Raw genomic sequence first — 143,024 nt, 5'->3', positions numbered from 1 at the left:
TAGCAGAGTCGTCTTGCGTGTATTTTTAGAATTAATTAAACAACCGAAAAACAGAAAAGCAAAAAGGAAAATCTTTTTTTTATTTAACCTACCCTAGGGTACTTAGTTTTGAATTCGGTGCCTCAGCACGAGCCAGGACGAGTGAAAAGAAGCCCATCAGGTAAAGACGACTATTTGGGCACTTCCTGATGGCTAGTACTGAGGCACCGACTTCAAAACAGTACTATAATACTATTCAATGGAAAAAATCAATTGTGTAAACAAAGCATTTTTCACGATTACTCCGTAGTTACTTACATTTGAACGCCAATCCCGATCATATTCACATCTCAATGAGCTCAGCACTGTTTTTAACAATCATTTTATCATTAAATAATAATCGTGTAAATATGTTTATTTTATAGAATTAAATGGAAGACGAAAATCCGTTATATTTGTCAAATTGACATGATAATTTTTTCCTCACCGAAGTTGGTCTATGGTCGGTCTAGTCTCTGGAAATTTAGTGCTGTACCAACAAAATTAATTATTTGACTGAACCAACCTTACCTACCGATAATTATGGCTGGCTCTGCAAATTAATTTATTCGTAGATATTAATTATTTGTGTTAAGTTACACTATTTAATGAAGGTTTATAAAGGTTTTCTAATCCTATCCTACTATCCTACTAATCCTACTAATATATAAATGTGAAAGTTTGTGAGTGAGTGAGTGAATATGTTCGTTACTTCTTCACGCTGAAACGGCTGGACGGATTTGGATGAAATTTGGCGAAAAGTTAGATAACATAGGATACTTTTTATCCCGATATTCCCATGGATAGGGATAAAATCTTGAAATAACAACCGCTCAGCTTTGTCATGAAAATTGGTATATAGATAGTTTGACATCTGGAATAAAACATAGCCTACTTTTTATTTCGATATTCCCACGAGATAGGGATAAAATTTCGAACTAATAACCGCTGGGCTTAGAGTCATGAAATTTTACCATGATTGTTTTTAATGTAATGTCAATGAAAACAACGATTTAATTTTCGGGAATTCCCACGGCAATTTTTAAAAATCCGGTTTTTCAGCTGTTGGACCTAATGATTTACGTGTGCGAAGCCGTGGTAAACACTAGTTGGACGATAAAAGAGTATTATAGTAGAAATTATGTAGACTTATCATATTTACTGTGGAGTCCATTGTTGGACCAAACAATCATTTTGAATCACTTCCCTGTGTCTACTCTCATTTCCCTGTCTTATGTAAATTTAAAAATGCCTCTTCTAAATTATATCGAAAATACAAACTGAGACATGGATGCACAGAAAAACCAGAAAAAGAGACCAGCGCTGGGAATCGAACCTAGGTCCTCAGCAATCCGTACTGCGTACTATAACCCCTACACCACCGTTGGACAGGAGTCAAGATACAAATTTCTCCTATGCACACATATCTCAGGTTGCCTTTTTCTACTACGCTACTTAAGCAGCAAAAATTCTAAATTAATTCATATTTTAACTGACCCTTTCAATTCTAAAATACTCCATCATAAACCTTGGGAAAATATACGTCAAAAAATATAAGTGGATATACATGTTTTCACCATTTTAAAAATTCTACCCTTAAAGGGGTATAAAGGGGAGTGTAAGTTTGTATGGAAAAAACGTTAGGTATATATATTTGAAGATATACCTAATTCCTAAAACTTCGTGAAAATGCTATTAAACATTTAAGTTAAAAGGGACATGGAAACATTGTGAATGACTCTTGAACAGGACTAAGAGAATACGTGATTCGCCATTTTTAAAAATTAAACTTAGGGAAAACATTAAATAATGAAATATGAGTAAATTCAAAATAATTATTTACTGCTGATTGAAGTATCTTAAAGAGCTTTCACATCACTAGAGCCAACGTCAGTCAGTCAGTCAGCCAGTCGTCAGTCAAGTGTCAATGTCAGTCACCACATTTGTTTACACAATTGATTTTTTCCATTGAATAGTACCATAGGTTAAGGTTTTTAAAAGGTAAATAAAGGTTTATTATTTTTTAATTTTCCGTTTTTTCGTCGTTTAATTTTTTGTTAAAAGTTTTTATTTCGTTTTTTTTTTACCTACCCTTAGGCTAATTTTTTTTCAAATACCAAGTTCAAGGTATACCCTATCGATAAAAAAAATATCAAATCGGACTACTCTGTAAAATGTATGGCTATACATTACAATCAGTGACTGAACTATCAATCATCCCCTGTTTTCCTACCCTTAAGGTAGGATTTTTTTCCAAATTACAGTGAAACCTGGATAACTGGGACACTAAGGGAGCTGCAAATTTTGTTTCACTTATAGAGGTATTCCACTTACCCAGTGTCTCAGATATCCAGGTATAAATAAATATCTGTCTCATTTACGGAGCGTGCCATTAATAGAGGTGTGAAAAGAGGTTATTTCAGTTATAGAGGTGCAATTATTAAATAAAATAACGTATTTTGTAAACAATATCATGAGCTTTAACCTTTTTATATAATCAAAAAATATTTTTTACTAGCTTTTACCCGCGGCTTCGCACGCGTAAACTATTCGGTGTGGTAGCTGCAATTGAAATTTTGGGATTTTACAAAATTCCCTGGAAATTTCCAATATTTATATCGTGGTCTTCATTGAGGTTGTGTTGTGAATAAACTGTACAAAATTCAAGACTCTAACCCAGTGCTGAAGTTTCAAAATTTTTCCCTATCCAAATTCAAATGCAAAATTCAAATTCAAATCATTTATTCAGTAAATAGGCCGCAATGGGCACTTTTACACGTCATTTTTTAAACTACCAGCGCTTTCGGAAAGACCATCATTGCCAAGAAGAATGCGTCGCAAGAAACTTGGCAGAAAGTCATTTTTTCAAAATAAAATAATCCTACTAATATACTTAAAACTACAGTATACAATTAAAGAAAAAAATACGAAATAATAATAATAATAATACAGGGATGTATGGGGTCCCTTAGTTACAAAACTATACCGTGGGATATCGGGATAAAAAGTAGCGTACTTATGTGTTATTCCAGACATACGGCTTACCTACATCCAAATTTCATGCCTCTAAGCCTAGCGGTTGTTATTTCGACATTTTATTCCTAGGTATCCCGTGGTAATATCGGGTCAAAAAGTCGTCTATGTGTTTTTCTAGACATCCAGCTTCCTACATACCAAATTTCATGACTCTAAGCTCAGCGGTTAATATTTCAAGATTTTATTCCTATCCCGTGGGAATATCGGGGTAAAAAATTGATTATGTGTTATTCCAAAGGTTCAGCTACCTACATACCAAATTTCATGGCTCTAAGCCCAGTGGTTATTATTTCGAGATTTTATCCCTAGTTATCCCGTGGGAATATCGGGTCAAAAAGTCACTTAAGTGTTATTCCAGATGTCCAGTTACCTACATACCAAATTTCATGACTCTAAGCCCAGCGGTTATTATTTCAAGATTTTATCCCTATACCGGGGGAATATCGGGATAAAAAGTAGCCTATGTGTTATTCCAGAGGTCCAGCTACCTACATACTAAATTTCATGGCTCTTAGCCCTGCGGTTGTTATTTCAAGATTTTATCCCTAGATATCCCGTGGGAAATCGGGTCAAAAAAGTTACCTATCTGTTATTCCAGACGTCCCAACTACCTACATACTAAATTTCATGACTCTAAGCCCAGAGGTTGTTATTTCGAGATTTTATCCCTATCCCGTGGAACACCGGGATAAAAAGTATCCTATGTTTTAATCAAGGTTATAAACTAACTTTTCGCCAAATTTCATCCAAATCCGTCCAGCCGTTTCAGCGTGAAAGAGTAACAAACATACTCACTCACTCACTCACAAACTTTCGCATTTATAATATTAGTAGGATACACAGTACAAAAATGCACAGAGAATGCGTCAATCAAAAAATCTATAATTGGAATTATCAGCTATAAGGTGTTTTTCAAGGATGTAAATTTTATCAATTATATTTTGTCACCAATTGTTGATATTTCATAATAGCTGTGCAAAGATTCTAGTGCTTTTACTGCTTCGCGTTTAGAATTTTTCATTAAGTAAGTATCTATTTTTAAAATCGAACTAAAACTGGAGGTCTTTTACGCACTGTTAGCCAAGTGTGTAAACAAAACGGAAATTTAACTTTAATAAAGTCGCAGTTAGAGAGGTAATAAATTGACGTTATCTCAGTTACAGAGGTCATAAGTACCTATAAAATTCAAAGAAAATAATTCAGCAAAAGTATTCTTTAAAATGAAGTCTCAGTAAAAGAGGTAAAATACACTAGCTGTCTCAATTATATATAGATGTAATTATGACGGTAAAATCGAAAGAACTAATCCCAGATATAGAGGTTTGTTTTATCCCACTAACAGAGGTAATCCAGTGCTAAATTGTCGGGACTTCACCATGAGTTCCAGCTATGGAGGTTTCTCACTTATCCATGTGCCACTTTACCAAGTTTTACTGTATATATATAGGTATACGCTTTCCAAAAATAAATATCAAAATAAAATAAAATATATGGATATATAAGTACGTGTTGACTTGAGAACCTCCTCGTTTTTTTTCGTCGGTTAAAAAATACATTTGCAATATATTTTTAATTTTAAATACTCGCAAGACGGGTCGTCGGCATAACATTAATATCCGTTGATTCCTGTTCATGAAACCTTCAAACACTCAAATATGACGAAAGTGGACTCACGTACCGAATAGACTAAGAAGGGCGAGAAGAAGGCGGCGACAAACCCGCTGACGTGCACGAAAGAAGCGCCCGAGGCGCGCACGGCCGTGGGCAGCAGCTCCGGCGTCCACTGGATCACGGCGCTGTACGCCATGTTGGAGAAGAAGCGCGCTGTCACCGCGAGAGCCACCGACGCCACGCCTGTAACCCCCGGAGGCACACACAGATTCACAGAACGAAATTAACTAACCAAGCCAAATACAGATGGGCAGAAAGAGTAAGCTGTATAAGTTCTTAAAACATAAGTATGTCGACTGAAAGGACCACCGCAAGCTTATCAAAGATCGGTGCGCGAAATGGTTCTGATCAGTTTCTGTTATTTCACGCGCTTTTAACGTTACTGTACTTACCTATTTACAGTAAATTACTCAGTTTTCTTGATCAATTATGCTCACCTCGTGGTACGAAAGCTCCTACGAAAGCAATGACTCCTCCTAAAATTAACGGCCCAGATACTAACTTGCGTCGGCCAAATCTGGAAAGTAGCAATTGGTAAGGCTGTTATCATTATAATAAGATAGTAGAAGGTAAGCTATATAGGTAGAGTCATTCACGATGACGCGTGCCGTGGTTCTTATTACAATTTCATTCATGTTTAATTTTGACAAAATTACGCGTCTTCGTGGATGGCACTAGGTAATAGGTATAGTGTTTTAATATTATACTAACGGTTTATTTGATTGTATCAGTGTAGTGATAATACCTACTTACAACAAAAGAGTAAGTATTGCGTTCAAAATAATCCTAGACTTCCTTCTGATAGCCTGAGATCCCACCGTTAAATTTTGCACCTCTGTTATTTTCAAAATGTGTTAAATAAAAGATTAAACATTAGATAATACAAAGCCTCTAAATCTTGCCTCATACCATTGCCATAGATCTTGATACCTACGGCAAGCTATTTTTTCCAGTCAGTCTCTTTTCTAAGATATATATACTTACTTAATTTCACTTCCAAACTAATACCTACGTGTTGCGGGTGTCCATGGGCTGCGTACCTATTGCTTCCCATCAGGTGACCCGTATGCTCGTTTTCCCAGACTTGTATAAAAAATAATAATAATAAATGTGAGCTCAATTGTAAAAAAAGTTATTAAAAATAAATAGGGCCGTTATCTTGCCGTTATAAGTAGATTATATTTGCAACGTAACAGCTCAGCTCATAGATTCTTCATTGCAGTTCCATTACAGTCGACAAAACAGCACATCACTAGCTTCAATTGAAATGTATGAGTACCTAATTAACGGATGCCATTACATTACGTCTGTAAGTTTATCTACGAGTAAATAAGAAATAAGTCGCCCTTGTGGCCAAAGAAGATTAATAATAAAAATAGCGTCTAGATTTTCAATTAATTATTTTTTTGACGGTGGAAGCATTTTACAATTCCACTGAAATACTCGCACTTACGGGTTTATTTTGTCATGATCGGAAGATCACATTTCATATCGTAAAATGATTACGAGATACTTAGCTACTGGACTAAGAAAGGGTACATCCCTGTAAAATCGAGATATAACTTTTAATTTTGAACTGTATGTTTATTTCTTATTTAGTTTCTTTTGCTACCTTTAATTATGTATAGGTAGTTAAGAGAATTGTAATTCATTGTGCTCATTTAAAATGTGACATGCCAAAGAGCCCTTTGCGAACTGTATGGATGTTTGTTTCTCTTTAACGCTAAAGTAGCTGAACAGATTTAGATGAAATTTGGCACACAGATGATACTTTAACAATAATGATTGATTTTTTGGAGTCTTTTTGAATTTATTATTTCAACTCCAAATTTGTTACTTTTACGGGTATCCCGTGAAACCATATCGAAAATACAAACTGAGACATGGATGCACGGAAAAACCAGAAAAAGAGACTAGCGCTGGGAATCGAACCCAGGTCCTCAGCAATCCGTGCTGCGTGCTATAACCCCTACACCACCGCTGGACAGGAATATAGACACGAATTTTTCCTATGCATACATATCTCAGGTTGCTTATTTCTACTACGCTACTTTTGCAGCAGCACTATCGACATCTATGTTCCGCTCTCATCGAGAGCGGACGAACGGCTCAGCTGGTACTTTTATAGGTTGAACCTACAGTAATTATTTGTAATAGTAGTAACACCTTAGGTAGGCACTTACTAATACTTAGTATCTTGGTGACAGGGTCAATCAATAATCGTATCGCCGTGGCCTTCAGAACTTGAGACCTTATCCTACTAATATTATAAATGTGAAAGTTTGTGAGTGAGTGAGTGAGTGAGTGAGTATGTTTGTTACTTTTTCACGCTTAAACGGCTGGACGGATTTGGATGAAATTTGGCGAAAGTTAGTTTATAACTTGGATTAAAACATAGGATACTTTTTATCCCGATATTCCCACGGGATAGGGATAAAATCTCGAAATAATAACCGCTGGGCTTAGAGTCATGAAATTTGGTATGTAGGTAACTGGACATCTGGAATAACACTTAAGTGACTTTTTGACCCGATATTCCCACGGGATAACTAGGGATAAAATCTCGAAATAATAACCACTGGCTTAGAGCATGAAATTTGGTATGTAGGTAGCTGGACCTCTGGAATATCACATAGGCTACTTTTTATTCCGATATTCCCACGGGATAGGATAAAATCTCGAAATAACAACCGCTGGGCTTAGAGGCATGAATTTGGTATGTAGGTAGCCGGACGTCTACAATAACACATACGCTACTTTTTATCCCGATATTTTCACGGATAATTTAGTAACTAAGGGACCCCATATCCGTGTATTATTGTTATTATTATTTTGTATTTTTTTCTTTAATTGTATACTTACTGTAGTTTTTAAGTATTTTATTTGTACTTATTTTATTTTGAAAAATGACTTTCTGCCAAGCTTCTTGCGGCGCATTCTTCTTGGCAATGATGGTCTTTCCGAAAGTGCTGGTATTTAAAAAATGACGTGTAAAAGTGCCCATGCGGCCTATTTACTGAATAAATGATATGAATTTGAATTTGGATAGGGAAAAATTTTGAAATTTTAGCACTGGGTTTAGAGTCTTGAATTTTGTACAGTTATTCACAACACAACCTCAATGAAGACCACGATATAAATTTTGGAAATTTCCAGAATTTTGTAAAATCCCAAAAATTTCAATTGCAACTACCAGACCGAATAGTTTCCGCGTGCGAAGCCGCGGTAAAAGCTTAGTAATTTTATAATATTAATCTGATGATCTCATCTGTAACCATAACTAATTAAGTCGATCTATCAAATAGCATAACTAGTTACATACTTAAAGATGCGAAAATTTACAGTTACATCTTCCACTATACGTACCTAAATACCTATAGTAAAAAGTTTTTGGTAAAAATTTAATTTTTAATACAAGTTTTTATTGCTGACTGTACTTTTTGTTGACTGTACTTGTATTGTCACCCAAACTACACTTGCATACCAAATTTCAAGTCGATGCCATTAACCGTTAAAGAGTTCCGTCCTGTGGAGACGATCCTGGCTGGACTACCAGGATGTCACTACCAGATTATTGTATTGTCATGCAATTTACATAAGTTTACCAAATTTCAAGTCAACCCAACTATTGGAAGTTGGTCGAATTCAACTTGCAAGATTTGATTAGGTACAGACAGATAACGGGACGGGTGAATAAATAAAAGTTTGTAAAAAAAGTGAACTGCGAAAGGGTACCAATGTGAAACTTATTTAGGAAATGGTCTCTGAAAAACTTCCACATATCTACCTAAAAACGCAATTTTGTTCGACTAATTATACTTAACTAGATTTTTCACACCAACACATAAATATTGTAATAGCGACGATCGTGTGACCGACCCTGACTAAACTTACCTGTCTATCAACAGGACCAACAAAGCAATTGATGGAATTTCGGTAGCTGAAGCAAAAGTGAAAGTAAGGAAGAAGTCAAGGCCCAGGTGTTCCGACAGCCGAATGAGTCCATCGAAAACCAGAGCGCACGCCATGAATGAAATCACCAAGAAGAACACGGTCTTTCGAAGATTCTTGTTCTTAAAGATAATAATCAAACTTTCGTCATGCCGTTTAGTCGTTTTAGCAACAACCTGCAACCACAATAAAAAGCACTTATTTTGTATCTTTCAGGTTATTTACGGACAGGAAACAGGCGACACTCGTAGACTCTAGAGTTATTTATAGACTTACAATAAACTCGTCAAGTGCTTCTTGTGATATTTTTGTTTTATTGATTTTTTCAAATCTTCTCAGTATAGTGACCGCCTCATCTACTCTCCCTTTCGAGACCAACCATCTGTAACAGTTCAGAATTTGATTATTTCAAATACGCATGCGTACAATTAAGAATTAATGTGATTGAGTACCTAAGACAATAATGTTTTAAATATTCTCCGGATAAGCCAAAGTTATAAATTAAATGCCCCATTCGACAGTTCCGTCTTTAGGGGGTAGTCATGGAAAAATACCATGTGCCATTCTCTCTGATTTTTATCCCTGGAAAGTAAAGGAATCCTGCTTGACACAGGCAATTGCGAGTACCAGCACCAGATAGTCTACACTATCTAAATATGAATTTTAGGGTTTACTAATGTTCCGGCGAATAACGTTTGCCAACCTATTTCATTTCGCAACTTTTCATTTCCCAACTGTTTAATATATCTGAAACTGTAAATATTTCAGGATTTTTATAAAACTAACCTAACCTAACCTAAAGGGTTCTACACGATGGCCCTGAAATAAATCCTGAAATATTTACAGTTTTAGAGTTTGCGAAATGAAACAGGATGCCAAACGTTACGTTGCGAAAAGGCAGTACTCAGAATTTTAGAATAGAAATACTTTATTGATAATCTGTACCAACATTATAAATATAATTAAGAAGTAAACTTTGTTATTTTGTCTGTTTGTTAATTTGAATATAGGGGGATGTGGAAACCTACGTGAAACGGTTTTGTTTTATGGAATGAAAGCTACATTATCTCATATTAACACGTAGTAGGTACTTCATGTACCTACTAGGAAAGGGAAAGAGAGAGGAATAATTATGGTTTTCAAATTCGTAAAATTCAATTAATTTTTATGTCATAAATAGGACTTATTAAATATTTAATTATGAGTTTGAATGAGGCAGTAGGTACCAATACCCTTAGTGTATGTTTTCGGTTACTAAATACATCTCGATCGCGTTCGCGTTAAAATCTCAATCTGTATGCAAACATGAACATTGCAAACGTTCCGCTAGAGGCGCTGTTCGTGTTTCCTATAAATTGAGATTATAACGCGAACGCGATCGAGACGTATTTTGTAACCGATAACTTACACACTAAGGGTACTGGTATTGTAAGATTCGTTACCCAACACTCTCCGGCACCAGTATCGGCGTGAGCACGACGAGGAGCATGGGCAGCGACGTGGCCAGCAGGAAGTGCCGCCAGTCTGCCACCCACAGCGCCAACCACGGCAGCGCCAGGCAGCCGCCGCCGAAGTACAGCGCGATCGACATGTTCGCCACCCACGCGCGGTGTCGCACCCCTACGTACTCCAGCACTGCAATACGTCATCGTGACCATTCTACCGGACACCATCAAAGCAGAGCAGAGACAGGACGAGACATGTGTAGTAAACAATCAATGGTAAGTGAACACTGAACAGAACCTTTTCTGTTCCGTGTAAGTTAACTCGTTATTACTTATGTCACATAGGGTTTTAAAAATAAAAATACAATTACAGGTGTTAGTAGCGAAGTAGTATTGCGCTACTTACTATCATGTTTTATTGTGTTTATCGTGTCTCCCTTGGCTTCGATGAATGTGTAAGGTAGCATTATCTAAATACACAATCCTAATTTGGCGTAATTCATAGGTACCTATCTACTCAAGTATATATATATATATATATCTAGTTTGAACGCCATCGCGATTAATTCGAATAGGTAAGTACAATTTAACCAACTGCAAAAAAAAAACTGTTCTCTTGAATAACAAAAAGAAGACACGTATTTAGGGTTCCATAGTCCCACAAGGTATTGGGAAGAAAAAGAGCTCTACCTGATATGCCAACATATACTTATAGGTACCTACGTCACAGTTTACCTACAAGAATGGTACAATATTAACTAAGATTTACTTTATTTTTATTTTAGTTTTGTTTATATACTTACCATAGTTACTCACCGAGGATGTACAGAAAGAGAAAACATCCATCACACGCTATGCCGACCAAAAACCGACAAAAAGAAAAATCCCAAAAACCAGTCGTGAAAATTGTCGCCACGCCACCTACACAACCCACCAGATTGGCCACTGTAATTAAAATAATTCAATTAGTAAAGATGATAGTAATGGATGATGATCAACGATGATCCGACCGATTCCGGTCATGGCGACCACTTCGACTTCTAATTACTTATTTGTTTGGCGCTCATAAGAAAATACCGGGGCGACGAAGCTTCGCTCCGGCAAAAACTCGAAAACACGCGTTTTCCTAGAGTCAATTGATCTTCCGCCCCGGAAAATCCTCACTTAGCACATTTCATCGAAATCATTAGAGCCGTTTCTGAGATCCCCGAAATAAATATTTTTTCTCGTTTATTTCATGTTAGTTAACAGTTACATAAAAAACATTTAAGTGATAATACCCGTTACGAAGGTTATCACCAAATTTCCAGTCCAGCTAGGAACTCCAATGGGAAGTCTTAACAATGTTTAGATTACATACATTTAGGTATTCAATTATTCACTGTAAGTACTTGTACCAACAACCAACGACACGGAATACGGTCGGCGAGCCTGTACAATACGACCGCAGATTAATTATCTGCTAATGATATCGTATAATGTAATGTTCATGAAAACCGCTCCAATATATATGTAGTTACCGAATAAGGCAGGTATCCGTCCGAACATGTCAGCGAAATAGCCGAGGCTGATGCCGCCCACGATGGAGCCCAGGAAACTGATGGCCTGCGACCACGCCACCAGCACCGCCCGGTCGCACACCCAATCGCGCTGTAACACGTAACACGTTAAATTACCCACAGTCAGACTACTTTTTAGGGTTCCGTAGCAAAAATGACAAAAACGGAACTTAGCTTAGCTTAGAGTTAGACTATTAGTGCTAGATAGCTGTTATTTTGTATATATAGCGATTATGCTACCTACTAATATTATAAATGTGAAAGTTTGTGAAAATGTTTGGTTGGATGTTTGTTACTCAATCACGCAATAACAGCTGAAGGGATTTACATGGAAGTTGATGTACAGATACTTTATATCCCGGTAATGCGTGCCCGTGGCCCGTGGGGTGGGATAATCGGGCACTGTCCGAGAACGGTGACGTACCGTACTCGGCTCTCAAGATGACAAAGAGGTAGCAAGATGGCGTGTTAACTTCGTTTGCAATCAATAGATAGCGTTGTGCGAGCGAAAGTTGTCCTACCAAATTGTTACCGTAACCTTTCTTGAAGCCAAACCCTAAGAAGCCCTAAGATATTTATTTATTGCTTTGCCATGGTAACAAGAATCGTGTAAGTAAACGGTTGTCGTTGTATTAAACAAGCTATTTCTAATCCGGGCGAAGAAATAAAAATTTTAGAGTGGGAGGTGCGCTTGACTTTCAAAATGCCATTTTGGCTAGGTACGGAACCCTAAAAAGTAAAAACTCTAGTTAAGTCCCTGTCTCCATCATACATCAAGCAAAATTTCAGACTTCTAAGTTGATGAGCATTGGCTAAATTCACTAGCTTTCTTTATTACAATACAAACCTCACTGACGACACTAGAGTACGGTATGTCTTCGAACAGGAACTCCCAGCCGTGGCGGCAGGGCACAGTGGGCGTGCCGGGCGCGGGCGGCTGCAGCGACTCCAGCACCTGCGTCCAGTTGGCGTCGTACATCAAGCAGCGGTCGTAGCCGCTCGCGCTCGCGCTCGTCGGGATCGACAGGCTGCGCCTAGTTACGTAATAAACGTTTGCACTAGATCTAGGGCAGTACCACTACCTGCAAATTACAGTGACCATACTCGATAGCGATGGCGTAAATTATTTGTAGAGGCGCTGTACAATTCTCCGTACAAATAATTTACGCCGTCGCTATCGAGTACGGTCACTGTAAACTCATGGTAGTGGTACAGAGGTTTTGGCCACCTTATGCCCGTTTTTGGCCAGTTGACATTTCAAGTCATAATATAAAAAGTTATAGTAGGTATTAAAATAATATGTTTAGTGTGTTTTCAAAAGTTTGGATGCGCCAAAGTTCGAAAATGTATCTCATACAATTTTACATCCTAATGAGCATTATACATTTTTATTTTAGATAATAATCATTGGAACTCCGAATTTATTATACTCATAATGTCATTCAACATAAATACCTCTATTACTATTAATAATACTCATACTATTACTATTACTAATACTATTACTAATACTATTACTAATTGGGACCTTCACAAAATCTAAATGCTCCCAAAAAACGGGTTAGGTTAGGTTAGAACTGCGACCCTCACGGAACCGAAATCCTGCCAGAAAAGTGGGTTAGGTTAGGCTAGAACTGCGACACTCACAGAACCGAAATACTCCCTAGAAAAGTGGGTTAGGTTAGAACTGCGACTCTAACAGAACCGAAATCCTGTCAGAAAAGTGGATTAGGTTAGGTTAGAACTGCGACCCTCACAGAACCAAAATCCTGCCAGAAAAGTGGGTTAACTGCGATGATTATATGAAGTAAGTTTAAAAATAAAGAAATTCTCCCAAATAACATTATGGGTATAGATAAAATCTCAGTGTTGACATTATGAGTAAAAAACACCGAAATATGTATCATTATGAGCAATCAGAGCAATGTAGGTAGAAGTAAAAATAATCATTTTAAAAATATATAACAAGTAATTTTCGGAGAAATGATGATTCTGATTACAAAGCGGTATTATTAATATGAGCCAATATGGACCCCCAAAAGTTTATACTGAAACGAATAAAGTTTGCAATGATTTATTACTATTAATTTATTTCAAACGTATATTTAAACAATATGGCCGGCCATAAACGGTACAGCGGCCACAAACGGTACTTTTGCCCTACATCGTCCATCGCTAATACTATAACACACTAATATAACATTTACAAGTAGGTAGATACGAGATGTGGCATGGCTCGACGGTCGCTGCAAAGACTGCTACAGTAGCAAAAAGAGACAACGGTGTAATAACCTCTATGGTGTTGGCAAAATCCCCTAACTACTTACTAATTAAATATATACCTACATTTTTTTCAAGCATTTAAAGCGTCACTTCATAAACAATAAAAGAAAAGAAAAGCAACGCAACAATAATTTTTTCACACCTCTCCTTCAGAAAAGTTTCTTTTCCTCCCTGACGAGAGGGAGCAAAGTGCAACTTTTCTGTTCAAGGCTTTTCTAAGTGTTTTATTGCAAATGCCATTTTTTGAATCTGATAATTGTAAAGCCACGCCATTTTCTATGCTGATTGTTCTTTAATAATAGTAAGATATTTTTTCACAAGTTTCTTAATGCTTGCTGGTGTGAAAATTTGTATGAACCACTCGGGAGCAAAATTATTTTCATCTTGGGCGTTAATCCTTGAATCCCTCATTACGCTCAGAATTCTATTGCACGGAATGCCGAGGACCTGGGTTCGATTCCCAGCGCTGGTCTATTTTTCTGGTTTTTCTGTGCATCTATGTTTCAGTTTGTATATTCGAGAAAGAGCAGTGTCCAAATATTACTTTCAGCCAAGTTTCTTGCGGCGCATTCTTCTCGGCAATGTTGGTCTTTCCGAAAGCGCTGGTAGTTTAAAAAATGACGTGTAAAAGTGCCCATTGCGGCCTATTTACTGAATAAATTATTTGAATTTGAAATTTGAATTTGGATAGGGAAATTTTTTGAAATTTCAGCACTGGGTTTAGAGTCTTGAATTTTGTACAGTTATTCAGAACACAACCTCAATGAAGACCACGATATAATTTTTTGAAATTTCCAGAGGAATTTTGTAAAATCCCGAAAATTTGAATTGCAACTAGCAGACTGAATAGTTTACGCGTGCGAAGCCGCGGGTAAAAGCTAGTCATAACATATTTGAATGTCGAAATTTAAGATATCGTACATACAAATCGGCTTTATTTATTACTCCTTTCTCTTTAGCATTTATTTTACATAATCAACTTAGTCATTTTTTAGCACTCGCCGGTAGCGACCGCGTTGTTCTGGTCACAGTTCTAACTTAACCGAACCAAATTGTTTTTGGTAATTCATGTTCAATAGGTTAGGTTAGGTTAGTATTGCGTCAAGGCGCGATGCGCCTCAACTGAGCGGAATAGGAGCTCCGTCGACCCTGTCACGTGATAGTTCATACATAGGATATTCGATACTCTATACTTCGATATTTTGGACTTCGATATTTATATCTTTCGATGTCACTTTAGTAGATAAATATATTTTCGATAGATTGGACGTAGGTTATCTGACCATTTGACAATATAAACTTTCGTTATTTTAATTTTCGATATTTCGATACAGTCGATATTTTATTTTTCGATATTTTGAACATCGACATTTTACCCGTAGGTATTTTAACTTTCGATATTCAAATATGTAACCGTAATTGGTAGGTATTTACCTATACAAAAAAAAAAACAATTCGCGCACGCGAGTGCGCTTTACTGCTAAATAAAGGAGTTATTACCAACCAAACGCTCGCTCGCTCTTACCAAGTGTCGTAGATATTTCAGTTCAGTTCTGAAGTAAGTACTTACGTACCTCAGTTCAATAGCCAGTTCCGCCAGTTCAGGCACGCGGCACCAGTGCTCCTGCGGCGTGGGCGTAACGAACATATGGCCCAGGTACACGAAAGCCCACACAAACCCGAAGGGCATCATCCCCACGAACAGCAGCTTCTGGTACAAGCCCATTTCACCCACATCTTTAATGACTGCTTCGAGTGCTGCGCCGATCTGTTTCTGTTCCGGAGGTTCAATTGCCTGAAACAATAAATGTAAATAGTTATTTGTGCAACAAGAGAGCAAAGTTGTTTTTTGTTGCGAGTGTTGATTTTGAATCCCGAGTAAGCGAAGGATTCTATAATTGAATCACGAGCGTTAGCGAGTGATTCTAGGTTAGAATCCTGAGATCAGCAAGGGATTGAAATACACGAGATGCAAAAAAACTTTGGTCTGGTGTGACACATACAATTTTTCACCTCAGCAGCGAGAACATAATTTAAATGTAACATAAGAATAAAACCACATATACCTACCTGTTTACAAAACAAACACATTTTTACATATAAAACCAATAATTACATTTAAAACCATAAAAAGAGTCCAGTAGCTACAATACAAATCGCATACTCATAACATGCAATCTTAACTTCTTGTACTAATGTCACACTTATTTAAAAATACTGCAAAAAGCCTCATCTCGGGGTAATTGAAAAGGTTGAACAATTAAACCTTTAAATATGTTTTTTATTAAGATTTCTATTACATAAACATAAATAGATTTGTTAAAAAAACATTCAATTTAACAAATAATAATTATACTGTAGAGGCAGTATACGGAATTCTTTTATAAAAAAAAAACAAGAGAAGCGGCTTTCGTGCAACGAGGTTGCATACTATATTAAAAGATCGGGAAAATTTACATTTTGGAAATATTTCGATATATTTTTAATACCAAAAATTTAATTTAAGTTTGTAATCGACAAATTTGATTCTATCTCTTGCTTTTTTCGAGTTGAAGTGAATCGACAGATCAAAGTAAAGTTCAAATATTTGGAATTCAGTGAGTAGACCCAACACTGTACTCAGCATTTAAAAAAAATAATTAAAAAGTTACTTTGTCTCACGGAGTGAGCAAAATCGCATTTTGCTCACTGATTTCTCATAGCAAAACCTGCCTGTTTTGAGGTGCTGAGGTGAAAAATAACAAATTCTGTTCTGTTCATGTCTTCGATACTCGACCTTTGATGACAATGATTCTTCCCATCATAAATAAGAAATTGAAGTTATGGTTGACTTAATTGTTAATTCGATAGTAAGCTGTCTGGTTAAATTCGGTGCCTCATGATTTAGGTTTAGACAATCATGCTTACCTTTACTTTAGTTTAAGTTCAGTACAAACAAGTAAATAAACATGCGTACTAGGTACTCATCTTTTTTCTACCTAATTGGTGTTGTTGTTGTTGTAAGTAAAAGGTTATTTTGTTCCTTATTAAAAAGTTACCTTGACAAAAATATGGCACAACCATGTCACAACACAACCACTGCTGCCAAAACCTTAAAGGTTTAGTATTTATTTAGTACTCTTTTGCCCGCGGCTTCGTCCGCGTGGAATTCGGTTATCACGCGCTGTTCCCTCGGGAACTGTGCATTTTTCCGGGATAAAAAGTTGCCTAATCACTCTTTGGTCCATAAAACGTATCTCTATGCCAAAAATCGGACAAACATACAAACACACACACTTTTGCATTTATAATATTAGTATTGGATATGGATTTAGTATATATTTAGGCTTGGCATTTGCGAGAAATCTTAAGACCCCGAATTCTGGCAATTCATTCGCAAGTTAAAAATAAACATTCAGTAGGTATTTAAATCTCTGCCATTAACAAGTAACAGATGAGAGGATATTTATTTCTAATAAATAACTACGAGTAATAGAAAGAATCAGATACCGACCTGGATCGAATTATTCTCCTTCGGCTTCACGTTTAAATCCATTTTAATTAATCAAGCAAACACTTGATAAGTGTTTAAGTGTTTCGGTATCAGTACTTTCCTGCGCTATGAAGCTATTTTCTCAAATATTAATCAAGTTTTTAATAATAAGCAAGTACCTACCCGAATTATAAGATAAGATTTCGTCAAATACGTAATTGTGTCATATATATAATTGATTAAATCCGCGCGTTAGTAAAGACTATTGAACTGATATGACTTTAAGGATATCTTATCACAGAATAACTAATAGTACACATACTACCGAATGATCAAAATTCAAAATTCAAATTCAAAATTCAAAAGATTTATTCAGTAAATAGGCCGCAATGGGCACTTTTACACGTCATTTTTTAAACTACCAGCGCTTTCGCAAAGACCATCATTGCCAAGAAGAATGCGCCGCAAGAAACTTGGCAGAAAGTAATATTTGGACACTGCTCTTTCTCGAAAATACAAACTGAAACATAGATTCACAGAAAAACCAGAAAAATAGACCAGCGCTGGGAATCGAACCCAGGTCCTCGGCATGTGCCACGTGCTATACCGCTACACCACCAATACTGGGTTCGATTCCCAGCGCTGGTCTATTTTTCTGGTTTTTCTGTGCATCTATGTTTCAGTTTGTATTTTCGAGAAAGAGCAGTGTCTACATAGCAGTATTGAGTTTTAGTTTTTATATTAATAAATAAATATACGAAAATACGAATACGATTATGCATATGAATATAAATATAAATATGTGGTTCAAGTCCAAAGCATTAGTATTTATCACTGTATTTATATAGTTGTTCACAACGCCGGCTAGTCAAAGGATGCTTGTTCGTTCAGCAAGTGGAGTTGTAATGAGTCGTAACATGTAGGCTAACCTGGTTGCAACCCCCTAAATAAAACCCTATGGCCTTTTTGCGTATAACGCCTGAGGACGTTATTTATGAGTTGTTGCGTGTACTGCTGCGCCATGACAGGTATCTATATGGCAGGTATAAAATACGTATCTAGGCGATATAAAATGACTTTTTATGTTCTAATGCATAAAATAAAATCTTCGTCTAAGGCCAGGTAATCAGGTGTCAACAGCCACGTACAAAAAAAATCTAAATCTTTTTTTAATAATTTTTAATTTATATAAAACTAAAAATCAATCAAAATAAATCAATAAAATTAAATGTTATAAATAAAATCTAAGTTAAAAGCAGTGTGAAAATAAGCATTACACCCATTTTCGCCTCGACGAGTCTATCCACCGTACCGGCTCGGGTGGCTATATGAACGCCTTGGGTAAAATGTCTCGTTTTATGCTCTTGTTGTACAATCTATTATTTTAATACAAGCCTTTTTGCTGACTGTAGTTTTTGTTGACTGTACTTGTATTGTCACCCAAACTACACTTGCATACCAAATTTCAAGTCGATGCCATTAACCGTTAAAGAGTTCCGTCCCGTGGAGACGATCCTGGCTAGACTACCAGGATGTCACTACCAGATTATTGTATTGTCACGCAATTTACTTAAGTAAATTTCTAACTACTGGAAGTTGGTCGAATTTAACTTGCAAGATTGCAAGAACAGACAGACAGACAGACAACGGGATAGGTGAAACTAAATAAAAGCTTGTAAAAAATAGTTTCACTTTTCATGCACGTAAACTTCGTATTTTTATGCTGAATCTAATCGAGATAAAATGACTTTTTATGCTCTAGTGCATAAAGTAAAATCTTCATCTAAGACCTATAAAACCAAGGCAATCAGGTTTCAACAGCCACAAACAATAGTAAGTAGGTAGATTGTAGAACAAGATCATAAAACGAGCCATTTTTCTCAAGACGTTCATTTAGCCACCCGAGCCGGAACTGCGATTGTGGGTTAACACGTCGAGGGGAAAATGGGAAACGCAACAACTCATGCTCGAGTTTTACCCTGCTTTTCACTTAGATTACGAAGAAATGAAATAGCAACAGTGGAAACAATTATTCACTTTCTATATACCTTTTATTTTTTATGCATTATAATATAATCCCATTTTTAATTTTATTGATTTATTTTATCGATTTTATTGATTTTTAGTTATATATAAATTAAAATTTATTAACACTAAACTTGGCAGTGTATCTTATCTTAAGATACATAATTTTAGATCATCTTTTTGTATTTTTTTAAGGTAATTTTGTAAGCTCTACAAGAGTCCAACGAGGGTAGAATTCAGTGCACTTGTCTCAACTTGCCAAGTTTACGGTTAAAAAAATATGTTATATTTTTTTTGTTTGTGGCTGTTGACACCTGATTACCTACCTTGGTCTTATGCCGCATACCTACACACTCACGCCGAGAACCCCCGAGAACACCCGAGAAGCGTGAATGTGATCGCTTTCTCGCCGTCTCGTTCTCGCGCTCGCCTGTTCGCCGATCGGTGTCGGTATTTTCAAAGGGTTTCTCGGGCGAGACACGAGAACGGTATTACATTCTTGTTCGTGTGTTGTCGACGTTGTCGTGTTTACAAGTGTAATTCAGTGCTATAAAATGTGGAGTAACGCATTAGAATTAAAGTTCATAGAACATTTTCATTCAGAGCCTATTTTATGGGATGCAAGCCGCTGCACTGTCGTCCATTCCGGGTAACGATCGAGAATGCGAAAGAGAAGGTCGCATGAGTGTAGATGCCTTCTCGGTTCTCGCGCAATTTCTCGGCAAGACTTCTCGCCGAGACTTCTCGCGTGAGTCTGTAGGCGCTATTAGACGAAGATTTTATTTAATGCACTAGAGCATTAAAAGTCATTTTATGTCGCCTGGATCGATACAGCATAAACACGAACTTTACGAGCATGAGAAGTGAAAAAAAAACATATATTTATTTATAATTATTAATTTTGATAAAACTAACAATTAAATCTATCAAAATAAATCAATAATAAAGTATATTTAGGTGTGAAAAGGAAAATAAACAGTATTTTAGAAAAATTAACAGTATTTTCTTCTTTTCATGTTTTAAAGACAATTTTTTGGGTGGTTCTCGCACAACTTATCTAGGTATTTAGTATCATTTTCAAAAGCCTCACAGACCTCGTCAGAATCAAAAATAAAATAAATATCTAAGGAACAAAATTTTTAGATTTTTAAATTGGTATGAAACACCCTACGAACCAAAGAGAATATAACCACTACGTGCTACGTAGGTATCGTCTCTCTAATAGGCGCGTACACAACGGCCCAACGTGCGCCAACGAATGGGTTTCGTAAAGTTTCGTTGATCCTTTCAGCAGGGCTACTACGAAACTCTAAACTCGAAGTTCGTGTCGTGCGGTCCCTCTGATACTTACACTATTTAATGCGGAAGCGAGAGGGACGGTACGATACGAACTTCGTGTTTCGTAGTAGCTCTGCTGGACGGCTTGGCTTAACGCCAAAGATCGCGAACGTATCGGCAAAGTCTAACCCCCTTATTCATAAACGACAATCAAACCTATTTTAGTTAAAATGCCGCTAAAATTCGTTTGTCCTTATCTGTCACTTCGACATTTGTATTTGTTAGAAAGGGACAAAGCATTTGTTAGTTAACATAGGCTTGTTAAGTTTTATGAATAAGGGGGTCACCAAACATACATTTTCTTACACTGTGGTACAGGTGTCGGGCCGGACAATGTGAACGACAGGTAGGTACACATTTGATACAAAAAAAAGCCGTGGTGGCCTAGTGGTTTGACCTATCGCCTCTCAAGCAGAGGGTCGTGGGTTCAAACCCCGGCTCGCACCTCTGATTTTTTCGAAATTCATGTGCGAGATTACATTTGAAATTTACCACGAGCTTTGCGGTGAAGGAAAACATCGTGAGGAAACCTGCACAAATCTGCGAAGCAATTCAATGGTGTGTGTGCAGTTTCCAATCCGCACTGGGCCCGCGTGGGAACTATGGCCCAAGCCCTCTTCTTCTGAGAGGAGGCCTGTGCCCAGCAGTGGGACGTATATAGGCTGGGATGATGATGACTTTGTATCGTCGTCCGATGCCGATACGATATCGGATCGGATAATGTGAAAACGCTCTCACACTAGACCAGATTTATCGCTGCAAGCAAACGAGCGACGAGCGATTGCATATGGCCGCACCTTGTTCCGAACGTTCAAAGTGCCAGCCGTGTTGATGAAAAAAAAATTGTCGATGAGTGGTGAGTTGAGTGAGTTGAGTTGAGTAGCTCTGTCATAAATAGTCCAAAGAAATAGTCGCAATTGGATCTCTAATCTTGTATTTGTTTTCCTGGAAAGCTTCTAGGTTTAATTATTATGCTAACAGTGTTTGAAACGTGATTTATCCGTTACTATAAAGAAACAGCGTGTCTGTCTTTTCGGTGGAATAAAATTACTTGTGACGTTTATTTATGTAGGTATGTACTGATGTTCACATTGGCTATTTTATAATATATCATGCTAACATGACTTATTGTTGTCATTAGTACTAAACTAGGTCCAAGGCTACCATGTACATTGTTTGTTCAATTAATTGAATTAAGTTAAATACAATACATGCTGTACCTGCTCCCCACAAACGCGACTGAAATGTTGAATGATGCATCGCGAAGGAATTGTCTTTGTGTTAATCGCAGTGTTGTTACGACACCGAATTTACATCAAAACAAACTTCCCTGATTCAATTATCTAGTGACTAGTTCTTAATTATTGGTAGTAAGAATGGGTTGAAACATTTGTTAGGGACATGGCAAAGCAGAGGATGTTAATAAATATCATCAGTATTTTATTTATAATGGATGTATTGGTGCCAGTGACAAAAACAGGAGTTTATTACGGATAACTTTTTTAATAAACTTGCCTTAAAAGGTAAGTAGGAGGCCAATCTTTTGGCATAAATTTGATATATGTATGTGAATGTTGTTGATTGTTGATATTGAAAATACAAACTGAAATATAGATGCACAGAAAAACCAGAAAATTAAGACCAGCACTGGGAATCAAACCGAGGTCCTCGGCATTCCATGCTGCGTGCTATACCACTACACCACTGCTAGACAACGGTACAGACACAAATTTCCCCTATGCACCACATATCTCGAGCTTGTTTGTTTCTTATTTAGCCACTTAAGCAGTGACGCTAGCAACATCTATACCGTAGCCCTCATCGAGAAACTTGTCATTCCATTGGAACTAACCGCTCACCCGGACAAGAGATATCATTATTAAGCAATCAAATTAAGATTGGTTTTTTGGAATCTTTCAAACAAGCTGAGATATGTGGTGCATAGGGGAAATTTGTGTCTGTACTGTTGTCCAGCAGTGGTGTAGCGGTATAGCAAGCGGCATGGAATGCCAAGGACCTGGGTTCGATTCCCAGTGCTGGTCTTAATTTTCTGGTTTTTCTGTGCATATATATTTCAGTTTGTATTTTCAATTTAGGTTTTACGGGATAACTGTAAAAGTAAAAATTTTGAATTGAAATAAAAAATACAAAAAGATTCCCAAAAACCAATCTTGATTGTTGATATTTTAGATTTTAACATTGTAAGTTTTAGATTGTTGGTGGAATGGATTGTTAAGTGAAAGATTGATATTTAATCACTCATTGGGTGCAATATTAGCTTAACACATTTGTGGACACATATTGCTATGCTCATAACCAATAGCAGCGTTTTTCTGCTTTGTAGCAAAAACAGAGAACCCAACTATTGGATTCTTGGCACTGAATGTGTTAACCTCCTAAAGCCCACGTCAAATTTTGATCATTAGAATTTGAAGCTTAATGTCAATTAGTGAAGTTTGACATTAGCTTTGACGAATGTCCTAAATTTAGGATGTTGGGCCTTACGAGGTTAATTTATTGTTGAGTGTGCTCATTCATGCTGCCAAATATAAGTAAATTAATTATAGGAAAAAACCCGGCCAAGAGAGTGTCGGACACGTCCGAAATAGGGTTCTGTAGCCATTATGGAAAAATTAAGTAATATTTTTCTAAGGATTTCGTATTTTATACGGAATCTTCCAAGTTTAGGTATATTTTATACCTTAGGCTGCTATTTACTCATAAAGTACTTATAATTCTCAAGCAAACTTAGCCGCTATAGTTTTCCTTGAGAGTTTAAAAACGTACAAAATATTTTTTAAAGAAATATGTAACCAGTTCTCCTGTGAATTATTTAGAGAAATTAAATGGAATGTATGTAATAGCCACTAGAGATTTAAAGTGCTATTGCAGGTGCAACAACATCAACCCTACTATGCTCAGTAGATCATAGAACAAACACAAATACCTGTTAATTATATATCATTTACAATAGGTACTTTGTGCTCATACATTGGAAATATTGGGAAACACAAAAATTTAGAGAACACAAAAACAATTACAAGTATTCCACTTTAAAGCCATTGCCATTGCAGGTGCAACATCATCTGTAATTGAAGGGTCAATATGAATTCACATTAAATTTATATGTATCCCTAATTGAAATTGGCCTAATGTTATTTCGCATGATTATTAATCTGCATAGCATTAATTTGCACAATTGAATATGCACAATGTTAATTCGCATAGTGCAAATTGGCATAAAGAAAACAAGGCAAAAATTTAATAAGCAGAACATTACTTTGCGTAAGTATTAAACAATAAAACCTCGTCCTGCCCAAGCCATTTATAGGAAGTTCCGTATTCTGCCCAGTGTTCTTAATGAAGCACACTTATTTTAGTAGGTTCTGCCCAAGACAATTTTTGTTGAAATTAAGGTGTTAAAATTAAGGCAAGGAAGGGGTTGAAATTAAGGCAAGTAGGATTTTTTTAATTTATTTTTTTAGGATGTAGGTACTATGTACATGATAGAATGAGCTGTTTAGAAGCCAATATCTTTTGTTATTTTTTAAGAACGTTGGGCAGAATTGCCATAGTCACCTATCATTATATTGTCATTTATCAAGAACATTGGGCATAAACTATTTATTTATCTTTTTTTGGACAAAAAAACTAATTTATTGAATTTTAAAGCTTTTTTTTTGTAATACAAAGTTTAAATCAACAATAACCATAAAATAACTAATTGCTTCTTGCAGGTAAAGACCGTACGAGTACTTAAGAATAAAACGTAAACAAAGAGGCGACTGAAACATTGAGGGTCAATATACTAATAATCTTCGTCATAATCATCAAGCGGAATAAAATATCCAAGATTATCTCTCAATACATTTTCGAACTGTCAATAAACCATTTCTATAACAAATAAACTTTAAAAGCATTTAAAAACCCAACGGACTGCATATTAGATATCTTATGTTACTCCCATAATTTATGATAAATTTAATGACACCTCATATCAAAAAAATGGTTTAAGTGCAAGGGTGTGCCAAAGAAATAGACTAACCAACATTCGTACATAAAATTGAAAAATAGTACTCCTTTCTCTTCTTCACTCAATTAATAATTTAACTTATCTCTAGTGGTTTCTGCAGGGCCACTACGAAACTCGAAGTTCGTGTCGTGCGGTCCCTCTGACACTTATACTATTTAATACGAGAGCGAGAGGGACGGTATGATACGAACTTCGAGTTTCGTAGTAGCCCTGCTGCCCAATGTGATTTAAAAAGGACAAAATTTGAAAAGTTGACATAATAAATCAGATAAATCCTTAGCAAAAATAAAAACATTACCACAAATTAGAACTGCTAGGTTTCTATTTGGTATAACACTCATTTAAAAATCTCATAAAATGACCAAGACAAATTCAGATCCAATTTGCCTCTTCTGGAAGTTGCCCCATTCTTGAATTGTGACGTGTCGCTGAGCTGCAAATAACAGCAAGTTTAATGAAATCCCTTAAGAAAATCTTGGCCTATACTCCAACCAATCAGAAACGAGCAAAATAAATCGCAAACTACTAAAAATTTGACCAGTAGATGGCAAATTCGAATACGTGATTTATTAAGGACACTGGGCAGAATTTTTAAGCTGTTTAAAAATATGCTGGGCGGGAACCACTAACTAATGTGTTCTTTATATGAGAACTTGGGCAGGACGAGGATAAATATAAAATGATTATTTTGATTTTCCGTATTTAGTGAATTACTATGTGAAAATATCTATTATCGGGCTGTTATAAAAATACCTAACATCGAAAGCTCAAGCGTTCGGGAGTTACGCTACGCTTCGCTCCCGCCTTAACCTTCTGAACCTAACATAACCAAGTCGGTTCTCCCCTGACCAAGCCAATTAACGCAGTTGATAAAATTATGCGAATTCATTTTATAACAAATAAAGTTATAGTTAACTAGCTGTTGCCTGCGAGTCCGGTCGCGTAGAAGTAAGAAAAATAGTTTACGGCCTATTCTCAGATTACCGAATATACTTACCCAAAAATATCATTAAAATTTGTCAAACCGTTTCGGAGTAGTTTGGTCACAAACACTGTGACACTTCTGTGACACAAGAGTATTTTATATATTAGATAATAATGTTATGTTATGATATTTCAGTTATGTGAATTCATTCTTATGCTAAATAAGTTTTATGTTTTTTTTTTATAATTATGCAAGTTCGATGTAATGCCAAATATGCGAATTCATATTAGGACAATTAATGTTATGCGAAATAAAGAGCACCGTCAAATTTTATCATTTCTAATCACTACAAATTGAAAATTTAAGTGATTTTAGTGTTCATTTTTGTAGTAACGAAGGAGGACCAGATGCTATATTAAAAAACAAATGTTGAGCATTGTCTATAGCGGAATCGCCAATTACCAATTATTTCGGGCAACACGGACCATAAAACCTAACTATAGACTATACATTCATATAACCAATAAAAACACATTAAGTGACAAAACCGCGTGACCCCGTTGACCCCGACGTCGCGGCATGGTGCCACAAAAATAATAAATATATACATGCAGTTTCTTTTAGGACCAGCTAAACTAGCACTATTACATATTGTTTCCAGTTTTTTTGTTATAGGTATTATTATATTAATGTATATTCACTTTCAGATTTATTCTGTCGAGTTATCCACCTACGAGTCTGCATACGAACAATTGAGATGTGAACTTTGACTTCTGTACACTTAAAAATCAAGTAAAAGTAGTGAGTCGCCATGAGGATGTGGGGCTTGGTCGTCGCGTGTGCGTGCTGCGGGCTGCTCGGCGCCGCGCGCGCGACCGTCGTCGTCTACACGCAGACCACGCCGCACTCGGTAAGCGAAAGCGAGCCGCCGCCGCCGCACGCCGCGCACGCATGAAAAAAACATGACCTACTCAAGGGGAACAATCTACATATCCACAAACCGTCAAGCTGCCATAAACGTTGTTACAATTAAAATACTTAAATTGTGAGGACAAGATGATGATGACGACATACTGCATCAACACAATATAATACAATACAATAACTCTTAATTGCACACCAACACAGTAAGCAGTACAGAAAACACACATTCTACTTGCTACATTCAAGTTTTTCGCATGCCTATGGTTTACGTTGAGAAAAGGTCTCGAGTGGCGACCACGATGGTCATGTAGCACCAACAAGTATTAGTACATTATCATATTCGCTAATGTTGTCGCAGTGGTATGGTAGCACACATTGGAATTAGGTACGAAAATCATAATCCTAGTCTAGTACCATCCCAAATCGTGCCTCTGTTTAAGTGGGAATGATACTTATGAATGATTATTTTTACTCCCGACGCAAAAAGAGGGGTGTTGTAAGTTTGACCGCTATGTGTATCTGTGTGTCTATCTGTGGCAGTGGCACCGTAGCTCCTTAACGGGTGGACCGATTTGAATGCGGTTTTTTTTTATTTAAAATCAGATTTTCTAGCGATGGTTCTTAGACATGTTTCATCAAAATCGGTTTAGCCATTTTTGAGGTACTGAAATTTGCTGAGAAAGTCGGAGGTTTTCCAACTTTTTGTTGGTTAGGTTATTGTTATTACTTATATTATATAATACCCACACCACGTAAGGGCAAGCGAGAGTGGAAAGTAAGTTTCATTCCCACCACTAGCTAATATACATATTGGAAGTGTGGGGAGTCCGATGTGGCGATATAACGAGATGTGTTTGTTGCGTCCACGCGTGCAGCCTATGGACGAGTTCGACGACCAGCCGGCGGCGTTCGGCGCGAAGGTGCCGGACGACGGGCTGCGCGGGCGGCTGGTGCTGGCCGCCCCGCGCGACGGCTGCGGCAAGCTGCAGCCCGCGCCGCCCCCGGACAACTTTACCGGCAAGTGGATCGTGCTCATCGCCAGGTCTGCTACTCACATTCTTCTATCCATTTTTAGGGTTCCGTAGCCAAAATGGCAAAAACGGAACCCTTATAGTTTCGCCATGTCTGTCTGTCTGTCCGTCCGTCCGCGGCTTTGCTCACGGACTATCAATGCTAGAAAGCTGTAATTTTGCACGAATGTATATGTACACGCTGCCGACAAAATGGTACCTACAATAAAAAAATCAAAAAAAATTTTTTGGAGTACCTCCTATAGACGTAGTGGGGGTGATTTTTTTTTCTCATCCAGCCTTGTAGTGTGGGGTATCGTTGGATAGGTTGGTTGGGGGTTGCTAAAACGATCCTCCCTCTAAAATCTAAACCGGTGGGTGGAAAAATTGGAAAAAAATCAGAATGGTAGGTAGTATATCAAACTTTCAAGGAAAACTATGATGGCTAAGTTAACTTGAGAAATATACCTAAACTTAGAAGATTCCGTACAAAATACGAAACCCTTAGAAAAATATTAATATTTTTTTTTAGTAATGGCAACGAAACCCTATTTTGACCGTATCCGACACGCTCTTGGCCGGTTTTGAGATAGAGGGCAGAGAGCCCGCAGCGCTCAGCCATACTGACTGATGCAAGATCAACCGTGAATCTCAGTGAATAAAACCTTGTATAAAGTTTTAAGGCATTGAAATATCATTAACAATACATTATTTATTTGTTTTTTTATTTAACTTGCAATGTTCGTAAGTACGTATGTAAATATGTCAGAAAATACGTGAGTGTGACAATGCAAGATTATGGCACCATCAAGCTGATCTCATGATGGAGCCGGACGGTGGACACGGGATCTCATTTAGGACACCAAAATGAAGCTGTATACGAGTTTCCAGCTTATTATCTATCTCTCATTCCGAGATTGTCCCCTTCTCATTCCTTAATTGACTGAATCATATGTTTTATTGCAGATGTCCAGCTATCTACATACCAAATTTCATCGAAATCCGTCCAGCCGTTTCAGCGTGAAGGAGTAACTAACATACTCACTCACTCACAAATTTTCGCATTTATAATATTAGTAGGATTGTATGGGTTTTGAGATGTTAGACAATTGTTCACTTCTCTACACGTAAAGCGTCATTTCACTTATAGAATAGATTAGACATAACGACGACATAAAACCTCTTTCTAAATACTCGTACAGTCTACGAATGTCATTGGGGTACTCGTAGGTATGATTTTTATCCTTGTAACTTTAACGACATCAAGTAATATGTACAGTTAAGTATAATACAGAAGTTTATTCAACGCTTCAAAATGTAAATAAGTGCAAATGCACAATAATTGTAAAGTTTGTGAAATAAAAGAAATGAATGAATTGCAAAATCTGAAAAATAAGTAGGTACCGAACTATTCTTATGCTGACTTAACAAAGCCGCGTAAGTGAGCATATTTCAGTAAGCAGTTATATTGTCTGCCATCAGGTACAACTGCAGTTTCGACACAAAAATCCGTAACGCGCAAGCAGCGGGCTACGGTTGTGCTATTGTTCACAACGTCAACTCCACAGAGCTCGGTCAGTACTTTGCCAACGTTCAACACCTTCTGTCAGTTAGCACCCACGTAATGTAGTGGTGTCAACGAGCGGTAAGACAGGTTCCAATACACACACTGGTATGAAGGCCTTTCCAACCTGTTTCTAAAATTTCGTGGCAATACCTTTAATTGTCCTCTTTTACAATACATCATATTAGTTACCACATTAAGTATTTAATTAGAAGTACAATTTCTCCGATTCCAAGAAAAGAGACCCAAATCAATATGTAATGAATAATAAGCGTACTATCGGCACCATGTATGGGCCATTAGCACTGCACTGATAAAACTGTTATTCTCAGTTAAACATTACTTAAGGACCCAGTAGCAAGAAAGAGGGCTAAACGAGTGCAAGAGTGCGCTTAATGACACACAAATTAACTCTACAAATAGTTAATTTGAAGAGTTCCTTAAGTTTGAATCTCAGAACAAACAACGCGTGTAATAGATTTGTGGTGCGATTGTTGGTTAACCGTTGAGTGTTTAGTTGGATGAGAGCTGCGTTACAAATCGTCATGTTTCGGTTCGTATGCGGACATTGTACTGGACTTGGATAGATTTGAACAAGTAAAAAAACCTTCGTATAAAAATACGAATTGCTCGCTTTGTTCTTAATGTCCTTATTCATTGTTCAATAAAGATTTGTTTTGACTCGACAATAGAATGCCTGTGCACTAAGCAATTCCAAATCGTGGAGATGGCCAGGTATAGGTATCGATCGCTACACTTATATATAATAATTAAATATGTTTTGGATACAAATTCTCGCTATCAAAAACATTTGATAAAAGCACGAACGCCTTGTAATAAATTAATGAGGTTGGTCTTTATACTGTTATCGGGTATTGTTTGGCATTAATTCCTGGTTGGAACGGATTTTATTAATAAGTACCTAATAATGAGTATATTTATCTCGCGATAACTTGGTTCCATACTAATCTATATGAATACTTTTAGACCGAAAATAAATACCTCAATAGTGAAAATACAAACTGAAATTTAGATGCACAGAAAAACCAGAAAAATATGACCAGCACTGGGAATCGAACCCAGGTCCTCGGTATTCCGTACCGCGTGCTATATTGCTACACCACTGATGGTCAAAATAAAACTAAAAATTTGAAAAATAAAACTAAAAATTTGGAATTGAAATAAAAAATACAAAAAGATTAAAAAAAACCTTAAGATTGGTTTTGGCTCAATAGTGGTCCCGTAATAGTGATCTGAAAGGGCCGCAGAGCCCTAATTGAATGTCGGTTTCCATAGAAAAATTGTACTATTTTATTGAGTCACTACTATAAAGAGAAAACCAAAATTAAATCTTTTTAACAATTACATACTCCCAATCGCTGTCATGTTTCAGCAACTACCTAACCGTTACCTTTAAGTATAAGCGATAGACAAATTAAGCTTTGGTAAAAAAAAAAATAAGTAGCCCTAAGGTAAATTTATAATATTCGCTCGAATATAGGTTTAACTAGCTAGCTCTAATAATGTTGGATCACTCATTACCGTGTCTTGTCTGTTTTGCAGATACTATGACAACAGAAAACCCGTTGCCCGTTGATATCCCGTCAGTGTTTGTCAACAACATTACCGGCGAGGCGCTTGCCGAATATTATCTCTACACCAAAGGGTGTGTATTTCGGGACATTCTTATTTATTTACTTTTCTTGAAATAAAGCATTTAATTAATTGATCAATAACAATTTGTTCGCAGTTATTATATAATGGTGAACGGAGCGCCATTTGACATCAACACCCAGCTCTTACTGCCATTCGCTATTGTCGTTGCCATCTGCCTTTTCATAATAATGGGATTATTGGTAATTAAAAACAAGTATTTTCATTTATCACAAAGATCACATTGTTAAGTGAAGTTGTTCAGGCCCATTGATTTGCCAACACACTGCAAAACGTATGGATCAGATGTATCACAGTTAAGAGTTCATGGTTGGCTGTACTGTACAGTCGGGGGAACTGAATCGAACTGAATGCTGGCTCCTGCTGAGTCACCGACTTCGAGCTAGTACGTACCTACTTACCTAGAAAAATATTTTCAAGGGTTTTGTAGTCGGTTCCATTTTTTGTTATTTTTTTATTTTTTTGGAGTCGGTTTTACTTTTTTGTTAAAAATTTTCTTTATCTTTCTTTCTTTCTAAAGCGTACGCGGCATGGGCCGTGTTTTGTTCTAGTTCGATATCTGGTTTCATTTATACCCTTTAGTGGCACGCGTAGATCGCAATTTAAGTGATTAAAGAGTGAGTTGTGTAACGTCACCGACGTTGCGTCAGTTCTAGCAAGGGGGGTTTCACGACAGACGCAATATCGCTAGATGGCGTTAGTATCGTGAGTTCTGTTTGACGTTTGCTCGTGATTGGTTAAATAACTAAATGAGCCAATCGCAAGCAAACGTCGAACGTCAAACGGACCTCACGATACTAACGCCATGTAGCAATATTTCTCCTGTCGAAAAACCCTCATTGTGATGTTTGTATGACGTTAATTAAATGTATTTTCTTTTCTTTCTTTCTGAAGCGTACGCAGCATGGTCTGTGTTTTGTTCTAGTTCGATATCTGGTTTCATTTAGTACCCTTTAGTGGCGCGCGTAGATCGCAATTAAAGTAATTATAGAGTGAGTCCTAGCAATTTAACTAACTATTTTGATAGCAGCTAAAGAGCTAGTTTGTTTAGACTGAGTGTGGTTGCAGATAGTGAAGTGCGTGCGCGACCGGCAGCACGCGCGGCGGCGGCGGCTGCCCTCGCGCGCGCTCAAAAAGATCCCGACCTGCAAGTTCAGCAAGGGCGACCCCTACGACACCTGCGCCATCTGCCTCGACGACTACGTGGAGGGCGAGCGACTGCGCGTGCTGCCCTGCGCGCACGGTAACACTTACCCTGATCCTGGAACACAGTGCGCGCATTTTTGAGAGCTAAAAGACAGGCGAAATACCGCTTGATGGCGTTAGTATCGTGCTGTTATTTTGATGTTATGGTCTTGCTTGCAATTGGCTCATTTAGTTTTTAGCCAATTGCAAGCAAGACCGTAACGTCAGTCTAGCGATATTTTGCCTGTCTTTTGGCCCTCATTCGATTAGGGCTCTCTCCAGGGCACTATGCAGTTTTCCGGGATAAAACTATCCTATGTCCTTCCTAGATACTCAACCTGACTCCCTGCTAAATTTCATCTAAATCGGTTCAGCTGAATTCTCCCGAGACATATTTTAGCGTTATGAGGGACTTCAACACTAAAGTGGGCATTAGGAATGGCGATGTTGAGATTGGGGCCGCATTGGTTCTGGGCAGCGGCGCCATAGAGACCCGCGGCTTGTCGACTTCTACGAAAAGAAGAAGCTGTAGGTATGCGATGAACCCCTTTTTCTACTTTCGAATATTCAGTGATGTCTCTGTGATCAACATGCTGAAAACTGGAAGTGATCGTCGTATTACCAGAAGCACTAAATATCAATGTGAACGTTGAACGGTCACCTGTGATGAAGTCCACGCTCCGTCCTGACCCTGCCCAAATCCAGAAACCTGAAAGCTTGCATTTAGTTCTGCATAATCGCTCCCAATGTCTAACCAAGTGCAAAACAACGGACGAGATCAACAACAGGCTGATGAAATTGCATAATGCATATAATCCGGTCTCTACTCATCACATCACCGTCATTCTCAACGGTCACAGGAAGGCCGTAAACTGATTGGCTTTAGTTCCACTTTAATTGTAATATGGTTCAGCTGAGCAGTAAGCAACGTTCGGATGGGTGGGTGTTGTGTTGCAGCGTACCACTCGAAGTGCATCGACCCGTGGCTGACGCAGAGCCGGCGCGTGTGCCCGGTGTGCAAGCGGCGCGTGTTCGCGGCGGGCGAGCGCCGGCCCGCGCTCTCCGACTCCGACAGCGACGACTCGCGCGAGCCGCTCGCGCCCAGCGCCCACAGGCCCACGCAGGTGCTCACTGACACTGCCGACTGCCGACTGCCGAGTGCCGACACTTCACACTCCTTCTCTGGCTTTACTTACACAAATAACGACACATGTTATTCCAAGTACCTTGTTCTCGTCTAACTTTGCAAGTAGTGAAATAGCGGTTGTTTTATTATGAGAGGGAGGCAAACGAGCAAGAGGTTTATCTAATGAGAAATAATATCAAATTTAAAGCATTTTTCCACTTCCATGAAATTGCAAATCGTCAAAATAAATAATAAATATTTACTTCAGTGATTTATTATTGTTTATTAAGATACTCGAACTCTTCAATATTTGATCTAGGGTAAAAACAACTGTCTTGGGCAATTTAGGTGTTTTTGGTACGCATAATAAATAATGCACTATCAACTCTGATACCAGTTAAACAGATAGTTGGTGCGTTCATCGAGTGGTCTGATATTATCGTTAAGTAGGTGGTGGTAGGTCGCCGGCGCGGCGCGAGTGCTGAGTGCTGACATGCCGTGCGTTGTTTCAGGGCGGCACGTTCGAGCCGCAGCGAGAGAACCCGTTCGTGCGCGCGGCGCGCTTCGTGACGCGCCAGCGCCAGCGCCAGCGCCGCGCCTCCCGCGAGGTGAGCCGCCCGCGCGCCTCCGCGCCACACGCTAAACGAGGCCTGCATTATCTAACGGATGCAGATACCTAATACTTATTTATGTGACTGATACGTAATGCCTAATTATGTATGTACAATCGCATACCTAATTTTATCCACCCCTTTCGAACCCAGCCGATACAATTGTGCGGGTTAATTACATTTGAATTTGAATTTGACATGGAATGTACATAAGGTCCACTGTCATAACTCTTACATTTTAATTTTGAACTTGACATGTATTGTACATAAAGTCCATTTTCGTAACTTTTCATACTCGGCTGGGTTCGAAAGGGCTACATGCATATCATAAGTTTTCTACAATATGGTACAGACAGATATACCTGCATTTTTGAGTTAGTGGTTCTTGTTTGTAGGCATAAAACTTCAGTTTTAATAAATTACTGACAGTGACAGTTATAGTTTTTTAATTCATATTCAACTAGACTTGAGTCTATTTTGATTCTCAAATCATTGTAATATTCGCGATTCAAAAAATGTATCAAATAATTATTTTATTATTGATTGAAATTACAAATCGACTAATTCGATTACCGCAACCAAACATGATTTTTGTTTTTTTAAGATGTTCTAAATTTGAATGTAATTAAAGTGCCGCGTACCATTCCAGGAATGGCTAGAAGTTATGATACGGATATCCATAGATAAAAATGTACTGTAATATAAAAAAATATTGTCAGTTACACTTTCAAAAAATATCGCATGCGTGTTTTTTCTTTTGTCAATTAAACAAAAAATTATGGAGATATAGCCGGTTAAAGTTCCGTGTGACGTTACACCTATGAACACTTTGCTAAGAAGTCCCGAACTTTGACGCGCTTAATCTTTTCCATTTATTTTTTGTATGTATGTATGTAAATACTTTGTTATACATAAAACACAGAACAACAAGAATACAAAAGAGACCTTATCCCTAAAAAGGATCTTTTCAAGGTAACCTGTTTGATTGACAAAAGAAAAAATACGGTCCAATGTTTACTGCTTCATAATCCAACTGACGGACTAAGTGAAATATATATTTTTACTCAGGAATCCACGGAATTGCATTCGTTTTTCTAACGCCATCTTACGCAATTAAATAGTAAGAAATAAAATGAACGCGCGCTAGACATCATGTTCACTGTCACAGTATTAGTGTATGAACTCACAGTAGCATTCAAGGCATTTTTTGGGATTCAGCACTACGTTTAATATTATATGCAAAGCATTGAATGCATTAACAAAGTACATACAAGAAAGTAGCCAAAAGTATTGAAATTCATATTATTCCTATTATTTATTATTTCGAATTGCTTGTACTGTACTGCACTCTGTGGATGGATGAGCAGTAAACTATTTGCTCAAATGACCACAATAAAAAGGTATAATAATTGGCCATTTAAATATATAGCACTAGCTTTTGCCCGTGAGTTAGTATATAGTTTAAACGTTTTTTGGTTCCACAGGAACTACACATTATTTCGGGCCTATATGTTAATCCCGGGTAGGTATGTATTACTTGTATGCCAAATTTCATGCAAATACGTTAAGTAGTTTTTGCGTGAAAGTATAACAAACATCCATCCATACAAACTTTCGCGTTTATAGTAGTAGTGGGATAGAACTAATCTTTTTTTGTTCACAGAACGAGCAACAGCATGACGAAGAAAGCAACTCTACACATGAGGAACAGTAAGTGTTTTTTTTTTTATAAACTTGCACTATATTTTCCTAAATAGGGTTTTGCCATAAATTTTAAAGATGGATTTATGTTCGGTAACACCTAGCCTACCTATCTACTATTACTTGCTTTACCTGTTCAATTTGCTTTTTTTTGGTAACAAATCGTTTTGGTACAAATGCCAAAATGCATAGAATGTTGAGATGTAACACTGTCACAAAGTACAAAATGTTTGTGCCACCAGGTCAATTTGTCTGAATATTTTAGGGGCAAAATATGCTATGGCCGACTTGCACTTTTAGTCAAAATGTTTTCAAGGCAGCTTTCCAGATGTGTTTGCGCCTGGAAGTAATATTATGAGACTACTCAGACTACTCTACTCTCTCTAATTGGTGTCAAGTGTCCCATGATATTTAATGTTTATTTAATTTAATTTACAGATTTTAAAAATGGCTAAGCACTCAAATGGTGACCGCCGCCAATGGGGAATGTCTGAACAATTTAGAAACGCTTGAAACTTTTTATATCAATAGGAATAACCTTTCTACACTTCTATTAACAGAAAAAATATTAATTTTAAAAAATGAACGAGTTTTCTTTACCGCCAAATTACGACAGTCCGGTCGGTTACGGGTAGTTCCACAGTCCAGAATAAAAAACATTAAAAAAGAATTTACGTGTCTTTGACTCGATCGTTTTGACAGGTCACTCTCTTTACCGGGCCGAATAATACTGACATGAAAATACCGACCCAGTTTTTCATGTACACGCCCATAGAAACTGACATGAGCTTCTATGGGTGGAATTATTGATCCTACGATTTTGACTGTCAAGTAATGTTTTTCAGTTTAAATATATAGTGAACTATTATTAGTGATAGGACCCTCTTTATTTTAGTTTTATAAGTGAGCAAACGGACGCAATCAAGGCTTTTTATGAGTTCAGATAGAGGACAGCCTTAAGTTTGAATAATAAATAACCGGCCAATTCAAACTAAAGAGCTCAATATCTTTACTTTCGTCTTCCAGTGCTCAGAATGACGATACGCAGCCTCTGATTCGGCCGGCGGCGACGTCGATGGCGGCGCGTGTTCCTTCGTGGCTGGAACGTATGCGTAACGCCGCGCCGGCGCCGGCGCCCGCTCCCGCGCCCGCTGCCGCGCCTGCGCCCGCTCCCGCATCTGCCATCGCGCTGATCGTGGAGGCCGCCGCGCCGCTGCTCCACTCGGCCGACCACTCCATCAACACCGAGAGCCGAGGCGAGATCGGCGTTGCGGCACTCCCGGCTGCCCAGAACCCCCCACCTCATATCACTTTATGAATGTATTCATCCGCCTAAATCGTGTATATTAACTTTTATTATATTTTCGAGTACCGTGGACGATTTTATAATTCACCATCCACGGCCAACCCGTGGACTTCCGTACGGTCGCTTTTCTAACTTATGTATCCACTTTTTCAAACTAGTTGCATAGAAAAGTACTTATGTTAGGGCACCGACTGTAGAATTTGCGTGGACGTGCTCGATTGACTAATTAAAAGCGGCTTCCTAGAAAGATATACGTTTTGTATGTATAGTGACAGTCTAACAACTGTAGCCTGCCACGGGGTATTGTAAAAACAGTCATTCTCTCATTTACGTATAAATATTCTGATAGTTTCATGAAAAGGTCGCACGATTCTCTTCTATGCAAGTAATCCATGAATTCACCATTGTCGATAAGCCATTTATGTTACAGTACGTATGTTCTAATAAGCACGACATATAGTTCTAATTCTAACCTATAATAAAAATCTTTATTAAAACCACAAAAAACATATTTATACATTAAATGAATAAATTCCATAGGCGAGTTTACCAGAAGTCGTCTTTATGTTACTGTTCCAATTTACTACCTTTTCTCACGAAAAAAAAGTCAACAACCATCTACTTGCTCATTTACTAAACCGTCCACCGCAACGAGAATGATAAATACGATAAGACTAACAGTCGGGGAAACGACTGAAATCCCTCTGTCATAACTCATAGCCTTTGTCAACTACAATACACTCCCTCGAATGCTGCTCGCCTATTCTCTTTCGGTTTGCGTACCTATTACGTACATTTGTGACTGTATGTAAAAATATAAATTACTTAATTGTTTTTTTCTTCTGGTTTCTTGTGAACTACATAATAAGTTGTAAACAATTTTTATTTTTTTTCCAATTCTACTAATTCTAATTAATCTATGGCAATGTACAGTAAGTACAAGTACATAAATATCTACAAAGCTGTAGCGTCAAATATATGCATACAGTAGACCTTATATTGTTGGTGACATAAAGGTATTTAGATATTTCTCTCTCCTTCAGAAAAGTAACTTTTTCTCCCTGGCGAGAGGGAGCAAAGTGCAACTTTTCTGTTCAAGGCTTTTCTAAGTGTTTTTTTGCAAATGCCATTTTTGAAGTTGATAAGTAATTGTAAAAACACGCCATTTTCTATGCTGGTTGTTCTTTAATAATATTTAGAATATATTTTTTTTTCAAGTTTATTAATGCTCGATGTGAAAAGTTGTATGAGCTACTCGGGAAAAATATAACTCGGAAAAATGTAATGTCTGTCTCGCAAGACAACTCAATTTTGCAACTTTTCAAAGATTAAAAAACTTTCACGAAAATAAATGTTTTCTAAAATGAACAAAATAGTTGAAAAGTTAAATAGGTACTTATAAAATAAATAAAACAAGTTATTTATTTCACACACTGTCACATCTTTTGTAACAAATCTATGCAATCGAATGTCCGTATTAGGATTACTGTAAGAACTGTTCAATTTACTAAGCGGACAATAAAGAAGCAGCTCTACGGTTTTTTTTAATAATCACTATAAAATGCTACTGAGAAATGAAACACCAAAATAAAACATTTATAAATTTATGTTGAAAAAAAAACACTAGGTATTACGGCAAACTTTTCGGACTTTTGGGCGAAGTCGACGCATAAGTGCCTACACGTCTCTTTTTGACACTTTTCGACAAGCTGCAAATCACTTTTTTTTAATTCTGCCAATGTTTTAGCTTCTCGGCCATCCTTTCTTAAGTGTCTCTTTACTGTGGCCCAGTAGCATTCGATAGGGCGGAGTTCTGGGCAATTTGGTGGATTGCCTTCTTTTCGAACGAAATCGATGTCTTTTGAATTTAATAGATCCACGGTCTGGCCGGCAAAGTGAGCACTTGCTAGATCAGGCCAAAACAAAGGTTGAACCATATATGCTTTCGATAAACGGGAAGCAAACGTTTTTGGATGCATTATTTTCTATAAATGTCGCCACCAATAGTTTCGGTTGCAAAAAAAGACTTAGTTTTTAGGCTACAAGAGCAAATAGCCTGCCACACAAGGACTTTCTTTCCAAATTTGTTCTTTTTTATAGACTCTCATCGGGTAAATTTTCACCTATGGCGGCATTGTAATACTGAGGCCCCGGTAATGTTTTACTATCAAATTTTTTATACGTTTCGTCGTCCATTAATATGCATCGGTATTTATCCTGCAGCGAAATGTTTTACAAGTTGTGACACCTTTTTTTGGACCGTATTTGCTGCTCGGCACTTTTTTTTTTTTTGCTTGTAGGTTCGTATAATATTTCCATAGAATATATAATAGTACTGACGTACAGAATGGCCACGCTCTACCCCGCACCGGTTCGAGTTACCCCACCCCTCAAGCGCAGATTGCAGGAAAACCGCAGAAAAGCAGTCGGGTCCGCAACGCGATGTATGTCGGTCGCACCGTCGCACGGCACTAAGTTCGGGAGCAATAACTTTGCGAAATGGTGATATACTGTGCATTGTATGGGTGTTTGTCAACAGCCAAAGATAAGAAAAGGAGTTTTTTTCGATTTCCGAAGGACGAAAAAGGTAGGTAAGGTACCTAACCAACTTTAATTAGCAACATGTACAATGTACTTAGTTATTAGGTAACTGAGGAAAAAACCAATACCTAGGTTTAAAAGTGTGTACCTATAATGTATAAATAGACGTCTTATATTAGTAGGTAGGTATTTGTAAAATTGATTTGTTAATTCTCTCCTATCAATAGACCAATATATATCTTATCTACACACACTATACTAATTATATAACAAATTGTCTAAAAGTATCGCGATTAATACATGAAATAACTAATTAGGTACCGAATAATTCGTTCAAGTTTGTAGTCATATATTTATTGTAATGTAAAATAATAATGCTTAAATACATAGACAGACACATTTTAAGTAGGTTTAAATAAAAATATATGATTAACGATTACATTTATTTACACATCTAAGCCATACCTACATACCCTATAGTACTAGGGTTTTGAGATAGTCAGCCCTGTGTGTCTTACGCACACATTGACGCGTGTACAGTACAGACGTCGTCGTGCCTATGTAGATTCAAGAACGCGTATTTTGTATGGCGTGGCCGCCCTGTGATATTTCTCTTCTTGATATTTTGTACTGTGCCGACGCTAACTCACTCTTTCTTAGCAATATCGCGCATAGACATGTATTTTTTCGATGTGAGCAGCCTCAGCACATTTTCTTCGACTTTTGGATTTGCTGGGCCGTATCTTTGCCGTGATTTAAAATCTTCTAGGTAAATCTTCTAGCGTATTACTCTCCAAATTTTTAATGATTTGGTATAAGTACAGCTGGCTTGGAACATTTAAACATTTTTGCAATTTTCAGTAGTGGGCTGTGCACCATTTTTTGCAAAATCAATTTGCGATTTACCATTTTAATTCGCTCCATTGTGGAAGATATTTGGTAGTTAACGGAAATAACAAAACTATTGACAGACACTATTGGTAAAATCATAACTATCAACTGTTTATAGAAATGTTACTGCAAAAGTAACTGCTGTAAATTGTAAATTCTCTGGTCTCCGCGATACAGGCCCAGTCTAGTGCGGAGTCCGCAGATGAATCTAAATTGTAACCTTGTTATATTTCAAATAAATTCTTTCTTTCTTCTTCTTTCTTTAAATAGTGTGAAAGTCGAAGTATAAATAGGTTTAAGCATGTCTGCTTAGTAAATTAAACAGTCCTACATTCGGCGCTGTCAGCAAAAAACAGTTCATAAATAACATTTAATTATAAAAAATATCACTTATTTATTCAAGCGGCTGTTTTTTTAATGGAATATTATATTATATTGAGTTTTGAATGTATTATATGTCAACCAATTAATGGAAATCGTAATGTGTAGTTACTTAATTATTACCTATCCTATATCTACACTTTTAAGAAGTAAATACCATATTTCCGTAGAGACTAGCTCTGTTAACCCAGGGAGTGAATCAGCTCAGTGGCAATAGAATTGGTGAATTATATGAATGAACTAGCTTTTGCCCGCGGCTTCGCTCGCGTTAAATTTGGAGTAACATACATTTACTTTCTGCGGTCCTTTTTTCGTGTTTTGATTAATTTTTCGGAGGATTACACATGGTAATACAAATACAGACAGATTTACTTTTAGACAGATGGTGCAAATTTTGTTATACAAAAATCAACCTACATACGTAATTAATTATGATTCTTACCAACTTTGAAACCCTGGTTCGCTGATTCAGCTGTTGGAATTTTATAAAAAACTTTAAAGTACTACGCGTTTCTTTTGCCCGCGACTTCATACACGAGATAGGATTATATCCCAAGAAATTGTAAAGTTCCCGCGGGACATGAATTACTGTTATGATCTATTTTAATATTCTTAATTGTCGATTAGAGACACATTGTAGCTTTCTATTATTGAAATAATTTTGAAAATCTGCCTCAAAATTGAAACTTATTTTTATTCTGTGGAAAGTTTGCATTTCTTTTTAAAGTAGTCTAAGTCTAATTTCAATCAGGGATAGTGTATCTTTCTATTGATAAAAGAATTATTTAAATCAGCTCAATAGTTTCAGAGATTACCCCCAACAAACAAAGGAACAAACAAAGTTGAGATATTTTCCTATTCTTTCTATTTCTCTAATCTTTGCCCTAGTGCACGTCTGCATTACTTTAGATCCATCTATGCCAAATTTCACACCGTAGCATGCTGAACGGCTGTGTTGCTCTGAAGATGAGCTCTGGTTGAGTTCGAAACACGTCAGTGTAAAGTGGTGGTAGTGATAGATGGATTTGTGTGTGTTCTTACAGCGTGGAAGTGGAGGAACTGCATGAACACACATTGCATGGGCACAAAAGTAGCTATCATAAAGGTCGCGGGTGAGCAAAGTAATGAGGGCTATCGCGAATGAATTCGCCGCTAGAGGCGCTAGTGTAGCGTGAGGTCTCTGAAATGTCAAATCTCATAGTTTTTGGGTGAGCTACGCGGGTTTATTTATAATTAGAATAATTTTGTGAATATTTTGCATTACCTGAAATTAATGATGGCAATTATGCGTTACGGGGCAATGAATCTGTGTTTTGAGACAATTTTGCCTTTCGGAAACTTTTTTCCTCCCTTTTTTTCCGAACAAAACGGGACTAAGCAACACTGTGGTTGCTGGATATTTTTATGGTAAGGTTTTAAAGTGTATTAAATATGATTTTAATCGAAACTTTGTTTTCACGCCCGTAATAACAGACTTTGAAAGCCATACTTAAAAACCTCACGCAACAGTGCGCCATCTAGTGAGATAAAAAACCATAGCCCTCATTGTGTCAGCTCGTTGAACGTGCGTGTAAAATATCGTATCTATGCTGTCAGCCCTTGAGGAGTTCCGTCATCAGCAGACGACCCTGGCTGCAGAATCAGGCGGTGTATATCATATAAACGCAATGCATTGAAATTTAACAATCATATAAAGTCTTTTGCGTGTGCCAGCAACTGTTGAGGAGTTCCCTTCTACGGAGACGATCCTCGCCAGGATGAGCAGGATGTCACCACTAAATAATTGTTACCATATATTACATCAGTTTGCCAAAGCTCCATTTCCCAGTTTTATTGGTTTATCTTATGCGTTTTCTGATTCAGTTGGTATGTAAAATCCTCTTTATTCGTTTTATCCCGTGGGATATTCGGAAAATCTTTGGAACAGTTTTTACCTATTAGTATTATCTACCTGCATGCCAAATTTGAAGTCTCTAATATTTATAATTACGGAGTTAGGGCCACTTTGAAGCGAAAATATAAATTCCATTTTATTCCATATCCCGTAGGAATTTTGATAAATCCTGAAAATTGATTTTAGCTGTTAGTATTACTTACTTGTTCGCCAAATTTGACGTCTCTAGTAATTATAGTTACGGAAATAGGGTCATTAAATAAAAGTGAAAATACAAATCCCATTTATTCACTATCCCGTGGGAATTTCGTAAAATCTTGAAAAGTGTTTTTAGCTGTTAGTATTACCTACTTGCATACCAAATTTGAAGTTTCTAATAATTATAGTTACGGAAATAGGGCCATTTCGAAGTGAAAATATAAATCCCATTTATTCCCTATCCCGTGGGAATTTCGAAAAATCCTTTCTTAGTGCGCGTCTACGCCTATTAAGGAACATATATTCCAAATTTCAAGTTTCTAGATCCAGCGGTTTGGGCTGTGCGTTGATCTATAAGTCAGTCAGTCAGTTTTTTCTTTTATCTATCTTCTATATAAATAAAAATTAATCTTAAAATGTGTTGCTAAGCGCAAAACTCGGGAACGACTGGTCCGATTTCGCTAATTATTTTTTTGTTGTGTTCATTACTGTCAGGAGAAGGTTCTTATGGAAGAAAATACAGATAAAAAAACAACGTGGGCAAAGCCGCGGGCAACAGCTAGTATATAATAGATGTAAATATTAAATTGCAAGTGTCAGGTGAAGTTACGTCGGTGGCCTTAGCCAACACAGATCTACCTACATACAGCATTTAACCCAGCGCCAGCCCCAGACTTGCTCAGCGGTCTCTAGCGGCGAGCCTTTCAAAAACCCCCTCCTCAAAAGTGGCCGCGCCGTTTTCTCAACCCTAGGGCCGGTGCTGGTTTCAGCACTGCTTTTGAGAAGCAAATTATCCTTGTTGTACTTTTCAATCTAATTGCTCTGTTGATAACATAATTTTCGTTCATACATAATATTTATTTCAATGTTAAGCTTGTAAGCAAATTTTAACTTTTTTAACACCAGAAACCTATTGCATGTAACGAAGCCGTACCTACGGTCCATAACAGTCTGAACAAACCTTATATTTTCGTACGCCAGTATCGTAATGTAAAGGTGTGTACAGATTATGCGCCAGTGTTCGCGCGGCAAATGTTCGATGGAATTTAGGTAGATCGCGGCGGCTCCGCGAAGCAAGCGATCCAGCTCGATCAGCGCGTGGCGCGCTCGCCAATTATTTCTTTCTAAACCACGTTCGTCGCAACACAACCGTCCAAACTGCGCGCGCGCCAGCGACTGAAGCTTCTTAGATGCGGGCTCAAAAACCAACAGCGCTCGGATCGCCGCGCGGCACGTTCGAGCGCCGTCTCCATTGCGCGCGGCCGCCACGTCCAATGTTCGAGTGATTGCCGCGCATAATCTGTACGCGCCTTCTGTTCATGAATTGTTTATTGACCCGTCGAGCGCCACGGAGGTGCACCAATAGCGAAATTTGTCCGCAACTGGGAGATCGCTCTCACCGAGTTGTATTTTGGTCACTGACAGGTGGCGTTCGTTAGACACACGGTTGTCCAAGTCACTCGACGGGTTAATCACAAAAAAATGTTTATCGACAAAATCCAAAGTGCTTGCAAGGATCTAACAAAATACAAAACATTCATATTTTAAAGCAGGTAGTTAATAGGTATTAGACGTATTAGCTACTTAGGTATGTTAATTTAGACTAAATTAACCATATACATCTTACGATAAGTAGATTACTAATCAAAATTTATAAGTCTAATTTAGTTGTTTCATGTGATATTTTGTATTATAACTTCCTTTGTTTAGTAACACTTTCTGTTATTTTCATTAAGTCTGTTGAACATTTGTCTGTTTGAGCTTGGTCTTTAAGCTCGAATCATTTTAGGATAACCAAAGAAATAAAATCGTTTGACACAATCTCATTTTCTTTTTCTTCCCACTGCTTCTCAAGAAAGTCCAGAAAACTAATGAAACGGTATTTTTTTCTGCTTCTGCTATTGACGTTATTTTTCGTTACCAGCGATTTTGATTTTAAGACTTAGATAGTGATTTTGCCCAAACTTTGTTCACATAAACAACAATTTCAAAATGGCGCTATTTCGTTCATGAACAGGAATTGTAAATTGAATCAGATTAGTTGGAACTGACATCTCCCGACTCCTCTGACTGACGTCTCCGCTCGTGATTGTACAACTCTGCCAACTTACCTCCGCTCGCCTCAATTGAAAATCACCCTTAAAACCCTTCAAAGTGCTTCTGCAAGTGTACCTATACCTACATAAAGTTCGGCAGATTATTCGGTTTGCTTTGTACATACATAATCTCGAAAATAAAGTGTATTGAAACAAACAGTCGCATGTTTTCGTTTATTTTTTGACAGTTGTTCTTAACTACAACATTGAGTTATGTTATTACTACACTTTACACGGTACACCATGTGTATACACGAAGTGTCACTGTAAGAACGCGAGTATCACGCATGAATACACTAAGTATCTCTGTATAAACACAAGTGTCACGCGTGTATACACTGAGTGTACCGTATAATGTGTAGTTTATTTGAGTCTTTACTTAATAACTTACATTATACAAACGGTACGTATAGGTATCAGAACTATAGTTGAACGGTAGGTAACCTCAGCTCTAGCTCAGATACCTGCTTAAATTCAAACATTGTCACATAAATATGATTGGAAATTCATAATTTGCATCTGATAATTCAAACATTGTCATAAGTTCTGTTTACGGAATATTCAGTAGGACAAACAATAAAAAAAAACCCTACTGTTTGTGGTTTGACTTATATTCCTGTCTTTGTTACACCTCACCGTTTCTCGCGACTATGTCACGCTATTATGCCTATTTGCGACTATGTCGCGGATGTTTATTTTTAGTTACGGAATATGTTAAATCGAATAAAATTCACACGAAAACCATTACTGCAAAAGAGAATTTTGGCTTATCAAATAATTCCTGGATTTATATTAATCTTGAGTTGTAGTTGTCTGGTTTATACGATTACTAGCTTTTGCACGGGGCTTCGCCCGCGTGGAATTCGGTTATCGCGCGCTGTTCCCTCGGGAACTGCAGGGCTACTACGAAACTCGAAGTTCGTGTCGTGCGGCCCCTCTGATACGAGAGCGAGAGGGACGGTACGATACGAACTTCGAGTTTCAAGTTTCGCAGTAGCCCTGCTGTGCATTTTTCCGGGATTAAAAGTAGCCTATGTCTCTCTGACCCATAAACTATCGCATTTATAATAATATTACTTTTAGTATTTATTAGGATGGATTACACGTTGTTTCCACAAATTTGGTGACATTCGTCAACATTAAATCCAGTATTTCTCAACTTCTTGGCAGTGGCAACTGTGTTGAATAAGTATTCGGACAACTATCTGATTTAACGAAATTAATAAGAAAATTGACAACAATATGCGTAAAGAGCGTGACGGATCATACGCATTGTAGGTTTTATGCGTAATAATATTAAGGGGCTGTTTCACCACCATTGATTAATTTTACTTGACGGATAAAGGACCATGCGTCTAAATGGACCAAAAATCAACAGAGCTGAGAGTTGGTCACTAAAAAGGTCTGCTTATCTACTTTATTTCATTCTATGGGCACAGAGTTGAATTCCATTGCATAACTGAGATATACATATACATATTATAGTCAGAGTAAATATCTATGAGAAACTGTGTTTTTCTTGGAGAATATCGGTAGAACACCTTATATTAGCTTGTATGAAATCTTAGAAAACAATGTTAAGGCTACGAACATATTTTTATTTTACACACCATGGTACCGGAGTAAATCTGTCTTAATTACCCTCCAGGATTTTTAAAGCGGGATTTATAAGGAAAACTGTCCAGGTAAAACACAATTTCTCATAGATATTTACTCTGAATATTTTTTTTTCAGCTCTGTTGGTTTTTGGTACACTTTCCATACAAAGTTGCCCAAGGTTCTTTAATCAATGGAAATAGGTGGTAAGTGTTGATCGTTTTTGTTTTTTTTTTTTCGTGCTAACGGGACAAATTGATTCGTATGACCTAAAGATCAATCGTTCCGACTTTAATGCTTTTAACAGCTTTTTGCTGAATTTCGGGGTGTACCGCTAGCACTATTTATTAATCAGTGCACGTTGACTCGACATCGCGAAAACTCTCAAGAGATGGGCAGATAAGCCATCGTGAGAATAGCTAAGGCCTGCTACTGCCAAGCTACTGGGATATTAGTAGACAATCCGAGTAGCCCTCTAATGAGGTGCCAGTAGGTTGCTCTGTGTAAACCAGCCAGTTTTCCTACGATCCGGTCAAATCGGAGGCAGTTATTCAAGACTTCAGTTATTAAAAAGGGAAGTTCAATAAAAGTTTCAAAAATGGCTTACTCCAATTTCAATGAATGCATAATACAATACAGCTAGCAACACAAATATCACACGGACGAAGAGCTCAAACACAAATAATTTAGTTCATGTTAGGATCATCCTGACAAATACAACTATGGTCTATTCCTGAAATGAAGATACTAAAATGACAGTCTGAAATGTCAAAAGTAAAAATAATGTGGCCAGCATAAAAGGAACAGTGCTGCTCCATGATTTCGGTTTCGTAAATGACCGATAACATGTATACTTTACGATAGCAAAAATAACATTATAGCATACAATATTCTACTTTCCAATTTGTAAATATAAATGCACTTTTACGATAAAGTGATAAAATCTAAGCACGGGTAAAAATACAGTGTTCATCACTTAGTGCCAACGTAAAAAATAATACAGAGGGGCCACTACAAAACTAGAAAAACGAAGTTCGTATGGCACCGTCCCTTTCACTCGCACATCAAATGAGATAAGCGTCAGCGGGACGGCAACATACGAAGTTCGGGTTTTTCATTTCGTAGTTAGGGCCAGCAGGGCTACTAAGAAGTTCGAAAGTCGAGGCTCGTGTCGTTCCGTCCCTCTGACGCTACCATTTAATGCAGGAGTGAGAGGGGCGCTGCGGTGCGAACTTTGATTCTCGAATTCCGGAGTAGGCCCTCAGATATCACACAACGTCATTGTTCATGTTTTTGGTATTCAAGTGGTATTCAACCGATTTTCGTTACTTTACTCGTATTGTCATCGGATGTGATCAGTGCGTTTTCTCGTGTTATTGTTGCTGTTGACGTTATTTGTTAAATTTGTTGAGATAAGACTTTTTATTTGTTAATTTTGTTTGGTCGTGTTTTTGTTGAGTTTTGTTTGATTAAACATGGACTCTTGAGCAGCCAAGTACTTCGTCGCATAGACGACACAGCGAAGAAATACTTTCGCTTCGGAAAAAACGGAAACGTCAACCTCTTAGCAAAGCCGAGAAGTGTATGGTTGTAAATACGTACAAATATGTATACACAGAGGCCAAAGAATGAAATTGAAACTTAAACATCAACATCTATAAAAAGTCGAAATATCTCGAAAACGGTCGCATTTTTATTAGACCTATTTTACCTTTTTTTTAAGAATGTCCTAAGTGCCCTACATTTTAGTACATCACGGATCCGTTCATATTTTAATATTTTACATACATACATAGGTACCTACAAAATCTTTCGGTGATAACCGGTTGCGGCATATCACTATTTATGAAACGCAAAAAACAGGTAACACATGAAACGTCATTTTAGTATCTCGAATTATGGGACAGACCATAGTTCATATTTTTACAAAATATCAACCGAATCGACTACGAGTTACATTTATTACATTCCTTTTATTGGTTATTTAGTACACACATATGTATACAAGTCTGGAAGCATAATTGACTAAGTTCTTTAACATTTTTTATTGCAGTTCCTACAACATATTAACACAATTAAATGTTTTATGTTTTTAGCCACACAAATGACATTTAAACTTGAGATGGTAAAGCAATTTCTTAGTTGACTATATAAGGAATCTATTGACTACAATACGAACAGGATACAAGTCTCAGGATAGCGTCCGTGTAATTCAAAATAAGTTGCAAATGGGAACCTTGGCATATTTAGTCAAAAATATTCAATTTTACGTCACCAGCTCAAAGCATTTATAACAGAGAAATATGACGTGCGCCTAACCCCAGTCATAAAAACCAATATTACAGGCAATGCAATGCTTACATTAGTCGTAGGAAATGTTTAGTTGTGTGCGTGCTCTGCATTTGTGTGACGTTTTTGTTTTCTTATGGCTTTGTAAGTACGCAACGTAATTCAAGTTTTAAATTTTATACGTTTTCTGTCCACGAATACCTCGCCCTCCCCTAAAAGTAATGAAAATTTCTGTCCTAAGCGCTTTGTGGTCGTCAGTTATATGACATCAGTTATGTAATTAAAAGTTTGATTGAATTTTTAGCACACTGAAGTTCACAAGATGATCAATTTTTATCGTCGGCAATATTGCAAATACATATGTACTCATATATTAACGTAACAGCAAATTCAAAAAATTAAAGTCCTAAGACTGCAACGAGCCCCCGAGTTTGTGAAGGTTTTTTCTATTACGGATATATTTTGTAGGATTATTAATAGAAAGATGGAAGCAAATTCAGGTAGGGCTATCCAACGACTTGTTTGTCGGAAAGTAGTTTGCAGCGCCGCCGGTCGCTGCGTCCCCGGATCGCTGTCGTGTTCACTCCGCCGTCCGAGCCTCAGCTATTACTGCTTTGGCTTGTTCTACTGCTTTCCTGCAAACGATACAACGAATAATTAGTGCTGCAGACCCCGCTGGGTAAGGAACACTCAGAAGCGAAAATAGTTTCTGAAATCTTGAATGCGAAACGAAGCAACAGGGGAAATAGACAGACATGAATGACGGGGCGTAAAAGAGACTTTCTTCTCTTTTAGCACGCAAATGGGTTTAATCTACATAAACTATCAAATTATAATTGTGGGTACAGGCGTGAATGCTGACTTATAGAATATACCCTACACGACCTGCGCGATCTGCACGAATAACGTTCTGTGCATTTCGATAAACCCCACCTATTCGTTGAAAGAGGGCGCCACGCGTATCTAAACCGTTTTCTCTGAGATGAGACCAAGCTTGATTAATGGTTCGTCACTCAAATTTCATCAAAATTGTTAGCTGTTGTAGAGATTAAAAACAATAAATATCGACAAATAATGAATTCATAAATATTATTACGCAAATAGTTTACCACACGTGTACAAACGTACACATCACGTTCGTTTAATAATATAGGAATATGGGACATAATGTGCATAATGTGGTGGAGGCGCGCGGGCTGCAGCATGAGTGATCGAAAGTATATAAGAGCGTACATGTGTAGCGGATTGGCGTGGTCGAGGCGCGAGAGCGCGAGCTGCGCCAGCGCGGCGAGGCGGCGCAGCGCGCGCGCGCGCAGCTCGCCGCCCGCGCGCGGCAGCGTCTCGGCCAGCGCGCCCGCCGCCGCCGCCGCCGCCGCGCCCGCCGACGCGCCCGCCGCCGTGCTCAGCGTCTCTGTCAAACCACCACAAACAATAAACAAATACTCACACGACACACTACTATTTAGGGCTTTTCAACGACAGACTCAATATGTTGCTACTGTACGAATGAGCTACATCTTCAGTCTCATCTGCACTAACGATCAGGTGGGGTAGAGGCTACGAATAAATAATAAGTCAAGAAGCTAACTCAGAACAAATTCCACACAAGAAGTGGTTATACCTAGAAGCAAAACGACTTATGATTCAAATACGAATCAATTTCGAGATTGCAAGTAGACGTGCTTGTTTTCAATGACGTGTCATATATTGATAATGACAGCTTGTTTTTTAAAGCGACTTAAAGGAAAAGGAGGAGGTTATCAATTCGGCTGTATTTTTTTGTTTGTTACCTCAGAACTCCATCATTTATGAACCGAATTAAAAAAAATAATCGTTTGTATATCTCTAATTAGGTCCCATAGGCACGAAATCAGGATCTGATGATTGGATCCTAAGGAAATTGAGGGAACTCTTAAAATATTGTAGGGACACTTATCGTAATTTGGATATATTTAGTAGTAACTCGTGAATTTGCTCTTGAACATCACCATTTGGTGAAGTGGAACTAATGATAAAGACAAGTGAAGACCACAGTTGACCACCGGAGTTAGGTTAAAAAAATATATAACAAAAATCAACAAAAAACTTTCACTAGTGGTTTATTTAAGTTTAGCTGTCAGAAACATATAGACTGTTTGTACCTATTGTTTGGGCGATACAGGAAAGAAGAAAGTATGAAGAGGGGTGAGCAAACGGTAGTGAAAAGTGATCCCTGGACATTTTAATTTTGCATTGTTCCTGCACCACTTCATACACACGTTGGCATGATAATTTAGAGCTGTTCACAATCAAAACTGCGAAAACTTGACGTGAGTCCACTAAATTTGCACAATAAATGTCAGTCAAAATTAAATGACGCGCATGCGCACCATAGCTTAGGACACGGTATACATGCTTATAGCGCAGTTAGAATTCCTGATTTATTATTTGTTCGTAGGTTAGAGATCAATTACTCACTGGTTAGTTAAAAAAAACTTATATCCTTGCACGTGTGTTAACCAAAAGTTGTAGTTGATACGGTTGAAAGCCCATTTATATGCCTACTCGAGTTTTTCAGGTAACCTTTTTCCATAAATTTTGAAATACACTATCGTCATATGAAATAGTTTTCATCTGGTGAGTAATAAGTTTTTGGTAAAAAAAAAACATTTTTAATACAAGCGTTTTTTTGCTGACCGTACTTTTTGTTGACTGAACTTGCATTGTCACCCAAACTACATTTTCATACTAAAGTTCAAGTTGATGCCATCAACCGTTGAAGAGTTCCGTCCTGCGGAGACGATCCTGGCCGGACTACCAGGATGTCACTTACCAGATTATTGTATTGTCACGCAATTTACATAATAAAGCCAAATATCAAGACAATCCGATTACTGGAAGTTGGTCGATTTTAATTTGCACGATTTGATGACAAACATCACGAATCCTAGACGACGAGGGATATAGGTGTGATGGTCGTTGTCGTGTGGCGAGTCACCTATGAGGTGCACGGCGACGTCGTCTGCGCGCAGCAGCGGCGGCGGCGCCGTGAGCGCGAGCGCGGCGCGCAGCAGCCGTACGCCCTGCCCCAGGCAGCGCCGCCAGAACTGCCCCGGCGGGCCCTCCAGCGCCCTGCACACGCACACAAGCACATTCAACACAATGGGTACGCTCCTCTAAACGCCCATAACGATTGTAACACCCTCTGTATCGTTCGACGTAAAGGCCGTGGTAGTCGCGAGCGATCGCTCGACGTCATAGATGACGTCACTGTTCGCGACCGTGTTGCGTTTACTTCGCCCACACAATATTGATCGGATTTCATCAAAAAATGGCTAGAACTGTCACTGTCATCAACATGCTAGTCATCAAAACTTGATGAACTTACCGAATCATCTCCCACTTGAATATAATGTTAAAAGCTGACCAGAATTATAAAAAACCTCGCCATATTGCGGAAATACAATAGAACTAATGTCTTGCACTGGTAACAATAAATTCAAATGTCATCTCATCTGTCTATTGCTGTCAAAGCTTAACGTTGTTCGCGCGTCGTATTTTTAAGTGTTGTCTTGTGTTTCTGTGCTTTAAAATGCCGAAGATTATCCATAGCCTTGGAAAGAAAATAATTCACAATGTATAAAATTATTTGTCATAGAAAAAGTCTGAAGGATTAGAAAATATTCCTTTAAAAATAACATCACCGACACCGTTGTCAATATAACACCAGTCTATCCACCACCACCAGGGTACCGTATAGTAAGTGTCAGGTTTTTTTTTATTCCTGGTCAGCCTTTACTTCAATCTATTCGAAATATTTACTCATAACTCTCACAACTGCGCCTTTTCAACATACCACTATATTGCGCACGTACAGCGTTTAGGATGTGCGTTCCGCCCACATCCACCTACAACGCCCACGGCCTTTTAAAATTAGTGGAACGGCTATTTCAGTAGTCCTGGTCGAGGGTATTGCGTTGCGGGCGTTAAGTGGACCGGACTTTATCCGCGGCTACGCACGCGAGAACCTTTAGATCCTGTATTAGAATTGAAATTAGAGTTGAAAGCAGTTGAGATCATAGACGAACATCGAAATAAAAAGTAGTCTATTATTCCAGACGTCCAGCTATCTGCATACAAAATTTCTTCTGAATCCGCCCAACCGCTTTAGCGTGAAAAAGTAACAAAAATACAAACACACGATTAAGTAGAAATATACAATTATATAAAAGATAAACTTTATAAAAAACTGAAAACAAGGCAGAATGGACGTAGATTCTTTAGCTTATCCTTTTAAATTAAATAGTTGTGTACTGACTGTGAGTGCGGCAGCGGCGGCAGGAAGACGTCGGCCTGCAGCGCGAGGGCGAGACGAGCGCGCGCGGCGGCTGCGAGGCGCGCGGCAGCCGGCGCGCCCGCGGGCAGCGCGCACGCGCGCACCAGCAGTTGCCGCAGCCGCACGCACGCGCGCACGCACAGCGGGTCCCACGCCGCCTCCACCAGCTCTGCGCACACATCGCAACGGTCAAACACCTACTGTCCGCGACGACATACACGCTACATCTGAACGCTTGTTTAACTATATCCACGGTGCCGCCACGTATCTTCGTAGGTCTTTATGTTGTTTTTGGTTCAGTTACTTGTATACTCATAAGTGTATGATTGTATGTGTTCTTAAAATAAATAAATAATGTTTTGATTGGTTTTTTTTGGAGTCTTTTTGTATTTTTTATTTCAACTCCAAATTTGTTACTTTTACGGGTTTCCCGTGAAACCATGTCGAAAATACAAACTGAGACATGGATGCACAGAAAAACCAGAAAAAGAGACCAGCGCTAGGAATCGAACCCAGGTCCTCAGCAATCCGTGCTGCGAATATTTACTTTTAATTTAACTACAAAACTAAATAGCGGCTTTGACAAGATATCTGTACTCCAAATTTCATTGATATACATCTCGTAGTTTTCGAGAAAAATGCCTGTGACATACGGACGGACAGACAGACAGACAGACAGACGGACTTGACGAAACTATAAGGGTTCCATTTTTGCCATTTTGGCTCCGGAACCCTAAAAAAAAACGCCTTTCATTTGACAAAAATTTTCACTGCTGAAGTTCGAACTGACTTTGTTTCAGTAAAATTTAAAGTTTTCAAAAATGTTCGTGTAAAATGAGTGGCTCGGAGTTTGAAATAGATTTAACATATTATGTGCGAAGGCCGCAATTGTGAGTAATAGTGCTTTACCGGAAAAACTTTAAAAATAAAAATAATCGCTGTTTGTGAACTTTTTGTGAACTGGAAAACGGCACATAAAGCGAAGTCGTTCTCATAAAACGTTATTATGGCCTTTTTTCCTGAACTCTCTAAGAGATATCGGGCTTTTGCCTTGTGATCGAAGTAATCAATGCTAAAAGCTATGATGAAGACAAAAATGATATTGACATTAAGAATTACTCAAAATTAACTGCATTTTTATTCTTTTCAACATTTCTTTTCGCAACTGTATTAAAAAACGTCGTGCGATACACGTGCGGAAATATCTTTCCGCATTAGGATTGAAATGTACTATTATTTTATTACTTATTTGATTCACTCATTTTGTAAGGTATTACTTGCGATTAGGCTGTATTGATAAACGGAAAGGGCAGAAGTGTTACCTGTGAGCTTGGGCAGCACGACGCCGCTGACGACGGTCGGCACGAGCATGAGGTCGGGGTCGGCGCGCACGCCCTCCTCGCTGACGACCCCCGCCCCGCCCTCCGCCTCAGCCTCCGCCTCGTCGCTAGACTCCGAATCAGAAGACAATTTCTCGTTGCGTACGCCGTACATCATCAGGCAACTGGGAACAATTGTTCATGGGTTGAATTTTGCAAAGATAAAATAACCATTGAGTGAAATCAGAATGTTAGTAAGATCGCTTACCTGTACCAATCCATCCTCTCGTAGTCTTCGTTATCTTCATCAGCAAGTGGATTCCATAGTATAAGCTGAAATAATATTTAAAGATATTATTGTTTGATCTACAATACAAACAAAAACAAAAAGATAAAACAACAGCAAACAAAATGAAAAGAAATTTCCTAGCTAGAGCAAAATGGAACGAATTGTTTAGGCCCGAATGGGTTTGAATATAAAATCCTTTTCGGTTCTTATCAACATCGTTAGCAATCACTCACTACTAAAGAACAACATATCATGTCAAAACGATTAATCTCGCATTTTGCCACAAGGAGGTTACGTTTAACAGAAGTAAAAACCGGCCAAGAGCGTGTCGGACACGCCCAAGATAGGGTTCCGTAGCCATTACGAAAAAAATCAAGTAATATTATGTGCGTTATAGCACAATTAAAACACTTACTACAGTTCAAATCTATAACCAGAAAAAGAGCGTATCTTCACGGCACTTACGTCCTTTTGTTGAGAAGCGCAGTTCGGCAATAACTCAAAAACGGTATATCGGATCATGTTGATAAAGTGCGTTATTTCCAGCACAAAGATTAAAACACTTACTACAGTTCAAATCTTATAACCAGAAAAAGAGCGTATCTTCACGGCACTTACGTCCTTTTGTTGAGAAGCGCAGTTCGGCAATAACTCAAAAACGGTATATCGGATCATGCTTGTATGTAGCTTTCCATTGATGCGCACAAACGGAGAGTTTGCATACATAATGAACAATACTTGTCAAAAATATAAAAATGGGCCGATTTCGTATTCATAAATTGACACGCTCTGTTCTCATACATTTCGTATCAATTGCGTCATTCACTTCAATATAAACCCATAGTACACTAGCCTAGCGCTTATTGCGGACCTGACCCTTTATACTAAAAACTGGAATTCAAGACCAAAAAAATCTACGACAGATATGTCACTGTTAAATCTCTCAATGTCTTTTCTGTACCTGCCAAATAAACTTTTCAGGTTTCGCCAACCTTTTTTAACAGTGATCACAAAATTCTATATTGATCTCGTGTCTGTCATTTTTTAATGCGCAAGTTGTCTCCGCGTGGTTACTGGAATTTTGCTATCAAGTTGCAAAAACTACAATCACCGTACAACGTGAAGAAGAAGAATATATTTATCTTTAATTTAACTGACATTGGCCTAAGCCTTAAGGCCGCCATTGAGGGGAATAATAATAACCTTTTTTAATATGATTCCTTGTATTGCTATTAAATAAGGATTTTATGAAAAAAAAATTACTAACTTATTTTGAACTCTCAACTAACATTGAAACAATTATATTCTAAGGAACATAAACAGGATAAGGTTGCGTTGTTCTACCACAGTGTAGTCCTGAATATTTATTTTATTCCGTTTTTTCGTATTTGTTGTTATGGCCGCAACAGAATACATTATCTGTGAAAATTTCAACTGCCATGGTTTATGTTATGAGATACAGTACAACCTAATGACAGACGGACAACTGAGTCTTAGTAATAGGCCTCATATTAAATCACAGGAAAGGAATTTGAAAAGGTTAAATAAAATATATTTTTAACAGTTTTAACCACCATATTTAGCCATAAAGTACGCTACACACTATTACTCTGCAGTTTTGTTGATTAGCTAAATGTATGTAAAAAATTAAATCAAATATTAGTTTGATTTTATCTTAATTGTAAATTATTGCACCAAATGTTATGAATACCTGAAGAAATACAAGCACAATACCAGTTTTTTAACCAAAAATTGCGAAATAATTAAGCTTTTATTCAGGCGTCTAGTATTTATGTAAAAGTAAGTAAACAAAATTACTTCTTTAAATTATATAATCGAAATTACTAATAAAAAGAATATTCTATCGTGTGTTTTAAAAAAACGGAATGTACTATTTTACACACATTTTATTTCAGTGGCACCATTGTCGTAGATTTTTAGGTCTTGAATTCCAGTTTTAAGTATAGTTTAATTCGCATTTTGTTTGGTAGTCAGGAGCCAAGCTGGTCAGTATCGTATGTACCTGGTGGCGGACGTAGGGCGCGAGCAGCTTGGGCAGGCAGTCGGGCACGTAGGCGTCGGCGTAGAGCGCGGGGTCGCGCCGCCGCCAGCGCGCCAGCCGCGCGCACACGCCGCGCGCGCTGCGCCACGCCGGCAGCGCGTCCGCCCACAGCGCCGCCGCCAGCGACCGGATCGCCTCTGCGCACGCACGCACTTCATAAACCACGACCACATCCAACATGTTTGGGGATAAATGGATAGTTGACTAGATGCTAACCCTTTTCCTGCCGGTAGTGGTGTTCCTCGCTGGGCGGCAACTCGTCGTCGCTGGAGTCGCCGTCGCGGTGCGAGCGCGGCGGGGGCGCGCCTGCAGCCGCCGCCGCCGCCTCGCGCCGCAGCCGCCGCGCGCGCCGCCGCCCCTCGCGCTCCGCTGTGCGACGCACCTTCTCCTCGGACTCCCCACCCTTGCCAGCGGCCCCACGACCTAATCCACAGACGATACAAGCAATTGATGTTAGAGAGAGAGAGAGACAGAAAGAAACCTTTATTTACAAGTACATATTCGATACACAAAATAATACACAAGGAAAAAACCGCCCAAGTGCGAGTCGGACTCGCGCATTAAGGGATCCGTATCATTATCTATACAACATTAGACAAAAGCAAAAAAAAAACATTTGTTAAACAGGTTTTTTTTAAACAAATCGTCTTACACAATAATTTTTCATCACACTTGCTCGTAAACAGTGTCGTAACATGCAGCTACCTTGCTTGCAACTTCCTAAATAAAACCCTCGACCTTAATGTGCTTGTCATGAAACCCATGGTCGGTAAATGAATCATTGCCCGTACTAATTTTCATGCCATGAAGCCCAAGGTCGGTTAATGAGTTTGTTACTGCATGATGTGCTGCTGCTCCGTGCGCGCGCTGCACACGCACGCCATGCACAGGCTGAGCTGGCGCTGCCAAGAGCGCAGTCAGCGGTATAGGCAATTTTTGAAAAATATTAGTTTTTCTTTTACAAATACGTAATTTTACTCGCAAATGTGATGAAAAACATTGTATGTCGCACGGGCGGTAGTAGAATTACGAACATCGACTCATTAAAGCCCTCAGTCTTCGACTTCGGGCTTCTAATATACTCTCGTTCGTAATTCCTTATTTACCGCCCTTAAGACACAATGTACTATTGCATTTTAGCTAAAGCTAGGAATTCGTTTTATATAAATTTTATTCTGTTTTTAGTATTTCTTGTTAATAGCGGCAACAGAAATAAATCATCTGTCAAAAAAAAACAACTGTATAGCTATCATGGTTCTCGACATGCAGCCTGGTGACAGAGAAACAGACGGACAGTGGTGTCTAGGACAGGAAGGCGGCGCGGCGCCGCTGCAGCGCCAGCGCGCGCGCCTCCAGCTGACAGACAGACAGTGTGCGGGGCGCAGTACCTGCAGCGAGCGCGTCCAGCGCCTGGTCCTGCACGTCGGCGCGGCGCCGCTCACACAGGAAGGCGGCGCGGCGCCGCTGCAGCGCCAGCGCGCGCGCCTCCAGCGCCTCCAGCTGCGGCAGCTGACACGCAACGAGACACAACTCATTATTAACACAGAACAATTATCCCCAAACATTTCCTCCCATGCACCTTCAATTCTAATAAAATTATACTCGCAAATGTGATGAAAAACATTGTATGTCGCACGGGCGGTACTAGAATTACGAACATCGACTCATTAAAGCCCTCAGTCTTCGACTTCGGGCTTCTAATAGACTCTCGTTCGTAATTCCTTATTTACCGCCCTTAAGACACAATTTACTATTTTTATGTATGACCACGCATAACTTTTTACAGAGTAGTCCGATTTTGATAATTCTTTTTCATCTCCTGTTCGGAAAGTTTAATTTTCATGAGTAGAAAAGGTGGAAAATTGCTTTTTCATCTCTAGGGTGGAGTTTTTATTTTTATTTTTCGATTAGCCACGGTGTCGAAGATAATTGAGTTACGTCAATGACACTTTTTTTTACGTTTCGGCATGGCCATCTAGATGCACGTCGTGACCAAGGAGCTTATATACAACGCTGGAGGTTGAACGTCGAACATCCGTTTGAAACAAAAAATTTGATCTTTATTACGTCACGAACATATTCCATCTCTTCCTTTAGTTAGGTTAAGAAAGAGATGGAAATCATTCGTGAAATGTGAAAGAAAGAGATGGAATATATAAATAAGTAATAAAGGTCAAACTTCGGCGTTCAACCTCCAGTTTTTTATATAAGCTCCTTGGTCGTGACCAACTCGATTTTTTTTTATAGTCGGCCGTGGCAAGTGGCCAGGTCCAAAAGGTACCGTTGGAGGTCGGATATAAGTAAATTCAATTTGTTATTATTCTCATTTCTTTTGTAGCATTTTACTTTCCTCACAGTCGAAATGAAAAGTAGTGTCTAACTCGGGTGAAATTACCCATTTCCCCTCGAACAAGAAATATCTCGGGTGAAATGGGTCACTTCCCACCCTTGGTTATCAATTTACTATTTTTATTGAAAAGGATATACCTCGAACTTTATCTCTTATAAATTTGGAAAATCTAACCCTAAGGGTAGGAAAACAGGAGGTGATGGTTGTTCACTAACTTATTTAATGTATGACCACGCAATAACTTTTTCATCTCTCCTGTTCGGAAAGTTGTAATTTTCATGGGTAGATAGCCGGGTGGAAAATTGCGTTTTCATCTCTAGGGTGAAAAGTATTTTTTTTTTTAATTTTTCGATTAGCTACGGAGTCGGAAGATAATTGAGTTACGACAATGACACTTTTTTTTCACGTTTCGGCATGGCCATCTAGATGTACGTCGTGACCAAGGAGCTTTTAAACGACACTGGCGGTTGAACGCTGAACATCCGTTTAAAACAAGAAATTTGATCTTCATTACGTCACGAACATATTCCATCTCTTTCTTTAGTTAGGTTAAGAAAGAGTTGGTTGTCATTCGGGAAATGTGAAAGAAAGAGATGGAATATATAAGTAATAAAGGTCAAACTTCTTCGCTCGGCGTTCAACCTCCAGTTTTGTAGGTATATAAACTTTTTGGTCGTGACCAACTCGTTTTTTTTTATACTCGGCCGAGGCAAGAGGCCAGGTCGAAAAGGTACCCTTGGAGGTTGGATATATGTAAATTCAATTTACTGAATACTGAAATTAAATTTAATGATATTCTCATTTTTTAGTACTATTTTACTTTCCTCACAGTCGAAATGAAAATTAGTGTGTCTAACTCGGGTGAAATTTCCCATTTCCCCTCGAACTATTGGCGCTCTCACTTCGTTCGAGCGCCAGAAATATCTCAGGTGAAATGGGTCATTTTCCACCCTTGGTTATCTATCTACTATTTACAGATAGTCCAATTTTGATAACTGATAATTTTTCTTTATATAAAGCCTGTTTTTTTAATATTTAAATTATACAACGAATAATAGTTACAATAGGATTTACATAACAGTAAATAGCTAAAGTAAGGTAGGCAGCTATTTTAAAAGTAATTAAAAAATGAATCATGCAGCAATTAGAAGATTAAAGCCACCAAAAATTATAAAATAAAAACTGTTTTACAAAAAAGTTACCCCTTTTTTATGTAACCTGAATAACTAAGTTCTTAAACTAATATAAGTGTACCTAAGTAATTATGAGTCGGCGCCAAACAAGCAAATAAATTAATTACATTATTAGTGTGATGCGCGGCGATAGAATGGGGCGACACGCCCCTTCGCCGGAATATGCCGAGCGCTCACGAAGTTAATGTCAGCGAGTCAGCAACCCGAACTCCGAACGGGCACACACGTGAGGGCGCAAGTCGTTGCGAGTGGTCGTGCGTAGAGCGCATTTTTTGGTTCATTAATGTTTATCGCGGAAGATTTCACACTGCACTGCACTGTTAATTTAAATTGGTTATTTCTTTAATTGATTGATTATTTCTTTAGTTTCTAAATGATCTTTGTTCTTTTGTTGTTGTTTGTTAATGATCTTTGTTAATTTATTTGATCTTCGTTTGTTAATGTTTTTTTCTTGTCTTAGTGGTCTTTTTTCATTGATTATTTGGCGCCGACTCAAAACTACTTAGTGGGTATACTTACATTAGTTTAATAACTTAAATATTAAGTCGAAAATACAAACTGAGACATGGATGCACAGAAAAACCAGAAAAGAGACCAGTGCTGGGAATTGAACCCAGGTTCTCAGCATAGCCCTACACTGCCACTGGACAGGAGTACAGACACGAATTTATCCTATGCACACAAATATCTCAGGTTGGTTTTTTCTACTACGCTACTTAAGCAGCAGCACTAGCGACATCTATATTTCGCTTTCATCGAGAGACCCTTTCAGAACTAACCGCTCACCCAGACAAGATATGTCCCTACTAAGCAATCAAATTATTGCTAAAGATTCATTTTTGTTAAAAAGATTTGTCTCATCTCTCCTTCAGAAAAATAACTTTTTCACCTCAGCACCTCAAACAGGCAGGTTTTGCTATGAGAAATCAGTGAGCAAAATCGCATTTTGCTCACTCCGTGAGACAAAGTAACTTTTTAATTATTTTTTAAAATGCTGAGTACAGTGTTGGGTCTACTCACTGAATTCCAAATATTTTAACCAAAGAGGATTTGAACTTTACTTTGATCTGTCATAATTTCACTTCAACACGAAAAAAGCGAATCTAAAATTGAATTTTTGGTGTTAAAAATATATAGATACCTAATAAATTACATGACAACGAAATATTTCCAAAATGTAAATTTTTGCCATCTTTTAATAAAGTATGCAACCTCGTTGCAAGAAATCGGTTTCTCGTGTTTTTTTTTTAATAATTCCGTATACTGCCTCTACAGCTGGAATAAATATTTGTTAAATTGAATCAATTTTTAACAATTATATTTATGTTTATGTAACATATAATTTAATTTGTAAATCTTTATAAAATTCATATTTAAAGGTTTAATATTTTATATTACATATTTATAATAAATTATACGTTTATTGTTCAACCTTTTTAATGACCCCAAGATGAGGCTTTTTGCAGTATTAAAAAAAAAGTGTGACATTAGTACAAGTAGTTCTTAAAATGCATGTTATGAGTAAGTATGAGATTTGTATTGTATCTACTGGACACTTTTTTATGGTTTTAAATGTTATTATCATATTTGTTTCTTAATAATCGGATTCTATTTTAAAAAAATGTGTTTGTTTTGTAAACAGGTAGGTATGTGGTTTTGTTCTCATGTTACATTTAAATTATGTTCTCGCTGCTGAAGTGAAAAATTGTATGTTTCACACGAGACCAAAGTTTTTTTGCATCTCGTGTATTTGAATTCCTTGTTGCTCTCAGGATTCTAACCTAGAATCATCAACACTAATGCTCGGTGTGAAAAGTTGTATGAGCCACTCGGGAGCAAAATTATTTTCATCTTGGGCGTTAACACGTGAATCCCTCATTACCAAGGAGCGGAATTCTCATAGCAAAAATCAAATGTCACGAGGGATTGACCATTGTGTTTTATCGACTATTCCAGTTATGGATTTTTCGCATGTTACTGACTTTTAACATTATTCAGTAACATTAACCCTCTTTGATAAGCCACTAGCATCTCTTTATTAAAATAAATTACGTCACTTCACATTTGACCTTTGATGTCGTTTGAGTTTTCATAAGTATTATTTTATTAGGTTCCCGTGTGAATCAAAATAGTTAATCGTAAAAGAAAAACGATTAACAAATGGATAATGGATCCTTCTCTTAATTTTAAATTATTCTCTTACTTCTCTTAGTTTAAATGGTGACAATGTAGAGAAAATAATGACAATTCTTTGTTAGTACAGACAAGATGAAGAAAATATAATAAATTAGTACAGATATATAGATTTCGATTCTGTTATTTTGAATGAAAGTTAGTCTATCGTCAGTTACACTGTTTAACATTTTCGTTTCGGTTTTGTTTAAATTGTAACAAACACACATTTTTTTTTTTTGGTAACCTATAGTGTCACACTGCAGGTCAAATTAACAGTTCATTACAGGTCTAATTTAATTACCTAAAACATATCGTGCTAACTGACAATTAAACATCGACAGTCGATAAAACACAATGGTCAATCCCTCTTAACATTTGATAATTGCTATGAAAATTCCGCTCCTTGCTCATTACGCACAGGATTCTACTTTAGAATCCCTCGCTACGCTAATCTATTGCAAAATCCTTCGCTACATTCTGGATTCAATGTACGCCCTCGCCGTAAATACACCATTTTACTCCCTTGTGACACAAATAACTATTATTGGCCCGTAAGAGAAGTGAGGAGTGGAGTGAGCGAGTGTGAGCGGTACCTTTTCGTCGAGGCACTCGATGAGGTCTGTGAGGAAGCCGCGCGCGGCCTGCGCGCGCCGGTAGGCGGCGTCCAGCGCGCCGCGCCGCGCCGCGCGCGCCTCGCGCACGCGCGCCGCCTCCGCCAGACGCGACCGGCACTCCTCCTTGCGCGCGATCGTACACTCGCGGTCCGCTTCCAACTCATTCAATCTAAACCACACAAACAATTGCTCACTTCTCATGCTCTAAATAAATCAATATAGTTTTACCTAGCTGAAATAGAATTCATCATTTTTCGAAGGGAGAAAAAAATATTTTAATTTAAGATCCATTATTTTACGCCGAAAATATTTTTCCCAAATGATTCATCTCCCAACTATTTCATATGAAGAACGGTCTGCAAGTACATATTTACTTTAGCCCCCCATACCACAAAAGCTACTGTAACACTTGTAATTCTTGTGATATAGGGTCCAGGATTGTTATAAAACTGAACTAACCTAACTTATACATACGTTATAGTCCTGGTTCTACATTATAGCCCTTACATATATCCTGAACAGTTAACATATTCAGGAAAACGGAACTTATCACTGATAAGTTCGTGGTGTATTATGCGACAGATTTATTCATTTTTCATCACACTTGCTCGTCGATGACGTTATTCCATGCCTGTAAACTAAAGGACAATGGCCTCAATTGTTCCCGCGGGAACTATGGATTTACGTATAGTTTTTCTCCCCAAGGGAATTATGACTTTAGTTTTAAAAAGTTTGTAGGTACGTCATTTCGAACTAAAGAGGTTTCAAGTCACCCAACGTTTTATTTACAACTTTAAAGCTTAGCTATAACCCCATAAAAATTTGCCACGCTTCATGAAACTTCGTTATTTTTTTATTTAAAATTTATATCAAATTGTTTTGCAATAATTTTAGTAAATATATTGGAAAAATCTGGCCGTAACACCATTTTAATTATAAACTAAACACACTTCTTAGCATTATCTATGGTAGACGACTCGAAAAAAGTGTACGAAAGCGACAATCAGCAGGGCTACTACATATCGTTTTCTTGACGCTAATTATTTAATACGATACTGAGAGGGACGGTACGATACGAACTTCGATTTTTGAATTTTGTAGTAGCCCCTATATTGGCGGGGAGCCATTATTTCATTCAGTTATTTTCTTAGCGCCGTTCCTTTGCCGACCTAAGAAGTGTTTGAACACAAAATAATGAAAAAATTTGCATTGTTTTCCTCGCAATATGATGAAAATCATTGTGTGTATTACGGGCCGTAAGGGGATTACAAACTCGAGTCAATAAAAGCCCTCCGCCTCCGGCGTCGGGCTTCTCATACTCTCGTTAGTAAACCCCTTCTTACGCCCCTTGATGCACAATTTCTTACAAACAATGGAGGCGGTATTTATGATGTGCCTCAGAAATCAAGGTATAATCAGGACGGTAAGCCGGTTACCTGTCGGCGAGCGCGTCGAAGAGCGCGGCGGGCGTGGCGGGCGCGGCCAGCGGCCGCAGGTGCGCGGGGGGCGGCGGCGGCGGCGGCGGCGCCAACAACGGGTTCAGCTCCAGCGCGCCCGCGTCTGCAACAACAACCATATTCAACACTATTACTCCGTAATCTATATATTTTACAAAAAACACTAGAGAAAATTTGATAAGATCATTATTCCACTAATATTATAAGCGCGAAAGTTTGTAAGCCTGTTTGTTTGTTACCTTTTCACGTCTAAATCACTGAGGCGATTTATATTACATTCGGTATACAGATAGTTTGAGTCCCGGGGAAGGACATAGTATAGTTTTTATGGCGGAAAATTGCAAAGTTCCTGCAAGATAGCGATAAAAGAATTCTACGCGAACGGAGTCGCGGGCAACAGCTAGTATTAGTCTATATAAGTACGTCTTTAACCAAGCATAACATTCTAACACTATGCGTCATAGTGATATTGCTAGTCTGGCAAAATGCCGTCATTATGCGAGAAGGTTTCTTACACTGGATCACAATTGGGATGTCCCAATTTTTGACAACATATAAATAAATCGAAAACCATTTGGAGAAATAGGCTTTGTGAAGCCAGATTCAAGAAATCAGATTCCAAAAATGTGATAAACTGAATTAAATAAACTAAATTTAAGTAATGACCCTTATTTGACCCCTGCAGTGTCCCGTCACAAAGGCAGTTATAAAGCAGGTCTACACTCTTAAGCAAATTGACAGTTTGAAATGTTGCTGTCCTGCTTATAATAGCAAAGAGTGACAAAGATAGAACTTATGACATAATGCGCACCCGGCTTTAAACAGTTGTCATTTATCGTAAAGTCCGAAATGTATACGAGTATTTCCAATGTATTTTTACAAATTAAATTATTAAATTATGTCGTTACAAGTAAATACAAAATAATTTAAATATCAGATTTTAATAAAAATTATCTATTTACTATCACACCATTACACAAACATAGGAATAATCGAAGCTAAAAGAAGAGAAATAAATAAAATTATTTGTCATGGTTCATTTAGGACCCTAAACCGTGTTTGAGTTATTGTCAAGTTGTAATGCCACAGATTATGTTTATGTACGACCTGAATTATTCTAGGGAATGGAACGTGGCTGTCTCACTGTGGCGTCATCCAGCGTATTTCGTAAAAAAAATATAAAAAATTAAATACTCATCCAAATTCAAAATCAATGAAAATAGTATCTTAAAATATCCTATTCTTTCCAAAAATAAAATAAAAAGTATAGGTTATTTTTTTGGTGCATCCCAATTCAGTTGGTTCGATACTAGATGCTTACTGGGACAAGTGTAAGTCAGTCGTGCGGTGAAATAGTGAATGTACTCGTGACGCAAATAAGACAGTACTCGCCTGCGTCACCGGCTAAGCGCGCCTTCTGTAGCTGCTGCGCGGCCCACTGCTCGCCCTCGCTGTCCGGCTCGGAGGCCGGCGACGCCGACGCCGCCGCCGTCCCGCCTGCGTTCGCAATTCAAGTACAAACAATCATTAAAAGATTCACAAAAATGTATAAAAAGGTGCCAAAAGTGAGAGTCAGACTCACGCATTGAGTGTTCCGTAACTAACATTATAGAATAGATACTGCCACGAGAGTTGAAGCGAACGGATTGCACACACACCTAAAAAAGAATTGATGCACAAAAGGAAATGAAATGAATGAATGAGTAAATGTCAAAATCCTGCTGTTATTACACGACATGTAGCTGTGTGTGTACTCGTAATCATTCAATTCAACTCTAGTGACTCTATCTAAATCTATACATATTTTTAAGTTGCCGAAAAAATACACTGAATACGACCTATGTGCACCAAATAAGACCATATCAACCAAAAATAACTTATATTTTATTAAATATAAAAAGACAGATAGATAAAGACCGTTTTTAGGGTTCCGTAGTCAACTATAGACCGTTATAGTTTCGTCATGTCTGTCTGTCTGTCTGTCTGTATGTCTACCTGTCAGTCCGCGGCTAAGCTCACAGACCGTAATTACTAGAAAGCTGTAATTTGGCATGAATATACATATCAGTCACGGCGACAGTGGTAAAATAAAAAAAAATGTTTTAGGGTTCCTCCCATAGACGTAAAGTGGGGGTGATTTTTAGTAGGTAGTGTAAAAGTAAATAGCAGCCTAAGGTATAAAACACACCTAAACTGGGAAGACGTGGCCTGCGTGCGATGCGACCTTTGTCTTTTAGTCCTCTGTCAAACGGAAATATATCGATCCAAGTAGTCAATCTTAAACTAAATTGTCAGCAACCCTACTTATTATAAACGTGAATTGTGTGAAGGTGTTTGGATGTTTGTTACTCAATCACGTCTACACCGCTGAATCGATTTAGATGGAATTCGGTATATTGATAGTTTTAATCCCGAAAACTTGCATACTACCCGCGGGACAGCGATAAACGAATATTACGCGGACGGAGTCGCGGGTAACGGCTAGTGTACATATAAAGCAAACTGCTTTCCAAGAGCACTTAATCAAAGAGGAACAAGTGGTTGATGCATACGTTTGGGTTTGTCAGTGGGCAGGTCGAGACCGCGCACGTGTATGCGGCCCTCGTCCTCGTCGGGAGAGTCGTCGTCGCGCGCGCGCGGCCCGGCGCCCTCCGCCAGCGACACGAAGTCCCCCAGCTCGCGCGCCTGTAACACCCGCTCATTAGTGCCCGCCTGCAACCCACAATCCTGCACCGACAAGGGGCACCGACAAGCAGCATCATACCAATCTGACGACCAAAAGCCCGGGTTGCCTAGCGGTGCCGTCATAATAGCAGCCATAATTCAGCGGAGATTGACATCGGCAAAAAATTGGCTCGGTTTCCTATACCGAAGTAATTAACTAAATGTAAACAAACTTGCAGCTGCTAGATTTGGTACATTCAAGGATTTCGAACATTTTACTTATCTATCATTGTTATAATAAAATTGTAATTGTAAATGTAAATTTTTATATAGTTTAATGGGGGAATTTCAATATTTAAGACACCAATTGACGTTGTTTTGTTTACATTTAGTTAAATACCAAAATATAAGTAATTGACACTGTTGTGTATATAGTATCTCGGCCGCTATATAACGCGGCACTGTTTCGCTCTTTATCTACACTCCATCAAGTGACAGTGATATAATTATATATTCTCGAAATAAACTCAAGCATGTCTGTCATTTAAAGCCGTGTAATCGGTAGGTTTACTTCAACTCTTTTAAAAAGTCAGCGGAAATTTCCACAAATTACCTAACCATTGAAAATTATAACATTGAATTGCAGGGCCGATAACATATACTAAACAATAAAAAAGCCTAATAAAAACTAAATATCATCATCTTCATGGCTTCAAGGCACAGGCCTCCTCTCAGCTCAAAAATTCTTAGTAAATGGGTCTCAAATTGTTGAAGTTTGTTACTTAACAGAGTTCCAGACTGCTGGACTGATTTTTGATTTTCAGTTTTTCGTTAAAATTTCTGAAGGATTTGTGATCTATTTCTTTTTTATTTCCTGTGAAAATAGTATGTTAAAAGTTTTATAACATATGTATACAAGGTGTTAATTAAATAACTGAAAACCTCAGACGACCACATTTTTTTTCATGTTAAGATAGTTGATTGCATTTATTTTTTAATACTTAATGTTATTTTAAAAGATATTCGTGTGTTTTGCTAAGTCAGTAATTCTACTTCATTTGTAACTATACCTACTCATAATTTGTATTTTTCTACTCCTGTACTTTTATTTGACAATTAAAGGTCCACGAACACGATTACAATGATATACATAATAAGTCCAGGAAAAATTCTATGACTCTATAGCTCATAAAAGCACACTTATGGGTGCTTTTAAATGCTTTGAAATTCATAATAATACAGTTCAATGACCTTCCTTTGACAGTAAACTTTTTAAATTTAGGATTCCTAACTTCTATTTCGAATAAATACAGTTTTACCAACATAACATTAAAATTACTTCACAACATTTTTATTCAGTTACTAATCAATAATCGTTCGAAAATAAAATGTAGTGTTTACATAAATTATGTATGCTCCAAACACATAACCCTCCTTTATGCAGTCGGGTAAAAAATCGGCCGTGCATGCATAGCATAGGTACAATGGGTAAAATTGGCCCTACAAGTATAGTCATACTTGTTAGAGACAAAATGCTGCACTTTGTGATGAAAGCAAGCCGCTTTGCACAGTGATAGTACAGGCTAAACTGAGTGATTTGACCCGCAGCAGCGGAAGTTTCACCCCTTAGGAACAGAGATGACGCCACTTCTTTAAAAAATATTTCAAAAAATTCTACAAGCTAAAGTAATAGAACGATTTCAATGTTTAGTATCTCAAATGAGAGCCTATTATATACGTTACTTATAAAAAAATATTTACTGTAAACTTTTGGCAAAAATTTATCTTAAGTTTTTTTTTCTTACCCGATTGGTAGTTTTTACTTGATTGTTTAAAAAAACTGTATGCAACATGAATGGTTTAATGCATATACATATTACTGAGTACATACCAAGTATTCAAAAAAAACCTACACCGATACCTATCATATTTCACGAAATATGAAAGTTTAAATGTAAGCACAAATTTCTTTAAAAAATATTTCAAAAAATTCTACAAGCTAAACTTATATACCTATTTCAATGTTTAATATCCCAAATTAAAGCTCATAACATTCATTGTTTACAAAATAATACTCAAAACTTTTGTTTTCTTACCTGATTGGTAATTTTTACTTTATTGCTTAAAAACATTTTATGTTGTATGCAACATGAATGGTTTAATGCATACCTATATATATTTCTGAGTAAATAACTAGTATTATATAAAAAAACCCGACACCGATACCTTTCATAATTCACGAAATATTTTAGTTTAATTGCGCACGCTTTTCTTACAAATAAATTTCAACGAAATCTTCAAGTAAAACTAGTGCTCTGATTTTAATGTTTAATGTTAAATGAAAAGAAGAGAGAAATTACCTAATTTATTAAAAAAAATGAATTAAAAGTTTTTTCCTGGTGTTACGTAAAAATATAATTACTTTAAAATTAGTTATTATTAAGACAAAAAACTAAAAACTATACCGTTTCCGGCATAGTTGGTTCTGAGACGATATATCATGTAATCAACTAGGCACAACAATAATTCAACAGTAATTTACAGCAACACAGTCCGTGCCTAAAAGATTTGGGATCTTGTAGTATTGGAATAGCACAAGTACTTCAAAACGACTTTTCCTTTTCAGTTCTACATTAACCGATGAACCTGAAGAGGACTTATAAGTTTTAATTAAAATATTTGATAAACATTGATGTACATAGTCTTTTATTTCAAATGTGACATATCTATAAGCTGTAGTCCTATCAGATAAAAAGCTAATTTTTAAATAAATTCGCCAACTACTAAGCAATATATAATACATCTCAGAACCAACTATGCCGGAAACGGTATAGTTTTTATTTTTTGTCTTAATAATTACTAATTTTTAAGTAATTATATTTTTACGTAACACCAGGAAAAAACATTCATTTTTTTATAAAATAGGTAATTTCTTTCTTCTTTTCATTTAACATTAAACATTAAAATCAGAGCACTAGTTTCACTTGAAGATTTCTGTCATACTTATACTATTGCTGTCATGTCGTTACCTGGACACGTTTGTTTACTTGTTGTACACGTTTGCTTGCTTGTCACTTGAAAATATATTGTGATGAACGAATTGTTCTATTTCATTTGATAATTTATTTAACAATTTCGTTGAAATTTATTTGTAAGAAAAGCGTGCACAATTAAGCTTAAATATTTCGTGAAGTATGAAAGGTATCGGTGTCGGTTTTTTTTACTGTACTTGTTATTTACTCAGAAATATATTTAGGTATGCATTAAACCATTCATGTTGCATACAACATACAATGATTTTAAGCAATCAAGTAAAAACAAAACAAAAAAAAAACTTAAGATGGCGGTTTTTGCCAAAAGTTTTCAGTAAATATTTTTTTAGTATTTTTTGTAATTAATGAATGTTATGAGCTTTAATTTAGGATATTAAACATTGAAATCGGTATAAAAGTTTAACTTGTAGAATTTTTTGAAATATTTTTTAAAGAAATTTGTGCACCATTAAACTTTCATATTTCGTGAAATATGATAGGTATCCGTGTCTGATTTTTTTTTAAATACTTATTATGTACTCAGTAATATGTATATGCATTAAACCTTGCTGTATGTTGCATACGGTTTTTTAAGCAATTAAGTAAAAACTACCAATCAGGTAAGAAAAAAAAACTTTAAGATGGCGTTTTTTGCCAAAAGTTTTAAGTAAATATTTTTTTAGTATTTTTTTGTAAATAATGAATGTTATGAGCTTTAAATTTTGGATATTAAACATTGAAATCGGTTTATTAGTGGCGCCATCTCTGTTCCTAAGGGGTAAAACTTCCGCTACTGCGGGTCAAATCACAATGCAAAGCGGCTTGCTTTCATCACGAAGTGCAGCATCAGGCCAAAAAATGGTCATAACAAGTATGACTAGTAGTGTACTGCGCCATACCCAAAATATACGGAACAAGGGATGTCGCGGGGATTCATTAGCTCCGTGTGGCAAGAGAAGCGCGTAATGCGCACGCCACGCGTTTGGTACGCCAGTCACTTAATTGCGGCTTAATGCTCATATATAATGTATTTGCGCGTAGTACACCGGTGTCACAAGACACGCACGCCCAGCGTTAAATGCTTGAGCTTAAAACGTCTGAAAGCTTAATTATCACTTCCACTTGTATTACATAAAATGAACCTATAATAGAATTATATATATTTATCAGGTAAGGGTTTTCATGGTGCCTCATTGGACCTCCAAACGTTTTGCAAATAATAGTGTTAGGGTGGTTTTGTGAGAGCTTAGACGTTGTCGGTGGCGTGGGCTGGCGCGAGTCCCTCACCTCTCATACCTGCTGTCGCGTCTTGCGCGCCGCGTGGATGAGCGCCGCGTCGGGAATGCGCCCCGGCGCGCCGGCCAGCGCCGCGCGAACCGTTTCGGCGCGGTACTGGTGGAACCCCCTGTTATCCTCCTCCTCCGGCCCCTGCTCCAGCTCCTCCTCGCTGCCTGACACGTCACCCAAGCCCTCTGCCGCTAATGCTTCCCTTCCCGACAGAATCAACCCTTCCAGCGATACTTTCTTCTTTTTTGATTTTGTTTTCTCCTCTTGTTCGTTGGTGATTGTAGAGTCCTTTTCCTATATTTTAGAAGGTTATGTTTAATCATAGTAAAATAGTAGACAACAAGTGCATAAAACGTGTCATTTTACCCACGATTCTTTATATCCACCCGAGCCGCAGGCGAGGATTGACATTGAAGTCGAGGGCAAAATAAGGTTTATGGTTTTCATCTCGATTGCGAGAAAATTAAACTAAAACATTGCAAATAAAAGTTAATTTATTTACAACCTTTTTCTTTTCGTGCAGTTCTATTTTTTTAATAACAGCATGCCTGATGCCTTGGTCTTAGACGAAGATTTTACTTTACGCACTATATTTCACGCAGTTTAAAAGATAACACAACGGATAACTCAAGTCTGAAAAAACAGGACGATAGGGAGTCTGCTGTGGCCGAGCATTCAATGGACTCGGATTCGACGCGCTATATCAGATTTGATAAGGTGTCGGTACTTGCGAGAGAAAAAATGTTCATTCCGCGGAAAGTGCATAAAGCCATTGAAATTAGAGTCGTCATCCGAATTTTAACCAGGATAGTGGGTGGTCAGTACCCCCCGAGTTGGAAAACCTTGTTAAATACTTGTGCTGCGTCATCTGTTAGTGTAGAAGTGCCTTTACAGAGGGATGTTGTTAGTGTTGTGTGCTACCCTACTTTTGACAATAATAACAAATGACGATGAGCTTCGTCGAGTAGTCGGCGAGCAGAGCGGTGGCGCGCAGTACGCGTGTTGCTGCAGCCGCCGAGTTGCGTTATTCCCAGAAGAAGGGTAACATGTCGAGCTAAACACGATTTCAGGGTTCTCTATCGTTTGCCCGAATTTCATATGCCCGAATGTATCGTTTTCTAGAATTTTCATTTGCCATAAAGTAATTTATTTCTGAAATAGTAATTTCTTCAGAGTTGATATTAAACTAACCTAACCTAACCTACTGCATTCTATAGGATGACATTTAAGAAAATCCTGAGAATAGCACGGTTCTATATATTTTATGGCAAACATTGGTATGCCAAGTGAAATTCGGGCAAATGAAATTCGGGCATGTAAAGGTAAGCGCGATTTCAGACGTGAGTTATCCGTTGTGTTATCATTTAAAATGAGTGAGTCTCACGGTAGTTTTTTTTCCTGGCTCACGGTAGTTTCATGTTCAAAATATTTGATGTAGCCGGCATCCAGCATAAATACTAACTTTAAGAACACGAGAATTGAAAATAATGACATATTTTAATACAGACAACATGAGCTTTACAGACATACTTATTTAGCCCCTGTTTCGCCACCAATTTAGGGTACCAAACGAAGGCAATCAGGGGGAAAAACACGTGTATAACCGAATTTTGGCATAGTTTTAGGGAATGGTGTTTTTCTCACACATGACATGAAATAAAATAAAAAAAACTATGCCATAATCGCTTAAATACACTGTTTTCCCCTAAGAAGCAGTTTTGGTCTTTGTTGGGTAGGCTAATTAATTTTATTTGACGGATAAATGTAGTCTCTATTTGTTTTGTTCGAATAGACCATTTTCCAGTCCAGTTTCCAGTTCCAGGCAGGTAACCTACACAGACTACACACGGTGAATTGAGAGTAAAGAGCGAGGAAACACGTCGTATACGTCAGTGGCATGGTGCCCCTGAATCACCGGAACACAGCACAGCAATAGCAGCCCTCGCGACAGTTAATGAAACTCATAAGATTAATGTTATGTAATAAATAATGTCCTACCTAAAGCACAGTTCACGCCGAAAAAGCTCTAGGTCGGGAAATATTTTTTCTCTAACTTGCTCTCATTAATGTTGGAAAAATCGACCGCGAAGTCCACGTTATATGCGTTGATGCAATAATATATTTTTTTAAAGTGACATTTTTTCCCGGACATGTCCGGGAAGTGTTTGTTTTTGTGCAGGTTTTTTATTTTTAAATTCATCTAAGACCGAAAATTACCAAACAGCCAGTCAACTGTCCAATAGACACGTACAAAAACCGAGATTAAAAAAAAACTTTGTTTTCTGCGTTTATGATTGTCTCCAAGTCCAAATCATAATAAGGTGTATTTAGACTTAATTATCTTCTCGGACTGCTAAATATTTTGTTATACAGGTATGCTTTTTTAATGTTGTGCGCTTAGGAATTGCCGCTTTAAATAAAAATAAAAATGTATAATATTTATGGTGTACTGCCGTTTCGACAAAATATTTTTCGCCGAATTTCACTTCCCATAAAACTTATCGCAGTAGTTTCATTTCCCAAACGAATCTTTAGCATATTTACATTTCGCATTTTATTCATTTGGTCAAATTATCATTTGGCATAATTTTACTTTGTCAAATTTTATCATTAACCTATACACCTATGGACTGGAAATACCTACAAAATACGCGTGCATACCTAAACATGGCACATAAAATGGCGCTCAAGGGTTGTGCTATCGATTTCGAAACCAAAATATTTTTGACTAGCATTTGCCCGCGCTTCGTCCGCGTGGAATAGTAACTTTGGGAAGTATTTCATTTAGTAATAATAGCACATAGAAACTTCTACGTTTTACTGAAAATAATCTACTTAAAAATATTGCTATAAATATACTTTTTTTTGTTCTTCCATCCATCCATTCATCCATCCATGTTCTTTAGTAAAACATAAATATTTTGCGGGAAGCCACATTTTAACAATACGACGTGTATTCTATCCTGCCAACATAAAAGGACTACCTACTTACTTAATTCTTCATAGTGGACTCTTGACACCTTACGTCCTTTATTGTAAGTTAGGAGGGTAGGATTATAATTAAGACGGCATTTTTACTAAGCATAGCTACACATATTTCCGATAAATATACTCATAGTATTTGTTTGGAATTCCTTAAGAAATTTCATCCCCATATTTTTAAGTAATAAATAGGTCAAAATTTTAAAGCGCCGGAAAAAATGCTTTTTACGGCTCCGTAGCTCAAAAGAAAAAAATGGAACCCTTATAGGATCACTTTGCTGTCCGTCCGTCCGTCTGTCTGTCAAGACCCTTTATCTCGTAAACGCGCGGAGTATCGGTATCGAGTTGAAATTGAAACCCTAAACTCAGGTTAATAGTCCCGAAAGCTGTGAAAAAATCAAACTTCTAGGTAAGTCAAGGCAATCAAAAGCTACAGTACAGTCATTAAAAAGGTGTTTCCATGTAAATCGCCTTAACAGAAAAAGTAATAGGGTACTTCCGGCTATCCTGGAAACTTGGAATTTTGCATAAAGACAATAAAAAAGAAAAATCAGAAAATTATAATTTTTCATGTCTGACTGTTGCTAACATTGCATCATCCCCTCTGCTATCATCCCCTCTGCTAACATCACCTCACAGGTAAAATTTTCAAAAACGCTTGAACAAATATCTATTTATCTGTTATCACGTGCCGAAATGCCAAGTTTCATAAAGAACCATCGATTTATCTTCGACAATGACGATCTTCCATATAAACTTTCATCCCCAATTTCACCCCCTCACAGGAAGAATAAAAAAAAACGCGCGAATAAATATCTATTTATCTCTTATCACGTGCCCAAATGCCAAGTTTCATAGAGATCCATCGATTTATCTTCAACAATGACGATCTTCCATATAAACTTTCATCCCCTATTTCACCCCCTCAAAGGAAGAGTTTAAAAAACGCGCGAAAAAATATCTATTTACTTCTTATCACGTGCCGAACTGGCAAGTTTAATAAAGATTCATCGACTTGTCTTCGATAATGACGACCTTCCATATAAACTTTCATCCCCTATTTCACCCCCTAACAGGTCGAATTTTCACAAAAGCTCAAACAAATTTTAGATTTATTTCTCATTAAGTGCCTAAATGCAAAGTTTCATGGTTTTATCTTCGACAGCGACGAACTTCCACCTTATAAACTTCCACCCCCTATTTCAACCCCTTAAAGCCTTTATTTCGCGATAAAAGATAGCCTATGTTCTTTCCCAAGGTCTATTCTATCTCTGTACTAAATTTCATCAAAATCGGTTCAGCGGTTCAGGCGTGAAAGCGTAACAGACAGACAGACAGACAGAGTTACTTTCGCATTTATAATATTACTAGCTTTTGCCCGCGACCTCGTCCGCGTGGAATAGTAATTTTGGGAAGTATTTAATTTATTTAGGATACCTATTCTGCCAATAATAGTACATAGAAACTTCTACGGTTTACCGAAAATAACCTATTTTAATACATTGCTATAAATATAAACTATTTTTTTTGTTCTTCCATCCATCCACCCGATGTTCTTTGGTAAAACATAAATATTTTGCGGGTAGCTACAATTTAGCAATACGACGTGTATTCTACCCTGCCAACACAAAAGGACTAATTCTTCATAGTGAACTCTTCACACCTTACGTCCTTTATTGTAAGTTAGGAGGGTAGGATTATAATTAAGACGGCATTTTTACTAAGCATAGCTACACATATTTCCGATAAATATACTTATATGTAGTAATTTGTTTGGAATTCCTTAAGAACTTTCATCCCCATATTTTCAAGTAAATAGGTTGAAATTTGAAAAGCGCCGGAGCAAATGTTTTTTAGGGTTCCGTACCTAAAAAGGAAAAAATGGAACTCTTATAGGATTACTTTGCTATCCGTCCGTCCGTCTATCAAACCTCTAAGTCAAGGCAATCAAAAGCTACAGTCATTTAAAAGGTGTTTCCAAACCAATTGCCTTAACAGAAAAAGTTATAGGGTACTTCCGGCTGTCCTAGAAACTTGGAATTTTGCATAAAGGTAGCTCTTTTAGCACAATTAATAAGAAAAATCTGAAAATCATAATTTTTCATGTCTGACTGTCTATGTGAATACGCCATCTAAAATGACCCCACATGGAGTACATTTTGCCTATGAGCTTAGAAGGCTCTACTAACACTGCATCATCCCCTCTGCTAACATTCCCTCGCAGGTAAAATTTTCAAAAACGCTTGAACAAATATCTTTTTATTTCTTATAAGTAGCCCAATGCCAAGTTTCATAAAAAACCGTCGAATTATCATCGACAATGACGATCTTCCATATAAAGTTTCATCCCCTGTTTCACCCCCTCACAGGAAGAAATTTTAAAAACGCGCGTTATAATATCTGTTTATCTCTTTTCATGTGCCGGAATGGCAAGTTTAATAAAGATTCATCGATTTATCTTCGATAATGACGACCTTCCACATAAACTTTCATCCCCTATTTCATCCCCTCACAGGTCGAATTTTCAAAACAGCTCAAACAAATATAGACTTATTTCTTATTAAGTGCCTAAATGCCAAGTTTCATAGTTTTATCTTTGACAGCGACGAACTTCTACCATATAAACTTTAATCCCCTATTTTAACCCCTTAAAGCCTCTTTTTCGCGATAAAAGGTAGTCTATGTTCTTTCCCAAGGTCTATTCTATCTCTGTACCAAATTTCATCAAAATCGGTTCAGCGGTTTAGACGTGAAAGCGTAACAGACAGACAGACAGACAGAGTTACTTTCGCATTTATAATATTATAGTATGGATTTCTTATTAAGTGCCTAAATGCCAAGTTTCATAGTTTTATCTTTGACAGCAACGAACTTCTAAAATTTAAACTTTCATCCCCTATTTTAACCCCTTAAAGCCTCTTTTTCGCGATAAAAGGTAGCCTATCTTCTTTCCCAAGGTCTATTCTATCTCTGTACCAAATTTCATCAAAATCGGTTCAGCGGTTTAGACGTGAAAGCGTAACAGACAGACAGACAGACAGACAGAGTTACTTTCGCATTTATAATATTATATATAGTATGGATTTCTTATTAAGTGCCTAAATGCCAAGTTTCATAGTTTTATCTTTGACAGCGACGAACTTCTAAAATTTAAACTTTCATCCCCTATTTTAACCCCTTAAAGCTTCTTTTTCGCGATAAAAGGTAGCCTATGTTCTTTCCCAAGGTCTATTCTATCTCTGTACCAAATTTCATCAAAATCGGTTCAGCGGTTTAGACGTGAAAGCGTAACAGACAGACAGAGAGACAGACAGACAGACAGAGTTACTTTCGCATTTATAATATTAGTATGGATATATAAATATATATAAATACATAATATACTAGCTTTTACCCGCGGCTTCGCACGCGTAAACTATTCGGTGTGGTAGCTGCAATTGAAATTTTCGGGATTTTACAAAATTCCCCTGGAAATTTCAAAATATTTATATCGTGGTCTTCATTGAGGTTGTGTTGTGAATAACTGTACAAAATTCAAGACTCTAAACCCAGTGCTGAAGTTTCAAAATTTTTCCCTATCCAAAATTCAAATGCAAAATTCAAATTCAAATCATTTATTCAGTAAATAGGCCGCAATGGGCACTTTTACATCTCATTTTTTAAACTACCAGCGCTTTCGGAAAGACCATCATTGCCAAGAAGAATGCGCCGCAAGAAACTTGACAGTCATTTTTTCAAAATAAAATAATTACAAATAAAATACTTAAAAACTACAGTATACAATTAAAGAAAAAAAATACAAAATAATAATAATAATAATAATACGGGGATGTATGGGGTCCCTTAGTTACAAAACTATCCCGTGGGAATATCGGGATAAAAGTAGCGTACTTATGTGTTATTCCAGACATACGGCTACCTACATCCAAATTTCATGCCTCTAAGCCTAGCGGTTGTTATTTCGACATTTTATTCCTAGGTATCCCGTGGTAATATCGGGTCAAAAAGTCATCTATGTGTTTTTCAAGACATCCAGCTTCCTACATACCAAATTTAATGACTCTAAGCTCAGCGGTTAATATTTCAAGATTTTATCCCTATCCCGATGGAATATCGGGGTAAAAAATAGATTATTTGTTATTCCACAGGTCCAGCTACCTACATAGGTACCCAATTTCATGGCTCTAAGCCCAGTGGTTGTTATTTCGAGATTTTATCCCTAGGTATCCCGTGGGAATATCGGGTCAAAAAGTCGCTTATGTGTTATTCCAGACGTCTAGCTACCTACATACCAAATTTCATGACTAAGCCCAGCGGTTATTATTTCAAGATTTTATCCCTATACCGTGGGAATATCAGGATAAAAATTAGCCTGTGTGTTATTCCAGAGGTCCAGCTACCTACATACCAAAATTCATGGCTCTAAACCCAGTGGTTGTTATTTAAAGATTTTATCCCTAGGTATCCCGTGGGAATATCGAGTCAAAAAGTCCCTTACGTGTTATTCCAGACGTCTAGTTACCTACATACCAAATTTCATGACTCTAAGCCCAGCGGTTATTATTTCGAGATTATATCCCTATCCCGTGGGAATATCGGGATAAAAAGTAGCCTATGTTTTATTCCAGATGTTCAGCTATCGACATACCAAATTTCAGGGCTCTAAGCCCAGTGGTTTTTAGTTCAAGATTTTATCCCTATCCCGTGGGATAAAAAGTAGCATATGTGTTATTTCAAACGTCCAGCTACCTACTTATCAAATTTCATGACTCTAAGCCCAGCGGTTGATATTTCGAGATTTTATCCCTATCCCGTGGGAATATCGGGATAAAAATTAGCCTATGTTTTATTCCAGATGTTCAGCTATCTACATACCAAATTTCATCCAAATCCGTCCAGCCGTTTCAGCGTGAAAGAGTAACAAACATACTCACTCACTCACTCACTCACTCACAAACTTTCGCATTTATAATATTAGTAGGATATAGTATGGATAGTATGGAAGTATGGATATCGATATTCAAATTATTATAATTCGGTTATTGAGAAGGGGTCAATCTCGGAATGAGAGATAATAAGCTGGAAACTCGTATACAGCTTCATTTTGGTGTCCTAAATGTTGTCTCAAAAGTCACATTTAATCTCGTGTCCGCGTCGTAAGTTATTCAAGGTCAAATGTCAAAAAAGATAGTTTTTCGCTAATATGTTGGTTTCTTTAGCTCCAGTGATGTTAACATTTATTACAAAATTGTAGAGCATAAAATTTGGAACAAATATTGTGTTATTTTTTTTTTGTACGAGTATGTCTAACCGTTATTGAGATAGAGGGCAGAGAGCCCGCAGCGCTCAGCCATACTGACTGATGCAAGATCAACCGTGAATCTCAGTGAATAAAACCTTGTATAAAGTTTTAAGTCATTGAAATATCATTAATAATAAATTATTTATTTGATTTTTTATTTAACTTGCAATGTTCGTATGTACGTATGTAAATATGTCAGAAAATACGTAAGTGATGTTCTAAAATTTGCAAACCATTTTTCAAGCACTTCCTGGTCTCCGATTCAGCTTAAATTTGGCACACTTATGTACCTATATATGGTGACAATGCAAGATTATGGCACCATTAAGCTGATATGATGATGGAGCCAGAAGGTGGGCACGGGATCTCAGTAACAAAACGATGTAGCCCCGTCGAGTTTGGGCTCATTTGATTTGTCTTCGCAAGTACTCTTCAGCTGAATGATGGTCAGGATCCTGATGAAGAAGCCGGAATGTGACCACAGGATCTCGGTAACAAAACGACGTAGCCCCGTTGAGTTTGGGCTCATTTTATTGGTTTTCACGAGTACGCTTTACCTGACTGACCTTTTGAACTGAAACTAACTCAAACCGAAACCAAATCATCAATCGTTGGTCACTACAAATTTACACACTGTTTTCTAATAAATTTATAGTACTATATATAAATAGGATATATATTTATTATACCTATCCGTAGAGCTTGTCTAAGCTGAAATGACGCGTCCCTCACTCAAGTACACCAGTTCATTTTTATGACTAGTTAGACAGCAAATCTACAATAACAACCAGAGTGTAACGCGGAACTAAATCCTCATTATATCTATTTATGTACAATCAGCAGCAGAAGTAGATGAACAGCGCTGTTGTGGTGCTCAAAATGATCTATACACTGTCTTATTACTTTGGTAGTAGAGTAATGTGTAGATAATTTTGAGCACCATAACCACACCACACATCCACTTTTGCTGCTGACTGTACATAATTTTAAAGAATCGTAAAAAAAACGTAATAAAACTACCCAGCAACATAAAGGTGAAATTACTGGCACTTGAGGTATCCCAGATGGGAAGATTAAGCCTCTAGGTTGGCAAAGCATCTGCAATACCCCTGGTGTTGCAGATGTTTATGGGCGGTGGTGATCTCTTACCATCAGGAGACCCACTTGCTCGTTTGCCATCCAGTTGAATAAAAAAAAACAATTACTTAAGTAATTTGACATAGACATACCTCATTGCCATGATGTTCAAACTTGTTGCTATCAGTATCGTGAGCGCGCCGTTTTTCCCTGTCCCTGCGTTTGGCTAGCCTCTTGCTTTGTGATGACTTCTTCACTATGAACACATCCCCATCTTCCTCTAAAAAATAAAATTTTAAACATGTCTCAATACCAGGTTGTGGAAATGTGGGGGAAATTAAAGTACAAGCACTTCAATAGGCAGGGCTGGATTTAACCATTAGGCGGAGTAGGCAACTGCCTTAGGGGCCCCGCGCCGGCCGCGCAAAAAACACATCGAAAAAATTAGTCATACAGTGAAAAATTTATTGGAAGTTTTGTATTCTCAATGACAATATCTATTATTACTTTTTATCAACCCATTCTGCCAGTTGACTTGATAAAAAGTGATGATAACAAAACGGCCAAGAGACCCTGAATATTGCATTGCCTGGGGGGCCCGACATTTTTAATCCAGCCCTGCTTGATCAGTCAAGATAACACTAAAAATTAACATTTACCCACAGCTTCATTCACATAAACCATTAGGTCTGGCAGTTTATTTAAAAATCTAAGATTTTACAAAAATCCCATGCAACTTAAATTACTTTACCCACTGCATTGTATGTGTATGAAGATACATCTATCCAACCTACCAGAAGTCATCCAATGCCATCCAGCCATTTTAGTGTGAAAGATAATAAAGTACATTTACACACAACCATTTCATTTTCATAATATTGTTTATATTTATTTATTATATTAGTACGATATCAAAGTAAGCTTCCATGTGGTTACCCTAGTTACCTTCCACATTACAACATAAGTCTGGATCATGGTCTATTTATCCTTATGAGTCCTAGTGTACTTAATAAAGAAAAAAAACAATTATTGTAAGATTAACTATAGTATTTATACCCATATCAAACATTTAATTAATAAAAATCATTAAACATGCTTAATAATGGGTGTACCACAACACCTTGTACACCTTATCAGGCGTCAGTACGAACACAGCACTGCCGCTGTTCGAGTTGACGGCGTTGACTCCGAAAGGTTCAAAACACAAGCCGGCGTTAAACAGGGCTGTATATTATCGCCCCTACTATCTGGGGGCACGGAAGTGCCCCCGCTAAGTCGAGCGCGAAGCAAACACTGCCGTACCATCCTTTACTGGAACCATAAGACAGGATAAGACCAGAACGCAGAAACTTTCGTCATCCAGTAAGCTATAATCACATACTTAAAATCCAAAATGTCAAGTCTGTAGGTTATTTAGTTCCGAAGTTAAGCGAAAGCAAAGTTTCGCATTTATGACACTCACTCATTCACTCATGATCATCAAAATAGAACTAGTACTTCCCATAAACTCAGAGCTGAAATTTGGTACAGAGTTAGGGTTAAATGGCCACATAAAGGGAAAACTATAAAAACTAGGATAATCGAAGATCGGGAGTACATGGTGACCCTGATTAGAAAACACAAGAGTTCAACCAAACCATTAAAGATTGACATACCGCCTTTACAAATTTTCTACAAAAAGAAGTGAAATCCCACCAAAAATATTCTGTAAAAAACTAGCCAAGTCTCGATGGAGCTGCTTGTTTATCTCTAAAAAGCTAAAAAGTAATGAAATCTAGACAAAGTCGTGCCAAGTCTAAGGTTCCTTACTGCCATTTCTTTATTATTATAGTTAATGTTGAGTGACTTGGCCGTTGACTTGTACCCACTAACGTATAAAGAATGTTCAATCTAGTCTTATCCAGAGTCCCACCAAAAACATTCTGTAAAAAACTAGCCAAGTCTCGATGGAGCTGCTTGTTTATCTCTAAAAAGTAATGAAATCTAGACAAAGTCGTGCCAAGTCTAAGGTTCCTTACTACGATTTCTTTATATTGTGCGCGTATTGAGTCTCAACATTCACTGGATAAGACTTAAGACTCAACATTCTTTATACGTGAGTGGGTACAAAGTCAACGGCCAAGTCACACAACATTAACTATAATAATAAAGAAATCGCAGTAAATAACCTTAGACTTGGCATGACTTTGTCTAGATTTCATTACTTTTTAGAGATAAACAAGCAGCTCCATCGAGACTTGGCTAGTTTTTTACAGAATGTTTTTGGTTGAATTCAATATATACATAGAGTACATCATGCGGATAGTTCTCGAAGAGTGGGATAAGGGAATATCCGTAGGTCGGAAAATATCAAATTTAAGATATGCAGATGATACTACCCTCCTAGCGTCAACCAGAAACGAAATCAAAACACTTCTTTGACGACTGGAGACCACAGCGTTGGTTTTGGACTTGCAATCAATCGCGATAAGACCAAAGTGATGATTGTAGATCGAGCCAACAACATCCAACCGGACGTCCAAAACATAGCGGGATGCGACGTAGTCAGGTGCTACATATATCTGGGCTCTACTGTCACAAACGCTATAGGATGTGAACATGAAATCCGAAGACGTTGCGCTGTGACTAGATCCTCAGTGGAGAAGCTCACAAAGATTTGGAAGGACCGCAGAATAACCAGGAACACAAAAGTTCGGATAATGAGATGCCTAGTCTTTCCTATCTTTCTATATGGAGCTGAGAGTGGACGCTGAGGAAACAGGACTGTCGCAAAATTGACGCTCTGGAAATGTGGTGTTGGAGACGCCTGCTCAGAATCCCGTGGACTGCGCACCGCACCAACGTTTCGATCCTTAAAGAGCTTAACATTCAAGAGAGATTATCGTCAACTGTGCAAATACAAATCCTCAAGTTCTTTGGACACATCACCCGTAATGAGGACTCCATGGAACGGCTTGTGGTGCAGGGGAAAGTCGATGGCAAAAGATCTCGCAGACGCTCTCCGACACGGTGGACAGACTCATCAAATCTGTGACGCACTAATATAAACGATTGCTCCCACTCTGCCAGACATCGCGCTACTTGGCGACGCGTCGCGAGAGCAGCAGTGGCACAAGAATCGATCGACCGAAGCATGACCACAACCACTATGTCAAGAGTGAACGACTAAGAAGAAGAGAAGAAGAGATGCTTAATAACTTCCAGAGTTACAAAAATTATGACTTTCATCTAGGATTTCAGCACTACATCAGCTAAAAAAAAGTTGGGATTCAGGATGCTAAATGTTTCATCTGACTCAATCCACCTATTATTATGATTGAGAAACTAACAAACAAACAATTTAAAAAAAAGATGACATGTATTTCCTGGATATGGTATATATTTAAAATAGATTTTTTTGTGGATTTTAATGTGTTGGCCAGTGTCCAAAGTTTTCATATGCCAAACTTAAAAATTTTCCGAATTCCAAAATTTTACGTTTAATTACTAATACTTCCCCCTATTCCCCTAGCCGTGGGGTGCCGGCTCACGAATAGCACCCCTATTTTTTCTTGTGGGTGTCGTAAAAGGTGACTAAGGGATTTCTGGACCTAGGACATTATAGGTCGGGTAGGTGTCGGGCAGCAGCGATACCGTCTCACACAAACACACTGGGATTACCAACCCGCCTGCTCAGCATGGTAATTAGAGTAACTCCTCCAGTATCGCAAGTCCAAAATAACCACGGCCCCCAGTTCCCGCCCTCCCTGCTATTCCTGATCAAGGCGGTGGTCACGGTAACGGCAGGGCCGGGGGTGCAAGAATCCCCGGATTACGGAAGGCTGCCAAAAACAATTGACCTTGGCGACGTACAATGGACGCACGTTACGGCTAGACGAGCACCTGGCAGAACTTGAAGTCGAACTAGGAAGAATATGGTGGCATAAAGCAAAAAAGTAGGAATAAAAATGAATACTGATAAAACTAAAATAATAACAAATAGTATCCAAAGTCCCTTTGACATAGACGGAAAGACGATAGAATATGTCAATGAATATATATACCTTGGAAAATTAATAAAATTTGACATCAACAGAAACGAAAATAAAGTAGACAGAAGGATAAATATGACATGGAAAAAGTATTGGGCATAGAAAGAAGTCTTAAAAGGAAACTATAGTCTGAGGCAAAAGAAGATAATAATGGATTCATGTATTTTACCCTGCTTAACATATGCTATAGCCAGACTTGGACATTCACAAACAAGGTTAAAAATAAAATTCTCTCATGCCAGCCAACATGCTATGGAAAGAAGTATCCTGAAACTGAAAAGAATGGATAAAATACGAAATACTGACATACGCAATAAAAAAAAAATTAACAGATGCATTGCAACATGCCTTGAAACTGAAGTGGAAGTGGGCAGGTTATGTAGCTAGATACCAGGATAATAGATGGACATTACAAACGGAGTGGCTTGGTCCTGCTGGAAAAAGACAAAGAGGACAGCAAAAGAAAAGATGGGTTGATGAAATTGTAAAAACAGCTGGAAATAACTGGATGAGCATGAGCACTGCTCAAAACAAACAACAGTGGAAAGAGATGGAGGAGGCTTTTACCAAATAGGGGCCATAACCGAAACTACTTTTATCACTAAAATAATTTATATATAAACTTATTTTACTGTATGGATACATAAAGCTTTAATAAAAAAAAATATATATATATATACATAAAATTTGTTTTTGGTAAAAATTTCATTTTAGTATGTTTTTTTTGGCTGAGTGTACTTTTTGTTGGCTGTACTTGTATTGTCACCCAAACTACATTTGCATACCAAATTTTAAGTCAATGCCATTAACTGTTGAAGAGTTCCATCCTGTGGAGACGATCCAGGCTGGACTACCAGGATGTCACTACCAAATTATTGTATTGTCACAAAATTGACATAAGTATACCAAATTTCAAGTCAATCCACCTATTGGAAGTTGGTCAAATTTAACTTGACACAACGGGACAGGTGAAACAAAATAAAAGCTTGTAAAAAGAACTACCCTTAGATATCTCAACTAACTATAACAATGTAAATTATTATAAAAAGAATACCCCGTCTAAGAGATCTGCCTGTGGCAGGGTTCCCATAACGCTGGCCGCATTTTCCCTTTGGACCACAAGTGAGATCCGCTGGGATAAGTACATGCCAGCTCTTGGGCCAAAGAAGCATCAACAAACCGGGACGACAGGGCCTTTATAAAAGACTTCATGTCAGCTGACCAGGGCTCTAAAGTCTCAACAGAAAGCGAAAGAGGAGTACTTGCAGAGCTTGAGTATTTGAGCCTGATCAGCCGCATATATTTATTACCATAATACAAATCATTAAATGACTACATGAATATACAATTGTACATATTCTACTTAAATATTATAACTCAGTGTATCTTTAATGATTGTTCCATCACAGCCGTACCTTCGTCAGCAAAACTAAGCAACGGTGTAGTCTTGACTGGCTTGTTCTCCTTTCTGCCGTGACTAATTACCGGCGGTGGCGGCGGCTCCGGCTCACCGTCATCGTCGTCGTCGACACAAAACACACGTCTTTGAATTCTTTTCGGTTTACGAAACAGCGACATGTTCAAAATTTCCTTTCTTAAAAATAACAGTATAAGGTGTAATATATTTTGCACAATTGTAATTAACTAAAAGCAAATGGAAACCGTGTTTGCATATTCGTATCAAATCAAAAGACCTCAAGGTGTACCGCAAGCCAAACCAATAACCCCGAGGTGTAGAGTGTTTCTACATAGGTACTTATACTCTTTGAAAGAGTGTAATGTGAATGTGTAAAGATGTCACATGTCAGGTCAGCCCGACAACTCAGTCTGTCTTGATCATTTTTTTTTTCAGTGATAGACAGAAGGTACTAATCCTATACAGCAGCAAGACTGCGCCTAAAACGAAGTAATTACAATTTTTTTAACAAAAAAGTAAAACTGACTCCAATAAAAAAAAAAAAAAAATGGAAGACTACAAAAAAAAAATATTTTTGACCGTTATTCGACGAATATCTGAAATTGGATACAATAAAACACGGTCAATAAAACCAATCTATCTACGGCTTCCTTATTTTTCAACGTTTCTCAAGCAGTCGTCCCCAAACGCAGAGCGAGTAGAAATTCGCTTTCATCAGAATATATCTTGCGTCGCCCCTACAGAGGGTCGCTTCAAAGACAACACGGCGCTTCAGCTGGAAATAATCCATAGAAAATAATAAAATCAAGTTTTTCGCGTGCGTCTGACCCGAAGCAGTTGATAGCAGTCATCTATGGTGTCATCGTTTTGGAATGTTTTTATTTACGTATATTAAGTCCTTGTTTCTAGATTTTAATTGTTAGTTTTAAGTTTTCATTTCACGCCCCCCAACCTATGTCGCAGGCCACTGCCACTCCTGCCCCTTGTAGCCAGAGCAGCGATGTCCCTGCTGGAGAATTTTTGAAATGTCTACAATGCTGCCAACCGAGGTTTTTTAAAGGAGGGAAAGGTTTGAACATACATACATCGCGGGTACATAACGGCGAGCCATCATCGGCCCAGCAACCATCAGCAACTAACTCAATCCAAGCTCCGCTCATCTCTCGCCATAGTACCCATTCAAACGTACTTCTTGATAAGCTTGGTTTACTCAAAAACTCAATTCCCGTAGTAAAAAGAATACCAAGAGGTGCGCGTTTAGCTGTGGCAAAGGCTTTTTCTAAAGTTATTGTTACGGTGGTGGGTTAGGTGGTAAACTTTGATCGTGTTTTTCGACCCATTGGAGGCGACCCATTTTCAGTAGGCTGGAATACTGTTTCAGGCCGTTTCAGAGGGAGGATGCTCTATCATATATTAGTTTATCAAAATTTCACCCAAGTTGCCGTTGTTTTCAGGCGCCTGAAACATGTTTTCAGTCCGTTTCAGGCCACCCTCTATCCGATACACCATAACCTGAAACCCCGTTTTCAGGCGTTTTCAGGACCCCTTATGGGCCTTTGAAGTACATTTCAGTAAATGGCGAAATTTTCAATAGGAGTGAAAGAGATAGCATGATTAGAAAGAGACAGCTATACTGAGAACATTCGAGGTGTGTGACAAGGATAGCCTATATGTGTGAGAGAAACAGACTGATGATCCTGTTTCCGGAATATTCTAGTAACTGTGTGAGAGAGATAGCACATGAAAGAGACAGACACTACTCGTTTCCGGAACATTCGAGATGTAGGTATGACGTCCTAGCTGGACTGTTCTCGAACTTTGTGGACCGATTCACCGGGGGTATATAAGCCGGGTGAGGTTGCGGCGGAGGAGAGTTTTTCGAATGCGATACCGAGCGATAAACATCGAAGAGAATCGAAGCGACTTGTAAGTGAGTTTTAGAGTGCGAAATTACTGTGAACTGTTTTTAAGTGTTTTGTAAAGTTAAGTAACAGTGTGAAAATAAATCCTACTCTTATTCATCGGTGTTAAAAGTGCTTTTCAATCACGAACCCACCCCACGAACGTAACATTATTGACAAAACCATATTAGAAAACTCTTTGAAAGTTGGGAGCAGCTTTTAACATTTCCTTTTTATATACTCCATGCAAATAAAGTTAATGGCAGTTCCCTTACAATAATCATAAAAGCGAATTGCGTCAACCCAGCAAGAATCATCATCGATCGGTCGAACCCTCATTTTGGCACACTAAATCAGGGCCATATCTTTCGTAGTTGAACAAAAAGTCGACGATGGTGATATTAAGGGGACTGCCCACTTGCTATTCTCTAGCGACGTCATCGCTCCTGACACACCTGACACTTTGGCCGCCCTACAGAGCAAGCATCCACCTTCAGCATGAACACTCTGCCTTCCTGACCTGACCTGACCTGATCTCACCGTAAGCCCGAGAGAGGTATTAGCCGCGGGAATGTCCTTCAAAAATGGTTCAGTCAGCCAGTGGCCTTGATGGGCTGTCTCCGCGTCCAAATGTTGGAACGGAACAGAACAATGTTGGATGGAACGGAACAATGGAACAGTTGTTCTTAACACAACGATTTAAATTTTGGGAATTCCTAGAGGAATTTTGTAAAGTCCTGGAATTTTTATTGTAACTACCACATCGAACAGTTTAAGCGTGCGAATCCGCGGGTAAACTAGTATTACTAATAATATTCTATTATTGCGTAACTCAGTGTGTAACGCGCTTAACGCTCCGCTGGCGCTTTACGTAAGCAAAGGTAACATGTAGCGCCACCAATATAATCTTTTTTACAATGGCAACATTTCTAGCAGTTAAAAAAAATAAAAGAGTGAATCAGCCATTTCAGATTTGTCTCGCACGTCTTACGTGCGTTTGTTGTTTTGGTGAGTTGGATAAATCGTAAATTTTCTTGGTAATCCATTGAATATAATTTTATTGTCACCATTGGTAGATTTATTTCAGTTAGTCCTGACCAATCACAGTGATATTTTCATTTATTTTTAATGCAATTGCATATTATTTAATGTATGTTGTAATTTTCAGTCCTTAAATTTCTACGAAGTCCCTACACACTTCAAGATGGGTAGGGAGGACAAAGCGACTTGGAAGTCGAACTATTTCGTCAAGATTGTCGTAAGTAATTAAATTTGCTGCAATCATGTTTGAGGTTATACGCATTTTATGGAGATCTGATGAACTCTACGAATGTTTTCTCTTGCAGCAACTTCTGGACGAGTACCCAAAATGTTTCATAGTGGGTGCAGACAACGTAGGGTCGAAGCAGATGCAGCAGATCCGCATGTCGCTGCGGGGGCATAGCATCGTGCTGATGGGCAAGAACACCATGATGCGCAAGGCTATCCGCGGCCACCTCGAGAACAACCCGGCGCTCGAGAAGCTGCTACCGCACATCAAGGGCAACGTGGGCTTCGTCTTCACCCGCGGCGACCTTGTTGAGGTAACTTAACTCTTATTTTGTGTGGGCCACATATTGTGTTGTTCTAGGAAAGCTGTAGTAGGCTGCAGCCTTAAAAGTTTAATTGGTCGTAATTTTAATCCCAGGCGGGCTACTCTTCAAGCAAGTCCCAGGTTGTGTGTAGCTGCTTTTACTGATTGTGGTGGTGAGATCAGTAAACAAAGCTTTCTGGTCCTTTCATACCTTATTAAATAGGCTTGCTTGTTTTATAGGTGCGTGAAAAGCTATTGGAGAACAAAGTCCGTGCTCTAGCTCGTCCTGGTGCTATTGCTCCATTATCTGTCATTGTTCCTGCCCACAACACTGGGCTTGGCCCGGAAAAGACTTCTTTCTTCCAGGCGCTCTCAATCCCTACGAAGATATCTAAGGGTAAGAAACACTTATCTTTACAATACTTAATAAGTTTTGTCTCTGAAGTTAGCCTAAAATGTTTTGCACTGGTTTTCACACAATCACTCATGTCCTCCACACCTATAAATATATACTGTTTAGTAGAGATGGGCTGAGCATGGGTTTCACCGAATACGAATATTCAACCAAATGTGCAGTAAAACTTCTACAGAACCCAATATTTTCTTAAGTAGAAACTAAATATGATTAATTATTTGTTGAAATGTTTAATCACTCAACTCTTGATTAAAACAAAAACCTTGCTTAATTTGTCACAATAAAGACCTCATTGATTAAATTAACATATTATTTTATTATACAAATCAGTGTAGCTTAATCTCAAAACAGCTACATATTTAGAATTTTGTGATTTCAATCAAAGGCTAATTTTTCACAATCTGTGTGCCCTATTTCACGAAGTTAAAATTTACAAGCGGTAGTCTTTTTTTAACAGTATGCATTGAAAAGAGACTACCGCTTATTTGCCAAAAACAAATAGAAGTTGACTACCGCTTGTAAATTGTATCTTTTAGCTTCGTGAAATAGGGCACTGGAAGTGGCATTATAGACATCATCATCATTTGTACCAGTATGGCGGTTCTTAAGGGGTCTAATTACGGAATGACAAAAGAAGATGGTCATAGTGCTGGTACAACTATCGACTATCGGAAAATACAAGCATCTTTGTGGAACAAATCATTCGGTTTTCGTTATTTATTAGACACGTTCGATTAACGCCCACGCGATTGGGCCGCCGGTACCAGCGCTATGACCATCTTTTTCTTTTTTGTCATTCCTTTATTAGACCCCTGAAGAACCGCCATACTGGTACAAATGATCTAATATTTTGTCACCATCTCCAGGTCTATTAACAAAACCATAACTGAGTAGCAAAGAAAAATGCCTTGAGATACATATGAATCATCATCTATGTAATTCCAATGGGAACATTCTTAAAATGAGTTTAAAACTTGTTTAAAGGGTTGGGGCTGTATTTTTTGATCCACAGTTGAACATCTCTAAGCAATTTTATTTTGACTCTAGAATCTGTATAATGGGAGCAGAGCTAATTGCCATATATGAAGCTCTTTTATATGCTCAGACTATTGAAAAGAGCAAGGTGGTTATACTTTCCGATTCGAGAAGTGCACTTCAACACCTGGCTCGGTGTGTCTCGGGTTCCCGAGGTATGCCGATAGCCTATGATGTCATGAAACTTATATTTCTTGCAATGTAACCACACCCAAATTGTTTTGCGATGGATTTCATCTCATGTTGGGGTAGCTGGTAATGAGCAGGCAGCTGGATTGGCTAGCCTGGCTGTCACATGGGGGATTGATACGTGTTTCTAAGCCATATGGTACTGAATTAGTGCAATTGGATAAGGAGGAGCGCTTTTCCAAATGGCAGGAACTTTTTAGTACAGCATCGTTGAGAAAGGGCATTTGGTATGGTACCGTGCAGAATAAGGTATTTTTAGTTCCCTGGTTTGATTGTGCCGGCCTTTCCAGGGGCCTTCTTGTGTCAGCACTACATGATCAATCTGGTCACATTCCACTTCATTGTTTTTTGCAATTGATGAGAGTTGTACAATCACCTTTGTGTATGGGATTGACTGAAGACCTTATCCACTTTCTTGTGGAAATAGATGGAGAGCGGACTGCAAAATTTCGTACCTACTTGATACCGCGATGAAATGCACAATGGTTTCCCATAAAACTGATGTGAGCTACGCAATGCTCGGCTCCCACGATACCGATAACATTTGGTAGGTATGTAGGGGTTTTCGGGGATGACAAATAGATCTATCTTGGTCTTATCTCTGGAAACACGCTTATTATCGAGTTTAAGCCCGAGCAAAGCTCGGTCGCCCAGGCACTAATTATTAAGGTCTGTGTTAAGTGATAAAAATGTGAAGGTGAGCTTTTTTCACTAGTTGTAGACATGTAATTAAAATTTCCGTAATCTGTAGAATTCCAAACTACGGGATCGAGGGATGTTGCTCACATAATCTCGTATGTTCAGGTGTTTTTTGCCTCGGCTATTTTTTGATAAAATTTACCGTTGTCGAAAAAAAAACAAATAACCTCAAATTTTTAACTTTGACCCGGAATAACTTTTTGCACACACGGAATGTCGTATGTCAAGGTGTTTCGGCTCAAACAGCCTTGGCAGACTTATATATTCCGGAAATGATATATATATTGGTATATATATCATTAGTTTATTATTTTAGAACTTTAGTTATTTACACATTATGACTTATGACTAGCCGATTGATTGATGACCTAGATAATTTCTCTGTGTCGGAGTCATCGCCATGTGAGGTTAATTATAATCCTAATATTCATTATGCACATTTTATCAACACTACTTTGTTAATTTTTCCTTGGTGATTATTTTTAGTATGTAAATGTTCGCTCGTTTAGCCTGAGACACAGGAATTATCGTAGTTCAGGCACACGTGTTACATAGATTTTAAGTGAAATATTGTATTTTGTTATTTTGTACCGAAATGAATTTGAATAAATTTTATTATTTATTTTATTATATATATTTAGAGGGGTCCTGATGGTCACCTTTGAGAGCGTCTGCCAATTACTTCCAGCAAAAAAAATACTGACATATTTCGCTTTTTTGTATCTACCAGTAAATTCCTAACTGATGCCATGACCATTTCATTCAGTATCAGATGGGTTAAATGACGCCCCTTTTTTCGCACCGGAAGTGAGTATTTCTTTGGTACTTTCGGCAAGTTCCGCCGCGGCAGACTATCAAATTCGGACTCCATAAAACTGATGCTGGTTTTATGGAAAACCATTGTGCATTTCATCGCGGTATCAAGTAGATACGAAATTTTGCAGTCCGCTCTCTGTCTAGAATGTGATCAGAATAACGACATCAGAGTCAGGTATTTGGACGGAATGGGCTTGTTAAATGGAACGATTTCTCAAAAGTGTAATACAATTGAAAAAATGTATGGTCATGATTCTTTTTGTATTAGATAGCTTATTTAATGCAGATTTAGGATCTATGCTTAACTCAATACCTGCAATAAGGTTTAATGTGTTATAAAAAAAAAGTATGTGGCAAATACAAGTGATAAAAAGTAAGGTCATGATTCTTTTTGTTTTAGATAGCTTATTTAATATTCGGTAAACCTGCCGAATATAAAACGAATGTTCGGCCCATCCCTACTATTTAGTGGCTAACATCAAAGACGCAAATTTATTTGATGCAAATTCAAATTTAGTCACAAACTTATTTGATGCAAATTCAAATTTAGTCTGTTCTAATACCAGGAAGTCAACAATTTTCTTTCTGGCTTCGCTTTCAGACGAAATCAAATATTCAAAAATATCCTAGTGTGATTGTTCTAAACTGAAAATTGCACTGGCATTTTGAATGAACAATTTTATTGTAACACTTATCTGCAATCTTTTATCTATGTTTATAATATTAAGTATGGATAGGGAGAAGTTGCTAATGTTTGATTTTTTTTATGTGCAGGTACCATTGAAATCATTAATGATGTGCACATCTTGAAGCCTGGTGACAAGGTCGGCGCCTCTGAAGCCACTCTGCTCAACATGTTAAACATCTCCCCATTCTCATATGGGCTTGTTGTGAAACAGGTACTTTTTTTTATTTCATTCCCCAAAGCATTGAGTACAGGTTGCTCTTCCATGGGTAATCTGAAATTAGCCTTTGGTATATCATATTGCATTTGATAATAATGAAATCTGTCAAAAGTGCTGCTTTTCAAACCAAATGCACATAATGAATTTCAAATTTTGAATTCTAAAACCTGAATGTGTATAATGAATGATTGATTGTAACACACGTTTCTCAGTATTTCGAACACAATTGGACTAAAAATACCTACATGTACATTTATTAGCGGCATTTGTTATGTTTTTTATTGTAAAAGTTAACACAGTTTTTAATAGTTTCGTTGCTTCGTTTAAAAGCGTATGCAAATTTCACCGTGATGTTCCGAATGTCAAGATAAATTGAGTGGGTATAGCAATATGAGAATGATTATATTAGGATCACATTGTACAAACAACTTTAGAGACTCCTTAACTCAAAAAATCTTTTTAATTTAAGATTAGAAGCTAGGGTTAATCAAGTAATTATGCAATTTTTATTGAAATAAACAGTTGAAAGTTTAAGTTTTTTAATGTACACTTACTAAGAAATGCTGCCAACCATAAATTTAAATGATTGATTTATTGAAACAGTAAAGAAATGAAATTGAGCCATTGAATGTTCCTGTTTTAGGTATATGACTCTGGCACTATTTTCACTCCTGCCATTCTGGACATCAAACCCGAGGATTTGCGTGCTAGATTTCTGGAGGGTGTAGCCAATGTAGCAGCATTGTCTCTGTCAATTGGATACCCAACTATTGCATCTGCTCCACACTCGATTGCCAATGGATTCAAGAACCTTCTTGCTATTGCTGCTGTTACTGAAGTGGACTTCAAGGAGGCAACCACTATCAAAGAGTTCATCAAGGTAAGAACATAGCAAACTTTGCAATAAAAATGTTGGAACTTTTGTTGGTAAAATTGTCTGTTTTAATACCAAAGGTATAAACATATGCTCTTTGGCTTCGCTTTCAGACTACATTAAATCTTCAAATTTATCCTAGTGTGAAAAATTCCCTGTGGATATTGCACTGGCATTTTGCAGAAACATGTGTGAGCACGAGATTGGAGGATATACATATACATTTACCAGCCTTTATTTAAATTGTAGTATTGATAATCTTATACAACTTGGAAAGTTGTGGTTTCATAATTGTATACCATTTTTCGACCACTTCCTGGTTCAATAGAAAAAAAAATGCATTGAACACTTTTTTTTTTCCTAAATAACTGAACATGATATATACTACTGGACATAAAATGAACAACAAGAAAAATTGATCCACTCAAAAAAATGCGTAAAATAGTTTCGTCTTGATGTATTAAAAAAGTATTTTGATTTGTGACTTATTGGTTCAAAATGAGGAAGAAAATACGAAACTTGTAATCCCGAGGCCACGCAATATTGGTTTACTGGTTTCGTGTTAATAATAATGCCCATTGTAACATTATATTGATTAGATCTGTCACTGTTAAACTTGGTATTCGTAAAAATAATCTGTAAATGACAAATTGGATGCAATTTTTTTACTCGCAGGATCCGTCTAAGTTCGTCGCTGCTGCTGCTGCTGCTGCCCCCGCTGCTGCCGCCGCGGGCGCCGCGCCCAAAGCCGAAGAGAAGAAGGTTGAGGAGGAAGAACCTGAAAGTGACGACGACATGGGCTTCGGTCTGTTCGACTAAGCCGAGTGGGCTTTCGTGGCCGTATTGCTTTAGTAGATAATCAAAGCCGCCGGCGGGTTAGACGCCCCCATATGGCGGCTGACATATCTACGAATTAAATAAAGCCACTATGAAATATAATGTCTTTGAATTTTCCTATCACCTTTAAAGCATTTAGGCACGAGACATCCTTTTCCTAAAATATCCGGTATCAGAGTAATAGTCACTCATTCTTTGTCTTGTTCGCTATCTGTCCCTATCTTCCTAAGTTCGATTCTGTAACTTGTCTTATTTGTTTTTTAGGAAATGGAAAATTTGTCTATTGCATGCTTTAAAACAACCACAGGCTTGGTAGTTTCAACAAGTCATGCTCCCTGGCCACCCCACTGTCTGTTTTGTGATTTTTTAAGACGAGCTGATGTACCGAATTACCTACCTAAAAAAAATCCATGGACAATTTATTTTTTCAGTAAAGAGGCCATAGTTATTTGTTATGCAAGGCTGGAAAGTAACTGTTTGGCACGAGAGCTTGTATTGAAAGCCGAACAAGCGAAGGATTCTAGAATTGAACCACGAGCGAAGCGAGATGCCGGCTGTACACACTCGCCGAGACACCCCGAGACTGACCGAGAACGAGTGTGTACATGATGCTCTCGCCTTGTCTCGCCCGCTCGGTTCTCGCCTCGGTTCGCCTCGGCCGCGTGTCGGTTTTTTGCGGCCGAGTCAAAGGGTCTCGTCCGCTCTCGCGAGGTAAACGAGACCAAGCATGTACACACTCGTTCATTTAGTTGCCCGCTTACTGTATTTGTGTAAAGACGTGTTCGCTATCGGTTAAAAATGTGGTCCAACGATCGTGAAATGGTTTAGTAATTTTTTTTATGATATATGTGTAAGTAATGATAATAACTAACAGCACAAAGACAAACGGCAGCAGCAGTTTCCAGGTCCATCGTGGCCGATATCCTCTGTTCAAATGACGTGCACGAGTGTGTACATGGTGTGCATTCGTCGAGAGCTTCTCGCCCAAGACTCTCGGCGAGAGGCGAGAGGCGAGTGTGTACAGCCGGCAAGAGGTTCAAAAGAAGAATCCTGAGCGTAGTCGAGGGTTTCAAAGGCACGAGATGCTAAACAACTTTACAGCCGAGCGAAACACAATTTTTCACCTCACGTCAGCGTGAAAAATGTGGATGGAAGAAAAAAAATTGAACACATGCCAACGGCTTCTTCTAAATCGCAGAATTCTCATCCCATGGTAATATAAAATACATCCACGTTCTTGTCTCCAAAAAAAGAGGGAATTTCGAAGTCCAAGTACCTATAAGTTCAGCTTTCTAGATCCAGGGCTTGGGTTGGACGTTGATAAGTGAGTTAGCCAGTAATTTTTACATTTAATTATGCAAGTAGCTAAACCTACTTAAAATTAAAAGTATAAAGTAAAAGTATTAAAAGGTACTAGAATTGGTAATACACCTTATTGGTGGTGACCTTTTTCCAAAGAGTAGTATAATATACAGCCTTTTTCCCTCCGGTAGGTGCGTTCTGAATTTGACCACATATCTATCTACCACAACTTTTTGGTGAAACGAAAAAACTTGTGTAATAAAACAAAATGTAAATAAATGTTATCTATTTTTTTGGTATTAATGAAATATAACAACAATACTTATCTAATAAAAAGAATGAAAACACTAACGCATTTATATTAATTAAATAATGACAAACCACGTTTCAGAACGTGTCATTGTGCTTTTTTTTCACGGGTGTGTGTTTCCGAATCCCTTTTCATCATTTGATATCCTATTTTTTCCTTGATTGTTCTGTATTTTTTTTTTTAATTATAGACGAATTGGGAATAATTTCAGTAAACTGAAATGAGCTATATTATTACTAAATAAATGTTTAGTAATAAGAATAAAATAAAAGATTTAAATATGAATTCAACAATGTATGAAGAACTTTCTTTGTGAACACGTCAATATTCAACGCTTACTTCCTCAACCTCGTACCTACTCGAAATGTATACAACAAATCAACACACTCTATCGTACTTACCATAAAGATGATTCTAAAGCAATATTGTGGCCAGATAAGAGGTTGTGGAATTAAGTGGTCGATATGTATTTTCAAGGCGGCACCCGTTCACGATAATGTTCGAATTTCAAACTCTTTCCAGCCAAGAGGATAAAAAGCGACTTTCCACGCAGATTTTGAAGGATAAAGACAGCTTTTTCGAGCTAGTGAGGTGAAAAATATTTTTCTACCAGTATGCAGTCGGTGCCTCAGCACGAGCCAGCAGGAGTTATTGAAGCCCGTACCTAGTAGTTATTACTGTTAAATAAGTTTGTGCCCGAAATCATACGAAAAAAATTGGTCAAGTGCGAGTCGGACTCGTACATGAAGGGTTCCGTAAACAGTTCAGTAAACGTTTTTCTTAAAATTCCTCTAATATAAGTTTTTTTGCTGACTGTACTTTATGCCCCTGGTTACCAAAGTACTCTTCAAGACGACAAACGAGTCCAAACTCGATGCGGTCGTGTCGTTTATCACAGAGTTCATATGGTCACCCGCTAGCTTTTATGATCAGATCAACTCCATGTTATAATAATATTGCATTGCCATCGGATTTATACATGCGTTTAAAATTTCAGCTCAATCGGTTGAAGATATCCACTTCAAATTTGAGTTGAAAGATTCCACCCGAGCAAACATAGTTACATTAGGTACACTGCAAATAAATATAATGCTTGTAATAAGTTTTTATTAAATAAATCATTTTTAATACCAGCTTTTTTTGCCGAATGTACTTTTTGTTGACTGTACCTGCACTGTCGTCTAAACTACATATTTGTACCAAATCTCAAGTCGGTACTATTAACCATTGAGGAGTTCCCTCCTGCAGTGACGATCCTGGCAGGACCACCAAGATGTCACTACTAGATTATTGTACTTTCACCAAATTTACATAAGTATGCAAAATTTCAAGTCGATCGGACCACTGGAAGTGGGTCAAATTTAGCTTCCAAGATTTTGAGCAAAACAAACAATAAATAAATAAATAAACAAATAGGGCAAGCTAAAAAAAATATCGCCGAAATGTAAGCACAAGCAAGTATTTCGAATAAAAAACAATTTATATTCTCCTTTTTGGTTCTGGCTGTTTGCTTCTGAAGCCATTGCCCGCAACTTGCCGCGCGCAGTTTAAAAAAATATCTGTCAATTCTGTTCATTTGCGGGAAATTCGACGGACTTCGTATGTTGTGTAATTAAATAATAAGAAGCTCAACTAGTGTAAATAAATTTTAAACTGTATTATAAACCTTGTAAATAGTGTTAAATACTTAGTATGATTTTTTTAGTGTAAAAAACAATAGGTAAACAGTGATGAATACGGTGTGGATTTGGCCAGCGCTTTATCAAAGTTGGCTTCATTGAGGTTTGTGGTTCTTAAATGGCTTTATTAATTTTGCACAAAAACGAATAAACCACACAATCAGACAGTCACTATATTATACTATAGAAGCTTTTACAAAATATCATTAAAATCGCAAACATAAAGGTTAATATTCAAACGACATAGCTCGGCGACTCGGTCGCCTTAGCAACGGCTAATAACGCCTAGCAACCAAAAAACGCTGAAAAATACACGTTTATTGTATGACGACCCCCTTTAATTTGTAACTTTATTTTATTTTTAGTATTTGTTGTTATAGCGGCCACAGTAATACATAATCTGTGAAAATTTCATGTGTCTAACTTTTACGGCTTCAGAGATAGAGCCCTGTGACAGAGGGACAGACAGACAGACAGCGGAGTTGGCACCCTTTGGGTACGGAACCCTAAAAAGAGTTGAAATTTTATAACGCAAAACTAATACTGAAACGAATATACCTAATGCATCCCATTTGCTTAAACCATCTTTGCGAAATAGGATAGGTACAGTCAACCAATTTGATTTTTGAGCCACTATGGAACCTTATCATAGTAAACAATTTTATTTGTCGAACAAATGTCATTTCATTACGACACGGTTCTGTGGTGGCCTAGGAATAAAATTGGCTGCCTACATGCAATCATAATCTTGTACCCAGGTAGATATCGTCACCTGTAATATTAATTAAGATGTAGGGGCCAAATGGCTAGTAGCCACGGCCGCTGGTTTTACGCGCAAGCTTTTAAAATCTGTATATATATAATATATTATATTTTAATACGAATTCATGCGTTTGATTTCAAGTATTAATATATCTTACAAATATAAAATGGAGACTAAACATAAAATGCGCAAGTGGTCTCCGAGTGGTTTCTGGATTTTTGCTATCAAGTTGCAAAAACTACAATCACCGTACGTGAATAAGAAGAATATATTTATCTTTAATTTAACTGACATTGGCCCAAGCCTTATGGCCGCCATTAAGAGGAATAAATAAAATAAAATTAGCTGACTACATGCAATCATAATCTTGTTGTACCAAGGTAGATATCGTCACCTGTAATATGAATTAACATAAAATGGAGACTTCAGGAGAGGCCAAAACGTAATTTACAAATAAGATACAGTAAGCAATTATTACAAAAATGATTATAATCATAATAATGTGTTAATTAAATAACGGAAAACCATAAAGTAGTTTGATCAAAATAGACACACAGTATATATAAGCTAAAGCTTTATCTTATATTATATATACTGTGTTATGGTGGAGCCGGAAGGTGGCCACACACAGCATCTCAGCAACAATAGTAGATTATTGTCGTGGTCTGGAAGGAGGCAATTGCTGGCTGAGTATGAGTATTAAACGGACGAGCTTGCGAGTCCGTTTAACTAATACGAAGCCAGCAATTGCTATTCCAGCCGAGACTAATATAAAGCTTTTCTCAAAAATGGTGAATAATTCTGAAATAGAATAAACTTTTTCTCAAAATATATTATAAAATTTAATTTTATTCCAATATTTTTCTTATGCTTTCCCGCCTTTTTTCATTAAAAATAAACTGCAGGTGTATTTTTCCACCGAAAACACCACAAGCTATTTCAGACCCAATCCTCAACCTCAACCCTCTAAAATCTAAACCGGTGGGTGGAAAAAATTGAAAAAAATCAGGATGGTAGTAAGTATATCAGACTTTCAAGGAAAACAATAACGGTTAAGTTTGCTTGAGAATTATTAGTAGTTTAAGAGTAAATAGCAGCCTATGGTATAAAATATACCTAAACTTGGAAGATTCCGTATAAAATACGAAATCCTTAGAAAAATATTAATATTTTTTTTTTTAGTAATGGCAACGAAACCCTATTTTGGGCGTGTCCGACACGCTCTTGGCCGGTTTTTTTAAATTCGACATGTGAGGGGGTGAAATAGGGGATGAAACTTTATATGGAAGGTCGTCATTATCGAAGTTAAATCGATGAATCTTTATTAAACTTGTCATTTCGGCACGTAAATAAATCGTCACTACCTTTTAAAAAACTCGTAGCTCAAAATAGATTATTTTTTTGAGTGAACTTTTTAGACATTAAGTACATCAAGGTTCAATGTTGTTGACATATTGATTTTAGTTAAGAAATTTTTTCATGGTGACGAAATAAATGTTATTTCGCGCGTTTTTTAAAATTCTTCCTGTGAGGGGGTGAAATAGGGGATGAAACTTTATGTGGAAGATCGTATTATCGAAGATAAATCGATGAATCTTTATTAAACTTGCTATTTCGGCACGTAATAAGAGATAAATAGATGTTAGTTCGCGCGTTTTTTAAAATTCTTCCTGTGAGGGGGTGAAATAGGGGATGCAACTTTATATGGAAGGTCGTATTATCGAAGATAAATCGATAAATCTTTATTAAACTTGCTATTTCGGCACGTAATAAGAGATAAATAGATGTTAGTTCGCGCGTTTTTTAAATTCTTCCTGTGAGGGGGTGAAATAGGGGATGAAAATGTATATGGAAGATCGTCATTGTCGAAGATAAATCGATGGTTCTATAGGAAACTTGGCATTTGGGCACTACAATAAGTTAAACTGACAAGTTTCTATGGGCGTGTCACAAAGTTATCATGGTACAGTCACCAGCACCAATATCTGACACAACAAGGCGGGCATAAGTATCTGATACGACTCTATTTCTAGAGCCGGTAGGACGTGTCAGATATTTTTGCACGCTCCGCTGTGGCAGATATTAATGCAGGTGACTGTACGTCCAGGAAATAGTGTCACCCATGAAAATCGTGTAAATAATGCAATGGTGCAAATAAAATTAAAAATTCTCTGGGATAGGTCTTGAAAATTAGAAAAAAAAACTATAACAATATAAAAACGATAATGATTGTTATTTTCAAGTCAAGTAAAGTTCAAGTCTAAGATTGCAACACTTGCAAGTTGCAACACATTTTCGGCTACTTGACACTCATCCCACCCACAGTGCTTTTTTTCTGTTAACTTTATATTTTCTGGGCATTTTCCAAAAGTTCATAAAACAATATTGTTTAAGTTACACAATTTTTTTTTATTTTTAATCTATATTCAATTGAAATCATCTTATTTTGTTTTGATAGTAGGTAAATAAATTTGAAGGGACAAAGAGAAGCACAGAAAATGTCTCTGTCTCCATGAACTTCCTAAGAACTACAGTAAATTTTTACATAGCATCAGTATCCACCATAAGTTTAAAAGATCCATCAAAATCCACACAGCGCAACACATTGGCAAATCCACCCTGAACCATAGGCAATGCAGGATGAGCTAAAAACGCCATCCCATCTATGAAACTATCACTTCTATTTGTTTGGATTCCTCCTAAATCTTCAAGCAGTTCTATACAGTACCAGCATAGAATTGCATTGGCATTTCCATCATGGATTACCGGTATATTGATTACATCTGACTCCATTTCACTGGTCAAAGTTCCTATCACAGTTGGGGATGATATTTCAAAATAGTCCAAATTTGTAAAGTCAATACAGTAATTTTGGGACACTTGGAACTTGTTTATATGCATAGCTATTTTATAGTTAGTGACATTTTCATCATACACTCTGTTATTTATGTCCAACCAGTGGCTGCTCACGAGCTGTCCGATCAAATGCACATTAGCAGGTAGGTACAGCCCTTCCTGATGTAGATGTCTTTGCTTCAAATGCTGAGCAATTTCTTGCTGACGTAAATCTATGTCACCACATAGTTCAAAAGTGTGGCAAAATATTGCATGGTATTTTGTTTTGCCTAATGAATTAGAAGTCCATTGATTTCCTATAAAAAAAGTAATTTTAGATAAGGGTACCTTATTGGCTTTAAATACTTTCTTGAAAAACTTCTTGTCACTTGAAGATTTAGCACAACAAACTAGTGATCTGGCACCATGCTTCATCATCAATAAGCCGAACAATGGAAAGGGGCATGTATCAACAATGTCAGCTTGGGATATTTCAACTATCTGACCTAAATAAACACAAGCTGTGCCAATACAATCTGTAATTTTTTTTGTGTACTCATAATCATTGAGAAATCTGATTGTTTCTGGGGAAATCCAGCTGATATGAATAGAATCATCAGGCACCAAAGTCATCTTGCCTCCATTAATTAGAAACTGTGCCTCAAGAGTTTCATTTTCATGGGCATTCCGAGGAATGAAATTAAAGAAAACTGCCTGCTGCCAAGCATTTGCACGACTATCTGATGTTGGGTTTGTAGTTATCATGATGTTTTCTGTCAAGTGCAAGTTAAACCATCCAACTACAATGTTAATTTCACCACCTTCTTTAACTGTCCACTTAATGTCCAATGGTTCATTTCCCTGCAATTTTCCTTTAATATCGTCATAACTATTGTAATTTATTTTCAAGAGGGACTGAGTGTCAGTCATGTATTTGATATCTTTAAACAAATGCACGTCTTCACAGTCATAGGTTTCACCAAATGTCAATGTGTGAACGGTTAAGCCAGGTATGTTGAGGAGCTCTTTAGCTGAATGCTGTAATTGGTACTTCATATTGAGCCGGTCACATTTGGCAGCTACAACAAAGAACTCTGCAGAGCAAGGTATGACTCGTCCAGAATGAGCTATCAAGTTATTCCATGCATGGGAAAGCGACTGCAAAACTTGTTCCCCTAACAAACCAGAATCAAACATTTCTGTAACAAGCAAAGATCTCCTTCCGCCAATTTCCTTACAATCCATATTTGTTGACATTTTATTCACAATTACAACATCTTGGACTAAATTCTCTTGCATAATGGTTTCTGCCAGTTTTGCCATTATATCAGAACCTTCACAGCCTGTGGTTGCTAATGGTGTGCATTCATTGGCATACATCGCTAACAAACCTGTCCCAGTGCCCATATCAAGCACACTGTCCTTTCCTGGAATCACAGTTTCTACAATTGCTGCATGATATGCCTCATTTCGAAATCGGTCATTCAACATTCTAAAATGCCATCTTTCCACAAGTAAATTTTTGACAGAATTTAAGTTTTTCTCTGCATCAACAAATCCAGAATCAACATTTAAAGCTTTTTGGAAATGACACCATGCTACTGAATAATAACCATATTTAAACAGATACTTTCCAATATCATTTAGGAGGTACATATTACCTGGGAAGGCATTAACAGCTTTGTCAAAATTTATAAATATTTGTTCAATTTTACCATAATTTGCTAAAAGCTCATTAAGTCTTATGAGCACGACTCGAAACTCAGATTCAATAATTGATTTCGTCTCCGGGCATTGGCCAAAAGCCATTAAATAAAAGTCGAAAGCTTTGTTATAAAGACCTTGTGACGATAGTTGCCTCGCGTAAGTAATGTATGCCTTACAAAGGTCTTCCATTTTTTTTACACCTTTTTCTGTTGTTATTGAAGAATAATTCATACAAATCACAGAACTTTTGTTATAAAATGTATTTTTGATTACTATTTTCTAGCAACTAAGTAGTTGAAATCCTCCCCAAAAATTGAGTTCATTATTGCATTATTAGTATGTCACATAGACTTTATTGACGAATATTTTTAAGAAAACAACTTCGTGAATGTAGGAACTACTTTAGAACTGTTTTTTTTTTTTTGTAACTGGACTTGGGCTTTAGTGTTGCCCTTAGCCATTTTCAAGTTAGGAAAATTGGACGCGGGAAAGGGGTAGTTTGGTAGACGGAATTTGGAATATAGAAGGTCAGGGTAGGTAGAACACAAAGGCAAAACAAATTACATAAATTTGTAAATACTGTACTTTAATATCATTTTTAGAAATAAAGGATGCAATTATATTATATATATTGGAAAAGGTGAGCAAGGAAATGACAGCATTGTACACTAGTTTTAGGTAAAATGGATGACTACCCCTACCCCACCAAACTCCAGCCAGACAGCTTAAAATATTTAAAGACCGTTCACATCTAATCTTTACATATGTGCAATGAGCTTTGGCCAAGAGTCTACTGTCAAAAACTACACCTAAATATTTAGCTTCGTTTTTAAGTGGAATAAATGCACCATCATAAACTAGATTCAAATCACACTTCCTTGTTCTGGTTGAGAATAAGACCGCTGTTGTTTTAGTGATTGATAGCTCCAGGCCATTTGTATCCAAGTAGCACTTCGGTTGCTTAAGATTGGTATTTAATACTGCACAAGCGTCACTGACACTGCTATCTGCACAGTACAGTACCAAATCATCAGCGTATTGTAAGGATAATACAGGGTTTACTAGAATAGACGGAAAATCATGAGTATAATACATTAAAGAGTAATGAGCTTAAAACGGAACCTTGTGGTAACCTTTCCAAACAGTTTTGTATAAAGTATTAGAATCTAAGACTCATTTTATAATCCTTTCGTGAAACATTGCTGAAATTATATTAATGAGGCGTGTCGGAACACCCAATTTTACCAATTTATTTATAAGTATCTCTATATTTACATTGTCATATGCCGAATTTATGTCCAGAAAACATTCTACTACCGAATTATTCTGAGAAAAAGCTAATAATATATCCGAATCATAGTAAACCAACGCAATCTGATGTGCTTTTATTTTTGCGGAATCTGAATTGGTAGTCCGGTAGTTTTTTTTTTGTTTCAAATAACCACTCTAGGCGGTTTTTAACCATATGTTCCAATATTTTAAGTAAAACGGTCGATAAAGCTATTGGCCGGAGTGAATTATGATCATTCCGGGGTTTATTTGGTTTAGGTATTAGGAGATAGGGAAGCGCAAAAATTTCTCCAGCTATCTACTTTCTTTTTCTTCAAAAGCTTTTTAGTTTCTTTCATTATGGTCACTAAATCGTTGTAGTTTTCCTCATTCATGTCAGCCCTATATCTTAACTCCATTTCTTTTTGCCTTTTTACAGCTGTACTGCAATGAGAATCCTAAAATAGTGGGCAGGGAATCCTAGAACCAGAAGATTTTTTAACTGGGAAAACTTCAGTTGCTTCAGTCAATAATTTGGCAAATGCATTGGAGGAATCTATAATTTGACTAGGATGTCTTAAATCTGGCAAGATACTGAATTTATCGTCCAATTGTTTTTTAAAATCATCCCATTTATTTTTATTTATTACATGCTTTAACATAGAAGTCCTTTTTAAGAACGGTTTATTTTTGAAAGGGAATGAAACTATCACTGGAAAATGGTCACTGCCATAGGTAGATGGAAGTACATCCCAAGACAATGTACTGGCGATTGAGGAACTACTTAATGATAAGTCAATAGCACTTGTATTTTCATGTGGAGCTGTTTGGCGTGTGGGTGCACCAGTGTTCAGTCAACAATGTCTAAAATTTCATCACCAATGTCACTTGAGTCGCTACATCCCCATGCTTGATGATGACAATTAAAATCTCCTAGGATGACAAGAGGAGAAGGAAGTGAAACTAAGATGGATTTTATTTCCCTAAGTATAACTAATGATGGATGAGGAATATACAATGAAACTATACAGATATTATTTACAATTGCAGCAATTATAGAGAAATTGCTGCTATGGGATGGTATTGGATGATATATGAAATGAAATGTTTTTTTTACAAGAATAGCTACACCGCCATCTCCGTCTGACCTATCTTCACGGAGGCATGCATAGCCAGGAATTTTGAAACATGAGTCTGCTTTGTCTTTCAAATTTTGGACATTGTTTACTTATTGCAAAATGGTGTCCAGTACATAAACAGCAAGAAACACAGTCCTCCTCAACATCAAATGTAGACCCAGAGTGACCCTGGCCACTTGTAGCAGCATGGTTTGGATCGGCATTGTGTTTTTGTGTGACCATATCGGCAACAATTGTAACATTGGATTGTTGGAAATATGTACAGATCTATGGGTAGAGCATTATAACAGATAAATATTCTTTTAGGCAAAACTTGACCATTAAATGTTAACACCACTGTTTGGGATGCTTTCCAAACTGCTGAACCATCTACTATTGTTTTTTAATTCAGTCTTCTTGCTTTAATTACTTTTCCTGTACATAAAGGTACAGAAATGTTCAACAGGATCTCCTCTAGGGACCACTCAGCCGGAACACCCTTAACTACTCCCATTCTCATTACACTGAAGGATGGGATAAAAGCTTTATATTTATTGTCAGTGAGGGTTTTATCATTCAATTTTTTTTTATTATTTATTATTATATGACTTTTTCTTTAAGAAATTTCCAAAGGAAATGGGATGAATAGAGGTACCGTCATTCGGTGCATCTTGCATTCTTTGTACATGCACTACAAATGGTGAGCCATCAGTATTTACATAAACTTTTCTGAATGTGTCTGTGGGCTGAGGTGGAGATGGAGAGTTCATATTTGTGGTAGAGTTGTTAATAGTTGTTGTAGGTATTGGTTGAATATCAACTTTGTTTGCAGAATCATTAGTGCAATTACAATCATTTTCAGTCAAAATATAATCCGGATTTTTATTTTTATTTCTGCGCTTTTTTTTATTGCAATGGCGGCATATTTTCCTTGACGGGCAAACTCGTTTTCTATTTTTATCCGATGTTACGGAAATATATTAAAAAACTTACCAAAAAAGAAGAAATGTACACAAATAAAGGTATTTACAATAAATAATTAAAAATATTACCGTATTTACACTACGCTGACCACTAATTAATATAAAAAATGAAGAGCTAGAATTAACGCGTGCTCAGTTCAAGATTTCCCGCCCTTTTCCCAACTCACTCACTCAGTTACTTTCTGTTCTATGAAGAATCTTCTTTTTTTTTTTTATGGCCCGCACGGTTTGTGCACTGTGGCCCGGGGTAAAAACGGGGAAACGGGTAAAAGTTTTAAAAATGGTCGGTAGGAACGGAATTTGAAATATTGAATAAAAAATCAGGTGTTAAAGGAATAAGATATTACAAGAGGAAAAATGTATATACATATAAGTTGTATTGTCTAAATTTTAATATCATAACATAGAATAAAATCTGCTAAAAGTTGATATACATGGAGGTCAGATGTTGAAAGCAAGCTGGATATGGATGAAAGGAAAGAAACTTGAAGAGAAATGAGACCTTTGACAAGAGCTGATGGGTCGCGCCCAGAACAAAGATGATGGGGTTTAAATCCGCTTCCTCATATCCACATTCGCACGTGGGGCTGTCAATAATATTGAGTTTAGCAAGGTGAGCTGGGGTGCAAAAATGACCCAGTCGCATACGAGTCAGTATTGTTGTAACCTTTTTACCGAATCTTAGTTTCCAAAACCAGGGCTTTATGGGTATAGCGAAGGTTGGATGGCACGATAATGACGACCCTTAGAACCGTCTTGGGCCCAATTAATGTAGCGAATGGGCAGTTATTAGTTGTCAGGGAACAAATCGGAATTCGTCTGTAGGAAATGTCATTCTAAACAGTTCTTAAAAAAAAGAAATTTTTAAAACGAAAAAGTAAAACCGACTCCAAAAAAATAAAAAAAATGGAACCGACTACAAAACTTGAAAATATTTTTCTAGGTAGGACCTACTAGCTCGAAGTCGGTGCCTCAGCACGAGCCAGCAGGAGTGGAACAATAGTCATCTACCTCACCTACATACTATGATGATTGGTTATTTGGAGTCTTTTTGTATTTTTTATTTCAACTCCAAATTTGTTACTTTTACGGGTATCCCGTGAAACCATATCGAAAATACAAACTGAGACATGGATGCACAGAAAAACCAGAAAAAGAGACCAGCGCTGGGAATCGAACCCAGGTCCTCAGCAATCCGTGCTGCGTGCTATAACCCCTACACCACCGCTGGACAGGAATTTAGACACGAATTTTTCCTATGCATACATATCTCAGGTTGCTTATTTCTACTACGCTACTTATGCAGCAGCACTAGCGACATCTATGTTTCGCTCTCATCGAGAGACGTCAACATTCTTTCGGAACCAACCGCTCACCCAGACAAGAGATGTCGCTACTAAGCAATCAAATCATGATTGGTTATTTGGAGTCTTTTTGTATTTTTTATTTCAACTCCAAAATTGTTTCTTTTACGGGTATACCGTGAAACCATATCGAAAATACAAACTGAGACATGGATGCACAGAAAAACCAGAAAAAGAGACCAGCGCTGGGAATCGAACCCAGGTCCTCAGCAATCCGTGCTGCGTGCTATAACCCCTACACCACCGCTGGACAGGAATTTAGACACGAATTTTTCCTATGCATACATATCTCAGGTTGCTTATTTCTACTACGCTACTTATACTTATGCTGTTACAGGTGTTATAAAAATAGTGTTTGTTTGAGCACATTTCATTGTGGTTGCGTTTCTCGCAGATACTGTCCCGTTCGTAGCATTTATAAAATGATCATTAAAAATTTGCGCTATAAGGATATAGCGGAGGGCGAAGGAGGGCGGAGGGAGGGCGTCGTCAAAAATTTGACCTTTGTTATTAATTGTATCTATTTCCCTATGTACTGACTTTGTTCTAATGTTACGATTAATGATAGTCCATGTTGCTTTACATTTGTTCTTAGCAGTGTTATTACTTTTTTATTACTTAGTCTTTGTGCTTTATTAATACATTTTTGTAAATTTTTTGAATATTTAGTGTATCCACTCTTAAACAGATGTTTTTCTTGGAGTTTACATTGTTTATATAAGATGTAGAGATAGCGCTTTTGTTTACAGCTTCTTTTTAGACCCTTGGTTATCCAAGGACATTTTTTATTCTTGTTGTGCTAGATATGTCACACTTATTTTTTAATATTGCAAACAGCCTCATCTTGGAGTCATTAAAAAGGTTTAACAATAAACGTATACTTAATTACAAATGTTATTAAACCTTTAAATATGAATTTTATTAAGATTTCTATTACATAAACATAAATAGATTTGTTAAAAATTCATTCAAATTAACAAATATTTATTCCAGCTGTATTTTATAAAAAAGGGAGAAGCGGCTTTCGTGCATTAAAAATGAAAATCGGGAAGCGGCATTTTGGAAATATTTCGTTGAGGTTGCATACTTATATCAAAAGGTCGGGAAGAATTTTTCATGGAAATTCATATCGTTGTTTATGGCAAAAACTACTATTGGCAAAATATGGACAGATATATTTTTACGATCAACTTTAATTTAGATAACATTTTTTTGGCTGTCATGTTCAAGTGAAATGATTAAAGTAAAGTTCAAATTTTGCAATTCAATAATTAGACCGAACGTACATTTAAGGCATAAAAAAAGTTTCTTTGTCTCACTGGCAAAATGCGATTTTGCTCACTGATTTCTCATAGCAAAAACTGCCTGTTTGAGGTGCTGAGGTGAAAAAGTTTTTGAGTAACCTTACTATCTTTTCAAAAGAGCTGTCATACTATGTGCCAGACGTTGATGAGATTAAAAAATGAAAGAATTTCACGTATGGAGTGCCCACCTATAAATATTCATTTATAGGAGAACACTTTGCCATCCAGTCAAATAAAAAAAAAATAATTACAAAACTTAAAGATGTTCCTGAAATTTTGTAGTTCCAGGTGCATTGTTTCAAACGCCAGCTGAAATGTATACTGAGTTATGTAAAGTGGAGGACAACCGTAAAGAAAAGAATGAAAATTCCATTTTGTCTTTATTTTTAACAATATTACCTGACTTCGTTTATAAATCGGAGATGATTAAAAATCAGCTGTATACTAAGGCGAAGTTTGTGACGTCCTACCAGTACCAAAAAGATAAAAAATTTGTACAATTACTGTTTGGCGAGTAGGCCCCACCTATAAATTTTATTTATAGAGAGACCCACTTGCTGCGCTTGCCGCTACTCAAATAAAAAAAACATATAAATTTAACTACAAAACTAAATAAAGATGTTGGTGCCTGAAATTTTGTAGTTCCAGGTGCAATTGTTTCAAACGCCAGCTGAAATGTATACTGAGTTATGTAATAGTGGAGGACAACCGTAAAGAAAATGAATCCCCAAACATTCCATTTTTATTTGTCTTTATTTTTAACAATATTACCTGACTTCGTTTATAAATCGGAGATGATTAAAAATCAGACTAATATTATAAAGGCGAAAGTTTGTGACCGGGTCCTACCAGTACCAATAAAGATAAGTAAAAATTTGTACGGAACGCTCTTTGCGCGAGTAGGACTCGCACTTAGCTGGATTTTTTTGTTGTTGATAGTACTTGTTTTTCAGGTCTTTTTGCCGTCCCCTACGCTGCGCTGGCGTACGTCGCGGTACTTTCAATATTTAATTTAACATTGAAAATAGTCAAATTCTTCTTCTTCTGGACAGTATTTTTAAAAGCCAACTTTATACCAAAAATATGAAAATATGAGGGTTTGTTTGCATTTCATTACTGCTAAAAGTTTATTGTTTCAAGTATTATGTCATATTTTGCTACGGAACCCTGAACTATGCAACTGGTATGGTGAATGAATTGGGTATCATTAAGTTACATGCACCAAACTTGACTCAAAAGTCCAAACTAATCCACCAGAAAAAAAAATCGCTCGGGAGCCTGTACTTTGAAACCTGTTGCCGAGTTAAAACTGGCTACCGGGCGATTTGGGCTTAATAGGTGTATGTGTATAACATTCGTACAAAATGGCATGGCTTTACTCAATATTTCATACTGTTTCCCAATAGGAAACGGACTATCAGAGTGAAACTCCCAGGAAAAACAAACTTTAAGATGGACATACCAGTAAATATGATTGCAGCAAACTTAAGAGTTGAACAGTTAGTACCTATTTTTGGCTTAGTAAATATTTGTCGTGTTTTTCTATAACTTTTCAATTACTACTGTTGCCCAAGGACCACATTTTATGAATGAATCACTTGAGCATAAGTATGACTTTTTGAAAATATCCACTCTCATTGTTTGTAATGTAAATCCTGTTTGTCCATACTTGTTACAGCCAGCAGTCCAAACTGTATTATCTTCTAGTAATATGGCAGAATGACGATTACCACAAGCAATTTGTTTTACATTCAAATCAACAGTGTCACCATTATCATCATAAATATCAACCAATGTAGGTAAATCACAACTATCTACATTAGTCTTATCTGATTCCCCACTACTTATTTCTTTGATTCCGAGCTGACCTGTATCATTCCATCCCCAAGCATACACATCACCAAATTCACTAAGTGCTAAGGAATGCCACCCTCCAGCACTTATTTGTGTTATTGTAACACCAGCCAGAGCCTCAATTAGTGTTGGACTTTCAATGTTGGTCAGGTTGCCATGTCCAAGTTGCAACTTCCTGAAAGATAAAGTTGTTTTTAATTCTTATTGTAGTTGACTGGGTACTTTATATATTTTTTTATCCATCACATTTAATATTTAATTTATAACTTCACTATATTGCCTCTTACGTAGTTCTATTGTCTTCTTCAAGTACTAGGCCCATGATATTGATAACATTCATTTGTATACTGAGCGAAAAGAAATCTGGCGCTCAAAAGTATGCAGAATCGGTAATTTTGTATGAAGGGTGGGCCAAATTTTGTGCCGCTGAGTTTATTTTAGTACAGTATAGTTTGGTTTAGTATAATATGTGGCGTTATCTGGGAAAAGATACCTTGTTGTCGGTATTGAGGAGTAGATTATACGGGCTTTCAGGTTTCAAGAACAATTTTGTAATTGGACAACGGTTTTCCTATAGTTTACCTTGCTAAAGTGCATAAAGTAAAAAAAAGGTTGATGGATTTTTTTTTCATTTTTTTCTATTTATAGTATATTTCCATTGGCAATACAAACTGAGACATGGATGCACAGAAAAACCAGAAAAAGAGACCAGCGCTGGGAATCGAACCCAGGTCCTCAGCAATCCGTGCTGCGTGCTATAACCCCTACACCACCGCTGGACAGGAATTTAGACACGAATTTTTCCTATGCATACATATCTCAGGTTGCTTATTTCTACTACGCTACTTATGCAGCAGCACTAGGTCCAATCGCTGCGTGTATACCCTCTACATCACCGCTGGACAGGACATTCACATTTTTCCTATGCAATATCTCAGGTTGCTTATTTCAAGCTATTCAGCTACTAGCAATCTATGTTTTCGCTCTCGAGGACGTCTTTCTATCGGATCCGCTCACCCAAACAAGAGATCGAAAATGATTGGTTATTTGAAGTCATTGTATTTTACAAAACTCCACATGTTACCAGAAAAACCATATCGAAAAACAAGACCAGGATGCACAGAAAAACCAGAAAGCAGACCAGCTGGTGAACCCAGGTCCTCACATCCACCGCTGGACAGGAATTTAGACCGAAATTTTTCCTATGCATACATATCTCAGGTTGCTTATTTCTACTACGCTACTTATGCAGCAGCACTAGCGACATCTATGTTTTCGCTCTCATCGAGAGACGTCACATTCTATCGGAACCAACCGCTCACCCAGACAAGAGATGTCGCTACTAAGCAATCAAATTATGATTGGTTATTTGGAGTCTTTTTGTATTTTTTATTTCAACTCCAAATTTGTTACTTTTACGGGTATCCCGTGAAACCATATCGAAAATACAAACTGAGACATGGATGCACAGAAAAACCAGAAAAAGAGACCAGCGCTGGGAATCGAACCCAGGCCAGGCCAGGGAAATAACCAATCATCAAAACAGTCAAAATCAACAAACTTTTATATTTAGTACGCTAAAACATAGCCAAATGAGACCAAATTAACTCAACTAGTTTTTTCAGTCTCAAAATTCAAGGTAAAGTTTAGTAAAAAAGTTGGTACAATCACTATATATTTTCTAAAAGGTACCTTATCGTCGGTGGTAAAATATTTAGTGATTATGAAGTGATATCATTTGAAAACGACTAATAACTTACGATTAATTTTAATAGTCCTAATTTAAGAACACTGTAGTATTAAAACTCTTACCAAAAACCTATAATTTTGTCTCAACATACTAAATGATTAACGTATTTGAAAAGGTACCTTATTGTCGGACGTAAAATGTTTAGTGACATAGTTAAGAATAAGATCTAAAAAAATGCTTTTGATTTGTATTTGTAACTCTTAATCGTTATTATTATTACTATAAATCAACCTCTAAAGACCAGCAGGTGGTGGGACCTTGTGCAAGGTCCGCCCGGATTGCTACCACCATCTTGCTCGCTAATCCTGCCGTGAATAGCAGTGCTTGCATTGTTGTGTTTCGGCGTGGAGAGTAAGACAGCCGGTGAAATTACTGGCATTTGAGGTATCCCATATTAGGCCTCTAGGTTGGCAACGCATCTGCAATCCCCCTTGTGTTGCAGGTGTTTATGGGCGGTGGTAATCTCTTACCATCAGGTGACCCACTTGCTCGTTTACCATCCCGTCGAATAAAAAAAAAAGAAATTGGTGTAAATCGTCAATAAGGGCCTTATCACACTAGCGATTTGCGGGAGAGTTGACAGCGAGGCAAGCGTGCAGTGAATTCACTGCGAGCGTATAACGATTTCGCCGCAAGCGCGCAACGATGTCGCTGCTGCGAGCGCGTAGCGAGTTCGCTGCTTTAGCGCCAAAAACGCCATATTGTTGACTTTCGTGTAATAATAATAGGGCGTCTTCGGCGCTAACGCAGCGAACTCGCAGCGACATCGTTGCGCACTCGCGGCGATATTGTTGCGTGCTCACGGTGAAATCGTTACGCGCTCGAAGCGAACTCGCTGCGTGCTCGCCTCGCTTTCAACTCGCCCGCAAATCGCTAGTGTAATAAGGGCCTAACTGGCTACCGCCCAAGGGTGGCCAGTTATTGATGATTTACCTTACTCTAATTAAACGCATTTTATGATGATTCTTGACGTTTTTTACGCGCCGACAAGCACCGCAATGGGCCCACGTGGGAACTAATGCCCAAGCTCTCTCATTCTGAGAGGAGGCCTGTGCCCAGCAGTGGGACGTATAGGCTAGGATGATGATGATGATGATGACGCGCCGACAAAGTACCGACGTCCGACACGTCTTCCAAACCGATACCGAGCGCACAGAAAGCATTCCAGAGCGGCACCGACAATAAGGTACCTTTCTTACTAAACTTTAAGGGATGTTTTAACTCATAAAAAATCGATTTAAAAACTTGTGTCTCTGTCAAATTAAAATTTAGACCCTGCTTATTAATATAGAGTAAAAAAAGAAAAAATGATTTTTTTCGACATTTTACTTCAAGCGCGATTATCTCGGAAACTAGAACCGACAACAAGGTACCTTTTACCAGATAACGCCACATATACTGGCGCATATTGAGTCGATTCTAGGATATGCAGTTGGTAATTTGTACCGCAGCATCGCACCACCAGCACTAAGCCCTGCCTACCCTGCAGTGCAGCCTACTCAATGCATGCCAAAGGATATAAATATAGACATTATATAAAAATTAAAAAGTTAAAAAAAATCCTAATAGATAAATGTTACTACTCGATCTCGGAATTTATGGAGGATGGTTTGTAATAAGTAAGCGACCTCTCACGTCACGCGCGCGCACGACGCATTATTTGCTACAAGTGGGAAAAATGTTTCTTTCTGATCTCAAGTGATATTTGATGTTCCTTTATTAAGTTAAGTTATTGTAGTATTCATTAATTAATATAGGTACAGAAATTAGATATTGTAAAAGAAAAGATTTTAAAATAGTAAATAGATAATAACAATTATAACAACAAATGCTATTATACCCTACCAGGGTTCATGTTAACTGTAAGAGCTTATGTTACATGTATGCAATATATAAATAAATATATATTAGCTGTTGCCCGCGACTCTGTTCGCGTAAAAGTATGAAAAATAGTTTACATCCTAATATATACAATATATACACAAAAATTTCATAAAAATCGGTCAAGCCATTTCAGAGGAGTTTGGTCACAAACATTGTGACCCTAGAATTTTATAAATATAATATATCCGAATGGTTAGGTATTGTATTGTGTATAATAAATAAATAATTATCATCACTGAAAAAATAGATTTGATTCAAACATCAAGATTTTGGCAAACATTTTTTTTTTGGGGCTGTGCACTCCAGTTGATCATGTCAGCTTCATAAGTGCTCGCTCATTTTCCCTACGCAAGGGGCATATTAAAAAATTGGTAAATGCAAATGGCTTTGTCAGATGTTGGCTCTGAGAGCCAACAATTGACCTGGCCATTGTGCATGGGGCCCAAACCCCCAAGTACCCTTCTCCTCAAGCCTGTTCCGAGCACATTCCAACAACAAATGGGACAAGTCATCTACCTTCCAGCAAATCTCACACAGAGGTGATGGTTTAACTCTCATCATGTGTAAGAATTTGTTTGTTGGTATGTGTCCGGAACCTATCCTGAAAGCAGATACTAACACTTCTTGTAAGGTTGGCAGAGTCAAACCAAGGTGTCCACATGGGACTAGCTTGGATGGTTCTGTACCAGACCCGTACACCCCTGGATACACACTGCTCACCAAAATGGTATTCCCACTTCTGTAAACTTCTACATACATACTGGCATACATACATAATTAACAAAAATAGTAAAATTGTTTCATTTTTAGAGTCTTACCGCCCATTTCCCCAAGAATACACCTGACCTGTATCAGTCAGGAGCAAGGAGTGTTCATAGCCACATTGAATATCACAAATGTTGCCTGTGCACATGCTGGTATCAACTAGACTTGGTAGCGCTCCACTGTAAATGCTTCCTCTAGCAGTTAAATACATGCTGTTGTGGTTTGTAACACACACTTTTAGAGCAGTATCAACCCTTTTCAATCGCTTTGTTGCACCAGCAACCAAGGTTTCCGTGAATAAATTAAATCTCTTCACATCTTTATGGTCTTCCAAACTCATGACCCACATGGTATGTGAATTGGTGTCACAAATAAATAAGTTGTGCTCGTTGCCGGTGAGTAAAAGCTGTGTATCTATTAACTTTTCATGTGGTAAAGGCACTTGTATAAACCGATTTGGACTTCCTTGCCATGACCCTGATAAATAAAACTTATTTGCACTTTGGAACAAGTTGTACGACCAGCTAATATACTCCAGTTTGGCTTGATTTATATCAAAATGGACTTCAGAGTTTCTTACGTTTTGTAAAGTTTGGAACTCAATTAAAATCGGATTTTCTTCTAGCCATTGACCATGTAAATTAGCACCACTTACAGAATACATAATTTATGATTGTAAACAGTGTTTTGTTTCGTTACTTTTTTGCATGGTATCGCGGTATCCGTAGAGTAGAGCGAGAGGGGAAACAATAATGTACAACTTGGAATGTATGAGTAATAATGTACGACTTGATAATCCGAAGCATTATTGCTTCCGATTATCATGCCGTCCGTAGGTACAATATCATAGTTGCGCATTATCAGGGCGTAAAAAATATTGCGCGGGCTGTAATGTACGTAGTGATAATATAATGTACGACGTGATAATCTAAATCCAATCGATTCGGATGAATAGACATTAATTTTCGCAGCGGATCGAGCGAGCGCAGCGAGCAAGATCGATATAGTCGGAGCAGATCCGACCCGACCGGGTTAGCCTCGCCTCGCTCGCCGCTCTCGCCCTTCGTTAGGTATTTTTTTTATTTCAAACACGGAAATCGTAAGGTATGATAAGCGGAAAACATATTGCTTCGGATTATCACGTCGTACTTGTTTATATGAAGTCCGTGGTAGTTTATTATTGCGCGTACCTACATTATTTGTTCCCTGCTAGTTCGGTACGGCGGGGCAATAATTCGTGCACAGCACGGATTATAAGGCCGTGCATTATTTGAGCGTAAGCGTGCATTAACAAGTTGTACATTTGGCGAGAGCTGGAGCCAAATTTCGATGGTTTGCCGCTTTGCCCCACAGTGGCAGTCTTGTAATATACTTATCAGTGTGACCATCTCAAAAATGGTGAATCTGCCACACACGGATCCAAAAATCTGCCACACTCGACGTTAAAAAAAGCCCAAAAATAGGCCAACATGAAAATAAAAAAACGAATATTCATAATTTTTTTTAATCAACATTATAACTACGTTAAACGTAAAAAAAAAACACCTAATCAACATTGGCTTCAAAATTTTCGCCTTCATTTTCTTTGTACATGGATTTTAACGACATATTTTTTAACATTTCCTTGCTTGGTTTAAAGGAGACGCAGTCTCCGTGTTCCTTTATTCCCTCTTTTGTAGTAATTATTGCCAAGACATGTTTATTCAAAAACCTGTTCCTTATTTTTGTTTTATTCAGATTGACTTGAGAAAATATCCTTTCGCACGACGCATTTGACATCGGCAAACATAAGAGAGCTTTTGCAAAGTTTGCAATCTTTGGATATTTTGTTGCCCCATTTGCGTCCCTGATTTTTCGAACCGCTCCCCAAAACTTGTCCACGCTCAAAATTGTACCGGCGCTACTTCCACTTCCGCCTGCTTTTTATTATTTGTAATGTAATTTAAAATTAGCATGATTTTCATTAAAACCTTTGAAATCTGCCAAAATCTGCCACATTTGTAAATCGTCTGCATAATTTGCCACAGCTTAAATTTCGGATCCAAATCCGCCAAAATGGCAAAATCTGCCACAAATGGTCACACTGATACTTATGTATTTTTTTTTATGGTCCGCACGGTTTGTGCAGCTGTGGCCCGTGATAAAAACGGGGAAACGGGTAAAAGTTTTAAAAAATGATCGGTAGGAATGGAATTTGGAATATTGAATAAAAAAATAGGTTGTAAAGGAATAAGATATTACAAGAGGAAAAATGTAAATACATATAAGTTCTATTGTCTAAATTTTAATATCATTACATAGGATAAAATCTGCTAAAAGTTGACTTCGAAAAAAACGGAAACTTGTAGCTGCAATTTTTAAACAGTTGAAAGAAAAGATCTTAATAAATAGACAGATAGTGAATGAGGTTTTGAAAAAAGCTGAAAGAGTAAAAATGTTATTGAAACCCGTAATTCAGCAGTTCTCAAACCTTTATCGCAATAGAACCCTTATTGGAAAATTTAAAAAAAAACCGGAACCCCAAAATAGTCAAAACTGGTGTAAGTACATAATTATGTGTGTGTGGTTAATTATTGTGAGAATTTCTAACGTGGAGCATCGAATTTGTTGTATAAAATATTAATGGAATCTTTATCGAACTTATTCAATCTCTGTTATAACAGCATAAACAAAGTTAGTTGCTAACTATTTGAAAACCACAGACGACAGGGCAGTGCCAGCCAGTACTCACACTCCTCTTCACAGCACGTCGTGGTCATCAGCATAATCCCAAGCTGTTCCGCAGTTTCAACAGGCGCGGACCAGCCAAAGATTTTGTCAGTAGATCAGCTTCCATATCTTCAGTCCGAAGATAATTGACCTTCTAATACTCCTTCTTGAATACAGTTCCGAATGAAATGCATTTTAGGTCAATATGCTTTCTTTGAAGTCATCATAGTGTTTTGACTCAGTTTCAGGGCGGCTTGATTGTCATTGAATACGACAATTCGTTCGTAGCTGGCTCCTAAATGTTTATATAGATTTCTTAGATGGATAGCCTCTTTAGCAGTCTCAGTTAAGGCGACATATTCGGCCTCAGCTGTAGATAGAGCGACACTTCTTTGCTTCTTAGACATCCAACTTACAGCTGTCCCAGCAAATTTAAAACAATAGCCCGAAAAAGATTTTCTGTCAAGTTTACATGCCCCCCAATCTGCATCTGCCAACTCATACAGTTCTTGACCAGTTTTTCTAAAAATTAGGCCGACACTTCGTTCCTTTCAAGTAATGCAGTACTCTCTTTGCGCACTTAAAATGCTCTTCTCCATAGCAATAATTAAATTGAGAGAGGTAGCTTATAGCAAACATTATATCAGGGCGAGTTGCCACTGCTATATACATGAGAAGAGCCAATTAAGTTCTTGTATGGAAGGTTTAGGCGATCATCTTTTTCACCTTTCCCTAGAATAAGACCTGGCTCTATAGGCGTAGAAGAAACAGATTTGCAGTCTTCCATTTTAAACTTTTTGAGTTTCTTCTATGAACTTCTCTTGATTTAGTTTAATTTCGTCTCTTTTGTAGGTTACATCAATTCCAATCAAACGTGTAGGTGTCGCTAAGTCTTTCAGCTCAAATTTTCATGTTTAACAGGTCTTTTATTTCTTGGAGCTTTGTTGGACATGAGTAGGCAATTAAAAGGTCATCGACATAAATTACTATGATTATTTTAACTTCTCTTTTCCCTTGTAGATATACACATGGGTCAGCTTGTGAAGCTTTGAAACCAATTTTCTTTAATTCTGTGTCGAGTTTCTTATACCACTGCCTCCCTGCCTGCTTCAGTCCATATAGAGCTTTTATAAGACGGCAGACATTCCCTTTGGAATATTTTTTTATGTCTTTTAACATTTCAACTGTTTTGTTGTATAACGTCAGATCTTCTTTTCTACTTTCGTCAACCATGATTTCAGTCAGGTATTCTGCTAAATAGTCCGGACATTTCATTAATATTTTTTCTTTTAGTTCTCATTCAGATATCCTGTCGTCATGTCCATCTGGTTCAATTTTAACCCTTCTTCGATTGCTATTCCAACAACAGATCTGATCAAACTTAGTTTAGCCACAGGAGCGTATGTTTCATTGTAGTCAACGCCTGGTCGCTGAGTGAAACCTCGTGCTACGAGTCTGGCCTTCCTTGTAATATTGTTATCCGGTCCTACTTTGTTTCTTAGGATCATCTTGTAGTCCACTTCTTTCATATTTTTATTTTTCTTTTCTTTTCTCCAGGTTCCATTCTTGACATGTGCTCTTATTTCGGCTTTTATTGCATCATGCCAGTAGTCATCATCTTCATTTTCTTCAGATAAATTACACATTTCAGAGAATAAATTACTTTCTTCATTTTCATCCAGAACAAAATCTTTAGTCCACACTGGTTGGTGCCTTTGTCTTTGTGGTCTCCCATTTCCAGGTGCCTCACCAATTTCTGATGCGTCATCGTAAGATTCTATTTCGTCTGTAAATGAGGCTTTATCTTCTTGATAATTTGGATTTTGTAATGTGTTCTCATTTTTAGTCTCTATAATTTCAACTTCAATTTGTGGTATATTTTTGTTTTCTTAATTTTTACTTCTACTTTTGTTTTCTTTTTCAGATATATTTGAGTTCTGTCCCTTTTCAGTCACAAGATGTTCGTAGTTCTGATTTCCTTCTTCGAAGTACATTTTATCTCTGACTTTATGTCTCTACTAGTTATCACATCATCATCTTCAGGTATGTAGACTCTGTATGCCTTCGAGGTCATCGAGTATCCCATGAATACACCTTCTTTAGTGTTCTGGGTAAGCTTTCCTCGTTTCTTCTTTTCAGTACGAAGGTCTTTCTGCCAAATACGTATAGATGATGTGTGCATGGTGTTCGCCCAACCCACTTCTGGAACGGTGTAGTGCCATCTAGGGCTTTGGAAGGACTACGATTTATTAAGTAGTTCGCAGTAGTTACCGCTTCCGCCCAGCTTTTTGGGTGTATTAGCTTCAATCAACAGACATCTGGTTTTATCAAGCAACGATCGGTTTTTTTCTCTCGCTTATTCCGTTTTGTTGAGGAGTATACACGGTGGTCAATCTTCTTTGAATGCCGTGCTATTTGAGATAATCGTCGAACTCCTTGTTTCGATATTCTGTACCATGGTCTGATTGCAGCTATTTTATCTTTTTGTTATGGAACGTCTCAACTTCATTTTTGTAATCTTTGAACATTTTGAATACGTCAATCTTCTTTTTTATAAAATAGACGTGACAGTAACGAGTGACATCGTCTATAAATGTGACGTAATATCTTGATCCTGCTATTTTCTCACACTCAAAAGGTCCACATACGTCGCTGTGGATTATTTCCAACTTGTCTGTTGTGTATAAGTCTATATATATTGAGAATGGTAGTCGTGATAGTTTGCCTTTAATGCAGGTCTCGCATGTTTCCAACTTCTCGTCTGTAAAGTTCAAGCCATACATAAGCTCATTTTTAGCCATCGTCTTCAAATCTTTTTCATTTATGTGGCCAAGTTTACGATGCCATTCCATGATACCATTACCCATTTTTGGTGTGAAATGTGCAGTCTCTTTTGTTTTGAATTCAATGTAATAGAGCTCATCTTTTCTTTGTGCTGTCAGTGCCACCTCACCACCTTATTCTATGACGTAGGCTTTATCTTTCTGAAAAACGACCTTATTTCCTTTGTCTGTTATTTTTCCAACGGACAATAGGTTCACTGACACATCGGGAATGTATAGGGTATCAATAAGGTTGTAATCTTCTTTTTCGGTACTGACAGTGACTCTTCCTTTTCCTTGAATCATGCTTGTATGCTTGTTTGATACCAACTTCAGTGCCATTTTCAGGGGTCATTGTGGAAAACTTCAATTTTTCGCCACACATGTGTGATGAGCACCCGCTATCTAGACACCAGGTTTTTTCATTGGTATCTGAACTTGCAGTGATGAGACAAACATTAAATTTTTTGTTTTTGTTTATGTTGTCTTTCTCATTGGCGTTCTTCTTCTTTCCCCAACACATCTCTGTAAGTAGTGTGACCTTTACGTTTGCAACTCTTGCAGTACGACTTCTGTTTATTTCTCTTGAAGTGATATGCTTCTGAGTTTTCAGATTGTTCACTACCACTCCTAGCCTGATAGATATTCTTCAACAATTTTGTCTTCGGGAGAGGGCAGCGTGTCACGAGACTCTATGGCTATCCTAAAGTTTTCAAAAGTTGTTGGCAGGCTATATAGAAGCATAATGCTGAGCAATTCTGAAGGTATTTTTATATCCATATTTGCGAGTTTATCCACCACATCCATGAAATTATTTATGTGATCACGGATGTCTTCATCGGCGGTCATTCGCTTAAGAACTCGTTGTTTCAACAAGGTGGCTTTCCTTGCAGGCTCGGTGCTTTGGTAAGTAGCTTTTAATTTGTTCCATACTGCTTTAGACGTCGTGCAGGCTTTAATTTGTTTTAATTCGGACGGTGATAACAAAAGTAAGATTTCAGCTCTTGCCTTTAAGTCCTCCTTGTTGAATGCTGTCTTCGCTGCCGCATCTGCATTAGGTGACAATATTTTCTCACCACTCACGATATCCCAATAGTCATTTTTAATTAAGACCGCTTGTGCTTGCAGGCACCAAGTATCATAATTTGTCTTGGTCAACGGTTCTATGTTGCGATAACTCGACGTTAATGCCATTATACTAACTCGTAAGTCAACCACGCTCTGCTACCATATTTGTGAGAATTTTCTAACGTGGAGCATTGAATTTGTTGTATAAAATAGCACAATAAAATATCAATGAAATCTTTATCGCATTTACTCTATCTCTGTTATAACAGCATAAACAAACTTAGTTGCTAATTGGTTGCTAACCATTTGAAAACCACAGACGACAGGGCAGTGCCAGCCAGTACTCACAATTATACATATATGTTTACAATGCACGTGCTCGGAAAGTGCCTCTTGACGTGGGTCAACATATCCATAGAAAATTAGTGATTCCTGCACGCATCCACAAGTGTGCAGTAAAGTTGTATGGATTTTACTTACCGCACTTGTGCGGTAAAGTAACTTTTTAAATTGCCAAATGATGTCCAAAGTATTGTTAAAAAAATAAGTCTAAAGAGTCGTTATAGTTAGGCTTTGAACAAATAAGAAAACGTTTGATGCAACCAACTGAATATTTACTGATAAGCAAATACAGGTTAAACGCGACAGAAAAGAGAACGTTAATTTTTTTTTCATGTAAACTCGTATTTTAATTCCGTCTAAAGTTATGAAAAAAAGGGGAATAAATTCTTGAGTCCAATTCGGACCGTGCGATGTCAAGCGCGCGCACTCGAATGTTACCCAATGAGCTTCCAGTGCGCGCGCACGACGTAGCACGAACCAATCATGGTTACCCGTTCGCGCCTGTCATGAAACCCCGCCAAAGTAATGTTCATGAGTTCAGTCCGATGAATTAATTTTTTATGAGTAAATTAAAATGAAGAGTTTAAATGATGAATTTATATCTGACTTTACTCCGCCTTACGTCCTCCACGGAGCACATATTGTCAGTGACAAACTCAATGCTGAACAAAATACGTGAACTATAATATAAATACCTAAGTTAATAAACATCGTAAATTGATAGAATAATCTACTTCTACACGCATGGATATTATAACATCTACCGGTATGTCTTATTCTTATTTATTTGCTTTTATCTATTAGAATTAGTGAACCAGTTTTGATTTATTTACAGTTCCAAAGCCAAAAAATCTCAGATTTACGGTAACTTTTTTTTAAGAGCTGGTAGATTAGATACATAATCCATATACTTGATGTTACTTAACTTAGGGATTTATTCACGGGTTGCACTGATATTTAGCATTATAGGAGCGTGCACTCCTCCATAAGGACTAGCCAATATAAGTGTGGAAAATGTCAAGCAACAAGGGCTAATAATTAATCATAAAAAATCACGATACTAAAACAGTCTCCTTTACCTATCATTAGTAGCTGTAGCTCTTCTAATCTTCTGGGTCAATGATTGTTATGAAAGTTGGTTTAATAAAGTGTATACGTTAGCGATTTTGGTTTACCGTGCATGTCGGTGGTATGTATATCTACTGCCTGCTACTGTAGTAAAAGGAGTATGGCAAATAAATGATGTAGTCACTGCCGCGATTTTTTTCCTCGCTTAATGCATTGTAAAACGTTGTATGATATACGTGTCGAAAGTAGAAAATTCCCAACTCGTGCCGGCTCAAAACACTCGCTTCGCTCGTGTTTCAAGTTCTCCGCCACTCGTTGGGAATTGCCTTCTTTCCGCACTTGTATCATAAATAACTATTTTGTTTTTTGTTAGCAATGTATGCTTGCTCAACGAAATTTCAGATTTTTTAAAAGCGGAATGCCGGAAGTGATTTGAATCCGAGCCTCCTGCAGGGCTACTACAAAACTCGAAACTCGGTTCGTGTCGTGCGGTCCCTCTCGCTTTTGTATTAAACAGTATAAGGTCAGAGGGACCGCACAACACGAACTTCGAGTTTAGAGTTTTGTAGTAGCCCTGCTGTGTCTACGCGACAATCTTTTTCGCTTAAAAAAAATGATATTATTTAGACTAAAAACAAAAGAACATAAAATAAATATTCAAAAATATCAAAATGGGTATAAAGCAATTAAACAAATTGTCATTCAAGTTCAGTCACAATTTTTTACCTATAACCAGTTTTGAATGGGAACGTCTGCATGTTTTAGTCTATGATTGTACGATGGCGTGACTTTTATTTAAAAAAATGTTTTTATTGTGTTATTACAATATTATTAGCTGCTTAATCACTTGAACAACATGTAATTTTACTTACCTGAGGTTCACGCTTACATTCGGAGTCTCAATCAAAAATTAGTACGTTCGCCGCTCATGAATGTCAAAGTCGCACTCAAAGAGTAAAGTAATGTATTAGGTTGCACTAAAGTCCGTTGCACCTTCAACGGGTCAAAGCAGTGGAACAGAATGAGTGTTTGGATCGCGATATCTAGTACGTTAGTACCATCGATATATTTGTTAGGGATGGTAATCGATGGCGAAATAATCGATCAATTGATAATCGATTATTTTAACTGTGTCGATTTCAATTAGTCGATTAAGGGCGCTCATGGTATCGATTAGTCGATTTATCGAATCGATATCGAAAATTCCGCCTTTTATAAGGAGGTACGGCACACTCGAAATTCAAATTTTTAAATGTTTAAAGTAAAATAAAATGAGTGACACTATTTCCAGGCCGTAAAATGGCCGTAAAATACCGTCCCGATATTTCGTGTACTCGCCCATGCAAACTGGTATCAAATTGACAAGAGTTTCTATGGGCGTGTACATAGGGCGTCCAGTCTCAGAAATATTTTTGAGTCTCGGAACTGAGACGAGACTTTGTCTTCAGTCCCGGGAGTCTCGAAATTTCGAGACTTTCGAGACTTAACGACAAATCCTTTTGGGTGGTCCGAATCTGAAGTGAAGTCATAGTCGTCGTAGTTGCAGATAAAGAAGTACTTAGTGGGAAAAGAGCGGGCCACTTCAAATATTACGAAAAAAATTTTTTTAATATAAAGTTTATGTTGTTTATTAAATTATCAGAACACTACCATCCTAATTCAAAAGGATGCATGTCCAAAAATGCAATTTCGTTTAATTACACTTTTCGATACATAAACATCAATCTACCATATGAACATGTTTCTGAAAAACTTTAGTAAAATTTTTCAAAAACTTACTAAGAAAATTTAGCATATGTCCAAAACCACACCCAAAATCATGACATTTCCCAAGCAGTATGGCCTTATGAGTGTAACCACAATTGTTCCTTATCTCCTCTTTACTAAGAGTTCAGAACGCATAATCTTTTTCTATCTGTTTTTATGGCTTAGTTAGTGACTGCAATGCAATGAATCCGCTTGGGGTGTAGGTACATAAAATATGTAGATGACAAAATACAATTTCTTCCATGCATCGTCGTTAATAAATATTATCATGTAGTGAACAACATAATCATCACAGTATAACCACAGTTTACCTAGCTAATTCAAGTATTTAACGTATAGTGGATTTTTTGAGGTACTTTTGAAAGTTCATTTGATTTTACTCATCGTATATGCATTATAATTGACTGTAAACAATCACAAGTCCGGTCTTGCTGGACTGAATAAAATAAGTCTCGAAGTCTCGAAAATCACCGATATCGAACATCCCTAATATGTAAGTACTAAGCTGTGTCACTTCTGTGGTGTATAATCTACTAGAAAGTCTACTAGCTTTTACCCGCGACTTCGTCCGCGTGGAATAGTAACTTTGGGAAGTATTTAATGTACTAAACACCAACTAACCATTTCAATACATTGCTATGAATAAAAAATAATGTTTTTTTGTTCGTCCATCCATCCATGTTCTTTAGTAAAACATAAATATTTTGCGGGTAGCCACATTTTAGCAATACGACGTGTATTCTATCCTGCCAACACAAAAGGACTCATTCTTCATAGTGAACTCTTGACACCTTACGTCCTTTATTGTAAGTTAGGAGGGTAGGATTATAATTAAGACGGCATTTTAGCTACACATAGTTCCGATAAATATACTTAAGTATAGTAAATTTGTTTGGAATTCCGTAAGAACTTTCATCCTCATATTTTCAAGTAAATAGGTCGTAATTTGAAAAGCGCCAGAACAAATGTTTTTTAGGGTTCCGTTCCTCAAGAGGAAAAAATTGAACCCTTATAGGATCACTTTGCTGTCCGTCCGTCCGCCTGTCTGTCAAGACCCTTTATCTCGTAAACGCGCGGGGTATAGGTATCTAGTTGAAAAAGAGTTGAAATTAAAACCCTAAACTCAGGTCAATAGTCCCGATAGCTGTGAAAAAATCAAACTTCTAAGTCAATGCAAACAAAAGCTACAGTCACTGATGTATTAAACTGGCTACAGTCATTAAAAAGATGTCTTCATTTCATACAAATCGCCTTACTTAACAGAAAATGTTATAGCGCTCTGCCGGCTGTCCTAGAAACTTGGAATTTTGCATAAAGGTAGCTCTTATAGCACAATGAATAAGAAAAATCTGAAAATCATAATTTTTTCATGATGACCTCACATTGCGTACATTTTTCTTATGAGCTTAATAGGCTCTGCTAACACTGCATCATCCCCTCTGCTAACATTTCCATGTACTTTGCCCCCCCGCAGGTAAAGTTTTCAAATGAAGACATTTTTTATAAACATTTTTTTTGTTATTCATCGTCATCGATCATCATCACCACAATAACCATCATCATCACCAATCATCATAATCAGCACCACTATCATCACCTTCACCATCAATCAGCTCCACAGTCTCCGCTCCGCTCAGCAGCGTCCGCTACGCTCTGCTCCACTGCCTCCGCTCCGCTACCTCCTCCCCACAGCCTCCGCTCCGCCAGCCTCCGCTCCGCCAGCCTCCGTTCCGCACAGCAGCGTCAGCTCCGCTCCGCTACCTCCGCTCTACTTGACTGCCTCCGCTGCAGCCTGCATTGTCTCAGCTCCATCCGTTGCCTCCGCTCCACTCCGTTGCCACGCTGCCTCCGCTCCGATGCCTTCGCTCCGTTGTCTCCGCTCCGCTCCACTGCCTCCGCTCTGCTCCACCAGCCTCCGCTCCGCTCAGCAGCGTCAGCTCCACTCCACTGCCTCCGCTCTGCTCCGCCAGCCTCCGCTCCCCCAGCCTCCGCTCCGCCAGCCTCCGCTCCGCTCAGCAGCGTCAGCCCCACTCCGCTGCCTCCGCTCTACTTCACTGCCTCCGCTGTAGCCCGCATTGTCTCCGCTCCATCCGTTGCCTCCGCTCCACTCCGTTGCCACCCTGCCTCCGCTCCGATCCGATCCGAACAAATATCTATGTATCTCTTATCACGAGCCCAAATGCCAAGTTTCATAAAGAACCATCGATTTATCTTCGACAATGATGATCTTCCATATAAACTTTCATCCCCAACTTCACCCCCTCTCAGGATGAATTTTAAAAAACGCGCGAACAAATATCTATTTATCTCTTATCACGTGCCGAAATAGCAAGTTTAATAACGATTCATCGATTTATCTTCGATAATGAAAACCTTCCATATAAACATTCATCCCCTATTTCTTCCCCTCACAGGTCGAATTTTCAAACAAGCTCAACCAAATATCGACTTATTTCTTATTAAGTGCCTAAATGCCAAGTTTCCAGAACCAGAACTTCCACCATATATAAACTTTCATCCTCTATTTCAACCCCTAAAAGCCTCTTTTTTGCGATAAAAGATAGCCTATGTTCTTTCCCAAGGTCTATCCTATCTCTGTACCAAATTTCATCAAAATCGGTTCAGCGGTTTAGGCGTGAAAGCGTAACATACAGACAGACAGACAGACAGTTACTTTCGCATTTATAATATTAAGTATGGATAGTATGGAAGTATGGATATAGCGATGACGTCTTGTGTGTGACAATCCGGTATTTGAACATTTTGTTTACATGAAAAGTCTTGTCAATCGGTAGAATATAAGCAATGGTTAGTACTAGTACATATATATCGATGCTTCCCTACATGATATTCTTGTGGAAAATTAAGCTCCCCTTCCTTATGACCTCTCCTGTATATTATCATTATCATTAATTAAATTCCTATTAATTCATAACTTAAGATTATAATTTTTCCTTATATTTTATTATTTATTGCCCTATCTACATCCTTGCCTAAAGTCATTATCCAGTCCAATGATAAATAATCCTCTGATCCATTTCTAAACAAGAATATTCCTTCACGCGCATCAAGATTAAAAGAACATCTATGAGAATAACGACGCTGGCAAAAATGGTTTCCTATTTCCTTGGTTTCTCAACACAACAAGAGTACCGGTTGCCATATACAGGGAATGTAATTACCCTGTTAAGAAGAAGAAGTAATTTGATGTCGCCTAGATCTAGCATAAATACGAACTTTACGAGCATGAGAAGTGAAATATATTTCTTTCCGAATGAAGTCGCGTGCAAAAGCTACATAGTAATTAAATATTTTGAATGTGTAGAGCTCAAGTAGAGCTGCTCTTGTCTTTGGTCTAAGTACGAAAGACAGAAAGTATCGTCTGTCTGTGGAAAGACGCGACGAGATGACGAAAATGGCGTACACCGGCGAGCAAAGCAGGTAAACTTTGTTGAGGTGAATTATTGTAGTTATTTTGTGTTAAACCATAATAAGAACTGCTACAATATCTTATTTGTATTGTCTCTTGATATTTGCTATCATAACAATGTGATTTTCCACAGATCTAAGGATTTAATGTCATGAAGTTTTTGGAGAACAAATCAATATGGCTCTCAAGCTGGGAAAATGTAGACTTTGTCTCAAGCTCGGTGACTTCTATTCCATCTTCACGGTGGACAACAATGTTCAGCTGGCGGACATGGTGATGGATTGCGCTCGTATTAAAGTAAGTGATACCATCACTACTTACACTTTCCACTTATGAACCAGTTAACTTCAGTAAGTAATAATATTAAGCTATAATTTCACTATTGATCACTAGTATCTCTGTTAATGCGATTCATGGGTTTTAAATGTAGGATCTAAGTTTGTTTATAATAATAACAAGTTTTCAGAATGCATTCAGACAAAAGGGACCATTCTGTTGGTATGGTCCTATCAGAGCTAATAATGAGAGAAATAGATTTTTTATCATATGTATATCCTGTCCGTTCTTTTGCGCCTCTGGCTATTTTACCAAACATGTTTTTTGTGTTTCTTAGATTTCACTTAATTAATTACTGGCCGTACTCATCAGTGGAATCCTTTTTGAAGCATTAAATTCGAGAGGCTTCACAACTTAACACACTTGGCTTTGCATTCAGACTTTACAAGGGATTTGGTTATTCATAAAATTTTGCAAAAAATGGTGTGACTAATAAATATCTGGCTTGCACCATGTAATTTTAACTTAAATGACATTTCTTTTTTATCTTAATATTATTTCTTTCTGTGCAACTTAATGGAGGAAAGAAAGATAGAAAAATATTTATGCATGGCCCCAAATCAGCAATCTGCCGGTCTTGCGAACATTTCTGGTCTTCCTTTCGGACCATTTGGTCATCATACATTAAAAATTATACATTTAAATAAAGTGAGACCAATACAATTTACCCTTCTCCTTTACCCTTCTCATTCTTAACAAAATAAAAAAAAGAAGAAGAATAGACAAAACAAAGTCAAAGTAGGTATCTATTTGTCAACAGAGGTAGTTACAATATAAACAAGGTGTTACAACGTAATTGGGATGCACCAAAAAAATAACCTATAGTTTTTATTTTATTTTTGGGAAGAATAGGATATTTTAAGATACCATTTTCATTGATTTTGAATTTGGATGAGTATTTAATTTTATATTTTTTTTACTTTTGAAATTTTTTAATTTTGAATTTGGATGAGTATTTAATTTTATAATTTTTTTACGAAATACGCTGGATGACATCATAGTGAGACAGCCACGTTCCATTGCCTAGAAAAATTCAGGTCTTACATAAACATAATCTGTGGCATTACAAAGTGACAATAATACAAGCACGGTTTAGGGTCCTAAATGAACCATGATAAATAGTTTTATTTATTTCTCTTGTTTTAGCTTCAATTATTCCTATGTTTGTTTAATGGCGTGATAGTAAATAGATATTCTTTATTAAAATCTGATGTATAAATTCTTTTATATTTACTTGTAACGCCATAATTTAATAATTTAATTTGTATAAATACATTGAAAATACTCATATACATTTCGGACTTTATGATAAATGACAACTGTTTGAAGCTGGGTGCGCATTATGTGATTAGTTGTTCTATCTTTGTCACTCTCTGCTTTCATAAGCAGGACAGCAACATTTCAAACTGTCAATTTGCTTTAGTGTAGACCTGCTTTATAACTGCCTTTGTCACGGTGCACTGCAGGGGTCAAATGAAGGTCTTTACCTAAATTTTGTTTATTTTATTCAGTTTATAATATTTTTGGAATCTGATTTCTGAAATCGCTTCACAAAGCCTATTTCTCCAAACAGTTTTCGATTTATTATACGTTGTAAAAAATTGGGACATCCCAATTGTTATCACTATGTTTTGCCCACAGGCATACAAATAATTTGCAAGTTTAAAACTCATGTAAAACTATAAAATTAAAATCGTCAAAAAAATAAAATATAATAATCATAATGTCAGCCGAAAGACGTCCACTGCTGGACATAGGCCTCCCCCAAGGCTCTCCACTCAGACCGGTCTTGTGCTTTCCGCATCCACCGCGATCCCGCGATCTTAACCAAGTCGTCACTCCACCTTGTTGGAGGCCTGCTGACAGCTCATCTCCCAGTCCGCGGGTGCCATTTGAGAACCTCAGAGGGCTATGGAGAGGGCTATGCTCGGGGTTTCTCTGCAGGTTAGAATTAGAAATGATGATATCCGCAGTAGAACTAAGGTTACCGGCATAGTCCGAAGAATTGCGAAACTAAAGTGGCAGTGGGCGGGGCACAATGCTCGCAGGTTGTAAGTCATCTAATTCTAAAGTTATTTTTGGGAGTTTGCTATAAATTTTTGGAGCCATTCTGAAAAAACCTTTAGAGAGCAAGGCTGTTTTATACGGTTTTGTGGATATTTTCTCCTTCTGACAAGTGCAATTAAAACCCGAAACTTGGTTCTTGTTGTTTTTGACATATAGTACTAGGTACTTCATAAATGTAAAGACATGGCAAAGTTAATATTTAGAGTTTAATAAAATGTGGTTTGCATGATTCAGTAGACGGAATACCACAAATCGACCTGATACATTTTCGAATGTACAAACTGAGACATGGATGCACAGAAAAACCAGAAAAAGAGACAAGCGCTGCTGCTGCTTAAGTAGCGTGAGATATGTATGCATAGGAAAAGATCGTGTCTAGATTTATGTCCAGCGGTGGTGTAGGGGTTATAGCATGCAGCATGGATTGCTTAGGACCTGGGTTCGATTCCCAGCGCTGGTCTCTTTTTCTGGTTTTTCTGTGCATCCATGTCTCAGTTTGTATTTTCGATATGTATTTACGGGATACCCGTAAAAGTAACAAAATTAGAGTCTAAATATAAAATACAAAAAGACTCCAAAAAATCAATCTTATACATTTTTTCTGACATTTAAATGCCATTTCTCAATCTGTGGAATTACCTCAAAATATAAATCCATATCGGAATGTCGAAGTGACATATAGGCGTGGTAAGCAGTCAGCACTGCAGATTGATTGACCACCTTGTTACATTGGTACAGTGCAAACGAAAATTGATTAAGTTTATTGCAAGTTAACTTATTATCTAAATGTAGTTCTAAGAACTTAGTTACATCTGTTTCATCAATTATTTTTGCATTATATTTATTTTACAGTTACATTTGATTCTTTTTTATTTCTCTGATTAAAATACATAACCTTTGTTTTCTCCAGATTTATTTTTAAATTATTTTTGTCTAACCATTGTATTATTAAATGTAACGTTCTATTGACGTTATCTTGATAAGTAGCAATTTTTTCTCCGGTAACGATTCGCCTAATTGCAATTGCTATAAATTCGGTTATTTATAATATAAAAGTGAACCGCCAGAACGGGACAAAAAAACAAGACAGCGGGATGGCGCTCTACAACACCGTTTTGACACGTTTCTCCCAAGCAACGCATTATTTCACTGGAATTTTAAAGCAATTCGATTCTTTGACCTTGGGAATCGCGAAAAACTTGAGAAAATATGATATTGGGTGTGGACATTTTGTATATTAAGCAAAATAAAATCACAAGTTCGAATTTCGAGCCAAAAACGAGCGATCTATTATCTATGCCAGTGCTGCCATTCAGAGAAATATAAATCTATTCATTATCCTGCATTGCAGTCTGTAAAGCTCTTTAATCCATTCATTGCCGCGCGCCAGCTTTACGTATGTAATTCTTTCGCTAAGTTCGTGGCTCCATAGTTTCCAATGTGAATTACAATTTCAGTTCAGTTCTTGAAAATATTAGCTACATTCACATTATAGATAATGATAATCCGGCCAATTTCGAGGACAAATTACGATAATTCAATTTAGGCAAAAATGACTCCATTAGTTTATACAAACAATGCCATGACAAATTTGACAATTAAGAATTGCGATGTTTTTTTTATTTTTATTTTATCTTATGGAAAAAGCTAAAGCCACAAGCGATGCAACCTTTCTCTGAGTTTATCCCTACTAATTTAATACCTAAAAGCAATTTTCCGTACTTATCTGTTAGTATGTTCATGTGTGATTTTCTTTCTAATTTCTGTCGGAAATTCAAAGAATTTGCAATGCATTTGTTCGTTGCGTTTCAGTCTTTTGACTGAAGGGCTTTGTACCTATGGCCAGCAAAAATATTAAAAAAAGGGAAACGCGCTTCAATATTTTTTGTTTTGATCAGACAAATCAAACGAAATCTGTCAACAGCGCCTAGCACCCAATTGTCGGCGAGGTGGCAACGTATCTGTGTATACATATTTTTGCAACTTTGGCCGTGTCGATATCTTTGCCCTTGACGGTACTACTTGGTCAGCAGTGCCAACTCGTCCACGTTTGCTAGACGTTGTCTCACAGAGATGGTCAATTTAAGCGTTGTAAATAGCAAAATATCCCGATAGTAATTTGCAAAAAAAATTATCTTTTCAATGATAAGTTTATAGAGCATTTATTTTATATTAGTCTGGATAATGAACTATAGACTAGTCAGTTAAAAAATAATTTCGGATTAATTCTTACAGTCTCGATTTCTTTTTGTAAACAATATTTTGATGGTTTTAGACACCCTTATAAAAATGTTGGCTTACCCCTCCAGAAGAATTATGAAATAGGGGAGGAAATAAACTTCACGGGTTTGCTCGAACACAAAAAATCCTACAGTAGGGATTAGTGTACATTTTCAATTATTAAGAGATCACTATCCTCTAAATAAACTTTCTCCAGTTTTTTATAAGTTTCCAGTCATAAAATAAATTTTAGCGTATTTGTAAAAAAAACTACTTACAAAATCATACAAATAGTGAAAACTTGGGAATACAAAAACAAAGTAGTTTAGAATGTATCTGTAAGTTTTCACCAAGGTGACTTAAGCAGAACTAATCAATTAACAAATATGTTCGTTTCTTTTATTGTTTTTGTACCGAGAATAAAATTGTACATCGAATATCTTATTTTACCTATAAATTTCTACATGTGAACCGACAAAGCTTAAATTGTCTCTAAATTTTGCTAAAAGGAATAAAATGATTCGCTAATTAAATTATTACATTAAAATTAAAAGCGCGTGTACAATAATAGAGTATTTTTAACGTAGCTCCAAACCGACGTTAATAAAAAATAATCAAAATTATGGGACACATTAGAAAATTGAGCTTTCTTTTAAAGGGTATAAGGTTTAATTTGGGTTGAGTGCGAAATAAATTATAATACGCTTATAACACGTATATTATCATAAGATCATCTATCATCTCTTCGAACTTCGATCTTTTTGTTTTTGACAATCATCGAGAAGAGTGCCAACTTGTCAATGATCGTTTCATCTCTTTCATTTGGAGCTTGACGGCTTTTTTCGCATGTTTTATTTACACTGTCAGAATTCCGAATTAACGGATTTATTTTTAAACATGGCTCGAAATTGCCAGTATTATTACATTATAAAAGAGTGTTTATTACTTAAAAAAGCAATGACATGTGGATTTTGCACCATGAGACTGAAAATGGAACAACGTCGTTCAAATTGTATCAAAAAAGGACTATTAGCTTACTGGATCATTGGACCTTATACGGTCTGTAATAAAGTCAATTTTCCTGTGATGACCCATAGGTACTTTTCGATACTTCAGCTGCTACGATACTAATGCCCCGAAGCCCTATGCACTCCCGCGCGCCCGCCCGGTCGCTGCTAAACGGCGCGAATACTTAGTATTAGCAATTATTGTTATTTTTTAAAACTTGGTATTCAGGTGAATTTCAATTGGATTATTGAAAAATCTATTACAATAAAGCGATCCCTGGCTAAGAAACCTAATAAATTTACCTGAGCAATTATTCACACGACGTAATAACGTAAAAATAAGAATTATAATATTGTAAAGGAAAATCTATTGGATATATTATTAAAGCTATTTATTTAAGTAAATAAAAGCATATTAAAAAATAAAAATCAGCAGAAAAAAAATTCAGTAGAAGATAATGCAAAATGTTAAAAGTTAAATTTGCGGTATCTCTGAAGTCGAAAAACAATTGGATTCTTTTACATACATATTCTAAGTAGTACATAGGTACATATACAGAAATAATTTCAGACTGAGGAATTTTTCACAGAGAGCTATAAACGATTTTCATATTAAGGTAAAAATACCTAACATCTCGTAAAAAAAGTTGTTGGATTATTGTATAATTATAATGTGTATTACCTATTTTCATCATGTGCCAAGTTTCATAGGCGGGAGAATTAATCGGGTTACAAAACCTTCGTTGGTCGGAGTATAATATTAGTAGGATACACTGGATAACCTACTTACCTATGTAAACTTATTAAACGTACCAACTTATTTTGCTATCTACGCGTTGCCGCTTAACGCTGATAGCGCTTCATTGCGCTCGCTGCCAGCGCTACTGCCACGCTGTTGCCCCCCGCCCACCGCGCTATGTATCACTATTGTTTTTATTTTGTTACAAGATTTCCTCTTAATATCCATCGGAGATTTTTTTATAATCGATTCGATAATTGCCAGTTTATAATATTTTAAATTAATCTTGACTGTAGAATTAATGCGTCGGCGTGAAAAATAATCAAACGTTAATTAAAAAAAAAGTGCTGAAGTCACCCAGGTGAAAATTTATGGTCTTGTATATTACAATTTTACAATACTAAAATACAAAAATCACCATTATTGAAATTTGTATGTGAGTACAGGAATTAATTATATTCGTTTTCTTAATAATAAAAAAACCTCTTCTTTTTTAAGGGTGATTTCTTAAAACCAGCTTTTATTAATAATAAGTAGTCTTGGGATAAAAAGTCTCCTGTGAAGAAATTATTTTTCTAAAGATATAACTTTATGAGTCGTATAATGGCATTAAAAAAAAAGTCTTTAATTATTTTTGAGGGAAAACAAGGAATTCTTACTTAAAATAATATATTCTAAAAATTTCAAAACTTTCTCCGCTGTAGGTTTTATTGTGAAAATTCCATTCAACTGAAAATTCCCAGCCTCCACTACTATGCAATAATGTTGACGAGTTGGCACTGTGGTCTAAATTGGAATGTTGACGTGTTAGCACTGTAGTCGAAATGAGACTGTTGATGATCCGGTACTGTGGCCCACGTAAGAAAGCGGACAAGATAGGAAAGTGACGATGTAGGAATGTTGGTGAATCAGAACAGTAGACTATATGCGAATGAGGACGATTTAACAAGGTGACGAAATGGGACTGTTGACGAAGTCATCCTGAGCCATCGCCTCATAACTAGTAATCACTCCAACTTTCAGCCCTCTATCTGGCTTGAACTGTCACAAAGATAATGACAAAAATGTATTTTTTAATTATATCATATTATAGCATCTAAAGCATCGAAATAAAATCACGTGGTTTGAGTGGGAGTATACCTTACAATTTTATTAATATTTTATACGTGAGAAATGAAAAAAAATGACAATTTATTTTTTGACTTGACACCTTTTAACAAGTTTTTTTGAAGCCTAAATTATGGCTTAGACTGTGCCTAAATTATTTCTTCTTCAAAAAAACTAGTTAATAGGTGTATTATAAAACTAAAACTCACAGACACCCTAACTTTTTATTATAATTATATTTTTATTATGTAGTTTCATAACCACTAATTACTTAAAAAAAGTGCTGCTTGAAAATTAGCATTAATTACAAAAATACGCCAGATCAGGCATGCCCGGATTTTATCGTGGACAGTCTAGGTACTACCATACGAAAAATCAATTAATTATAATTGGTGCAACACACTGAAATAGTACATTGTGTCTTAAGGGCGGTAAATAAGGAATTACGAACGAGAGTCTATTAGAAGCCCGAAGTCGAAGACTGAGGGCTTTAATGAGTCGATGTTCGTAATTCTAGTACCGCCCGTGCGACATACAATTTTTTTCATCACATTTGCAAGTAAAATTTTATATTTGTAAAAGAAAAAATATAATTCTTCCAAATATTGGCGATACCTTAGGCTGTGCTCTTGGCAACGTCGCCCTCTACCTCCCTCGGCATGCGCCGCAACGTGCGTGTGCATGTGGTGGTCCATGTAGTCCTGCAGCAGCGCGCGCAGCGCCATCAGTACGGGCACTGACTCATTTTACCGACCTTGGGCTTCATGACAAGAAAATGTGTACGTGCAATGACTCATTACCGACCACGGGTTTCATGACAAGCACATTAAGGTCGAGGGTTTTATTTGGGGGGTTGCAACTAAGGTAGCCTACATGTTACGACACTGTTTACGAGCAAGTGTGATGAAAAAAAAAAGGACCAGCGGAACCCTATTACTGAGACTCCGCTGTCTGTCTGTCCGTCTGTCACAGGGCTCTATCTCTTGAGCCGTAATAGCTAGGCACTTGAAATTTTCACAGATGTATTACAGTGGCCGCTACAATAACAAATACTAAAAATAAAATAAAGTTACAAATTAAAGGGGGTCGTCATACAAGAAACGTGTTTCATTCAGCGGTTTTTGGTTGCTAGGCTGCCAAGATGACGGCCGTCAGTTGCTGGGGGCAACGCGAGTGACCCTTTGCTGTTTTCAATGTTTAACTACTTATTAATTTGCGATTTTATAAAACCTTCGATAGTATAATAATTAATAATTGTCTCTAAGACAGTGGTTTATTTTTTTGTGCAGCATTAAGACTAAATAACAATTTATGATCCACAAACCTCCGACACGCACTTCACAAAAGCCAACTTCAATAAAGCACTCACAGCCGCTGTATTTAATGTTTTTTAAACTAAAAAATGTCCGTTATAATTCATACTAAGTAATACTATTTATTTACAAGGTCAAAATTTAAAATCAGGTTAAGATTGAATCACTAATTCATAATAAGTACGCGCCGTTCGGCCGAATTACCGCGTTTAGCCAATTTTTTCTGCCGTGGGCGCCGGGCTGCGGCGCATGGAAAGAGTCCAAAGCGCTATTCAGCCTCCGACAGGGCGACAGCCAAAGAGGACGAGAATTTAAAATTGTTGTTTAGTTAAAATTGTAGTGCTTACATTTTGGTGATATGTTTTTATTAACTTGTAATGTAATGTAACTAGTTATGTTTGTTCGGGTGGAATTAATATTTCAACTTAAATTTGAAGTGGATATCTTCAACCGATTGAGCTGAAATTTTGCATGCATGTATAAATCCGATGACAATGCAATATTATTATGACGTAGAGCTGATCTGATGATGTAGTTAGATGTTGGCCATAGGAAATCTGTAATAAAACGACACGACCGCATCGGTTTTGGTCTCATTTGATTCGTCTTGACGACTACCTAAGCCGAACGAAAAAGAATCAAATAAATACTGAAAACAAAAGCCACGAGTGTTTCAATACGCTGCAATTTTAAGTATCATAACTGCAAAAGAAGATAAAACATTTAGAAAATGTCGAGTGACAAAAGTGATTGGATTCCGCAGTCCATTAAATTAGACGCCTTACGCATTGCTAATAATCTACTCCCAGAGAAGTCGACTCCATCTGCTCTCAGCACTCCATCTTAAATCCCTCGCTTCGCTTGGCAGTTAACTCAAGACACCCTCGCTACGTTCGTGAGTTAAATCTGGAGTCCTTCGTTACGCTCAGGATTCAATACCGCACCCGTGACATAATACAGTGCTTTATCCCCGTAGTGTACAATCTACTAATAGTATTTTATGCAATTGCTACAAAAAGTTATACACGTAGGTATATTATTATGATATCTATATAGAAAACTATAGTCACTGAAGTCACGAGTTGGTTAAATATGTATTTACTGAGTGATCGATTTAGTTCCGATATATTTTGCCACAATGCTATTGAATTGCGCTTATTTGACAACTCCTGAATTTAGTAACTGGAAGACCGCGCTTTGTTCGAGCTAAAACTCGATAACGATTGCTCGCGCTGAAAAATTAAATTTTTATTGCTATCTTTTTTTACTGACTGTACTTTTTATCCGTTGTTACCATCTAGGGCCAAAGTACTTGTCAAAAAGAATCAAACGAGCCCAAAGTCGATGTGGTTATATAGATTTATTACAGAGTTCCTATGGCCACCTTCCAGCTCCATCATTAGATCAGCTTCATATCATAATAATATTGCATTGTTATCTGATTTACACACGTACCGTAAACTGCTTCAACTTTGCCCTCTGGCCCCAACATTGCCTGAGTTGATTTAGAGTCTATAACTTAGCACTCTTATAGGTTTTAAACTTTTATCTACACGGGAATTATTATTACGGGAATTATAATTATTAAAGCAGTTTACGGTATGTAAAATTTTAGCTCAATCTGAAAACGCACATTTAGTCAAGTTTAGCTTCCAAAATTTTATCCATTACCTACTAATTAACTAACATACTAACAAGGCAAGATAAGTAAAAAAGCTTTTAATAAAATAAATTATTTTGTTAAGAAATGAAAATATTTATATCACGACATTTTTTCTTAAGTTTACTACGGCGGAAAATGTACAACGATCAAGAATCAAGATGTGTTTACGGTTTCTGCAACGCTCGCATCGTACGCACACAGCAAACCGTGGCACTGTGCAGTGCCCTTAGCGTAAGTTTTCGGTTACAAAATACGTCTATATCGCGTTCGCGTTAAAATCTCAATTTGTATGGAAACACGAACTGCGCCTCTAGCGGAACGTTTGCGATGTTCGTGTTTCCATACAAATTGAGATTTTACGCGAACGCGATCGAGACGTATTTTGTAACCGAAAAATTATACTAGGGGTACAGGCGAAAGACTGCCGCGGGAAGGAGATCGTGCAAGTGACGAGTTGGTTGGGACAAAATGTTTGCGCGCTCGATCACGTTCGATGTTAGCTTGCCAAACTACAATCATACTTATTTTTATTAGTTTTTCTTTTAATTTCTATACATACATATACAATTAGTTATACATGTACTTAAACTTGATCTTTATCAAGGGTGCTCATCATGAATTTGTTTTTAGGTTTATGAAGGTGATGGACTGCCAGATAAGGTCTGTGCTGAGTGTATTCAAAAGCTGAGCAGCGCATATATTTTCAAACAGCAATGTGAAAGAGCTGATCAAGAATTACGAAGAAACTATGTGCCACCACCAGGTAAGTCCCTAAATTATTAAAAAAAAAATACGACTGTCACGAAAGCATAACACTTCTTTTATTTCGAATTCTTCGGTGCATGTATGTACTTTTATTTTATGAATTATGATATAACTCTGCAGCATACAATTTGGTTACTGCGATTCTATGTTACCAGAACTATTTATTAACCGACTTCAAAAAAGGAGGAGGTTCTGTTCCAATGCTTGTATTTTTTTTAATTTTTTTTTTATGTATGTTCACCGATTACTCAGTCAATTGTGGACCGATTTTCAAAATTCTTTTTTTATTCGAAAGAGTACTCTTCTGAGGTGGTCCCATTGTCACCAAGTCAAGATCTGATTATGGGATCCTAGGGAAATCGAGGGCAAACCTCAAAATTTATAGGTGGAGTACCTATGGCGATTTTAGCATTTTTAGCATTAAGACAAGCATTTACGTTCAGAAAGTATCACCTGGTAAACTGGACCTGATGAAGAAGACCGTGGCCAATGGAACTCGTCAAAGCTAAGTATGCTCGCGCGTCTATAAACGATCATGATTACTAAACCTGGATAAGCGACTAAGAAGAAGCTTTAAGCTAATGATTCTTTCGAACTGATCTGATGCTGAAGCCGGAAGGTAGGCAACGGAACTCTGTTATAAAACAACGTAACTAAGCCGTATTTGGGCTTAATGGAATCGTTGTGAGATGTACTTTGGCTACAAATCAGTAAAAAGTAAGAAATAAAGATTTTTTTTAACAAAAAAGTAAAAAAATAACTAAAAATGGAACCGACTACAAAACTCTTAAAAATATTTTTCTATGTAGGTACTGTGGGGACTGTAACTAGGTAAGAGCTTAGGTACTGGGGATCAACGCGCGTGACTTTAAACTCAGTTCAAAATAAACAACTTCTTCAATCATTTGGATTTATTTCAGAACTTAAAAATACATTTACATAGCATAGCACCAGCCGCTTAGGCTATCGGGAGCAATCTGCGCTCCGGCATGTATACCGCTGTCAAACTGTTTTAAAGTTATATTCTAGAAACACAATATAAAAAAACCTATCAGTTTATACAAAACTAGATTAATCTAACCTGCCAGGTGGTCAGTTTTACCACCTGCCAGCGGTATACAGCCTAGTTCGGCTGTATACCGCTGTCAAACTGTTTTAAAGTTATATTCTAGAAACACAATATAAAAAAACCTATCAGTTTATACAAAACTAGATTAATCTAACCTGCCAGGTGGTCAGTTTTACCACCTGCCAGCGGTATACAGCCTAGTTCCTACAGTACCTACTAGCTCGAAGTCGGTGACTTAGCACGACTCAGCAGGAGTGATTGAAACCCATAGTATGTAGGTGAGGTAGACGACTATGTTCCACTCCTTGCTGGCTCATGCTGAGGCACCGACTTCGAGCTTGTAGGTACATACCTTGAAAAATATTTTTATTAGTTTTGTAGTCGGTTCCATTTTTTGTTATGTTTTTTTTTGGAGTCGGTTTTACATTTTTGTTAAAAAAATTCTTATCAGGGGCACAACTCGAGTACGATGGTAGCCTTCCTCTTCTCGAAGCAAGTCACGGCACTTAGATACACCCCCTCCCCCCTCCTGCTTTACTGTAACTTCTTATTCTTTTATTATTTTTTATGTTATATATGACTGACTATCAGACTTCATCGTTTCGAAGAATTGGATTGCATGCGAACTTCTATTACAGCAAAGCGAATATTTATAAATGTACCAATGGCAACTTGAAATAGGCATTGTTCCTGCTATGCTTTATTATTATGCCGCCGTCGCTATAATGAATTTTCTCTACTTTAAGGCAACAGTACAACTTTATACTGTGTTTAAGGTGTTTTTAGACAGCGATCCGCACAAAGTGTAATCAAATTAATCGCATCATCCGCGCGACAAAAGAGTAACGCAGCTTGAATCAATTACCTCATCCATCCATCTAATATTTTTTGAGACAATTTGCGAAGATGTTTCTTAATCAATTAGGCAATAACGTCTGAACCGATTTAGATGAAATTTGGTATGAAGATAGTTTAGATATCGAGAGAGGACACGTGTTTATATACTGGAATATTACAACGTTCATAGCTATAAACGAATTTTTCAAAATGTATATTTTGTATGCATATATGTCAGCCTGTTTAATATTTCAT

At 37.4% G+C, this 143,024-nt stretch overlaps 8 protein-coding genes across 16 annotated transcripts in view; 3 read left to right on the top strand and 5 right to left on the bottom strand.

The window, feature by feature from the left end:
• Positions 1-4,625: 4,625 nt before the first annotated feature.
• On the bottom strand, positions 4,626-17,652 carry LOC141431505 (solute carrier family 22 member 3-like). 2 transcript variants are annotated; one of them, XM_074092695.1, is made up of 10 exons: positions 17,457-17,650; positions 15,538-15,758; positions 12,528-12,714; positions 11,642-11,771; positions 10,938-11,066; positions 10,119-10,311; positions 8,953-9,058; positions 8,620-8,852; positions 5,163-5,242; positions 4,629-4,908 (listed from the first exon to the last, which is right to left on the bottom strand). In XM_074092695.1, exons 1-10 carry the CDS (start codon positions 17,496-17,498, stop codon positions 4,685-4,687), a joined length of 1,545 nt encoding a protein of 514 aa, XP_073948796.1. In that variant the 5' UTR covers positions 17,499-17,650; the 3' UTR covers positions 4,629-4,684. The 2 variants fall into 2 exon arrangements, with proteins under 2 accessions (XP_073948801.1, XP_073948796.1); XM_074092700.1 differs by lacking the exons at positions 8,620-8,852; positions 8,953-9,058 and having other exon boundaries at positions 4,626-4,908; positions 17,457-17,652.
• Positions 17,653-21,596: 3,944 nt separating this feature from the next.
• Positions 21,597-37,412, top strand: gzl (godzilla E3 ubiquitin protein ligase). Of its 4 annotated transcripts, none has more exons than XM_074092402.1 (11): positions 21,597-21,654; positions 26,464-26,666; positions 27,556-27,722; positions 29,173-29,264; positions 30,818-30,920; positions 31,005-31,110; positions 31,997-32,171; positions 33,071-33,237; positions 33,752-33,847; positions 35,514-35,560; positions 36,578-37,412. In XM_074092402.1, exons 2-11 carry the CDS (start codon positions 26,568-26,570, stop codon positions 36,867-36,869), a joined length of 1,344 nt encoding a protein of 447 aa, XP_073948503.1. In that variant the 5' UTR covers positions 21,597-21,654; positions 26,464-26,567; the 3' UTR covers positions 36,870-37,412. The 4 variants fall into 4 exon arrangements, with proteins under 4 accessions (XP_073948503.1, XP_073948497.1, XP_073948489.1 ...); XM_074092396.1 differs by lacking the exon at positions 21,597-21,654 and adding an exon at positions 21,661-21,866; XM_074092388.1 differs by lacking the exon at positions 21,597-21,654 and adding an exon at positions 21,661-21,870.
• Positions 37,413-45,018: 7,606 nt separating this feature from the next.
• Positions 45,019-86,648, bottom strand: LOC141431262 (PAX3- and PAX7-binding protein 1). Of its 2 annotated transcripts, XM_074092373.1 has the most exons (16): positions 86,308-86,648; positions 81,014-81,141; positions 71,510-71,794; positions 67,070-67,202; positions 65,910-66,014; positions 64,497-64,620; positions 63,040-63,229; positions 58,117-58,237; positions 56,945-57,151; positions 56,690-56,865; positions 54,646-54,710; positions 54,381-54,562; positions 53,041-53,227; positions 51,721-51,854; positions 49,977-50,154; positions 45,019-49,378 (listed from the first exon to the last, which is right to left on the bottom strand). In XM_074092373.1, exons 1-16 carry the CDS (start codon positions 86,468-86,470, stop codon positions 49,324-49,326), a joined length of 2,433 nt encoding a protein of 810 aa, XP_073948474.1. In that variant the 5' UTR covers positions 86,471-86,648; the 3' UTR covers positions 45,019-49,323. The 2 variants fall into 2 exon arrangements, 1 of the variants encoding a protein (XP_073948474.1); XR_012451709.1 differs by lacking the exons at positions 45,019-49,378; positions 49,977-50,154 and having other exon boundaries at positions 51,825-51,854; positions 52,579-53,227.
• Positions 86,649-89,131: 2,483 nt separating this feature from the next.
• On the top strand, positions 89,132-95,655 carry RpLP0 (ribosomal protein LP0). 2 transcript variants are annotated; one of them, XM_074092352.1, is made up of 7 exons: positions 89,132-89,218; positions 89,379-89,468; positions 89,557-89,793; positions 90,024-90,180; positions 93,712-93,836; positions 94,486-94,722; positions 95,392-95,655. In XM_074092352.1, the coding sequence occupies exons 2-7, from the start codon at positions 89,415-89,417 to the stop codon at positions 95,533-95,535; spliced, it is 954 nt and encodes a 317-aa protein (XP_073948453.1). In that variant the 5' UTR covers positions 89,132-89,218; positions 89,379-89,414; the 3' UTR covers positions 95,536-95,655. The 2 variants fall into 2 exon arrangements, with proteins under 2 accessions (XP_073948453.1, XP_073948461.1); XM_074092360.1 differs by lacking the exon at positions 89,132-89,218 and adding an exon at positions 89,224-89,247.
• Positions 95,656-101,825: 6,170 nt separating this feature from the next.
• Positions 101,826-104,477, bottom strand: LOC141431243 (protein arginine N-methyltransferase 9-like). The gene has a single exon (XM_074092339.1). It carries the CDS (start codon positions 104,378-104,380, stop codon positions 102,149-102,151), a length of 2,232 nt encoding a protein of 743 aa, XP_073948440.1. The 5' UTR covers positions 104,381-104,477; the 3' UTR covers positions 101,826-102,148.
• A 6,309-nt stretch (positions 104,478-110,786) lies between these two features.
• LOC141431231 (RCC1 domain-containing protein 1) lies at positions 110,787-117,169 on the bottom strand. Of its 2 annotated transcripts, XM_074092327.1 has the most exons (3): positions 117,021-117,109; positions 116,494-116,917; positions 110,787-112,216 (listed from the first exon to the last, which is right to left on the bottom strand). In XM_074092327.1, exons 2-3 carry the CDS (start codon positions 116,787-116,789, stop codon positions 111,730-111,732), a joined length of 783 nt encoding a protein of 260 aa, XP_073948428.1. In that variant the 5' UTR covers positions 116,790-116,917; positions 117,021-117,109; the 3' UTR covers positions 110,787-111,729. The 2 variants fall into 2 exon arrangements, with proteins under 2 accessions (XP_073948428.1, XP_073948420.1); XM_074092319.1 differs by having other exon boundaries at positions 116,494-117,169.
• A 12,412-nt stretch (positions 117,170-129,581) lies between these two features.
• LOC141431479 (uncharacterized) overlaps positions 129,582-143,024 on the top strand; it is a 28,128-nt gene continuing 14,685 nt past the window's right edge. Inside the window, exons 1-3 of the mRNA XM_074092671.1 lie at positions 129,582-129,657; positions 129,780-129,943; positions 140,729-140,861. Coding sequence (XP_073948772.1) covers positions 129,824-129,943; positions 140,729-140,861 — 253 coding nt within the window. The 5' untranslated portion in view covers positions 129,582-129,657; positions 129,780-129,823. The remainder of the gene's footprint in view (positions 129,658-129,779; positions 129,944-140,728; positions 140,862-143,024) is intronic.
• LOC141431550 (uncharacterized) overlaps positions 138,781-143,024 on the bottom strand; it is a 105,859-nt gene continuing 101,615 nt past the window's right edge. For both annotated transcript variants that reach the window (XR_012451729.1, XR_012451728.1), the window contains one exon: positions 138,781-139,053. The gene's annotated coding sequence lies outside the window, so the exon portion shown is untranslated. The remainder of the gene's footprint in view (positions 139,054-143,024) is intronic.

This window comes from Choristoneura fumiferana, chromosome Z (assembly GCF_025370935.1).
Source record: "Choristoneura fumiferana chromosome Z, NRCan_CFum_1, whole genome shotgun sequence".
NCBI classification, from domain to species: domain Eukaryota; kingdom Metazoa; phylum Arthropoda; class Insecta; order Lepidoptera; family Tortricidae; genus Choristoneura; species Choristoneura fumiferana.
This window is presented reverse-complemented; position numbering and strand designations above follow the sequence as displayed.

What these genes read in the sequence shown, in the direction of transcription:
- LOC141431262 (XM_074092373.1), bottom strand. Translation starts at nt 86,470, where the DNA reads ATGTCGCTGTTTCGTAAACCGAAAAGAATTCAAAGACGTGTGTTTTGT. An exon ending in GCCCACTGACAAACCCAAAC is followed by an intron (nt 66,015 to 67,069) that starts GTATGCATCAAC and finishes TTGCGAACGCAG; the next exon opens with GCGGGACGGCGGCGGCGTCG. An exon ending in GCGCTTAGCCGGTGACGCAG is followed by an intron (nt 64,621 to 65,909) that starts GCGAGTACTGTC and finishes TTGTTGTTGCAG; the next exon opens with ACGCGGGCGCGCTGGAGCTG.
- LOC141431231 (XM_074092319.1), bottom strand. Translation starts at nt 117,104, where the DNA reads ATGTATTCTGTAAGTGGTGCTAATTTACATGGTCAATGGCTAGAAGAA. An exon ending in TATTCTTGGGGAAATGGGCG is followed by an intron (nt 112,217 to 116,493) that starts GTAAGACTCTAA and finishes TTTATCTTTCAG; the next exon opens with GAAGTTGCAACTTGGACATG.
- gzl (XM_074092402.1), top strand. Translation starts at nt 26,568, where the DNA reads ATGAGGATGTGGGGCTTGGTCGTCGCGTGTGCGTGCTGCGGGCTGCTC. An exon ending in CGCAGACCACGCCGCACTCG is followed by an intron (nt 26,667 to 27,555) that starts GTAAGCGAAAGC and finishes CCACGCGTGCAG; the next exon opens with CCTATGGACGAGTTCGACGA. An exon ending in CGTCAACTCCACAGAGCTCG is followed by an intron (nt 29,265 to 30,817) that starts GTCAGTACTTTG and finishes TCTGTTTTGCAG; the next exon opens with ATACTATGACAACAGAAAAC.
- RpLP0 (XM_074092352.1), top strand. Translation starts at nt 89,415, where the DNA reads ATGGGTAGGGAGGACAAAGCGACTTGGAAGTCGAACTATTTCGTCAAG. An exon ending in ACTATTTCGTCAAGATTGTC is followed by an intron (nt 89,469 to 89,556) that starts GTAAGTAATTAA and finishes TTTCTCTTGCAG; the next exon opens with CAACTTCTGGACGAGTACCC. An exon ending in ATGGGCTTGTTGTGAAACAG is followed by an intron (nt 93,837 to 94,485) that starts GTACTTTTTTTT and finishes TTCCTGTTTTAG; the next exon opens with GTATATGACTCTGGCACTAT.
- LOC141431243 (XM_074092339.1), bottom strand. Translation starts at nt 104,380, where the DNA reads ATGAATTATTCTTCAATAACAACAGAAAAAGGTGTAAAAAAAATGGAA.
- LOC141431505 (XM_074092695.1), bottom strand. Translation starts at nt 17,498, where the DNA reads ATGGATTTAAACGTGAAGCCGAAGGAGAATAATTCGATCCAG. An exon ending in TTGGTCCTGTTGATAGACAG is followed by an intron (nt 5,243 to 8,619) that starts GTAAGTTTAGTC and finishes GCTACTTTCCAG; the next exon opens with ATTTGGCCGACGCAAGTTAG. An exon ending in AGGAGCTTTCGTACCACGAG is followed by an intron (nt 4,909 to 5,162) that starts GTGAGCATAATT and finishes CGGGGGTTACAG; the next exon opens with GCGTGGCGTCGGTGGCTCTC.